This window comes from Prionailurus bengalensis, chromosome B1 (genome assembly GCF_016509475.1).
Source record: "Prionailurus bengalensis isolate Pbe53 chromosome B1, Fcat_Pben_1.1_paternal_pri, whole genome shotgun sequence".
Lineage (NCBI taxonomy): Eukaryota > Metazoa > Chordata > Mammalia > Carnivora > Felidae > Prionailurus > Prionailurus bengalensis.
The window spans coordinates 123,347,580-123,491,758 of record NC_057344.1 but is presented as its reverse complement, the minus strand read 5'-3'; the positions used below and the strand labels follow the sequence as shown (position 1 = coordinate 123,491,758).

Sequence of the window (144,179 nt, the reverse complement as noted above, 5' to 3'; positions counted from 1 at the left end):
GAATGTGGTAATTGCAGGGGACTTTAATACACCACTTACAGAAATGGATAGATCATCTAGACACACGGTCAATAAAGAAACAAGGGCCCTGAATGAGACATTGGATGAGATGGACTTGACAGATATATTTAGAACTCTGCATCCCAAAGCAACAGAATATACTTTCTTCTCGAGTGCACATGGAACATTCTCCAAGATAGATCATATACTGGGTCACAAAACAGCCCTTCATAAGTTTACAAGAATTGAAATTATACCATGCTTACTTTCAGACCACAATGCCATGAAGCTTGAAATCAACCACAGAAAAAAGTCTGGAAAACCTCCAAAAGCATGGAGGTTAAAGAACACCCTACTAACGAATGAGTGGGTCAACCAGGCAATTAGAGAAGAAATTAAAAAATATATGGAAACAAACGAAAATGAAAATACAACAATCCAAACGCTTTGGGACGCAGCAAAGGCAGTCCTGAGAGGAAAATACATTGCAATCCAGGCCTATCTCAAGAAACAAGAAAAATCCCAAATACAAAATCTAACAGCACACCTAAAGGAACTAGAAGCAGAACAGCAAAGGCAGCCTAAGCCCAGCAGAAGAAGAGAAATAATAAAGATCAGAGCAGAAATAAACAATATAGAAACTAAAAAAACTGTAGAGCAGATCAACGAAACCAAGAGTTGGTTTTTTGAAAAAATAAACAAAATTGACAAACCTCTAGCCAGGCTTCTCAAAAAGAAAAGGGAGATGACCCAAATAGATAAAATCATGAATGAAAATGGAATTATTACAACCAATCCCTCAGAGATACAAACAATTATCAGGGAATACTATGAAAATTTATATGCCAACAAATTGGACAACCTGGAAGAAATGGACGAATTCCTGAACACCCACACGCTTCCAAAACTCAATCAGGAGGAAATAGAAAGCTTGAACAGACCCATAACCAGCGAAGAAATTGAATCGGTTATCAAAAATCTCCCAACAAATAAGAGTCCAGGACCAGATGGCTTCCCAGGGGAGTTCTACCAGACGTTTAAAGCAGAGATAATACCTATCCTTCTCAAGCTATTCCAAGAAATAGAAAGGGAAGGAAAACTTCCAGACTCATTCTATGAAGCCAGTATTACTTTGATTCCTAAACCAGACAGAGACCCAGTAAAAAAAGAGAACTACAGGCCAATATCCCTGATGAATATGGATGCAAAAATTCTCAATAAGATACTAGCAAATCGAATTCAACGGCATATAAAAAGAATTATTCACCATGATCAAGTGGGATTCATTCCTGGGATGCAGGGCTGGTTCAACATTCGCAAATCAATCAACGTGATACATCACATTAACAAAAAAAGAGAGAAGAACCATATGATCCTGTCAATCGATGCAGAAAAGGCCTTCGACAAAATCCAGCACCCTTTCTTAATAAAAACCCTTGAGAAAGTCGGGATAGAAGGAACATACTTAAAGATCATAAAAGCCATTTATGAAAAGCCCACAGCTAACATCATCCTCAACGGGGAAAAACTGAAAGCTTTTTCCCTGAGATCAGGAACACGACAAGGATGCCCACTCTCACCGCTGCTGTTTAACATAGTGCTGGAAGTTCTAGCATCAGCAATCAGACAACAAAAGGAAATCAAAGGCATCAAAATTGGCAAAGATGAAGTCAAGCTTTCGCTTTTTGCAGATGACATGATATTATACATGGAAAATCCGATAGACTCCACCAAAAGTCTGCTAGAACTGATACAGGAATTCAGCAAAGTTGCAGGATACAAAATCAATGTACAGAAATCAGTTGCATTCTTATACACTAACAATGAAGCAACAGAAAGACAAATAAAGAAACTGATCCCATTCACAATTGCACCAAGAAGCATAAAATACCTAGGAATAAATCTAACCAAAGATGTAAAGGATCTGTATGCTGAAAACTATAGAAAGCTTATGAAGGAAATTGAAGAAGATTTAAAGAAATGGAAAGACATTCCCTGCTCATGGATTGGAAAAATAAATATTGTCAAAATGTCAATACTACCCAAAGCTATCTACACATTCAATGCAATCCCAATCAAAATTGCACCAGCATTCTTCTCGAAACTAGAACAAGCAATCCTAAAATTCATATGGAACCACAAAAGGCCCCGAATAGCCAAAGGAATTTTGAAGAAGAAGACCAAAGCAGGAGGCATCACAATCCCAGACTTTAGCCTCTACTACAAAGCTGTCATCATCAAGACAGCATGGTATTGGCACCAAAACAGACACATAGACCAATGGAATAGAATAGAAACCCCAGAACTAGACCCACAAACGTATGGCCAACTCATCTTTGACAAAGCAGGAAAGAACATCCAATGGAAAAAAGACAGCCTCTTTAACAAATGGTGCTGGGAGAACTGGACAGCAACATGCAGAAGGTTGAAACTAGACCACTTTCTCACACCATTCACAAAAATAAACTCAAAATGGATAAAGGACCTAAATGTGAGACAGGAAACCATCAAAACCTTAGAGGAGAAAGCAGGAAAAGACCTCTCTGACCTCAGCCGTAGCAATCTCTTACTCGACACATCCCCAAAGGCAAGGGAATTAAAAGCAAAAGTGAATTACTGGGACCTTATGAAGATAAAAAGCTTCTGCACAGCAAAGGAAACAACCAACAAAACTAAAAGGCAACCAACGGAATGGGAAAAGATATTCGCAAATGACATATCGGACAAAGGGCTAGTATCCAAAATCTATAAAGAGCTCACCAAACTCCACACCCGAAAAACAAATAACCCAGTGAAGAAATGGGCAGAAAACATGAATAGACACTTCTCTAAAGAAGACATCCGGATGGCCAACAGGCACATGAAAAGATGTTCAGCGTCGCTCCTTATCAGGGAAATACAAATCAAAACCACACTCAGGTATCACCTCACGCCAGTCAGAGTGGCCAAAATGAACAAATCAGGAGACTATAGATGCTGGAGAGGATGTGGAGAAACGGGAACCCTCTTGCACTGTTGGTGGGAATGCAAATTGGTGCAGCCGCTCTGGAAAGCAGTGTGGAGGTTCCTCAGAAAATTAAAAATAGACCTACCCTATGACCCAGCAATAGCACTGCTAGGAATTTATCCAAGGGATACAGGAGCACTGATGCATAGGGCCACTTGTACACCAATGTTCATAGCAGCACTCTCAACAATAGCCAAATTATGGAAAGAGCCTAAATGTCCATCAACTGATGAATGGATAAAGAAATTGTGGTTTATATACACAATGGAATATTACATGGCAATGAGAAAAAATGAAATATGGCCTTTTGTAGCAACGTGGATGGAACTGGAGAGTGTGATGCTAAGTGAAATAAGCCATACAGAGAAAGACAGATACCATATGGTCTCACTCTTATGTGGATCCTGAGAAACTCAACAGGAACCCATGGGGGAGGGGAAGGAAAAAAAAAAAAAAAGAGGTTAGAATGGGAGAGAGCCAAAGCATAAGAGACTGTTAAAAACTGAGAACAAACTGAGGGTTGATGGGGGGTGGGAGGGAGGAGAGGGTGGGTGATGGGTATTGAGGAGGGCACCTTTTGGGATGAGCACTGGGTGTTGTATGGAAACCAATTTGTCAATAAATTTCAGAAAAAAATAAATAAATAAAAAATAAAATTTAAATTTCTCTCTTCTCCCCTAAGCCCTCTATAGTCACTCCCCTGAGGTAAGTACTATCAACAGACTTTTATGTTAAATAAATACCATATAAGAGTATCAGGGTTTACGTATTCACTATTCATTGAGCAGTGACCCCTTCCTATATGGCAGACCTTGTGCCGGGGTCAGTGTACAAAGAAAGTTAAGGTGCTATCTCGCACCTTATTGCTGACAGTGTGCTGGTGCCTGGCTTCTGTCTTTGGGATTGGCACCCCCACTCCCAACAGAAGGGGAGGCTGATGCTGCGGCCAGATGGGAATGACCACAGTTGTTACCTGGAAGAGACAAAAACGATCACAACCAAAGGGCAAGTGCCAATGGGAACTAAAATGCGTGCTTAGTCCTGGAGCGAAGATGCCCAGCCACGTATCTAGGATGAAAGTACGAGGCCACAGAAGGAGGACAAGGTAGGGAGTCAAGAGCCATGGGGGTCCCCAGCAGGACACTGAGTCAGCATGAGCTACAGAAGAGAAGATTCTTTAGAGCCTGGGCTGTGAACACAGCAGGGCGCAGGGTCTGGCTGAGTGGAACCAGGTAAGAAAACAGGCTTCAAGTCTCAGGGCCTCACCTGACAAATGTATGCGTACACGAGGAACCAGGCAGATGCAGGAATGAATAATTACAGCTGTGGGAGAACCATGCCCAGGGTGCCATGGAACACAGAGAAGATTAGGGAAAGGAAGTCAGGGAGGGTGCTGCAGAACAGGTGAGGTCTGAACTGGGCCCTGGAGAAGAGACATCTGGCAGATGAGAACGCGGAAGGACGTGACAGGAGGTGAAGGCATAACACAAAGCCGTGACATCGCAAGGGAAGAGAGTTTGCCTGGGGAACAGAGGGCAGTCTGATGTGGCAGACACGTATCATTTATGTGTATAGAAGGGACTGGAAAGGTTCCTAGAATCGGGCTGGACAGCAAGGACTAGAAGCAAGTTTGGACCTTATCCTGAAGAATGTCAATCGGGGAAGAGATGTCCTGAATCTGGATTGCAGACGTTGCTCTACCTGCTGCTCCTCAGGGCAGTGAACAGAGGGGCATGCGCCTGGGAAATGCGTTCTACCATCGACCCCTCCCCCCTCACCTTCTCCGCAGCTGGTGGAGTTCTCCTTAGCTCTCTACTCTCCTCCATTTCTGCCCCTCTTTTTCCCCAAGCACGTCACTGCCTGTGACAAAGGCAAACATGCCTGCAGTGTTCCAGGGCCCTGAGGAATGCCCTGGCACAGACTGCCCACCACAAGCCACTCTCCCGCCTCAGATATGGAACAGCTGCAGCCTGGGTTATGACCATGAGCCCTATACAGTGACCATGGACGTACAGGGGATGAAGCACATATTTCTCCCTGTGAGATCCAACAAGCCCCTTCACACACCGTGCATTTAAGAATCTTGCCCAGTGAGTGGGTGTGTGCGTGGCACTCGATGGCATCTTTTAGGCTGGAACCAAGACCTTCCTCTCTCTCAAGGATTCTGTGAATGGCCATTTCACTCTGATTTCCCAGCATGTAAGATAGAACCTTTCCAGGGTTATCTTCGGCCAAGGATCAAACAGCTGCTCCCCACTGTCTCAGCAGAATAAAATGCTTCTGAAGCAAAATGAACACAGTCACACAAAACAGATAAGCACAAGATCTGGGCTGTGGGAGGCATGGTTATCTGGAATACTTTTCCTGACCCAAGAGAGAAACATTTATCTGAGGAGTACCATAACCATGTACTTTCAGATAACAAAATTTCCTAGGGAATCCCTCATATCAGCAGCGACTCTCCATCCGCTGGACTTAAGAAGAAAAAAAATTCAATAGTATTACTTTGCCTTATACGGCTAAGAGGAAGTGTACAATGGTGGGAGGTGGGGGGAGGGGTTGATGGGGGAGAGGAGAATTTGAAAAAAGCTTGTTCGGTGTGGCTCCTAACAAGGGAAAAGAAGCAAAGAAACAGAGTTGTGGATGAGAGTTGTCTCACAGTGGGGAGGCATAGATGAGGTGTGACTTGAGGGACCCAGAAGGCCTCTTCCCTGTCCCCTTGTCCCAAAGGGATTCCTTCCCCAGTGATCCTGCCTTCAGTTCCCTTATTACAGATTCCTTTGGGCTAAAGCAGTAGTTTTCAATCTGGGCTGCACAGAGCTCTAGGGGATCCAGGGCAAGCGAGGCCAGGAAAATGGGGGGGGGGGGTGTTCTTCTCTCACACTTTAAATAGGGGTGCTCCCAATTCCTCTATGTCATATACCAACCTTCTCTTTGAGATACCTTTGTGAAAAGAGTTTTCTTTTTCTTAGTAAACATGATGGTTCCATTTCTGTGTCAACGTAGCTAGGCCATAGTGCCCAGAGATGTGGTCAAACATCAGTCTAGATGTCATTGTGAAGGTGTTTTTTACATGAGGTTAACATTTCTACCCATACATTTTTGAGTAAAGCAAATTAGCCTCCCTACTGTGGGTGGGCCTCACCCAATCAGCTGAAGGACTTAAGAGCAAAAGACTGAAGTCCTCCAAAGAGAAAGGAATTCTGATTCAAGCTGCAACATCAGCATTTCCTTGAGTCTCTAGCCTGTTGGCTTGTCCTGCATATTTTGAATTTTTTTAAATGTTTATTTATTTTTGTGAGAGAGAGAAAGAGAGAGCATGAGTGGGGGAGGGGCAGAGAGAGGGAGACACAGAACCCCAAGCAGGCTCCAGGCTCTGAGCTATCAGCACAGAGCCAGATGTGGGGCTCAAACCCATGAACCATGAGATCATGACCTGAGCCAAAGTTGGATGCTCAACCGGCTGAGCCACCCAGGCACCCCTTTCTCTTTTTCTTTTTTTTTTCTTTCTTTCTTTCCTTCTCTTTCTTTCTTTCTTTCTTTCTTTCTTTCTTTCTTTCTTTCTTTCCTGCATATTTTGAATTTGCAGGTTCCACAATCTTATGTGCCAACTACTTTTTTTATGAAGTTTATTTATTTATTTTGAGAGAGAGAGAGGCATGGAAGGGGCAGAGAGAGGGGGGGAAAGAGAGAATCCCAAGCAGGCTCCATACCACCAGCACAGAGCCCCACGCAGGGCTCAAACCTACAAACCATGAGATCAGTTAAGACCTGAGCCAAAATCAAGAGTCAGATGTTTAACCAACCGAGCCACCCAGGCTCCCCATGTGTCAACTACTATAAATAAGTCTCTCCCTTTCTCCCTTTCTCTCTTGTCTCACCCCACATCCTATTTGTTCTGTTTCTCTGGAGAGCCCTAACAAATATGGTAGATTTGTTAAATTTAGTGGTATGGGTGGAACAATTTGGAAAATATTTTAGATGCAATATAGAGTTGAGCAAAAGAATAAATGTGCTGATCTTGCAGGGTTCTCACTGTGCAAGAAGAATCATGCAAAAATAGAATGGCAGGGCAAGAAAGGACTCTGAGAATGGCTGGAAATCAGAGGGACTGCGCAAACTGAGGATTTCTAAAATGTTATATGTGTACGTATATACATGTTTATATGCCTGTGTATGAAGTTGATGTGTGTGTATGCATATGAGTAAGTGCACATAAATGCCTATGTTTCCTAGTTCCACCTGCTAAAAGCTCCAAGAAGCAGACACCCCAGAAGCAGCAATGAGTTCAGTTAGTGCCCAGGTAAGACTATCCTTCCAGGGATCATTTCTATAGCTTGTTAAGGTCAGTGCCCAGACAGTGCTCTCTGACATTGCCCACAAAAAGGGGCCAGGAAAGGGGCGCCTGGGTGGCTCAGTCAGTTATGCATTCAACTTCAGCTCAGGTCATGATGTCACAGTTCACAAGTTCAAGCCCCACATAGGGCTCTGTACTGACAGCTCAGAGCCTGGAGGCTGTTTCAGATTCTGGGTCTCCCTCTTTCTCTGCCCGTTCCCCGTTCTCTCTCTCTCTCTCTCTCTCTCTCTCTCTCTCTCTCAGAAATAAATAAACACACACAAAAAAAGTTTTTTAAAAAGGAGGGGACCAGGACCACTCAGAAAAATGGCTGGTTCCAAGTCTAGGGCAGGGGAGATGTAAGATGAGCCTGGAACATGGTATTAAGTCAGAAAAAAGTGCACGTAACATATAATGGCCTTGGGAGACAGCTCAAAGGCATCCCATTGGCTAAACTGCAGACAATTGGAGCACCAAATATTAAGTATGATACTAAACTATTGAAAAATGGGTGTACATCCATCCATATCAATGATATTTTAAGAATATATAAGTAAATAGAGGAGAAGATTATTCTGCTTACAGTAGAATACTAAGGAGCAAATGACTGATGCCCAGGGAGTGCTGGGGAGGAAAATCATCATTTTGCAGCCACAGAGTGAAAATTAGGTCAACAAGAAACACCAATGGATGCTGAATCCAGGGGCAGATTTTGGTGAGGAGTAGGACACTCACGTGCCTTAAAGTGTCTCCCCCACAGACTGCATATTAGTTCAGGGGAGAAAATAAAACCTAAGAGTTATTCCACAGGGATCAGAATTACTTTCACCAGAGAACATTGTGTGCCTCTCGATATGGTGCCCCGCCAAGGACACAAGCTTACCAGTTCAGCATTATGGCTGGAAACGTATAACCCCAATCTAATCGTGAAGAAACATCAGACAAACACAAAATGAGGACTGTTCTATTTTTAAAAAGAAAGGTGCATGTGTGGGAGGGTGGGACTCTACTTTTCAAAATGTCAATGTCATACAAAAGGCTGTGGAAGCGTTTCAGATTAAAGGAAATTAAAAGAGCATGCAACTAAACGCAATATCCGACCCTAGACAGAATCCTGTGTGGATGAGGCGCTAAGAAGAACATGATTAGATCAACTGACAAAATTGGAAACTGGATGCCAGATTAGATAAAAATATTGTATCAATGGAAAGTTATGAAGTTGATAACTGTACTGTGGTTATGTAAGAGAATATTCTATTCTTAGGAAATATGCACTGAAGTATTTAAAGGTAAAGTGCCATAATGTAAATTACCTTCAATTCGTTCAGAAAACAGAATTTTATATTCATACACACATATGTAGGTGTCTATACACATACAGATGACAGAGAGAGAGATAGAGAGAGAGAGAGAGAGACAAAGATGGAGATAGAGAGGGAAAGAGGTGGGGAGGGGGTGGAGGCCTGGCAAAGTTCCTGGGGGGTGGGAGGGAAGAAAAGCACCCTGTAGGGAAGAGACATTTGCTCCCTCTGCCTGTAGAAGCACTCATTCCAGTACCAAGCCCGTGTTAGGATGGACAAACCAGGTCGCTGACCTAAAGAAATGACTAAAATTAGGGGCACCTGGGTGGATCAGTCAGTTGAGCATTGGACTTCAGCTCAGGTCATGATCTCAGCATTCATGACTTCCAGACCTGTATGGGGCTCACTGCTGTCAGCCATGGAGCCTGCTTCTGATCATCTGTCCCCCTCTGTCTCTGCTCCTCCCTTACTCAGGCTCTCTCTCTCTCTCTCAAAAATAAATAAACATTTTAAAGAAATGAAAACTTATGGGGCACCTGGGTGACTCAGTTGGTTAAGCATCTGACTCTTGATTTCATCTCAGGTTGTGATCTCATGGTTCAAAGGCTGGAGTCCTGCATTAGGCTCCATGCTGACAGTGTGGACCTGCTTGGGATTCTCTCTCTCCCTTTCTCTCTCTCTGCCCCTCCCCTGCTCACACTCTCTCTCTCTTTCTCAAAATAAAATAAATAAACTTAAGAAAAAGGAAATGACTAAAAATATATAACATGAAGGTGGGACATTGGTTACAATCAGGTCATTTAGGGGGTGCCTGGGTGGCTCAGTCAGTGAAGCATCCAACTTTAGCTCAGGTCATGATCTCACAGTTCATCAGATTGAGCCCTGCGTCTGGTTCTGTACTGACAGCTCAGAGCCTGGAGCCTGCTTTGGATTCTGTGTCTCCCTGTCCTTCTCTGCCCCTCCCTTGCTTGTTCTCTCTCTCTCCCCCTCTCTCTCTCTCTCTCAAAAACAAAATATATAAACATTAAAGAAAAAAAATCAGGTCATTTAGACCAAGTGAATACACCTGATGCCCTAGCCCCTTTGAGTGTCTATGTGCTATGATGCATTTTATACAATTCCAGCTTAATCACCGTACCAGTCAGTTTTCTGGTAGGAAACAGATGGCACACCAAAACTAGATATTGAGGACAGTGTAATACAGGGACTATCTACAAAGGTGGGGAGCAGAGGTAGAGAAACCAACAAGGGAAGGTACAGCTCCCCATGAAGAGTAGTAGTGGGAAGGCTAGGACTGTCAGAAAAAAATGAAGGGAGGGAGCATTTGCCAGAACCTGAAGTCCAGAGAAGAGTTGTATGGACACCTGGTACAGATCTGATGGATCCTCTGGTAGAGGGATGTACCCAACTCTGTGGCCAAGCCCTGGCCACCCAGCAGGGAGGGAGATGTGTAGAACAAACACCCTGACCACACTTTCTCTGCACCCTCTGATCTCCCACCAGGATCTCCCATTGGCCAAATCCACCTGGAAACCAGAGGGCGAAGGAACCTATTGATGCAGTCCACACAGGTCAGACTCCCAGGGCACAGAGCAGGGTAGAGAAGAACAGAAAGTGAATGTGGAAGGGAAGATGGATCTAACAATCAGTTACATAGAGCTGAAGTGAATGTTTAGTTTTATGGAAGCACAGAGAGCTGACGCTCAATATCACCAAGCGAAAGAGTTCTGATTGGTATATACAGCGTCCTTGGAATTGAAGTGGTTAAAGAGTTTGATAAGAAAACTTGGGGGGGGGGGGAAGTACTGCTTTCTTGTTTATTGGAAATGGGATTTCTAAAAGTCCTTATTTTCTCTGAACAAATTATTTTCCAAATTGTCAACCACAGCCCGCAAGAAGGTAAGTATGGGAGAGTTTGTTAACAACACAGCAGTAAAATTCAATATGGACAGAAAAATTCTCCTTTAATTTTTCCTAGAAGTAGAATACCTGCCAGATTTGCCAAAAAGGTGGTAAATTTCTGGAGTGCTCCAGCAAACTGTGATCTAGGATCTGTGGTGTATTCAGTGGAGTTCTCTGGAGAGGAAAGGGGGGACAAGGCAGGATGTTGACAGGACAGGACAGCTGGTTCACAAAGAAAATCCAAGGGATGAGGTGAAACTATCAACTGGAAGATAAATGACAAAATGGGAAGTTGGGGGCTTAGAAGGAAGAGCAGACACATGGCGTATGACAGTGCATGGCCAGCTGTTTTGGAGGCAGGACTCACAATGAAGAAGAGAAGACACCTCACAGCAGGCCTATTAAGATGAAGGCTGACTCTACACAACCCATCATTCCTCTGTTATGAGAAATCACACCTGGCCACAGTTTCCTAGAACACAAAGCTGCGCTGAATCTCGCCTTTCCAACCTTTCCTGCCCCACCTCCCACCACTCCCCAACCCATTTCTTGATGTTCCAGTTACAAGATTTCCCTGCATACATCCTGCCACTTCATATTGCTGTGTCTTCTAGCGTTGTATTAGACTTTGGGGTGACATTGCTATAACAAAGAGATAATGAAATAGAGGGCCTGAAACTAGTTTTTCTTCTGAAGCTGTCCAGAGGTGAGTGGCACAGAGCTGGCAAGTCAACACTGTTTCATACCATCATTCAAGGACCCAAGTTCCCAACACCTTGTTACCTCCCCATCTCCTGGGGTATTGCAGTCATCCTCGGGGTCGAAGTGGGCTTAACCTCATGTCTGACAAAAAGAGATCCCTGGGGTAGTGACTTTGTCTCCTTGCACGCATGACTCTTGTTCACATCCTATTAGCTGGAACCTAGTCACATGGCCATGCTTAGCTGCAAGGGAGGCTGGAGAGCATAGTTTCTACCTGGTGTTCCTCTGCTCTACCCAAAGATATGGTATTCTTTCACAAAATGGAAGACTAAATGGAGCATGTTATAAGAACTTGGGAGTCCCACTGGCCAAATCAGTATAATTGGAGCACCAAAATATTAAGTACAATGATAAACTACTAAAAATAATATGTCAATCCATACTGATGATTTTCTCTTTTTTTTTTGATATGTATTTATTTTTGAGAGAGAGAAATAGAGCACAAGCAAGGGAGGGGCGGAGAGAGAAGGAGACACAGAATCGGAAGCAGGCTCCAGGATCTGAGCTGTCAGCACAGAACCCGATGCAGGGCTCGAACCTGTGAACCGTGAGATCTTGACCTAAGCCCATGACCTAAGCCAAGGTCTGTCACTTAACCAACTGAGCCACCCAGGTGCCCCCATACTGATGATTTTTAAAAATACATAAATAAATAGGAGAAAGGGAGGGTTCTTATTTATGGTACCTGTCTGCTACTTTCTCCACCTGGACCAGCCTTTGCTCACCTTGATCACTTCCCTGAACTTGCCTTCCTGCCCTTTGTGACTTAGTTAAAAAGAAATTTCTTCTGTTCCCCACTCCTAGCATTTTATCAACTGTTCTGTTTTAATTATCTGTGTACGACTTAAAACTATGAGGTGAAGAAGCCAGCAATAAATTACCAAAATCACACCTGACATATAACAATTTTTTAAGCTTATTTATTTATTTTGAGAGAGAGGGAAAATGAGTAGGGGACAGGTAGAGAGAGAGAGAGGGGGAGAGAGAGAACTCTAAGCAGGATCTGCAGTGACAGCGCAGTGCAGATGAAGGGCTCAAACTCACAAACCATGAAATCATGGGGGCGCCTGGGTGGCGCAGTCGGTTAAGCGTCCGACTTCAGCCAGGTCACGATCTCGCGGTCCGGGAGTTCGAGCCCCGCGTCGGGCTCTGGGCTGATGGCTCGGAGCCTGGAGCCAGTTTCCTATTCTGTGTCTCCCTCTCTCTCTGCCCCTCCCCCGTTCATGCTCTGTCTCTCTCTGTCCCAAAAATAAATAAACGTTGAAAAACAAACAAACAAACAAACCATGAAATCATGACCTGCGCCAAAGTTGGACGCTTAACCACCTGAGCCACCCACGCACCACTGACATATAACAATTTTTATAGTGTCTATAAAACCCTGCAGTTATTGCAGTCTTCCTTTGATGATCCTTCAGAACAGTATTGCTGTTGAAGAAAAATTGTTTATATCCCTGATTACACTCTTTTATATACTCCTGAAGTCAAAGTTCTTCTCTGACGAGGAAATGGTCTCTCTTAGGCGTTGACTTTACTTGTGCTAGTTGTCCCTTGCAGCAAGTTGTGTCTCCCTCTGTACTGTCCTAAAGGACCTGCTCAGACATCACCATAATCATAAAACACTCTAATCTGTATCAGAATAAAATTAATGCATTGACCAAAATCTGGCAGCTCCTTTATAAAATGTTTGTGATTCAGAGAGCTGAGGTCCTTTCACTAAAGATCACTGAAGTAGGCACTCACTGAGTGTTTATTGAATGAAGGATTCATTCATTGAACAAAGGAACAAATAAATAAATGAAGAATAAGGTTGGTCAATATTTGATCCAAAGCTAATTACAAAGAGCCTGGTTCTTTCAGTTGCCTTAGTCATCCAATGGCATTTATGGGTAATGTGTCTGCTCACTAGCTCTCCATTGATCAAAGCAGACTGCCATATTGCATAGAATCTGATCGTGATGAAAGGGTAGTACAGAGTTTTATGTTTTCTGGAAATGTTAGAAATCAAAAGGAATAAATCTTGTTTAGTTGTGTGTGTGGAAGGTAATCTAGGTACAATCTGCCTTTTCTAGCTTACAGGACGGTCTGCTTTGGCTCTCCCTTAACCCTTTTGATGTGGTCTTTATTTAAAGTGGAGAGGTGACACCGGTTTCTTGTCACTTCAGACCTCACCCAGGGCTCCTGCATGTGGTAGGAGCCCTAAGAGTCATCACAACTACAGGCTAGCTTCACCCAAAATAGGCTTGGGTGGGCCTGAATGTTTAGGAGAACAAGGTAAGTAAGAAAAATGACCTGATATCAAGGATTTATATTTAAAGACCAAACAACCCACTAGCTATATCCTGAGATCAATAAACATTCAGCCTTGTCTACATTAATATCTAAAAGGCTCTATAAAGATCACTGGTTCCAGAAGTGATGTCAGTTAGGCTCTGTGAGATCCCAAATCAACCCAAATCCTATCATGTTAAGATTCTTACACTTCCCAATTATCGGCATATGGGCTTATATTTTCATAAACAAAGAGTCTAAATGAAAAATTCACTTTTAGTCTATCCCCTGAGTTTCTCAGTTAATTCTATGATGAAATTTGTTTCTTCCTAAACAAAACAGGGTTGGAAGCCTGCCAAGCTTCTAAACCCTTAGTCTAGAGAGAAACTGCAAGTTACTTGGCACAATGTCATTAATAAATCAAGTATTTGGTGCGGTTTCTTTCCCTGAGAGTGACAGGAAACATCCTAAAAAATAAGTTTAAAAATTTTAAGGCCACCCTAAAAACTGATCACGAAAAACTAAAAACTAATCGGGAGCACCTGGGTGGTTCAGTTAACTGTCAACTCTTGGTTTGGGCTTGGGTCATGACCTCATGCCTTTGTGGGTTCGAGCCCCACATCAGGCTCTGCACTGGCAGTGTCGAACCTGCTTGGGATCCTCTCTCTCTCCCTCTCTCTCTGCCCCTCCCCCAAATGCGCTGTCTCTGTCTCTCTCAAAATAAATAAATAAATTTAAAAAAGAAAAAAACACTAAAAAACTAATTACAACCTTTGGATAACTCCAAAAGTATCAAGAAAATCATAATACTTTATGTCACACTTTTAACTGGAGGAGAAAACATCTTTGCTGAATGTGACTTGGGAGATTTTCATATAAATGGAAACACACTAAGATTCAGTCAAAATGAGAGAAAGGTTGTCGAGAGGAAGGCCCAATATTCTTGTAATGGGATTTTCAGACAGGTAAAATATTATGTACTATTACAGAGTGCTCTAGCTCATGTCTGACTTAGGGCCCAAATAAGAGTCAGATGCATCTAAATTTAACTGTGGGATGGTACGCAGGTCTTGGCATTAATAGTTTATGCTAGAAGGGTTGTTTGTGGCTGAAGGAGTAACAGGGGTTGTGGCACATTTAGCCTGGGAGTGCAGACTAGGAATGGAGGGCCAGCATGATATCAGTGTCCTAGAGAGCTGGTGACACATCTGTTTTTTTGGGAAATGGACATACTACAGAAAGAAAGCAAAGTTGACATGACACATCATGGGCTAGGAGCCGCAAGCCTGAACTCTATCCTATCTTTACCTCGACATCCCTTCTCCAGGTTTCTGTTTTCTCATGTGTTATGTAATTGGTTCGGGGAAGATTTCTGTGGACTTTCCAGGTACAACATTCTCTGATTCTAAGGACAATCAAAGATTCCAAGGTGAAAAGGAATTCACATGGTGTGGTGTAATATCAAGATCAGTAAATGAATGGCGGGGAAGAAAGGCATGGAAACTAAGTGGTGAGGTACGTCCCCTTTATCGAATGGAAGCAGGACCTGAAGTCCATTTCCTTGGATACAGACAGAGGGCAGCAGAAACAGAAGAGTCGCGGATTTCTGTCGTGTCTGCATTTCCCAACAAATTTTTGTTTCCATGGGAATGAGGAAATAAGGCTACTTCCTAACATGTTCGTGGTTTTTAAATCTCATCTCTTTCGAAACTTTCCTTCCATCTGTTTCTGTAGCAATGAGCTCAACTTTAGTAACAGAAGATGTAAAGGCAAACAGTAGCTGAAATAAAAAGAAATGTCCCCTCCTATTCTGCTGGTACATTTTACTCAAAAGGAGAGCAATGGGGAAAAATAAAACAATACTGAAAAATTTGAACCCAATTTTTTTTTTCATATTCCATATGAGTTCACAAACATGTTATAATGGGCTACCAAGTCCTTCTTAACATTTTTATCTCTTGCTAATCTCTACTTACTCCCTATATTCTGGTATACATTTCTTGCGATTCCCCTATCATGCTCTTGTTCTTGAAATTTTCTCAATCTCCTACTGCCTGCAAAACAAAACAAAACAAAACAAAACGAAAAATACAACTATGTAGCAGAGTAGTTAAGGGAATGCTCTAGATACACAATGAAGGAAAATATCCAAAATATTCCAGTAATACTAAATTATTCTGCAGTTGTCTCTTGCTAATGAGAGTCAGGTGGAGAATGGAGGTGGTGGAGAGAAAATAAAACGCACTTGCTTCACTCCTTGCTGAGCTACGATGTGTATCCCTTATTATGAGACCCAATTAAAAAAAAATAGAATGAACAGTCTGCCATTCCTAGATTGTTTGGCTCTAAGATGACCGACATATCCTAAAAGTAAGTAGATGTGGAAGAAGGTTATTACTGTAACTTACTGGTGAGTTGTTTGCAGAATTAAATGAAAATAAGAATGATAATCAAGGGTAATGTTGCACTAATGGATCAATCCTTCATGCCTTCCTATATCTATGCTTTTTTGGTAGTACCTTCCAGACCCTGACTTTCTGCTTCGTTATGTGACTTGCTTTGGTTGACAGAGTTGTAGCAATGTGGATGCAAGCAGGGGATTCAGAAAATTCTCACATGTTTCCACCTCATCTCTTGCTCCATCATCGTTATGAAAACTAGTCTGCTGATGGATAAAACTCATGTAGTAGACCCAACAATGACCCATCATGATAGCTGAGGCCATCATCAATTAGATGAAAACCAGGTGACCCCCCCACACATGTGAGGGAGCCCAGATGAGCCCGTCTCTGATCAGAAGAACTGCCAGATTGCCTGTAGCCTTCTGAGAAACAATTGTTTGAAGTATGTGGTATGACTTGTTACAAAGTAATAGCTAACCTGATACAAATAATAATTTATTCAGTATTCACTATATGCCAGGCCCTCTTTTATGCTTCTTTTATAAGTCATTTGATCCTTGTAACAAACCTGATAAGTATTATCACAAACTCAATTTTTAAATTTAGCATAGAGAGTCTGAAATATAAATCTTCAGAATGATTTTTTTCACATACCTTTAAGCATCAGGAATACCCTGTGTCATGGATGGGGAAGATATTATTTTCTCCATTGAACATATTTCTCCAGTCATACAAACTAAGACTCAGAGGACAGCTGAAGGTCACAGTAAGTGGCAAAACAGTGACTTGAACCAGGATCTTCTGATATAAAGTCTACTTGTACCACACATTCTACTTTTCAGAGTAGAATGAGTTTGGAGGAGGTTATTTATGACAGAAGAAATATAAGGATCACAGGATGCATGATTTTTTTTCTTTGTGAAGGGTTTTTTTACAGTACAGCTCACCTTGACAGAGATGACTGGAAAATTACTGCTGCCTTCTTCCTCCACTTTGTTCAAAATATGGCAGAAAGAGGCTTGACACACTTAATGGAATCATCTATTCTTGCCACATAATTTCTTGTTCCTTCCAGAGAACTATATATATTGTTTTTTTTTAAATATGAACTTCAGGTCTACATAACCTATTCATTCAATAAATAATAAAATAGCATTCTTATAGCTTTTATTCTACACTTGGATGACTTCTGCTTTTGGCCATGGTGGAATAACTGATATTAAACTTATCTTCCCACTGTAAATAACCATAAAACTGGACAAAATATATGATGCAACTCTTAATAGGCAGGGAGAAAGAGGCAGCAAAGAACTGAGATCCATGAGGTAAGGGAACACATTAAAAGTTAGCATTATTTTCACCTCTGTTTTTGCCTATAGGTATTTCAAACCCAAGTGCAAGAATGATGGCGACCAAGAGAAAAGAAGTGGGTTTGTGGTGCCGGGGGGGCAGAAGTAAGAGTACAGAGCTGCCAATGTGGCTGGAATTCATCAGGCAAGGTACCAGAGAGGAGGGAGCTGCACAGAAGTTGGGGCATGGAAGTCTACACGGGCAATCTCCTTAGGTTCTTAATTGTGCATGGGCAGCATGAGACTTGAGTGGCTCCCGGGGACTAAGCTGAAGAGGGTTACCATGGGCATACAGTGCTGGAAGACATTGGAATCCTAGTCCAGCCCAAGAGGAGGGAAACATATTAGCACCTTGGGAATTTCAATGAGACCCCAAAAAGGCCACATTTTAGGAATAATTACTGTATGTGCTAGAGAAAAGGCTATGCCTTGGGAATAAGGAAATATCAAAGCAGACACACCTTAATAAAGCCTAAAATCAAGTTCAAAAGGACTTAGAGGATCTTCCAATAATTAACCTACCTGCCACAACGAAACTCAAATCATTTCAAAAGCAAATAATTTAAACTCCCTACAAAGCAACATCCATAATGTTTAGTGTACAATATAAAAATTTTAGACATACCAAAAAGTAAGAAAATATGACCTATGACAAAGAGAAAAGATAGCCAATAAAAACAGATCTCAAGAGGACCCAAATGTTGGACTTATCACAGAACTTTAAAACAATCAATATGTTTAGGAATTAAATGAAGAGTTATACGTAATGAATAAACAGATGGGAGTCTCAGCAGAGCAATGAAAATACAAAAAAGAAAACAAATGGAAATTCTAGAACTTAAAAATAAAACCTCTGAAATGAAAATTTCACTGGACGTGTTTAACAGTGATAGATGTTACAGAAAAAAAAGGGTCAGTGAATTTGAAGACAATTCAATAGAGATGATCCCAACTGAGTAACAAAATGGGGGGGGGGAGGGAATTATAAAGAATAAAGGGCACCTCAATGATTGATAAAACAATGTCAAGTGGTCTAACATACATGTGGTTGAAGTCTCAAATGAAGAGGACAAGGAGCTTACAGTAGAAAAAATATTACAAGAAATAATAGCCAAATAGTTCTCTCATTTTATAAAAAAGTCAACTTACAAAACAAGAAGATCAGCAAATCAAAAGTACAATAAATACAAAGAAATCCACTTGTAAGTACACTATAATTAAACTGCCTGAAAATTAAACATTAAAAAAAAATGAAGTTAGCGAGGAACAACTGTAAGAATGACATGTGACTTCTTGAGGTGCCTGGGTAGCTCAGTCAGTTAAGCGTCTGACTTCCACTCAAGTCACGATCTCATGGTTCATGGGTTCAAGCCTTGACTCGGGCTCTGTGCTGACAGCCCGGACCCTGGAGCCTGCTTCATATTCTGTGTCTTCTTCTCTCTCTGTCCCTCCCCTGCTCACACTCTGTCTCTCCCCCTCTCTCAAAAATAAATAAAACATTTAAAAATTAAAAAAAAAAAAAGAATGCTATCTGACTTCTCATCAGAAACAATGGAGGCCAGAAGATAACAGACATCTTGGGGCGCCTGGGTGGCGCAGTCAGTTAAGCGTCCGACTTCAGCCAGGTCACGATCTTGGGGTCCGTGAGTTCGAGCCCCGCGTCAGGCTCTGGGCTGATGGCTCAGAGCCTGGAGCCTGTTTCCGATTCTGTGTCTCCCTCTCTCTCTGCCCCTCCCCCATTCATGCTCTCTCTCTGTCCCCAAAATAAATAAACGTTGAAAAAAAAAATTTTAAAAAGAAGATAACAGACATCTTTAAAGTGCTGGCCAAGGGAGATGGGGGGGGGGTGTCAATCTTAAATTATATAGAGAGCTAAAATACACCCCCAAAATAAACGTGAAATAGATATTGTCAAGTATATGAAAGTTGAGAAAAACTACCAAGAAAACCACTACATGACATGCCAGGGGGAATTCTTCAGGCTAAATAGAAATGATATCAGATAGAGGCACCTGTGTGGCTCAATCGGTTAGGTGTCTGACTGTTGGTTTCTGCTCAGGTCATGATCTCATGATTCCTGAGTTCCAGCCCCACATGGGGCTCTACTCTGACAGCACGGAACCTGCTTGGGATTGTCTTTTTCTCTCTCTGTCCTTCCTCTCACTCATGCTCGCTCTCTCTCGCTCTCTCTCTCAAAATAAATGAATAAACTTAAAAAAAAAGAAATAATATTAGATAGAAACTCAGATCTATAGGAAGTAATGAGGAGCACCAGAAATGTATAGAAGCTAGTATATATAAAAGGCTATGATTTTTTTTCCATTTTATTACATTAAAACATAAATGACTATGTTTTTATTTATTTGTAAAAAAAATTTTTTTTGAATGTTTATTTTTGAAGGAGAGAGAGACAGAGCACGAGCAGGGGAGGAGCAGAGAGAAAGGGAGTCACAGAATCCAAAGCCGGCTCCAGGCTGTGAGCTGTCATTACAGAGCCCAACACAGGGCTCCAACTCACATACTGTGAGATCATGACCTGAGCTGAAGTCAGACGCTTAACCGACTGAGCCACCCAGGTGCCCCTAAGTGACTCTTTAAAATAAAAAAAATAAAAGCATTTGCATTTGGGGTTTATCTGTGTAATGTAAAATATAAAACAACAATAACATAAAGTACAAGAGTATAAACATTTTAAAGGCTTTCATTCCTGGTGTCTAACATTTGTTTTATTTAAATGCCTATTTATCATGCTTAAAGTTTGCCGTTTGTTATGTTAGTAGCCAACCAGAGGAATAAAAGAAATAGAGAACGTGGTCATTGACCTCAACTTACAAGGGGAAGCAAAATGCACAACAGAGACATTCCTTTGCAATAATTACAAAGTAACAAGTGGAAATTCACAAGAACAGACAAAATGTCTGTTTTCTTAGGGTTCATAATACAAAGGAGTGATACAATTCACTCTAGCCCATCTACAAACATTTTGTGAAATAGGAAGGTGGGGGAAACCAGGTTTCCCCTCAGGGTGGATGCTTGGACATGTATGTGTGAGCTGGAATTTCAACCCCAGGAGCCCTCAGTGGGCAACTTTGTGCAATGGAGCCTGCTTCATATTCTGAGCCCTGGAGCCTGCTTCATATTCTGAACATCCCCAGTGGTTCTGATCTGAGTAGATAGAGAGGTAGTTAGGAACAACTTCCAAGATCCTGAGCTATGTATTAAAGGAGTTTAGGAACATGGACTGTCCTCACATACAAAGGAAAGAAAAGAACTCCTGCCTTAATTTTCAGGAAGAATGTCAAAGGATCTCAAGCCTGGTATATTTTTGGAAGTTTCATATCCAGTTTGATTAAACTTTGCTTTGTCTTTCTATTTCAAACAATCTCATGGGAATGTTTCATATTTCATCTTTAAATTTCATCTTTTTAGGAGAAATTGTGGAGGCAGGTGTTCAAATAAAAGAGAAAATATAAAAGTTTGTATTTGTTAATTAGTATTCAATATTAAATAACCCAAAGAATATTTTTCTAAGCAGTAACTCAAAGGAATGATCTTTAAAGGACTCTTTCCCCCTTCTCCCATTGAACACACTCATGTATGCATGCACACATATTCCATCTGTGCTAGTACAAATATTAATTTAAAATTTGGCAGCATGATTATCTTTTAATGAGATAAGTCATCAGTTGCCAAATTGGGAGTTAACAGTTCCTGCCGTTTAAAACTATCATTAGTTTTTTTGAAGGGTGCAGAATTTTTAATTTTTAAACTAAGGGGAAATATTGTTTGTATCTTAAAGAAAACAAATACAAATCTAAATTAATTTTTATAATTGTGCCCTCAAAAATAATGTTTGTTAATTATAAAATTATTCACTGTACTGTACTGTTGTATTCTAGAAACAAAAAAAATTTTTTAAGAAACCTTTAAAATTCACAGTCCTCTCACCTGGAAATAAGCAATGTTAACATTTTTGTTTTCCATCTGGTCTATCTTTTCTGCATCAATAGACACATGCAGACAATAGCATAAAAAGTTATTTTTAACTTTTGGATTATACTAATTTAAGTAAAAGTTTTGAGTCTTTTCTCTCATCTATTATTAAAGACCTTTCAAACACATTATTTTTGGTACCTGCCATAATTATTTATCTGCCATTGTGGTGGCCAGCCTCCAAGATGGCCCCCAATGATTGTCGCCTTTTGGTATTTATGACCCTGTACAGTACCCACAATGAATAGAGCTGACCTTAATAGTGAATAAGATACTCCAGACATAGAGTGTGACTTCCAAAGATAGGGAATAAAAGACATTATAACTTCCATCTTGCTTGTTTGGGGATTATTCACTGCAGGAAAAGCCATGTAGTCCTGAGGACTCCAGCATTCCTATAGAGAGGTCCGCAAGGTAAGTAATTGAGGTCCTCTGCCAATAACCAGCACTAATTGGCCAGGTGTCTGAGTTTGTCACCACAGAAGTAGACCCTCCCATTCAGTCAAGTTCTCCGATGACTGCAATCCTGACTGACGCTTTCAGTGTAACCTCATGAGAGACTCTGAAACAGAACTACCAAACTAATCTGCTCCCGGTTTCCTGACCCACAGAAATCTGTGTGTTAATAAATATTTACTGTTTTAAATATCTAAATTTTGGAGTAACTTTCACATGGATTCATAATAATGATGATTTTGGTGCCAGAAATGGAGCACAGCCATAGCTAAAAACCTAAAACATGGGAGTGGCTTCCCAACAGCATGAGGGCGAGACTCTGAGGAGTGAAAGCATGAAATGCATTGTTAGTAGAAGCCTGGTGACCTTCAAGGATGCTACTGGTGACAGCTTGGAGGGAAATCTGGAAAATAATATTGGAAACTAGAAGATAAGAGATTCCTGTTTGATATGACAGGAAATGTAGCAACACTGTCACATGCAAACAAATATCAAAAAAAAAAAAAAAGAAAATATATCTAATGAACTAAGTGATCTAGCTAAGGAGATTTCCATGCAGAGTGTTGAAAGTGTGCTTGATTTCTTCTTGATGCTTTATAAACACCATGTGAGAGAGGAGATAAGCTGAAGGAAGGACTATCAAACAAAAAGGAATTAAGACTTTCTGCTTCTGAAATTTTCCAGATGACAGAAAATGCTAAAATTATAAAATGGTTTCCAGGCAAAGATCAGATCCAGAGCTCTTCAAGAAAACATTGTCTAAAGATGAAGCTGAGTCCTCATAACTTATAAAATCCCATTTTAATGATGAAGAAAAAGCTAAGGGAACATTCAGAGAACTTCATGACCTCTAAGAAACTTAAGGGTATTGTCCCTCAGCAACTTCAACAAAAGCCCAAGATAGAAAATGGCTTATCTTGAAGAGATGTAATGGTGTAGTTTTTGTCTAATGGAATGAACGCCCCCTACAACTCTTTTGCAAGTGACCTACAAAGTTGGGGTTTTTTTTTTTTATTAATATCAACAGAAACACTACCAGATTGGACTGAGTGGATGAAAAACATACAAAATGAAAAGAGGCATTTAGACTCCCATACTTTGATACACAGAAAGCGACTGAGACAATCTCTCAGCTGCAAAACATTGGTTACCTTCAATGGAACAGGAAGGACCGATCAGAGTGTAGAGCCAAGAGCCATGGAGAATCACTCCCAGGAGAGAGCCCACCTGAGTCCAATATCTGCCTGACAGGGTCTTAGAATTGCTGTGAAGCAGTGGCCTCTGTTCTCCCGGTTTTGAACATGATTATCTACTGCAGTATCCTGTGCCTGTCCCACCAGAATGCCAGATACATGAGGGGGCAGGAAACTTGTCTCTTTAATTCATAACCTTGAGTTCAAGAGGAACACTTGAACTGTATTTGGAACTCTATACCGAAGGGACTGTATCTGAAGACTTTCATCTGCCCCTAGACCTGATTTTAAAAAAAAAATTTTTTTTACACTTATTTATTTTTGCGACAGAGGGAGACAGAGCATGAGCAACGGAGGGGCAGGGAGTGGGGGGGACACAGAATCGAAAGCAGGCTCCAGGCTCTGAGCTCTCATCACACAGCCCTGCAAGGGACTTGAACTCACGGACCGCAAGATCATGACCTGAGCCCAAGTCAGATGCTTAACCAACTAGGCCACTCGGGCACCCGCCTAGACCTGATTTTAAATGGTGAGATTCTGGCCTCGGAATAGATGCTGTAAGAGGATAAAACTTCGGGGGCCTTGTGAAAGGTTAAGTGCATTTTGCATGTGTGAAGGAGATGAATCACTGGGGTCGAGGCACAGACTGCAGTAACCAGCCTCCCTGATGACCCCCAATAGTTCTTACCTCCTGGTGTTCATGACCCCATTTAGGCCCCTCCCACAACACAACTGAGCTGTATGACTCATAGGATACTATGAAAATAACAGAGTGTGACTTCACAGAAGACATTGCAATTTCCACTTTGCTTTCTCTTGGATCATTCACTATGGGAGAAACCGGCTACCACGTCATGAGAAGACACTCCAGTCCTATGGGGAGGTCCGTGTCGTGAGGGCTCGAGACCTCCTGCCAGAAACCAGCACTATCTTGCCCGGTTTGTGAGCTACCTTGGAAGCAGAACCCGCAGCCCCGATCAAGCAGCAGATGACCACAGCCCTGGCTGACTTCTTGACAGAAACCTCAAGATATATCCTGAGGCACGACTATCCAGTTAAGCTTCTCCTGGGTTCCCACAGAAATTGGGTGAGATGATGTTCATTGTTGGGCACCTGGGTGGCTCAGTTGTTTAAGCATCTGACTCTTGATTTCAATTTGGGTCACGATCTTACAGTTGGTGAGATCAAGCCCTGCATCGGGCCATGCTGACAGCAAGGAGCCTGCTTGGGATTCTCCTCCCTCTCTCTTTCGGCCCCTCCTCTCCTCGGGCACTCATTCATGTGTGTGCTCTCTCTTTCACTCTCTCTCTCTCAAAATAAATTTCAAAATTAATAAATGTTCATTGTTTTAAACCACTAAGTTTTGGGGTTCTTTGTTATGTATTAATAAATAACACAGCCTGATTTTATATGGGTAGATATAACATAATGTATTTAACCATTCTCTGTGTTGAACGTTTAGATTGCTTCTAATTTTTCATCATTACAAATAATACTACTATGAAATAAAATTGATAAATAATACATTGCTATTGGGGTGCCTGAGTGGCTCAGTCGATTAAGCGTCTGACTTTGGCTCAGGTCATGATCTCACAACTCATGGGTTCAAGCCCCGCGTCTGGCTCTGTGCTGACAGCTCAGAGCCTGGAGCCTGCTTCGGATTCTGTGTCTCCTTCTCTCTCTGCCCCTCCCCTGTTCACACTCTCTCTCTCTCTCTCTCTCTCTCTCTCTCTCAAAAATAAATAAACATTAAAAAAAATAAAAAATAATGGTACATTGTTATTTATTAATCTCTTAGAATGCTTCTAACTGCTTAGAAGCAGCATCACTAGGTATGAACCATGTATGTTCCCAGCTGCATTATACAAAAGTATGCATTTTTTTGTAGGCTCAGCTATGCTTTTAAGAATCAAAAGATAAGAAATACCCACTATCACTATTCTTATTTACTGGAGTTAACATACTTAGAAAAGAAAATGAAATTAAAAGTGTAAATGAGGGGCACCTGGGTGGCTCAAAGTCCCACTTTGGTTCAGGCCGTGATCTCACAGTCCATGGGTTTGAGCCCCACGTCGGGCTCTGTGCTGACAGCTTGGATCCTGGAGCCTGCTTCAGCTTCTGTGTCTCCCTCTCTTTCTGCCCCTCCCCTCCTCACACTCTGTCTCTCTCTCAAGAATAAATAAACATTATGGGGCACCTGGGTGGCTCAGCTGATTGAGCATCCGACTTCCACTCAGGTCATGATCTCACACTCCATGAGTTTGAGTCCCGCGTCGGGCTCTGTGCGGACAGCTCAGAGCTTGGATGGATCCTGCTTCAGATTCTGTGTCTCCCTCTCCCCCTCTCTGCCCCTCTCCTGCTCATGCTCTATCTTTCACTGTCTCTCAAAAATAAATAATCATTAAAACAAATTTTTTTAGGTGTAAATGAGAAGAACAACTTAAATCTCCACTATGTTCATTTGATGTAATGAATATTTCGAAAAACACAAGAGAAACTATTGAAAACCATTGTGAATGATAAGAGAATTCAGTAAGGGGACAAGAGTCCAAAGAACTGTCTGTACCCCCGGTTGCGTTCAAGAAGCTTTGAACAGAGGTCTGACCCAGTGTGTTTATAGGCAGTGGCAGGAGAAAAATAGAGCTGCTTCTCGATTATATCCTACTGAGGTCATCTTTCAAGAAACAAATTACACAAACACATACAATAATTTTAGCTGTAGAGCGCCTAAGTATTACATGTATAACTCTCAAATGTGTGCCCATGCACTTATAAACGCTGATGACTGTGAGAGGTAGTTGTTGCTGATTTTCAAACTACAATTAGCAGGAGGAAAATAAGGGAGCACGTGGTGACTGAAGCAGTTTGTCAGCCTGAACTTCCTCATTCTTTACCTCAATTCCTGTAGCTCCTCATACCCTTCAGATGGTCTTCTCTGAGACTAACCAGGCAGGTCTTCACTGTTCCTATCTTGCCCCCTGAGTCCCTGTTGAGTCACTCTCCCATTCTTGGCAAGCCCTTACTTGCGAGAGTTCCTGCTAAGTTATCGGGTTCCTACCCCGGAGCGTATGTTCAAACCTAGAAGCCTAACTGGGTCTCTTCCTGAAGCCTTCACTTACAAGATTGCATGTTGGCAACTTTCAACTATCCATGGTCACAGGTCTCAGGAACGGGGGGATCTTGATGCTGAACCACAAACGAGAGTCTGCCTATGAGACTGACCCTCCCTTACCAGATCAACTGATAGACTTAATCAAGATGTGCTGCATTTGCTCATTCTGTGCACATTCTCTGAAGAAGACGTCAGTGATAAGGAAGACGGATACACATGGTGAAGGGAATAAAGAGAGGGAAAGTGTCCAACAAGTGAAACACAAATCTCCAGAGCAGCTTGAACTCTCTATAATCTCACCTGGCACTTTAGGGTCCACCTCCAGACTCCAAGCCCTTGCAGAAATGTTTTAGAAACACTTGACCTTCATGCCACGTCCAAAAAATAATCCTGAGGCTAAAATGTGTTAAAACGTAGAAAGGTATTGGGGTGTTCGTTCCTGCAGTCTTCCTAGATGTCAGATTGCTGAGTGCACTGGCCACTAAAAGAGCCTCCGGGTCCCCACCCCAGGGTATGGGTGCAGACACTGTGAAGGAGGAGGAGTGTTTAAATGGCTTTTCAAGCACATGCAGAGAAGAATTTATTAATCTAGGTAAAGGCCGCAAGTTGCCAGAAGGAAACATGCAGATGGTTGCAGTAATCTGCACACCTTCTCTGAAGGGAACTACAGGGATCAGACCCTCCAATATCAGCAGATAAAGGTGGGGCTTGTGAGAAACTCTCATTCTTAGCTCGGTGAAATCCACGCTGAAGCAAGGGCCATGTTTATGCATAATAAATTGCAACCTGGGCCTATAGAGAGCAGAGTTTTAAATAGTTAGAAAGAGAAAAAATATGAGAAAGTCATCCCCAGCATTCACCCTTCTAAGAGGCTATTAAAATATCACATCCTGGAATCTCCAGAGCATGAATTTTCCATCATGGCTTTACAGCACTTTACCATCTTTCCATCTCTCCCACGAGATATTAAGTAATTCACAAAACAGATTTACAATTATTTTTATTTCTTATGAATATATAGCATATCACATTTGGTGAGTCAGAGAGGAAATTTGACATAAAATAAAAATAGGATCTTGTGAACTAAAAAAAAAAAGGTTGAAAAGCATGGCTCTGTGGATAAGTCTGGCTTATTAAACGGATGTAGAGCAGAAAAACGCATCAATGTCCTTTTTGAAAGTCAGAGATGTTTTCATTCTTTGGGGTTTTAACAGTGATTCATGTTGAATTTCAAAAGCTCATGTCTCAGACCACGATTCAGTTAGATTCAGCCTCTTCTATGTGCTTGGCACTGGGCTAGGCACCGGTGATACAGAGAGTAATAACACACATCTGCCCAGAGAAAGGACTGGAAGATGATATTTTTGCTATTTTGCTAGCAGAAAGAAACATTGCACCAAGTCAGTTCAGTAAACATTCTGGAGAGCTCATGTTAAGGTCTTGGGCAAAGCCCTGATAACCCCCCATTATTGGTTATTGGCTCAATAATGCTGAGCAGCAAAGGGCTTTTTAAAGCCATATTACATTATTGACTTTGTAATTCATAATGTGCATCCAGACACAGCAGATTTACTTCCCTAATTATGTTTCGTTTATGCTAATATTAAAATTAGCCTGTATTCCCTGACCACCTTCAGAGGAAGAAGGGGCTTTAGAAGCATGCTAGGCAGCAAGATAAAAAAGGAGTCAAGATACCTAAGCCAACAAGGCTTCTCTGTCCCACCCTCTATTTCTTCCTCTCCAGGACCTTTTTTCTTTCATTCTTTTTTTTTTCTTTTTCCTATAAATTATATGTGGCTCCTTAGGAATATGGAAAAGTTTTGTTGCAATCTTTAGAAAATCACGGAGGAGGAAAAAAAAAACACTTTTTAACTTATTGAGCCCCTCCCTACAAAGGGCTAGATATTATACTGTTACATAAGTTATCTCTTTTAATCCTCCTGAAAGAGGACTTTCAACCACCTCCATATAGACCTCAAACTTTCTAATTGATTACGATCTCCTTTCCAGCTTATCTCTGAACTCAGGCAAAAGACCCTTCAGGCAAAGCATCCCCTGATAGGAAAGGAAACTACCCCTCAAACAATAAGGACAGCCTTGAGTCAGCAAGCCCCTACCCGTGATTGACTGCAAGAAAGTGATTGACTTGACCCTCACTGCCCACCTATGCATACCCGCCAAGCTTTGCCCCACTTTTTCCCTAACATAAACCCTGCAGAATTTTTGGGACTTTGGAGACAGTCTTTGAGACACTAGTCAGCTACCTTCCTGGTGTGGGCCTCACTGAACTAAATTCCTTTCTTGTTTCACCTCCACTCATTTCACTGCCTTTGGATTGGTCAGCAGCGAGCGGCTGAACCTGGTCTGTTTGGGACCCCCAAAGCCAGGCGCTCTTATACCCTCACTCCCCAACTATACTCCCTGGAGCCCTGTGAAGTAAGCACTGTCAGTATTGTTTTAAAGATGACAACACTGAAGCACAAACGTATTTGCATAACGAATAAAAGACTGAACCAGAACATGAATACTGATCTATCAATGTTAAGACCTGTTTCTTTCAACCATCCAATAGACTCCAATCTTTAACATCCCAATTTACCAACAGCCCAAGAGAGGAATGTGCAAAGAACCACCAGTTTGCAGAAAAGGCTCTTAAGCATATTTTTCTAGGTGTTCATTTGTACTCACAAGAGAAATGCAAATTAAAACTTCACTTATCAACATATCAGAGCTGCAAAACATTCGACGTCACCCTGTGGCAGTGAGCTGTGGGGAAACAGGCTTGCTCGTGCACTGTGGGTGACAGTGCAGATGATGGGCACCGTTCCAAGGGCCCCTTGGCAGTTCCCACCAAACGACTCTTCTTCCATTTTACCCTTCAGGTATACTTGCATTTGTGAAAAATAACGTATGCACAAGATTATTCACTGCAACTGGAATAGCAAAGGACTGAAACAGCCTGATTTTCATTAATAGGAGACTTACAAATTACGGTCATTCACACAAAGAATTCTATACAACCATTAAAAAAATGAGGATTGTTGTTGATGTAAGTTACTAAGTGAAAAGGAAGGTGCAGAACAAGTACCACGTGCTTCCATTTGTGTGAAGGGGGAAATATATGCAAGTCTTTGTATTTAACTAGACTATTAAGACATTATTAACCATGGATGCCTCCAAGAGGGAGCTGGTGGCAGGGAAGAAGGGCAGATTTGTGCCGTTCGCATTTTGAAACACGTGTGTAACCTATTTTTTAAAGTAAAAATTACAAATTAAAAAGGATACAAATTAGTTGTCATCAAGAACACCATGTTTAACTCTGAATGATAGAAGCAAGGCGCTGGTGCTAAACCAGTTTAAACCCGAAAGTTGTGCAAGTTGATATAAAGTCACCAGCATTGAGCTTGCTCTCTGGCTGGTCACGTCTTGGGAACTACTTCCTTAAACTGCTGTTAAGGCTATGAGTTGGATGCTTTACTTTCTTTCTTGAAATAATAATGTTATAACAAGGATGACAACAATTTATGGAAGGGCTGCTCTCTGTAAAACTCAGAATTGAGAGCTGTGGTTCTATCGTTTCATTTAATCTTCCTGATAACCCTATACGGCAGGACTATCAGCCCCATTTTCTTTTTTAATTTTTGTTTTTGAGAGAGAGAGAGAGAGAGAGAGAGAGCATGTGTGTGTACACACCAGTAGGGAAGGGTCCGGGAGAGAGGGAGAGAAAGAGAGATTCTGAAATATTAATTTTTTTAAGTTTATTTATTTATTTTGAGAGAGACAGAGAGAGACTGCCAGCAGGGGAGGGGCAGAGAGAGAGAGACAAAGGATCGGAAAAGGGCTCTGCACTGATAGCACAGAGCCCATTGTGGGATTTGAACTCAGAAACAAGATGGTGCAAGATGGTGACCTGAGCTGAAGTCAGACACTTAATGGACTGAGCCACCCAGGTGCCCCAGAGACAGAGAGAATCTTAAGCAGGCTCTATGCCACAACCCTGGGATCATGACCTGAGCTGAAATCAAGAGTTGGACACTCAACCAACTGAGCTACCCAGGCACCCCAGCACCATTTTAAAGGGGAGAAAATACAGACTTGGATAAATGAGTACTGTCTCTTTTAATTGATTTCTAGATAGTATGAAGCAACTGTTTCCCAATACGTATGACTTTGAGAGGCAAAAGAATTTTCTTTGAAAGGCCTTTTAGGATCCACCATGCCACACAGAAATAAAGATTATGCCACCGAATTTGTTGCCCAGAAATTATTCGAAAGGACTCTTCTCACATTCAAGTGCTACTCAGTAAAAATAGTCTGTGGATTATACAAGAGATTCTAATGTTTTAAAGCAGGAAAAATCCCATAAAACTCCAGCAGCCAGAGACTCCGTTCACAGTCCCGGTGATTCCCCAGCTGCCGTGTACTCTTTTAACACAAAAAGCAAGTGCTCCTCTTTTAACACAAAAAGCACCAGATTCTGCTCTCACCACACGATGATAAAAATCTCACTGCATATCCCCTTCCCCATCCCTTGCACTAGCCTCGAGCATCTCCTAGCAAGTTATGGAGTTCAGGATAAAAGTCTGACATGTTAAAAGGTACTTCAGAAACTTTCCACCACAATATCCCTGATAGTTTGTTATTGAAGTAAAGACAACAGAATCCATCATTCAGCCTTGGGCTTGTCCCCCGTCACTGCAGAGGAGGCTTGAACTGAAGTTACCACGCTGGCGAGAAGCACTTACAAATCGGTTCTCCAATTCCCTGTTGCCCCGGCTGCTACCTCAGTCAGCCCACGCTCTCCAGCCTCCTCGCTCTTAGCCATGAATTGCATCACACCTCACTACAGGCTCCCAGGAGAAGGGCTGCTGTGTTCACATTCAAAGGCAAAGGAGACTGCAAAGAGACGTCCCATCAAGTTGCCATTTGGGCTCTCGGTGGGTTTCCAGTGTACTATGAGGATTGCGTTCGAATTCAAACTTCCTGAGGATAAAAACTCCTAGCTGCTATTGGTGCCACTCTGAGGGCAGGAGGTGGGGTGTGGAGCACAGGATAGGGACCTCATAGAAAACATTTTATTTTCCCTTTGGGTTTGGTTTATTGTTTCCACGTGATTCAATCCAATGAGACATGGTATAAATCACCTATTTACAGCAAGGCATCATCTTAGCCCTCAAGGATACAGGCAAACACAAAACCAAGTCCCTGCCTCCAAGGAGTTTAATATTCTACTGGATGATACAGAAATATACAAGTAATTACAAACAATTTGTCAGGTAAGTGATACGTGACACAGACAAAAATTAAACCAAATAAGGGAGTAGAAACTAACGAGGGGTACATTCTGGTTAGGGGGGCCACGGGAGGTGTCTCTGAGGAGGGGCCAGTTCCAAAGACACCTGAATGAAGCCTGTAGTTATCCTGAGAAGAGAGTCCAATGCGGAGGGAACAGCAAGTTCAAGGTCCCAAGACAGGAGTGGGTTTGGCAGAAATAGTGGAGGTCTACATAGGAAGGATGAAGGAGGCAAAGGAAGAGTGGAAGGAAAGAAAAGGGGTCAGAAAAATAGCTAAGATTCCTGAAGGAGACTGTAGGTCATGATAAGGACTTTGGACATGGGGAAGCCATTGAAAGGTTTTGAGCAGGTGACATGATTTGATATATATGTTAAACTCACATCTTTGGAAACTCTATCTCAAAATAAAAAGTTTTTAAAAATTATATCTCTGGTTACTGGGTAGAGAGTAGACTATTGGGGATATAATAGGCCAACTCTAAGATGGCCCCCACTGATTCTCACTTTCTGGTGTTCCTGCCCCTCTATATTTCCCTTGAGTACAGGCCGCACTCACTGACTCACTTATAATGAATAGAATGTGACAGAAGTAACAGGGTGTCACTTTTGAGATTAGAATACAACAAGACTATGGCTTCCATCTTGAACACTGTCTCTTACATTTCCTCTCTCGCTCTCTCTTAGGTCACTCACTCTTGGGGAAGCCAGCTGCCATATTGTGAGCCACCTTATGAAGAGGTCCACAGGCTATGACAAGGAATGAGGACCTGCAGTCCAAGGCCCATGAGGAGCCGAAGCCTGTGACAGCCACATGACTGATCTTGAAAGTAGATCCTCGTGCCCTAGCCAAATCTTCAGATGACTGCAGCCCTGATCAACAAGTGGACTATTACTTCGCAAGGATCTTTGAGCCAGAGGCACCCAACTAAACTGCTCTGGGTTTCCTGGGGCACCTGGGTGGCTCAGTCTGTTAAGTGCCTGACTGGACTTTGGCTCAGGTCATGATCTCACAGTTTGTGAGTTTGACTCCCACGTCGGGCTCTGTGCTGACAGCTCAGAGCCTGGATCCTGCTTCAGATTCTGTGTTTCCCTCTCTCTCTGCCCTTCCCCTGCTCGTGCTCTGTCTCTCTCTCTGTCAAAAATAAATAAACGTTAAAAAAATTTTTAAAAAAATAAGTGGGCCTGGGCAGGACAGACAACGGAAATAAGGAAAGCAACATGCTCTTTGTGACCTGGAGAAAGGAAGCAAAAGCCAAGGCCCTGATTTGCACTCAGTGGACAACAACCATCAAGTTTCCCAGTGGAACAGCATGTTTGCAGTGACAGATGGAAAGGACAGTTCTAGACGGATTTTGACACTGACTCCTGTGGGAAGTTATGGGTACAAGAAGTCTAAGGAAATGGCCTGACCTGAGCCTTATCTAGGACTGCGTGGCAGGGGTTACAAGATGATTTAAGCAGCCAGAAAAGTGAAGGTGACAGGATGTTGCATCAGCCTGAATTTGCAGAGCAAACGACAATGGTGACAAGTCAAGAACACCTTTGTTTGCTTAAAGTGATCAGAGAGACTCACATGAATAAATATGTTAGTCCAAGTGGTTAGGATTAAAAATTACTAAAAAACTGGAGCTCCTGGGTGGCTCAGTCAACTCGTGATTTCGGCTCAGGTCATGATCTCATCGTTAGTGAGATCAAGTCCTGCATCAGGCTCTGCACTAAAAGCACAGACCCTGCTTGGGATTCTCTCTCTCCCTCTCTCTCTCTCCCTCTGTGTTTGCTCTCTCACACACACACAATAAATAAATAAACTTTTTAAAAATTACTAAAAAACCACACTCTTAAATGCTCCCCTATCCAGGACAGGTCACCAGGTAACTGCAAAAACAGGAACTCACCTGTGCTGTGGACACCCAGTTCTCAGAATCAAGCTGTTGCCTGGCCTTGCAAGCACTGGCCCTGGAGGCAATTTAACCTGATGGTTCAGACCATGCGTCTTGATGCCGGGAGGGTTGGGGTAGGAAGCCTAGCTCCTCTGTTGCTAACTGTGTAATCTACAAACTTATTTAAATTCCTCGGACTTCAGTTTTCTTGACTGCAAAATTAGGATAATAAGGGTAATTACTCTTAGTACCTTTAGTATAACAGTGGGTGGTTAGAAGAACCTTGATAAGATAGCATGTGTGTTTTCCTTAGCACAGTGCCTGGAATATAGTAAGTTCTCAGTAAACGAGCCTTGAGCTGCCACATGTGAACTGTCACCCCGTCGTTGCTATTCTGACTCCTGGAGAAACTCACACAGTAACTGAAGGAGGAGGCAGTGCCCTCGTTCTGCACTGCTGTGTCAGAAATTTAAAACAGCAGGGTATACACATCCCTATATGGCTATGCTTCTAGGAAAGGCTGTGATCAAAAGCCCACTTTACCCCATCAGTGGACACACCTGCTGATTCCCTCTCCCCTCTTCTCACTCTTGATCTGGGAGCTTTTAAAATGCCTTAAAGAAAAGTCCAACTGCTAGATTAAGGAGGCCCCAATGGGGCCATGGCAGATTCATTGGAAAAACAATACTCTATAGAGTCACTCTTTCCAAGACACTTCATGCACACTGGGTCACCACATCTGCTCCCCTGGCATTCACTTCTACTTTGTGACTCACTGATCTACAATAGACATCCCACAGAATGAGCAGGTCAAAATGTTGGTGGATCACCAGAAGACAAAGTGCCCACCAAGGCACCCCCAAGGTATAGGCTCAGCTCAGAACCTGTCATGCCATTAATACAAGACACTCCTGCCTGGAAGGCACACCCCCATGCCTCCGCCTGTGGAGCTTTGTCAGTAAGAGCTAATGTATGACACTGAAAGGCATATTCAGCAGCTGAGAGGTTCAGATGCAAAAAATATCAAAACATAAAGCCACCAACACTCTGCTGGAAAGAGTGGTCACCTTTATGAATGATAATACCACCAGCCAAGACCACCATGAAAACATAGAACAATGTTACTGACAAGCCAAGCAAATATATTCATGGATATACAAAACTACATTATACATTATAATCAAAAACTCAATACTAATGCATATAACAGGAAAGAACAACTGGAAAGAACAAAATGTTTGTTTTATGTATATATCTAATCTCGAATATATCCACCTGAATCCAACCAGATGTCATCAGCTTGACTTCCTGTGCTAAAATGAAAAGACTTCAAAAATCCAAACATACTTGTAAATCTAATTGCTTCTCTTTTAGGCCTATAATTAAGCTATAACCTCCTAACACCCAGAAATGATTTAGATTTGGAACTAGAAGAATCAAAAGTTACACAATTTGCTAATTTTCTTAATATTCTTCCCCACTGTGGATCTTTGCCAGCATTCTGTCATCTCGAATCTAGTGTCAGTTTGCCAGTTAAACCAAACAAGAGCTAATGTTTGTGGCAGGGGAAAGTAATCAGCACATCCATTCGTTAGCATCCTGCTCACACATTCATTGTCAATTATAAATATTTGCTTGGGATAACCTCTGCCACCATCATTGGAGCCATTACCACCTGTAACTAAGTGATATATTTGAAGAGTCGAGCTTCTGGCATTTTGCAGCTGGGACTCAAGAATAATCAAAATGTTCATAAACTAACACTTGGGTCCCAGGAGAGTGTCTTGCTCAAGATGACAAATGATTATCCTAGGCAATGCAACTACAAGTCAAACTCTGATTCATGAGTTTCACAATTATGTTTCTAGGCTATATCCATTAGCTTTTGTTGAAAGCTTTTTCACTTGCTATTTGCGGACATTTTTAGGGGACATTCAAGTACAGTTGGAACCATACATTGGCAGATGCTGCAGGATTCCTGGGGGAACTCTGGATCCTACTAAATGCGATGGAAGCTGTTAGTGCCCCGCCCAGATTCCTTTTAAAGGCAGGTGCACCTGTCCCTCAGCTGCTGTAAGTGGTGACTACTAACAACTTGCAGCTGCTCCCTTCTCTAGAGAACTGCCCTCCACCCAGCTGGAACCATCTTGACCTGGAAGCTATGCTCTCCCCTCCTTCCCCTCCCCAGACCTCCACCAATGACTTACTGACATGAAGCACAAATGGCAAGTCACTTCTGTCAAGGGAGGGATGGCCATCTCTGTGATGTGGTTCATGCTCCAGAGCTTCCCCGGGGGGCCAGGCTGAAGCTAGTCTCCCGAGGAGACCACCTCCTTGCTTAGTTTTCCTCCTTTAACTTGTCCTGGTTCTCTCACTCATCTTCTCCTGAGAGGACTCCAGAAAAAAAATCACTTGAAAAAACCTCCATCTCAGAGGCTGCTTTTAGGAAGTGCAACCTAAGACACTAAGAACTTCTCTTTGCCCAGAATGGGACTGTGCTCCTGCCAAAGCACATCATGAGCCCTAAGCCCTACCACTTGAACTCACTGCTATTTCCTGAATACTTGAAACAGGTGAGTCTTTTCACTTGCGGTAATCTAGAGAGAGATACTCAGTCCACAGACTGCATCCCATCCATCCCTAGCACCTGGCACAGTTCTCGCTGAATTCCTCATCTCAACTCTGACCAACAAAATCCTCCTCAACCTTTTCTAGAAATCATTAGAAAAACAGCCACAACCCAATAGAAAACTAGGCATAGAGTATTAATAAAAACCGCCCAATAAAATGGAGATGGAGAGGGGCGCCTGGGTGGCGCAGTCGGTTAAGCGTCCGACTTCAGCCAGGTCACGATCTCGCGGTCCGTGAGTTCGAGCCCCGCGTCGGGCTCTGGGCTGATGGCTCGGAGCCTGGAGCCTGTTTCCGATTCTGTGTCTCCCTCTCTCTCTGCCCCTCCCCCGTTCATGCTCTGTCTCTCTCTGTCCCAAAAATAAATAAACTTAAAAAAAAAAAAATGGAGATGGAGACATGAAACTTAACAGATGCTTGTCCTCACTCATAATAAGTGAAATATGAGTTAAAACTACAATGAGATACTATTTTTAATTTTTTTTTCAACGTTTTTATTTATTTTTGGGACAGAGAGAGACAGAGCATGAACGGGGGAGGGGCAGAGAGAGAGGGAGACCCAGAATCGGAAACAGGCTCCAGGCTCCGAGCCATCAGCCCAGAGCCCGACGCGGGGCGCGAACTCACAGACCGTGAGATCGTGACCTGGCTGAAGTCAGACGCTTAACTGACTGCGCCACCCAGGCGCCCCTGAGATACTATTTTTAAACCGTTACACTGGGAAACGTTCAAAATAAAAGTTTTCATTCTGTCCATATATCCAGTCCAGTGATAGTGGGTTCTTTGTATGCTGTTACAAATGAAGTGTTAGTCCAAGAAATAGCTCTGCAGAGCTCCCCTGTTGGGAAATGAAACTGATAAAGCTCTACAAAACCCTGTAGGGCTGTGGGTGAAAGGAGACTGCAAACCTTAATTATTAACCTGAGCATCTACCTCGTCAGAAACATTACATGTTATATCATGTTCCTTCTCTTAAAGAGAGGTCTTAAAGCAGGTCTTAAAGAACCTGCTGTTTTCCTTTTCCTTCAATTTCCCACTTTCGCCTGAAGTCTTTCTCTCTTTAACGCCACAAAATGGACCATGCCCTTCAGATGGTCATATGTTTTTCTACCTGTCTTACTGCAAAGTGGAATTAAACGGACTATGTATTTTCCTCTCTCACACTGTGCCTGCTAGTTAGATATGTACATGTCTGTTTTCTCACAGATCCAAGTGGCTTATTGCATTTCTCCCCCAGATATTCACCTCCTGTCTCTTAGAAGGATTGCACCTTTCATTCTGATCATGTCAAGCTTGGTTTTGACTTGCATTGGTCAGTGAAATACAAGCACAAGTGACATAGGCTACTTCCACTCAGAAACCTCAAGACCCATCATACCCAAGATAGGACAGCACATCCATTCATTCACATACTGCTCACACATCACCATCTAATTCCTTCCTCCCATTTTTTCCTCTGCTGCAAGATCATCCCCAGATCAGTACATCCTAAAAATGGCTTGTTTCTTCAGCCTGGGTCCTGGAATAAAAATGACACAGAACAGAGAGACAAGGAACATAAAACATGAGTGAAAAATAAACTGTTGTGGTCTTAAGCCCCTGAGATTTGGGAGTCATTTGTTACTGCTCTATACAACCTAGCCCAGCTGCCTGCTAAGTCTATAAACTCCAAAGCATCTTATTTCCCTCTATGTCCCAAACAGCACCCAGCATAATCTTTTGATTAGTGCTTTTGTGTAGTACACATTCAAAAAAAATTGGCTGAAAAGAACTGTTCTCTTTCGTCTCTCTTTCCTTTCTGAACAACTTAGTCCAGAAGCCATTATGAGGGGCCATGGAAGGTAGGTGTTTGGTTGAAATGTGAACAGATGCAGTGGCCCAGAGCAGGGTGCCAGAGACTGAACAGGGTGAGAAGATCAAATAAGAAAATATACTATGGATAATGGGAGTCAAATTTCCCCTTACCGGAGAAGGGAGTTACAAATAGGGAAAGGGAGAAAATTATAATGAACCCTATATTGTTGGATTAGAATGGAAAATATTAATATGAACACATGGTTTTTAATATACGTAAATAGATCAACAAATACAATTGCAAGTGCGTGTGTGTGTGTGTGTGTGTGTGTACAAATTTCTTAACTCTGTCCCTGGAAAGGAATAGCAACTCCCTAATAGAAATGACCACACCCAACACCCAGGTCTTCCTTCTCAGTACCATTCCCCACTGAAGAAATCAGAGATCCTTGGGAAAACAGCTGATTCCAGAGCTCAGATGGAAAAAGTAAATGATGAGCCTGGAACATGGTGTTCAGTCATAACTAAGGAAGGGCTCCAAAAAAAAAAAAAAAAAAGTCACATGTCAAAAGGAAGCCAGTTTGAAGAGGTTCCCACTGGCTAAATCTGAGACAATTAGAGTACTAAAATAGAAGAATGAATTAAAACCTATGAAACAACAGAGAAATCCATTATATAAATACATAAATATTTAGATAGATAAATGGAGAAATTGAAGGTTTGATGAGGAACAGAACATTTACATAATCTTAAAGTACATCCCCTCAAAATATTCACTAATTACTAAGGAAAACACACTAAATTTACACTGGAGAAGTCCAGCAAACACCTTCAGGATCAAGTGATCTAAGCTAACATCACCAGTAATGAAACAAAGCAAAATGTGTCTGCTGACAGACCACCATGAGCCACAGGACCACTTCCATGATATCCCTGCCAAAGAAACGTAATCCAGATCTACTCATGGGGAGGCATCAGACAAACCCAAACTGAAGGATATTCTATGAAATGACCCATCTGTCATGCTTGAAGGTCCAAACAAAATCACTATTAAAGTGGCTTCATCTTCAAAAAGAAGGTTAACAATAAAATACTTCATATTCATGAAGAGGTAGATTTCCTTGTTAATTAAGGATTATACTCTCTTTTCATCCGCAGTTCTAAGTGGTTTTATACAGCTTTATTACATTTATTTCCCAAGGGTAGCATGCCATAGGGTTTTCACTTGATCTAATAATTCAACTATAGCAGGAGGTAATAGGGTTCTCCAGAAAAACAAAAGCAACAGGATGTGGAGATGGAGATGAGAGAGAGAGAGAGAGGGAGTTAGAGAGAAAGAGATTTATTTTAAGGAATTGACTCACATGATTTGGAGGCTTGGCAAGTCCAAAATCTTCAGGGTAAACCTGTAGTCTTGAAACTCTGGAAGAAATTGCAATTTGAGTCCAAAGGCAGTCGCTGGCAGAATTCTTTCTTGCTTGGGGAGGTTGGTCTTTTTCTATTAAAACCTTCATCTGATCAGATGAGGCCCACCCACACTATAGAGTTAATCTGCTTAATTTAAACTCTACTGACTTAAATGTCAATCTCACTAAAAGATACCTTCACAGAAACATCTAGAAAAATGTTTTATCAAATATCTGAGTCCCAATGCCTAGCCAAGTTGACACATTAACTATCACCCAGGGAAAAAAGAACCACTGTTATTGTTCTGGACATATGTGTAGAATAAGACCGCATCACTTTGGATTCAAGGTCATTCACTTTGGTCTCATGTCATTCAGTGATACATATACTTTTTTTTTTCATGCTGTATTATCTATAATTAAGTATAAAGACTTCCAATTATGTCACCTAGAGACTGTTTAACCCACTGCTCTGTGTAGCCACCAGTCTCTTGTCTCTCTTTTCAGCAATGGTGAGGCAGATACCCTTTCCATGGGGAAGAGAAATCCATGTTTTTTTCCCCTTTACCAATAACAAAAATGTTGGAGAGCCAGGTGGCAAAGCTGTTGCCATTGGCATCTTTCACATGAACTACATCAACAGATGTAGTCTCTCTCTGTTGGTGATCACACCAATTCTTCCCAGGTCAGCACCTCTGGTCACCATATACAGATTACCCGTGTCAAACTTGATGAAATCTGTAATTTCTTCAGTCTCCAAATCAATCTGAATGGTGTCATTCTCCTTGATGAGTGGATCAGTTTAAAGGATGGTGAGAGCATCATGGGTTACTGGATGAGGGATTCCTTTTGTCCCCACAAAGATCTTTCTCACTTTGCAAAACTTACACTTGGCCTCCTGAGGTGTAATCCAACAAACAGCAAAGTGACCCTTGGTGTAACAGATCTTATGGAAACTCTCCCCAGTCTTGTCAATGCTGATGACATCCATAAAACCAGCAGGATAGGTTATATCAGTTTGGACTTGCCATCAATCTCAATAAAACACTGTATGCAGATCTTTACTTCATCTCCTGTTAGCACATACTTAAGTTTGTTCCTTAGGAAAATGATAAGAGGGAGATATTCTCTCATCTTAATGGAGACCAGTAGATGGATGAGGCACATATACACCAGTCAGTTTATCCAACGCCTAATGCTTTGGAGGTGCTATGCGCTTCAGATGCTGCTTGGGACCATGAGTCACAACTGTACTAGGAATGAAAAGTATATGCAGTGATGTATATATTTTTATCTCATGGTGGTTGTTTTCTTTTTTAACCTCGTTTTCATTTTTAGGAGAAAAAACAGCCTTGAGCATCATCAAAGTTTGGGCTCTTTTTGCCACAGTGACTAATGCATTTTGTAATTACCTCATTAGCATAAAGGTGTGTAGGAAAGGTTTTTTCCTAGGCATTCATGGAGGAAGAAAATGTAGGCCCATCTTCTTTTACAGACCTGAATCAAGAAAGGCTACTCTCAGGACCAGGTCTTAAGGGAGCTAACGAAGAGAACTAAGATGTGAAGACATCTTTGCCTAAAGGTTTTCAGCTGATTTTACTTCAAACAGTCTAGTCCATTCACAATAGAAAAGAAAGATCAGAGTTCAGCTGTGGCAGAAATAACCACAAGCTACTCATTCTGTGTCAGAACATGATGCTGTTTCTTCTTCCAGGGACAGAAATGACACTCATATCTTGGATCCAACTTCTAATCATGAAGCCATGAGCAGAAAAATGAAAGCCAGTCTTTCATGGGGCTGATAGATGTCTTTGCCCTCATGGCTTTCTAGTTCTCTGGTTTCTCAGGAATATCAGCTGGGAAAGGATATGAATCTCCAGCAAAACAATCAGGAAAATAGTGAACTGAGCCATTTGATAATCATAATGATGATTAATTAAATATCTGTTTTGTACTAGATGTTTTGTACTAGATGCCATTCTGAGTACCAGGAAGACAAGATGACAAAACATGGCCCTTGCTCCTCAGTCTAGTGAGAGCAATGAGTGAGAGAACTACATGGAAAGAGTTAACAAACACAAAGGGATATATGACTGTCTGAAGGTCTAGAAGGGTTTCACAGAGGAGGTGGCCTTTGACCTTCACCTTGGAAGATGCTTTAAAGCCCAGCAAGAGGAGTAACAGGAAACAGCATTTTAAGTGTGTCTGGGTGGCTCAGTTGGTTAAGCACCTGACTTTGGCTTAGGTCGTGATCTCACAGTTTATGAGTTCAAGTCCCACATCGGGCTCTCTGTTATCAGTGCAGAGCCTGCTTTGGATCCTCTGTCCCTCTTTCTCTTTCTTTCTCAAAAATAAATAAACATTAAAAAAAAAAAAGAAGAGGAAAGAGAGGATTCCAGAAACTTGGAGTTTATTTTTTATTTACTCATTTTATTATTGATTATTGAAGTACTGAATATTCACTTAGAAAATATGCAATGTGCCAAAAAATTTTAAAGAAGCCAAAAACAATGACTTGAAAAAATGACCTATAACTCTGATATCTAGAGGCAATACTATAGCAGTAATTACTTTGCCATAATTCCTTATTTTCTTTTTCTATGCATTTTAATATAAAATTGTGTTTACACTATATTTATAACTTTGTATATTGTTCATTCTTTTTTAAAAAATGTTTATTTACTTTTGAGAGAGAAAGAGAGAGAGAGACAGACCATGAGTGGAAGAGGGGCAGAGAGAGAGGGAGACACAGAATCCGAAGTGGGCTCCAGGTTCCATGCTGTCAGCACAGAGCTCAATTTGAGGCTCTAACTCACAAACCATGAGATCATGACCTGAGCTGAAGTCAGACGCTTAACTGCTTAACTGACTGAGCCACCCAGGCACCCCTGTTCATTCTTAAAAACATGTACTATCACTAAAAAACTTGTTATACCAATATTTGATAGCTTCTTAAAATCTCACTGGATTTACCATAATTGTGTAAGCATTAATCTATTATGGATGTTTGTGCTCCAAATTTTCATTTATATAAAGCATGTTATTGTGTGTCAATTTTTTCCCATTTTGGAAGTGGAAATCCTGGATTAAAGTATATGAACATTAAAGGATACAAAAATACTGATTTGAAGGGGCACATGTACCACAATGCTTATATCAGCACTATCAACAATAGCCAAATTATGGAAAGAGCCCACATGTCCTTGACTGATGAAGGATAAAGAAGATGTGGTATATATATACTATGGAATATCACTTGGCAATCAGAAAGAATGAAATCTTGCCATTTGCCACAATGTGCATAGAACTAGAGTGTATTATGCTAAGTGAAATAAGTCAGAGAAAGACAAATATCATATGATGTCACTCACATGTGGAATTTAAGAAACAAAAAATAAGTATAGCAAATATAAATAAAACACACAGATATTTAAAAATCACTCAGACCTCAATAGGTAAATGGCATGAACCACCAGTTCACGAAAGAGCATAATAAAACATTTAACTTTACTAGAAATAAAAGAAATACAATTTTTCCTATTAAATTATCAAATATTTTTAAAATGATACTATTCTAGTAAGCTATACATTTGAGATTAGGCACTTTACTGAATGTATGCTGAAATCCATTTAAAGAAACAAAACAGATGGGGGCGCCTGGGTGGCTCTGTCAGTTGAGTGACCGACTCTTGGTTTTGGCTTAGGTCATGATCTCACATTTCATGGGTTTGAGCCCCAAATTGGGTTGGGGCTGACAGTGGGGAGCTGACAGTGGGGATCCTGCTTGGGATTCTCTCTCCCTCTCTCTCTGCCCCTCCCCTTCTCATTCATGCACGCATTCTCTCTCTCCCTAAAAATAAGTAAATATTTTTTAAAGTATATGAACATTATTAATGCTCTTGACAACTAGCCATATCTTCTAGAAAGGTTGCAATCATTTAAATTATCACTAGCATGGTATAAAAGTGTCTTTATAATAAAATGCCTATCAACATTGCATAGAATTTTGATGGATACATTCAGCATACATTCAGTATAGTGCTCTAATCTCAAAGGTATAGCTTACTAGAATAGTATCATCTTTTAAATATTTGATAATTTAATAAGAAAAATTGTATTGCTTTTATTTCTAGTAAAGTTAAATGTTTTGTTATGCTTATTAGACTCTTTTGTGAACTGGTGGCTCATGCCATTTATCTATTGAGGTCTGAGTGATTTTTAAAAAACTGTATATTCTATTTATATTTGCTGTAGATACTTTTCTCAGCTGGCTGTTTTTGTTTTTTTTTTTCCATTTTCTCTGTTACAATTTTTGACAACCAAAGCTTTTATTGTTTCTATTGTTTGTGTGGTCAACTTTTTCAATCTTTTCCTTTGTGGTTTCTTTCAAGCAGAATTCAAAATATTTTTGAATTTCTTTGAGACTTCTTCTTTAACTCATGGATTAATTATATGAGTGTTTTTTGATATCCAAATATTTGGGGGATTATCCAGCTATCTTTATGTTATTGATTTCTAGTTTAATTTAATTGTTATCTGGGCATATTCTTTGTATGATTTCTATGATTCTAAATTTATGAAGGTGTGTTTTATGACCAAAAATATGGTTCATATTGGTGAACGATCCCTGTAAGTTTGAGAAGAATGCGCATTCTGTTGGTGTGGATGGAGTATTCTGTACATGTCAATTAGATCTGGTTGATTGGTAGCCCTGCTTAGGTTATCTGTATCCTTACTGATTCACTGCCTGCTTGATATATGAGTTACTAGCAGAGGGGCATTGAAGTGTCCAGCTCTAATCGTGGATTTGTCTATTGCTCTTTTCAGTTCTATCAGTTTTTGACTCCTGTGTTTTGATGCTCATTGTTAGGTGTATCTATGTTTAGGGTTGTACTGTCTTCTTGGAGAATTAAACCCTTTATCATGTGTATAATATCATGTATATAAGGCCCCATTTTATTCCTGATAACCTTCCTTGCTCATAAGTTGGCTTTGCCTGAAATTAATAGAGATACTCCAGCTTTCTTTGATTAATGTTAGCATGTTATGTCTTTCTTTGTCCTTTACTTATAATCTATCTGAGTGTTTACACATAAAATAGGTTTCTTATAGTTAGGTCTTATTTTTTTTAAGCCACATTGACCATCTCTGTCTTTAATTGGTGAATTAAATTGGTGAATTAATATTCAGACTTTCAAAGTAAAAGCATAGTAGGGTTCCTGGAGATAAAGACCACCAAAATGTGGGGGCTTCCCCCCCAAACTGTGGTCCCCAGGATTTTCTCACTCATATTAGTCCACAATTCAGCCTCTGGAAACTCATTCAAAATTACCATTTAACTGTATAATTCTTTTTTTTTTTTTTTTAAGTTTATTTTTGACAGAGAGAGACAGAGCACAAGTAGGGGGAGGGGCTGAGAGAGAGGGAGGTACAGAATTCAAAGAGGCTCCAGGGCTCTGAGCTGTCAGCACAGAGCCCAACGTGGGGTTCAAACTCACGAACCGATCATGACCTGAGTTGAAGTTAGACGCTTAACCGACTGAGCCACCCAGATACCCTAAATATACAACTCATAATTGACCAATGTCAATGGAAATTTAGAGAAGGAGATAATGACTCAACACCAAAAAGATCATTTGTTTTCAGATACAGAACTGTGGTATAAGCATTGCGTCTAACAAGTCTCTATGAAGCATCCCTATAAAATAGATTTGTTTCTATGGACACTAAGAAACACTTTGCCTCCACTTTACACTTACAGAAGACCTCACAGAGCCAAGTCCTGGGAGCAGAGAGCCAAGCAGAAGTGATTTGCAAAGCAGAGTGGCCTTTCCTGCAGCCGCTTGAGCTATGCATCTGGGGAGCGCGGCTAGCTCTAAGCGCTTCTCAAAAAACAGCAAACTAAGCATGAATTTTATTTCTTATACCAAAGCACCCTCCCTTTATCCTGCTTGTGGCTTTGTCTGTATCTATTTCAAGCTACTCAGTTTACAGATCTAGCCAATGTCACACCATGTCATTATGCCATAAAAGAATTTCACGGTTCCTGTGTATACCTCCTACCTTCTGACTGCAGCAAGTGAAGAAAGATTCCAGTCCAGTTTAGAGAGCACAGTAAGAATCAGGACAGCTCTGAGTGAAGTCGACTGAACAGCCTCTCACCACTCACCAATAGGACAACTAAGTGCATTGTGCTAATTATATTACTGCAAGACTCAAGCCACAACAAAACAACAGTAATCCAGACAGTGAGGTACTGGCTTAAGGAAAGACATATAGATCAATGGAATAGAACTAAGAATCCACAAATAAACCCTTATGTTTCCATAAGGATGTCAAGACAATTCAGTGGGGAAAGAATAGTCTTTTCAACAAATAATGCTGGGACAACTGGATGTTCAGATGCAAAAGAATAAAGTTGGGCCATTATTTCACAAAATACAAAATAAAAAATTAACACAAAATTAACACAACATTAAAGACTTAAATGTAAAAGCTAAAGCTGTAAAACTCTTAGAAGAAAACCTAGGCATAAATCTTCATCACCTTGGATTAGGCAGCCATTTCTTAGATACAACACCAAAAAGCACAAGTGACAAAAGAATAATAGACTTTATCAAAAATTGAAACTTGTAGGGGCGCCTAAGGGCTCAGTCGGTTAAGTGTCTGACTTAGGCTCAGGTCATGATCTCACAGTTTGTGAGTTTGAGCCCCACCCCCACCTTGGGCCCTGGGCTAACAGCTCAGAGCCTGGAGCCTGCTTCAGATTCTGTGTCTCCCTCTCTCTCTGCCCCTCCCCCACTTGTGCTCTGTCTCTCCCTCTCTCTCAAAAATAAATAAACATTAGAAAAAAATCAAAACTTGTATGTTTCAAAGGATACAATCAAGAAAATAAAAAGAGGGGAGCCAGGGTGACCCAGTTGTTAAGCTTTCGACTTTGGTTGATGTCATGATCTCATGGTCCGTGACTTCAAGACCCACATCTGGCTCTGTGTTAACAGCTCAGAGCCTGGAACCTGCTTCGGATTCTGTGTTTCCCTCTCTGCCCCTCCCCCACGTGCACTCTGTCTCTCTCTCTCTTAAACAAATAAACATTAAAAATAAATAAAGAAAAATAAAGAACAATAAAACACAAGGAGTGGAAAAAGATATATATTTATAAATCATATATATATAATTAAGGAATTGCATAATGAATGCATAAAGAAGTCTTATAATTCAGCAACAAAATAAAAATAATCCTTGAGGGCCACCTGGGTGGCTCAGTCAGTTAAGTGTCTGATTCTTGATTTTGGCTCAGGTCATGATCTCACGGTTCGTGAATTCAAGCTCCATGTCTGGCTCTGTGCTGACAATGCAGCCTGTTTGAGATTTTCTCCCTCTCTCTCTGCCCCTCCAGCACCCCCTTCTCAAAAATAAATAAATAAACTTAAAGAAAAACATTCTTGAACCCAAATCTTGGTTTTTAATACCATTCTTCGGTGGCATCAATAAAACGAACAGGACTCCTTGGAGAAATGGTTGCTTCTAAAACTGCAAGAAATACCGTACACAAAATGGCCCTGGAGCATATTATAGTGCCAGAAAGTAAGGAAGTGCTCACACACACACACACACACACAATGATGGGGATATGTCAAAGGGACCCAGGAACCAACTGAAAAGGCTCTCAATGGCTTAAGTTGGAACAGTTGAGCAATACGAGAGATAAAGTAGTATTGCATTATAAACCAAAATATAAAGTAAATATCTATGAGTTCATATAACTATAAATAGATGATAGCTAGATAGCTAGATAGATGATAAGAAGAGACAAATCTCATGCACAGAGGAATACCAAATAATTTATGTAGATATTCTTCCCTCAAGAGGTGATGCATATCTCCCTACTCCTTAGATGTGGGTTGTGCATAGTGATTTCCTTGCAAAGAGTACAGTATGGAAACGGAGAGGAAAGAAGCTGTACAAACACTATCTCAGGCAGGTCTCAACATTAATTAGCATCAACAATGATAAGCCATGTCATAGAATATGATGAAAATAGCACTTCACCTCTGTGAACTTACTCTGCAAAACACATTATCCCAGTCCAATCATGAGAAAAAACATCAGAAAATCCCAATAAAAGAACATCCCCTGAAACACTTGACCAGTATTTCTCCAAAGTGTTGAGGTCATCAAAACCAAGGAACATCTCAGAAACTGCCACAGACAAGAGGAGTCTGAGACATGACAACTAAATGCAGTGTGGCGTCCTGGATGGGATCCTGGAATAGAAAAAGGACATTAGGTAAAAGCTAAGGAAATCTGAATAAAATACAGATTTAGTCAATAATAATGCATCAGTATTGGTTGCCTGATTGTAACAAATGTATCATAAGATGTTAATAAAAGGAAAACTAGGTAGAGGGTATACAGGACTCCCTGTACAATCTTCACAATTTTTCTGTAAATCTAAAACTGTCCTTTAAAAGTTTATTTTAAAAAGACACAATATACAAAGTTTAGAAACAACGCAGTTTAAAAACGGGCAAAGATCTGAAAAGACATTTGGCAGAAAGAGTACACAAATGACCAATAAGCACATGAAAAGATGTTCAACACCATTTATGTATAGGGAAATGCTAATTAAAACCACAATGAGATATCACATCACTCCCACTAGGATGACTATATAATTAAAAAGGTAGACAATATCAAGTGTTGAAAAGGATGCAGAGGAAACGGAACTCTCATACATTTCTGGTAAAAATTAAAATCCTGCAACATAGGGGCACCTGCGTGGTTCAGTCGGTTAAGTGTCTGACTTTGGCTCAGGTCATGATCTTACAGTTTGTGGGTTCAAGCCCTGTGTCAGGCTCTGTGCTGACAGCCTGGAACCTGCTTCAGATTCTGTGTCTCCCTCTCTCTTACCACCTCTTTCATCCATCCCTACCATCCCTTATGGTAATTATCAGTTTGCTCTCTAGAGGTAAGAGTCTGTTTTTTGGTTTGCCTCTTTTTTTCTTTGTTTGTTTTGTTTCTTAAATTCCACACACGGGTGAAATCACATGATATTTGTCTTTATCTGACTTATTTCACTTAGCATTATACCTTCTAGGTCCATCCATGTTGTTGCAAATGGCCAGATTTCATTCTTTTTTTTATGGCTGAGTAATATTCAATTGTATCCATATACCGCTTTTTCTCTTTCCATTCATCTATTAATGGACACTTGGGATGCTTCCATAATTTTGGTTATTGTAAATAATGCTGTAATAAACATAGGAGTAAATATATCCTTTTGAATTAGGATTTTCATATTCTTTGGGCAAATATTCAGTAGTGTAATTACTGGATTATATGGTAATTCTATTTTTAAATTTTTTGAGGAACCTCCATACTGTTTCCCCCAGTGGCTGCACCAGTTTGCATTCCCAACAACAGTGCACAAAGGTTTCATTTTCTCTGCATCCTCGCCAACACTTGTTATTTCTTGTGGTTTTGATTTTAGCCATTTAAACAGGTATGAGGTGATATCTCATTGTGGATTTGATTTGCCTTTAAAAGGAATAAATATTAATATATGCTAATACATTAATGAATCTTGAAAACATTATGCTAAGTGAAAGAAGCCAGAGATAAAAAAGCTATATACTTTGTATGATTCTACTGTTATGAAATGTCCAGAGCAAACAAATCCATAGAGACAGAAAGCAGATTAATAGTTTCCAGAGGCTGGAGGAGTGGGAAATGAGCAATAACTATTAGTGGATACAGAGCTTTTGGAGGGGGGTGGGTGGTGATGAAAATTTTCTGGAATTCAGTAGTGGCAAAATTTTGTGAACATACTAAAATACACTGAAATCTAAAGAGTTATACACTTAAAATTGATCAACTAAGAAAGATAAGTTTTAAACTGTACTATGAATTGTCCTGACCATTTTCCTCCAAAGAAAGGAGGAAGACACGTGATACATATGTTATTTACAGAGAAATGAAGGCACCAAGTGGACAGCTGTGCTGTCATCATCTCGATCAGAAATTACTGGGCTCCTGCTTTAGGTAGGACATGGATGAACCATGTTCTTACGGAAAGTAACGCAGGAAAAGACATTCTTTCCCTTCAACGATTGGGGGTTCTAGGATTAACACAGAGGTCATTTCTATTAAAATAAACAACTAATGGAAGCTCGGTTGACTTTGACCACTTATTTAGAAAACTGCAAGCTCATTGTGATTTCTCATATCAGAATTGTCTGTTAATGCAGCTGAAAACATTAGATCTACTCTGTACTCACCATTTATATAGCTGCATAGAGTAGCCCCCACTTCTATGGACAAATGGAATAAAATCCCAGAAGTCAGGCTTGAGCAACAAACACCTACAACAAATGATGCTTTTTTGTTTGTTTGTTTGTTTGTTTGTTTGTCAAGGTCAAAGAATCAATGCTTCAAGCATGAGTCTTTTTTAACTGGGGAGAGAAGGGAGGCTACCTGGTCTCCCATTTCTGAGGAAAACAATATAAGAAAAGAAGTAGGAGCACCTGGGTGGCTCAGTCGGTTGAGCATCCAACCTCGGCTCGGGTCATGATCTCATGGTTTGTGAGTTCGAGCCCCGCGTCAGGCTCTGTGATGACAGCTCAGAGCCTGGAGCCTGTTTCGGATTCTGTGTCTCCCTCTCTCTCTGCCCCTCCCTCACTTGTGCTCTGTCTCTCTCTGCCTCTCAAAACTAAAATAAATGTAAAAAAATTTTAAAAAAAAGTATGGCTTAAATCTCAATTTTCTTCTTTATTGATTTTTAAGTGTACGACTCAGTAGATTTTATTTATTCACAAAGTTGTGCCACTATCTAATTCCAGGAAATTTTCATTGCCTCCAAAAGAAACCCTATCCCCATGAGCAGTCATTAAAGCAATGAAGAAAATGCACATGACAGCATGAAGCTTCCCTCACAGTGCAGGGAGAGACCATCACGTGTCTGACCTGCATTCTCAAGGGAGGGGAGAGAGCCACAGGAAACAGCCATTGTGTCAATGACTCCAAATCAAATCAAGGGCTTGTCTAATTTGTTTTCCCTGTATGTTTTTTTCTTCTCTCCTGCTCTTTTCCTATCTCTGCAATCTCTCCTCTTTTGCCGTGACCATCTCTCCCACTCTACCCTCTCTCCTTTACTCTCTTTTTCATGCTCAGACATACTGAGACTTCATGGATTCTTCTCCTCTTCTCCATTTCCACCTCCTTCTCTAAGCCCTTTTTTCTCTGCTCATCTCAAAATGTTGATGTTTTATGTCCGTGTGTGTGTGTGTGTGTGTGTGTAAAAATAAAAGCAGAAGTAAGTTAGTCTATGTGACTCTCCGCTTGGCTAAGAACAACAGGAGCTACAAATGTCCCTTAAGTATTAGTCCCCTCTTCTTAAAATCAGGCAGAAGTGTTTGGGTAAACAAGAAAAGACATGCAGAGTTACAGAGGTATTCAGTACTAGAAAAGGAAAATCTCCTTTCTCTAGATTATGGCTCAAGGCCGAGTTATTCCCTGTGACTAGAGGTTAGTTACTCTGTATTTGCCATAAGTAAACTGATTTTTTGGGGGGGGAGGGTGATTTTTTAAAAGATCCATAGATGACTGAATCTCTGATTAAATAAAATCTCTGATAAACCATAAAGAAAGAACAACAAATGAATGTACTATATATGCTTATTTTCACAAAGAAAAGTTACCTATGCTTTTCAAAAGGTGACAGTGTGAACTTGGGAGCACAGCATTGCACGTGACTGGGAAGCTCTCCAGCTATGTGTCCTCTCAGCGCCTCCAGGGAGCAAGGCTCTCAAAGGTATGAGCGCCCCGGCCTGCTGAGGACACTGCAACACTCCTGCCCTCTCAGTGTGGTCAGCATACAAGGTAAGTTCTTTTAAGTTTTTTCTTAACTCAAAGGTATAGTGTTGAGAGAAAAGAGACTAGATTCAGAGGGAAAATTAGAAACGACCAAAGCTGCAAGAGCAGGACAGGAATGCCTTTGAGCCAAGCAGAAACATGGACCAGTAGCCCTTTGTGAGCTCTCTGTAAGGGAAGGGCTCAGCTTCTAAAACAGTGTAACTATTCATCTTTAAAACACCACAAAAATTTAAAACACCCTGTATTTCCAAGTATATTCATGTATCTTCTAAGGTGAACAACAACAACAAAAAATGTAACTGCAATCCCCCATGTCTATCCTGTTTCCTCACCAAAGCTTCTCCTGGTAGAAAACCTGGAAGCACTCATCACAAATATGTCTCTTTTCTTTCTTTCTTTCTTTCTTTCTTTCTTTCTTTCTTTCTTTCTGTCTTTTTATTTATTTTTAAGTAGGCTCCTGTAGAGCCCAGTGAGAGGCTTGACCTCACCACCCTGAGATCAAGACCTTGAGATCAAGACCTGAGCTGAAGTCAAGAGTTGGACGCTTAACCGACTGAGGCACCCAGGCATCCCCACAAATGCCTTTATAATGCCATGCTGTTGCAATTTTAAAAAGAAAGGTGAGTAGGCACAATGGACCCCACACACACGAAGGGCAGTAGCCTACAGCAAATCCCAGTGGCTCAGAGCCTTGGGTCCCCCAACAATGATTTAGAAGCACTGGACTGGAGCATTTCTAAGGTACCACCAGGTGCTATAATTTTATCATCTTATTAAGCCATATAATTGGTAGCAGAGCTTATAAGCTTTAAAAAATGATAGATTATAGATGATAGATAGATAGATAGATAGATAGATAGATAGATATAGATAGATGATTCTCTTGTATACTCAGTCTCTTTTATGCAGATGTACAAGTAGGCAACAGTATAACAATATTAATGAATGCTAAAACCCACAGTGTTTCCATAAGAAGTAACTCAAATGTTGAAATAAACTAACCCACCTCTACTTACCCCCCCCCTCAAAATTACCATCTGACAGTTTTAAACATTCTCTTTACTGGAAAGGTTTTTTAAAGGTTTTTATTTAGAAAGATTCATTCCATATAGGTTTAGAGAATGATCATAATGTATGGAGCCAGAGACCATGAAGTCCAAGTTCAGGCACAGTTCTCAGAATTTTTAGGAGGAAGGGGTAGGTAGCCACCAGTAATTCCTCTTAAATTATAGGACAATGTGCCTGCCATATTGTAGATGCTCAAAACTGTTTTGTTGAATTAGGACAGAACGTAATACAGTGAACACAAACATAAAGACCCTTGAACATACAGAATTCTCATGTACAATCATGTATAACACAATGAATGGAATTTTACCTAATTTGGTATAGTTAGAAAATTTTTCCTCATAACAGTTAAGCTATTCAGAAAGGATTACCTCTCCAGCCATTTTTGGACCTTGCGCATGAAACACGCTGTTTTTCCATGAAGGGATCATACACGATGTTCCAGAGGGCCGCTGCAGACTTGACGTGTGAAGAATCATGGATCTAGAGAGTAATGCAGGGAACAACTTTCCAGCACCTGGGACTCACACAGGATGAACAAATAGACTTGTGGATGTTCTGGGTGAAGAGGTCATGTGGATCAATAGTATAATGTTTAAGGAATGTTTTTTCCATGCTCTCAGGGGCACTTATCCTCACCTTACGGACTGGGATTGGTCCCAGATAGCTGTGTCAGCCAATCCAAACACGAATGGACTTGTGCTGTTCCCCATTTTGTGCCCCTTCAGACTGACCTCTTCTTGGCCTTTTGGACACTAACCATATGGTGAAATGGAGATACAGTTCAATTGTTCTCACCTTGACTGCTATTTAGAGGTCTAGATTTCAAGATTATTCCTGTATGCTAACAAATATACCTTGGGCTTATTTATTTTTTTGTTAGTGCCCATACTCTTTTCTACTCATGCTCCCACATTTCTGATAGACTCTGAAGTGTCAAACTAGGCATATTTTTAAAGCAGTTATTATAAATAGGTCATGAGAGGCAACCAAGGAAAATGTCACCAACTCTCAGTGGCACTAAAAGTAATGTTTCAAAGAATAATTGACTCAAAGTGCTTCCTTGCTGGGAATGCAAAGGCTGAGGCAACAGTGAAAGTAGTTTAAGGTACCCAATTCAAAATGGGCATTTAGGACAACCATCAATCCTGCCCAACCACCAGTCCTTTGACTTCCTCCCATGGAGAAATCAGCGTCTGAATTGCCTTGCTGTAGTTGAAGGAGTGTTATGTAATTCTGATTCTGAGTTTTCCAGTTAGGATAAAGGAACCAGGGGAACAAACTGTGTGTCAATGAAGGGGGCAAAAGGAGAAGAAAAGTGGTGATAAAAGAAAAAGAAAGTGTAAAAGAAATAAAGAGGGATGTTAAAACAAGCAAACAAACAAAAGCTACCTCCTCTCTCAAACACCGTAGCATAGAAGTGGCTTCTGAACTAGTGGAGGCAGAGTACTGACTTGGGCCTGTCGTGTACAGACCAGGATCTCAGCCAGCTCCAGGGAGGAAGCTCCTCACGCTCCATTGGAAACAATAGCTGTTCCCTGGACCAAAGAAATTTTGTAGTAGGATTTTCCCTTCTCCATGTGAGACTGAGGAAAAGGGGAGCAACACAGTTAATATTTTATGAAAATAAAATGGAAATAACCCATTTATTCTGATGTTATATCCTTTCCAAAATCATGGTGTTAGAATGTTCTCTCTCTCTCTCTCTCTCTCTCTCTCTTTTTTTTTTTTTTTATCTTTTGGAGATAGCAGATGCTGGTTGCTTTTTGTTTGTTTGTTTGTCTTTTGAGGTTTTTGCTAGGTCCTTTTAAATTTCCAAATGGGAACTACAATATTCAAGATTTTCAAAACTTGCCTGACTATACAACTCTTTTATTGAAAAGCACTTAATAAAAACTATTTTTCTATTAACATTTTTCTATTTTTCTGTTAACAGTTTTTGCTATTTGCTTTTATTTTGCTCACTTGACAAAATTTATAAGTTGGGAAACTCCCTTGCCCAATTTTAGAAATATATATCTTACTGACCTGTGAAATACAATGATAACCCGGGGGACATTTGTCTAAAATGTCTGCCAAAGGGGTACCACAAGAAGTCAAATCCAATGTCAGTAAAATGTGTTCAAAACAGGTATCACTGTCGAAAAATTTTTTAATGACTACAAGTTTCCATGATACAAAAAGAAAAAAAAACATATATCTCAAAAATAACAGTGGAGCCACTTAGCAGGTGTAAAAATAATCATTTTCAATTGCAAATAATGTGCAAACATGTCACTCCGTGAAAAATTAGATAGGAATAGTTAATGAAAAATCTATTTGTTACTTAAAGTCTATTTGTTATTTTTATATGCTGAATTTTTTTCTTTTTTCAAGTTTTTATTTAAATTCCAGTTAGTTGGGGCGCCTGGGTGGCTCAAGCGGTTAAGTGTCCAACCTCAGCACAGGTCAGATCTCATGGTTCGTGCATTCAAGCCCCGCATCAAGATCGGTGCTGACAGTTCAGAGCCTGAAGCCTGCTTCACATTCTGTGTCCACTTCTCTCCCTGCCCCTCCCCTGCTAGTGCTCTCTCTCTCTCAAAAGTAAATAAACATTTAAAATAAATAAATAAATAAATAAATAAATTCCAGTTAGTTAACATACAGTTTAATATTAGTTTCGGGTGTAGCATTTAGTGATTCATCACTTATATATAACACCCAGTGCTTACCACAAGTGCCTTCTCAATCTCCATCACCCATTTAACCCATCCCCCCACCTACCTCCCCTCCAGTAACCATCAGTTTGTTCTCCATAGTTAAAAGAGTCTGTTTTCTGGTTTCCCTCTCTCTCTCTCTTTTTTTTAACCTTTGTTCATCTCTTTGTTTCTTAAATTCCATATACGAATGAAATCATATGGTACTTATCTTTTCTCTGACTTATTTCACTTAGCATAATACTCTCTAGTTCCGTCCACATTGTTGCAAATGGCAAGATTTCATTCTTTTTTATGGCTGAGAAAAGTCTATTTGCTATTAAGGATTGCTGGCTTCATAAATCTTTTTCTTCCTTTAATAGTTGTAATAATCACCCTTTAAAAAGCTAAAATAGCAATTTTCTTTTATTTCAACAACTTCAATAAAAAGTCAGAGCAAAATATTAATACCAAGTTTAAAACTCTTCATTCTTGTAGTCAAAAAGCTACTTTACCCACAAGTGTTAGTAATGTCAGTAATGGCATACATCTCTATACTTTCCTTCTAATATATTTTAGGATTCAATTCTATGTTACTAATTGCAAACCCAATTACCTGCAACTCTTGCTTCCTGGACAAATTTCTAAGAAAACAGAGCTAAAGTCTAATACTGAGATGTGAGTGTCCCTAAAGGCTTACAACAATGGTCTGGATATCATTATAGAACCAGGGTATTGGAAAGTAATCCAGAAATAACTCGGTTCACCATTTCTCAACAGTGTTTCTATTACATGCTTTTCAATAAAAGAGTTATATAGTTAGGCAAGTTTAAAGATCCTAAATAATCTATTTCCCCCTGGAAATTCACAATACACATTGGCATATTAAAAGTTCTGCAAAGTCTTGAACTACAGAAATCTCTTTAACTCAGTTTAATCCAATTTTCCCAAACTTTCTTTAGCACAACCATTCATGAATGAAACACACTTTGGGAAACAATGATCTAAGACAACCTATTTTATGTATTGAAAAACTAGGGCCAGAAAAAGTTTAAGAGACTTGTTCAAGATTACCCAAATAGGTAGTAGCAGTCAGTCCCAGAATGCAGACCGCCTGGGTCCAATATAGGGCGCTGTCTATGATCACACTCTGCCTTTCTTCCACCTCATAGAAACCTTGGAAATTATTACGGAAAGTCTGTTATGAAAATGAAACCAAGAAAACCCAAGTAGATACGAGTATGTTCTTATTAATTTCCATGCCTTTCCAGCTGATATTATCAAAACATTTTTTTAAATCTTGGAGGTGTATAAATAAGGAAGGGAGGCTTGTAATTGATAGATGGAGTGGGAAAATTGCCTTTTCCTCAGGCTATTGTTATTCAGATTATGTTTATATGTATGAAAAGTTGAAAAAAAAGATGATAGCTTCTAAGTAACAAACTGACACCCTCAGTGTCTAAGGATCAAATTATAATGGGTTGGAATACTGTGAACTGGGTACTATGTGTCAGAGATTATTTTGGGCGTGTGTCTGACAACTGATCCTTAAAATGCAAAATAATACACTATGCAATGTAGGCTCTCCACAAAACATGTCCGTGCTTACTTAGTAAATCCTAATACTATAAAATGGAATTTTTTCACATAGAAACTTATCTAAGCCTTAATTTATTAAACCTTACTTTTAAAAAAATACGCTTTAACATTTTAAAATAAGTGTTGTGTAGCATTATTGTCCTGTATTGGAATAAAATTAGTCAAGTACTTCCTATTAGTTTAATATTGTGAAATGGTTAATTATAGAGTAGCAGAATGACTTCCATTGGTCCCTTGAAAAAAGCCTTAGTGACCCATTTTGTACCAATGGGTTATGAAAAAGAAAAACAAACATACTGCCAATTTGATGGGTTTTCTTATTGTGTAGAAACCACTTTTGAGAGATACTTAAGAAAGCTTTATAGGTTTTTAAGATATACATCTCCAAATTATCCCACATAAAAATCTTGGTGAGAGACTAGAATTTTGGAATAGTCTTCATATAATTCATATAATTATTGATTTGTTCAAAAAATGTGCAATTTAGTATTTGTAACTTACAGCCATCCCCCATTTTTTTTCATCTTTTAACTCTTTTTCTTTGTGAGAACAATTTTTTTCCACTCAGATTGATTACAGAGAAAGAATCATGTGTTGTTAACATTTCTTCACAGCTTCATGGTACCTCTCTGCTGACTTGTACATATGCCATCTTCCAGTCTTGTCCTTGATCCTCTGAACTTCAGTTCCAGGCAGAATCCTAATAGCCTCATTGCTCTCTTTCCCATAATGTTATTCCTGTGATCATATTGGCTACATGGCAAAAGGATTTTTCAGATGTAATTAAGGATACAAATCAGTGACCTTAAGAGAGACTATCTAGATGGATCCAACCTAACCACATGAGCCATATAAAAGCATGCAGTTTTTTCCAGTTGATAGCAGAAATGCAAGTCAGTGAGATTCCAAGTATTATGGGGGATCTGGCATGCCATTTTTGCCTTTGAAGATGGAGTGGGCCATATGTTGAGGAATATGAACAGCCTCTGGGAGCTGAGAGCTGCTCCCAGCTGATAGCCAGCAAGGAAATGGGAACCACAGCCCTACAATCACAAGGAACTGAATGCTAACAGCCTGAAGAAGCTTGGAAATGGATTCTTCTCCCAGACAAGGTATTTTTTTCTTTAAATAAAGAATAGATGTTAAAATTTGTAAAATACCCATATGCACCTAGAAATACTCCTATCATTTCTCTCCCTTCATCTATTAATCTGTACTTGTGTTCCTGGTATGAATCCAAGAGGGTATGAACTATTACTGCATTAATGTGCTACTGGATTCTAACTGTCATCATTCTCTTTAAGGTCTGTGCAATGATGTGTGAAATTACCCTGTAGCCTTCCTTTGTGATGCTAGTTTTGTCAGGTATATTAACTGATATTAATATACCCATTCCAACCTGCTTATAATTATTGTTTGTATGGTATGTCTCCTATCCATTTCTTTTCAACCTATCTGTCTTTATATTTAAAGTTAATCTCTTACAGATGGTATATAATTGAGTAAATCTTGCTTTATTAATCCAGTCTGATAATCTCTATCCTTTACCTGCAGTGTTTAGTCCATTGATATTTAATGTAATTATTAATGTGGTAGGATTTAGCTCTATCAATGTAGTATTTTTTTTTGTTTTACTCTTCCATTTTTTCTTGAACTTTTTAATTTTTCAGGATTCTCTTTGTCAATCTAGTGACAAAGATTATCTCATTTTTGGTTAATGAGTGTTATCTCATTTGGTGTTATCTCATTGTTTTACTCAGCATTTTCCTAATTATTAATGAGATTCTCCACTTTTGTATAGGTTTAACTATGCAGATATCCCTTCTGTGGATTTGGTCAGGTCTTTTGCCCACTTTTCTCTTGGGTAATCCTTCCTTTTCCTTATTAATTTTGTAGGGTTCTTTACATATTCTGGTTATGAGTTCTTAGTTAAATATGTTGCTGCTTTCTTCTTCCACTCAATACTGCCTTTTTACTATCTTAAAGGTTTTTTCTTATCAACACAGACTCTTAATTTTAATGTGGTCAAATTAATCCTTTTCTTAACCTCAGTGCTTTTGTGTTTTAAGAAAACTTTCTCCATTGCCAGAGACCATGAAGATATTATTTTCAAAACTTCATTATTTGGCTTTTCATTTAGGTCTTTATTCCATCTGGAGTTATATTTGTGTGTGGATGTGAGTTTGGGCCTAACTTTCTTTTTTTCCATAACAATAATCAATTTTTCGTACACATTTATTGAAAGACCATCTTTCCTCCACTGATATACAGTGTCACTTTTGTCATGAATAAAGTGCTCACATATGCATGAGTCTATTCTGGGTTTTTTATTCTATTCCATTGGTTTATTCTCTGATCCTTGTGCCACAATACCATATTTTAAAATTTTCTAATACTTAAAGATGTCTTGATTGTTCTCTCAACAAATTCTTCTTTATGAGTGTCTCATCTATTCTTAGCTTTTTATTTCTGTATCAATTTAAATTACCTTGTCAATTTACACACACAATTTTTGTTATTATTTTGACTAAGACTGCATTAAATTTATAGATCTATAAGCCAATTTGGGTAAATTAGTAGCTTTACAGTATTGGATCTTCCATTCCATAAATATAATACATCTCTTTACTTATTTAGGTCTGTTAAAATTTCTCTCAGTAGTGTTTTTAGGTTTCTGCATAAAGGTCTTACACATTTTTTTATAAGATCTGTTTTAGTAGATATTTTTCATGCTAATGCTAATATTGCCCATTTTAGATTCCATTTTCTAACTGCTTGTTAATGACATATGGAAATATAATCTGATCTTCATAAACTGTTTATGAGCCCAGGAGCTTTGCCAAACTCTAAGTTCATAATATTAATATTAGTGAATAATGACATTTTCCCCCCACTCCTACACATTTCTATTTCTAGACTTACTGCTCTTTCTAGGATGTCCAATATAATGTTGAATAGAAGTGGACACCCTTTTCTTTCTCCCACTTGAAAAGGAAAATCTTTTCACTTTTTCCAGTTAAACTTAAACCTGTTGTAAATTTTGATAGATTTTGATAGATTGGGGCAGCTGCCTGCTTCCTAATTTACTAACAGGACTTTTTAAATCATGGATATTGAATTTAATCAAATTATTTTTCTGCATTTTTTGTGACAATCTTATGATTTTTCTCCTTCTATCTACTAATTGGTAAGTTATGTTAACACATTTTCTGATGTTAAACCAACCTTGAAATCCTCACATACATCCAATTTGACAATGATATATTATCTTTTTATATTTTCCTGAATTGTTTTAAAATTATTTTGTTTAGGATATTTGCATCCATGTTCATAATTGAAGCTGACCTTAATTTTCTTTTCCCATCTTGTCCTTGTTGGAATTTTCTAGATTTTCAACTTTTTCAAGATTTTGCTAGACTTATAAAACAAGTTTGAAAGTTTCTCCCCATTTTCTTTTTTTTTTTTTTAATTTTTTTTAACGTTTATTTATTTTTGAGACAGAGAGAGACAGAGCATGAACGGGGGAGGGTCAGAGAGAGGGAGACACAGAATCTGAAACAGGCTCCAGGCTCTGAGCTGTCAGCACAGAGCCCGACGCAGGGCTTGAACTCACTGACCGTGAGATCATGACCTGAGCCGAAGTCAGCCGCTTAACTGACTGAGCCACCCAGGTGCCCCCCCATTTTCTATTCTCTGGAAGAGTTTACAAGATTTGGATTTTTTCTACCTAAATATTGGGCAAAATTCATATTTTATTACATTTGGGCCTGGATATTTCTCTGTGTGTGTGTGTGTGTGTGTGATAGGTTTTTAATGATAAAGTCAGTCCTTTATAGTAATATGACTCTTCAGATTTCCTTTCCTACTACAAGTTTATCAAGCTGCATTTTTTACTGGAATTTGTCTGTGTCAAATTTTCAATTTTATTGGTACAAAGTTGTCAAAAATATCTACTTATCTTTTTAGTGTTTGTAAGATCTAAAATGATATCCTCCTTTGAATTCCTGATCTTGAATATTAGTATTTTCTTTCTTAATCAGACTGAGATTAATCAATTTTACTAATCTTTATAAAGAACCAACTTTTAGCTTTGTCAATCTTATCTTTCGTATGTTTGCTTTCTGTTTCATTAATTTCTGCTCTCATGTATAACACTTCTTTTTACTTCTTTTCTAACATATTAAGATGGCTATTTAGCTTATTAATTTTCAGCCTGTTTCTCTTCTAATATAGGGTTCCCTCTAAGTAGTATTTTAGCTACATCCCACAAATTTAAAAATATAGTATTTCCACAATCAAATTTAAGTACTTTCTAACTTGGATTTTGATTTCTTCTTTAGCCCCAAAACTATTTTTAAATATGTATCTTGGACCCAACCTGGGAAGATGAGGAACAGTTGGATCACAAACTCATCCCATCTCATGGACACACCTAGATAATAGCCACATCAGTGCAGCCAACCCAGAAAGCAATCCAGGGAATGACAGAACCGACTTTCCACAATTAATAGTAGAGTGGAGGTCATATAGAAAGAGTGGAGGTCTGGAGATGCAGTCAAGAACCAGATTAACCACAAACGAGAGGAACATTATAGGCATGGAGGAGAGGAGCAGACTCCACACCAAGCACACCAGGCGTGGAAGCCTTGCAGGGGAAAATTAGTCCCCATAACATTTGGCTTTGAAAACCAGTGGCACTTAACTTTATATTTACAGTCAGCAAAGCTTAACTCCAGGTACATTGAAAATCATGGACTTTGGGGCGCCTGGGTGGCGCAGTCGGTTAAGCGTCCGACTTCAGCCAGGTCACGATCTCACGGTCCGTGAGTTCAAGCCCTGCGTCGGGCTCTGGGCTGATGGCTCGGAGCCTGGAGCCTGTTTCCGATTCTGTGTCTCCCTCTCTCTCTGCCCCTCCCCCGTTCATGCTCTGTCTCTCTCTGTCCCAAAAATAAATAAACGTTGAAAAAAAAAATTTAAAAAAAAAAAAAAAAAAGAAAATCATGGACTTAGCTCTAAGAGAACTGGAGAGCGATAGGGAAACCGAGTCCCAGCCTCTAAAAAGCCAGTATAACAAATAACCCCACTGAGCTACAGCTAAGAAGCAGCAACTTAAAAAGTGCCTGGGGTATGCATGAAGAAGATTTATTTATTAATCTCAGAACATGCACTGGAGGGGCAAGGATCTTCAGAATACTTCTCTAAGAACAAAAGAGCTGGCAGGTGACATTTCTCTCCCTTGCCCAAACTAGATAGCCAGACAATTGCAGGAACTGGCCCAAACATCCTACAACCTACTTTGCTAACACTATGTACCCTATGCCCATGTTCTCCTGCAGATCCACCCCATCCAAACCATCCCATCAGCAGGAGTCCCTTCAAAGTGACTCAAGCCCCAAGGAGAGGGGAAGATAACCACACACACCTGTTCGACTGTGGCCTCAGCAGTGGACAGGGGCAGACATCTGGTCTGACTGCCCACCCTACCCACCAACAAAAGTGTCTCATGATAAAGCAGAGAGAGAACCCTGAAGGTCCAACAGATGGACTGGGGGCAGGCATCTGGTAGACTATAGGCTATATCCAACTACAAGCCCCAGACTGACCTCTTACCAGCTCAGAGAACAAACCCTCCCCAGTATGCTCACAACATGCAAAGTGGGCCATTGCAACCAACTGGACAGAAGGCAAATGCTGCTCAGTCACAATAGGAGAGCACATGCAACCCACATAGGAGACAGCCCTGAAGTGCCTGGTTCTGGTGAACAGGGGACAGTGAGCTAGAAGGCATCACAGGGCCTCGTCTTCATAAGGCCACTACTTTCAAGATCAGGAGATGTAATTGACTTCCCTAATACATAGGCACACAGAGAGTTACACAAAATGAGAGACAGAAGAATATGTCCAAAACAAAAGAACAAGACAAAATCATAGCAAGAGAGCTCCGTGAAATGGAGATAAGCAGAATTCCTGATAAGGAATTCAGAGTAATGGTCAAATGGAAAGCAACCAATCTGAACAGGAAAAAGAAAATAAAATAATAAAAAATGGGAATAAGTTAAGGAAACTTAGCAACATCATCAAATATAATAACACTCACATTATAAGGAGCCCAAAAGGAGAAGAGAGAGAAAAGAGGGTAGAAAATTTATTTGAAGAAATAATAGCCGAAAACTTTCCTAATCTGAGGAAGGAAACAAATCCCAGAAGCACAGAAAGCCCCCAACAAAATCAACCCAAGGATTTCCACACCAAGACACATAATAACTAAAATGGCAAGACGTAGTGATAGAGAATTTTAAATGCAGCAGAGAAAAGATAATCTATATACAAAAGAAATTCCATAAGTATATTAGCTGATTTTTCAGCAGAAGTCCAGAAGGCAGTAGCATGATATATTCAAAGTGCTAAGAGGAAAACAATCTACAAATAAGAATAGTCTACTGGACAAATAAAAAGAAAGGAGTTCATCACTACTGAACCAGCCTTACAAGAAATGTTAAAGGGAACTCTTTGAGTGGAAAGAATGGCCATAATTAGGGGTAAGAAACTTATGAAAGGAAAAAATTTGCAGGTAAATGCAAACATAATAAAAGCAGTAGATTAATCACTTATAAAATCAGTGTGGTAGTTAAAGCACAAAAGCAGCAAGATCAATTATATTTATAAAAATCAGTCAAGGGGTTAAAAAATAAAAGAATGAAAAGTATGACATCATATACATAAAACATGGGGGGAGTAAAAATTTAGTGCTTTTAGAATGGATTCAAACTTGAGCAACTGTCAACTTAATATAGACGGCTATGTGCATAAGAAGTTATATGTAAACCTGATGGTAATAACAAATCAAAAACCTGTATTAGATATGCAAAAAATAAAGAGAAAGGAATCCAAGCATATCACTAAAGAAAGCCAGCAAACCACAAGGGAATAGAACAAGAGAAGAAACAGAAGAACTACAAAAACTATAAAACAAGTTACAAAATGGCAATAAGTACATACCTATCAATAATTACTTTGAATGTAAATGGACTAAACGCTCAAATCAAAAGATATAGGGTGACTAAATGAATACAAAAGCAAAACCCAGGGCGCCCGGGTGGCTCAGTTGGTTAAGCATCCAACTCTTGATCTTACCTCAGGTCTTGATCTCAGGGTCGTGAGTTCAAGCCCCACATTGGGCTCCATGCTGGGTGTGAAGCTTATTTTAATTAATTAATTAATTAATTACTTTTAATTAATTAATTACTTTAATGAATGAATGAATTAAAAATAAATAAAAAGCGAGACTTACTTATAAACTGCCTATGAGAGACTCACTTCAGACCTAAAGACACGTACAAATTGAAAGTGAAGGGAAGGAAAAACATGTATCATGCAAATGGCAGTGAAAAGAAAGATGGGATAACAATACCTGTCTCAGACAAAATAGACTTTAAAACAAAGACTGTAACATGAGACAAAGACGCACACAACATAATGATAAAGGAAACAATCCAACAAGGGGGATAAAACAATTATAAATATTTACACACCCAATATAGGAGTACATAAATATATAAAGCAACTATTAACTGACATAAAGGAAGAAATTGACAGTAATGCAATAATAGTAGGGGACTTTAACACTCCACTTACATAAATGGGTAGATCATCCACACAGAAAATCAACAAGGGAACAGGTGCTTTAAATGAAACATTGGACCAGGTGGACTTAACAGATATATTCAGAATATTCCATCTAGGGGCACCTGGGTGGCTTGGTCAGTTGAGTGTCCAACTTCGGCTGGGGTCATGATCTCGCGGTTTGTGGGTTCGAGCCCCACATCGGGCTCAATGCTGTCAGTTCAGAGCCTGGAGCCTGCTTCAGATTGTGTGTCTCCGTGTCTCTCTGCCCCTCCCCCGCTTGTGTTCTGTCTCTCTCTGTCTATCAAAAATAAATAAACATTAAAAAAAATAAAAAATTAAAAAAAAAAGAATATTCCATCCAAAAACAGCAAAACACACATTCTTTTCAAGCGCACATGTAACATTCTCCAGAATAGATCACATGCTGGGCCACAAAACAAGTCTCAATAAGTTCAAAAAGATTGAAATTATATCATACATCTTTCCAACCACAATGGTATGAAACTAGAAATCAATTACAGGAAAAAAAATCTGGAAAGAACACAAACACATGGCAGCTAAATAGCATACTACTAAACAATGAATGGGTCAACCAAGACACTGAAAAGGAATCCCCCCTCCCAAAAAAATGTATGGAGATAAAATGAAAACAAAAACACAATGGTCCAAAATCTTTGGAATGCAGCAAAAGCTATTCTCAGAGGGAAGATTATAGTAATATAGGTCTACCTCAAGAAGCAAGAAAAAGCTCAAATAAGCAATCTAACTCTACACCTAATGGAGCTGGAAAAAAGAACAAACCTGAATTCCAGTAGAAGTAAGGAAATAATAGAGCAGAGAAAAAATGAAATGTAAAAAATGAAATATTATTACTAAAAACTAATAGAACAGATCAATAAAACCAGGAGCTGGTTCTTTGAAAAGATCAAGAAAATTGATAAACCTTTAGCCAGATTTATTAAAAAAAAAAAAAAGTGAGAGAGAGAAAGAGGACTCAAATCTCAAATAAACAAAATCAGAAATGGAGGAGAAATAACAACCACCACCACAAAAATACAAAGAATTATTAGAATATTATTAAAAACTACATGCCAGCAAATTGGACAATCTAGAAGAAATAGTTAAAACCCTAGAAACACATAACCTTTCAAAACTAAGTCAAAAAGAAATAGAAAATTTGAACAGACCAATTACTAGCAATGAAATTGAATTGGTAATCAAAAAAATTCCCAACAAACAAAAGTCCAGGACCAGATGACTTCCCAGGCAAATTCTACCAAACACTTAAAGAAGATTTACTACCTATTCTTCTCAAACTCTTCCAAAAAATAGAAATAAGAGGAAAACTTCCAAACTCATTCTATGAGGCCAACATTACCTTGATTCCAAAACCAGACAAAAACCCCACTAAAAAGGAGAATTACAGGCCAACATCCTTGATGAACATGGATGCAAAAATTCTCAACAAGATACTAGGAAATCAATCCAACAGTACATTAAAAGAGTCATTCACCATGAAGAAGATACAAAGAAATGGAAAAACATCTCATGCTCATGGATTGGAAGAACAAATATTGTTGAAATGTCTACACTACTCAAAGCAATCTACACTTTCAATTCAATCCCTATCAAAATAACACCAGCATTCCTCACAGAGATAGAACAAACAATTTAAAATTTGTATGGAACGAAAAGTGCCCAAATAGCCAAAGTAATGTTGAAAAAGAAAACCAAAGCTGGAGGCATCTCAATTCCAGACTTCAAGATGTATTACAAAGCCGTAATCATCAAGACAGTGTTGTACTGGCACAAAAACAGACATATAGATAAATGGAACAGAACAGAGAATCCAGAAATGGACTCACCAATGTGTGACCAACTGATTTTCAACAAAGCAGAAAAGAATATCCAATGGAAAAAAGACAGTCTCTTCAGCAAATAGTGCTGGAAAAACTGGACAGTGACATGCAGAAGAATGTACCTGGACCCCTTTCTTACACCATACACAAAAATAAATTCAGAATAGATGAAAGACCTAAACATAAGACAGGAAGCCATCAAAATCCTAGAAGAGAAAACAGGGAACAACCTCTTTGACTTCAGCCACAGCAACTTCTTACTTGACATGTCTCCAGAGGGAAGGGAAACAAAAGCAAAAATGAACTATTGGGACCTCATTAAGATAAAAAGCTTCTGCACAGTGAAGGAAACAATCAACAAAACTAAAGGGAAACCTACAGAATGGGAGAAGATATTTGCAAAGGACATATTGGATAAAGGGTGAGTATCCAAAATCTATAAAGAATTTATCAAACTCAATGCGCAAAAATAAATAATCCAGTTAAGAAATGGGCAGAAGATATGAAGAAATACAGATGGGCCTATAGACACATGAAAAAAAAATGCTCAACATCCCTCATTACCAAGGAAATACATATCAAAACCACAATGAGATAGCACTTCACACACACACCTGTCAGAATGGCTAAAGGTAATTCAGGAAACAACAAATGCGAGTGAGGATGCAGAGAAAGGGGAACTGTCTTATATTGTTGGTGGGAATGCAAATTGGTGCAGCCCCTCTGGAAAACAGTATGGAGGTTCCTCAAAAAGTTAAAAATAGACCTACCCTATGACCCAGCAATTTCACTGCTAGGTATTTATCCAAAAGATACAAAAATACTGATTTAAACAGACACATGCACCCCAATGTTTATAGCAGCACTACCAACAATAGCCAAATTATGGAAAGAGCCCTAATGTCCATCGAGTGATGAATGAATAAAGAAGAAGTGGTATATATATACAATGGAATATTACCCAGCCACCAAAAAGAATGAAATCTTGACATTTGCAATGACATGGATGGAACTAGAGTGTATTTTGGTAAGCAAAATAAGTTCATCAAAGAAAGATAAATATCATATTATTTCACATATGCAGAATTTAAGAAACAAAACAGATGAACATAGAGGAAGGGAAAGAAAAATAAAATAAAAACAGGGAGGTAAATCGTAAGAGACTCTTAACTATAGAAAACAAACTGAGGTTGCTGGAGGGGAGGTGGGTGGGGGGATGGGCTAAATGGGTGATGGGCATTAAGGAGGATACTTGTTGTGATGAGCACTGGGTGTTATATGTAAGTAATGAATCACTAAATTCTATTTCTGAAACCAATACTACACTATATGTTAACTATCTTAAATTTAAATAAGATGTTAGAAGGAGAAAAAAAAAAACACACCAACGGGCACTTGGGAAGTTCAGTCATTTGAGCATCTTACTCTTGATTTCAGCTCAGGTCATGATCCAAGGGTCATGGGATCGAGCCCCATGTTGGGGCTTAGGATTCTCTCTCACTCTCCCTCTGTCCCTCTCCCCTGCTTGCTCTCTCTCTCTAAGAACAAAAACAAAACACCCCACCTACCTATTTTCTGTTTATAGACTTCCATTCTTGTAAAGGTCATAATAGAATACTCTCAGTGTGTATTTCACTCTATTTTTTTTATTTCAAGCATCAAGAAAACAGTATCTAGAATATGAATTTGGCTTAGTTTTATAGAATTGGTTATACTCCCGTTTGACTAATCTCTTAATTTTTCTAGACCCCATACAGGACAACTTGCATAAAACTCTAAAGAGAAAAGAAGGCTGACTTCACTTCAGTCTCCTGTAGAAAAGCTCTTAGGGCACAGGCAGGTTGCTAAGGTTATTTTAACATCCTTCTGTGTTTTCTGCTGCAGAATAAGTTATAGTACTGACCTGATTACAGACATGGAAGAGTAACCTATTCAACCAGCAAGGACAGGCCATAATGACAATATCCATCTTGGCAGTGGATTCTCCAATCTCTGAAATTTTCAGATGACTACAGCCCCAGCCAATATTTTGCCTGCAGCCTCATGAGACATCCCAAGCTAAGCCATCCAACCAAGCTACTCCTTTATTCCTGATCTACAGAAACTATACAATGTTTGTTTTTTTTAAGTCACTAAGTTTGGGGGTTGTTTTTAACTCAATAGATAATACACCAAGTTTCGTATACTTTTCTTCCAACAGAATTGCTGAGAGGTACCTCTCCAAAACCACTCTCCATAATGGATCTTATCTCATTACTTTAACCATAACATTGTTGCCTCTCACCCAGATTCTCAGAGTCTGAATGAGGGTCTGCCCTCCCTATTTGCCTGATGACTATTCTCCCAATCGATGCCCACACAGCAGGAAAAGTCTGGCCCAGAAAAAAAATCATCTAGAAACCCAAATCTTAGAACATTTAACACCCTACTAGCATTAGCATCAAAAATGTCTAATAAAATAGATCTACTTTTTAAAATGTAAGAGTATTATGCAGAAACCTAAAAACACTATTGAGAGAAATTATAACAGATCTAAATAAGTGTGGAGATATATTATGTTCATAGAATGGAAGATCAAATACTGTAATGCTATCAATTCACCCAAATTGGTCTGTATATCCATATATTCAGTGTGGTCATAATTCAGATGGTTAACAGAATTGGGTGTGAAACTGACAAACTGATTTAAATTGATATGGATATAAAAAGCTAAGAAGAAATTAGACACTCATTAAGAATATCCCAAGTATGATAGCCAGTCTCCAAGATGGCCCCTAATGGTCCTGGTATTCATGACCTCCTGGTATTCATGACCTTGGGTAGTCCCTCCCATAATGAATAGCCATAAGATATTGCAAAATTAACAAGGGTGTGATTTTTGAGCCTACTTCATAAAAGACATTGCAACTTCTATCCTTTTTGCTCTTGGACCACTTGTTCTTTTTTTTTTTTTTTTTTTAATGTTTATTTATTTTTGAGAGAGAGAGACAGACCGACAGAGCACACAGGGGAGGGGCAGAGAGAGAGGGAGACAGGGAATCTGAAGCAAGCTCCAGGCTCCAAGCTGTCAGCACAGAACCCGACGCAGGGCTCAAACCCACAAACTGTGAGATCATGACCTGAGCCGAAGTCAGACATCGAACCGACTGAGCCACCTAGGCTCACCTTGGACCACTTGTTCTCTGAGAAGCCAGCTGACATGTTGTAAGGTCATGCAAGCAGCCCTAAAGAGAGGCTTACACAGTGAAGAACTAAGGCCTCCTGCCAACAGCCACGTGGAAGAGCCTGAATGAGGGTCTGCCCTCAAAAAGAAATGAAGAGCTATTGCAATGTTTTGAAGAGAGGCATTGCATTTTTCAAGGGATCGTTTGTGGAGCAAGGGTGGAAGGAGGGAAACAAATTAGAAGGTAAGCTAAGCCTTATTGAAGTAACTTTAAGCAAACATTGAAACAAGTTGGATATAATGAGTAAACAAAACTTTCTGAGCTTTGCTGAAAAGGGAAACAAATTATTCAAGCAAAGGTTTTATTTTTTAAGATGGCACACGTAACGGTGTATCTGTATGCTAAAAGAAATGACACAATACAAAGAAAAGCATGGATGGTTCCCAAAACTTGGAGCCTAAACGCTAGAAGAGACAAGAAACCAGTGAAAGAGAGGGAGGGGAAGATCAGAAACAAAATGAGGTATTGAAGAAAGAGTCACTGAGAAGACTTTTATGTAGACACTAGCATCAAACTGGAGCCACCAAAAAACCATTTCCCTGTGGAAAGCTGGAGAGTGGGGTGGCATGTTTTCATCCTCTTCCACATAGTAAATGCTACAATTACGTGTCTGGAGAGAACGGTGTCCCACAGAAGAGAGTGGCTGTTTGTGAACCTTTTCTCTACTCTCCACGGGAGAGGTGCTGTTGACCCCTAGCCTACATTACCACCATTCCTTTCAGTTCTTGATTTTAATCTCCGGTAAACTGGATGCAGTTTATCCAACATTTAAATCCTACCTCTCCCACCTCCCACTTCATATTCACTCAGCCAGGCACACGCTGGCTGTTCTCTTTTATTTTGCAAGTACCATAGCAGAATTAAATGGGTGGGTTATTTGCCTGATGATCTGATCTTTCTGTGAGAGAAAATGTAATCTTCTAGATCAGGGTTTCTTAACCTCTGCAGTATGACATTTGGGGTTGGATAATTCTTTGTTGTGGTTCAGTGTTATCTGGTGCATGGTAAAGTGTTGAGCAACATTCTTGGCCTTTGCCCACTAGAAGTCAGTAGCACTGTCCTCTTCCTACAGCCTCCTGCCCCAGTTGTGACCACAGGGGGGAAAAACGCAAAATTCTTCAATATATTATTAATATTTTTTATTTTTTTTTTAAATTTTAATGTTTATTTTTGAGAGACAGAGACAGAGACAGAGACAGAGCACAAGCAGGGGAGAGGTAGAGAGAGAGGGAGACACAGAATCTGAAGCAGACTCCAGGCTCTGAGCTGTCAGCACGGAGCCAGACGCGGGGCTCGAACTCATGAACCCCAAGATCATGACCTAAGCTGAGGTCAGAGACTTAACTGACTGAGCCACCAAGGTGCCCCCAATACATTATTAATAGATCCTGGTATGGCCAATGATTATACAGGGGATAAAACTGAGGATTTATTACCTATATCTTTATTGCATGCTTTTTAAATAGATATTGTTAACCCTCCACTTCTTACCACTATTCTCATAATGAAATTTTGGATCTAGTATAAAGCAGTAACCCTCATTTTAAAAACTGGCTCCTGGGGCTCCTGGGTGGCTCAGTCGGTTAAGCGTCCGACTTCGGCTCAGGTCATGATCTCCCCATCTGTGGGTTCAAGCCCCGCGTCGGGCTCTGTGCTGACAGCTCAGAGCCTGGAGCCTGTTTTGGATTCTGTGTCTCCCTCTTTCTCTGACCCTCCCCTGTTCATGCTCTCTCTCTGTCTCAAAAATAAATAAATGTGGGGGCGCCTGGGTGGCGCAGTCGGTTGAGCGTCCGACTTCAGCCAGGTCACGATCTCGTGGTCCGTGAGTTCGAGCCCCGCGTCAGGCTCTGGGCTAATGGCTCGGAGCCTGGAGCCTGTTTCCGATTCTGTGTCTCTTCTCTCTCTGCCCCTCCCCCGTTCATGCTCTGTCTCTCTCTGTCCCAAAAATAAATAAACGTTGAAAAAAAATTTTTAAAAATAAATAAATAAATAAATGTTAAAAAAAAATTTTTTAATAAAAAATAAATAAAAACTGGTTCCTTGGGACACCTGAGTGGCTCAGTCGGTTGAGGATCCAACTGTTGATTTGGGCTCAGGTCATGACATCGAGCCCTGTGTCAGGCTCTGTGCTGAATGTGGAACCTGCTTAAGATTCTCTCTCCTTCTGCCCCTCCCCCACTCAGGCGCTTGTGCTCTATCTATATTTATATTTATATATATATTTATCCGTTTTTGACAAATTGTGAGCAGGGGAGGGACTGAGAAAGACTGGGACAGAGGATCTGAAGCAGGCTCTGTGCTGACAGCAGTAAGCCTGATGTGGGGCTTGAACTCACGAACCGTGAGATAGTCACCGGAGCTGAAGTCGGACACTCAACCAACTGAGCCACCCAAGCGTCTCCCTCTCTTTCTCTTTATAAAAAATAAAATAGGGGAACCTGGGTGACTTAGTCGGTTAAGCATCCAACTCTTGGTTTCAGCTCAGGTCACAATCTCACAGTTTGTGAGTTCGAGCCCTACATCGGGCTCTGTGCTGACCGCGCTCCGCCTGCTTAGGATTCTCTCTCTCTTTCTCTCGCTTCCCCTCCCTTGTTCACATGATCGCCCTCTCTCTCTCTCTCTCTCTCTCTCTCTCTCTCTCTCAAAATAAATAAACTTTAAAAAAATAATTAAAAAAATTAAAACTGGTACCTTTCTGCACATGATTGGACTGGAGAGAACGAAGGAATGAGAGTAGGTGGACTATGGACATTTAAAATACTGTTGGTGAGATTTTGCCGCCTGAAACTTTTCAGGTATCATATATTTTTCTCTATCAATTGATTACTAGTAACCTAAAATTGGTGTTATTGGCATTGGGTCCATAAATATGTACTACTTTGGCTTTGAGGTATCAAGAAATAAGACCAGAGGAGTCCCATCGAGCTTGAAAAAGAGGGGCACCTGGGTAGCTCAGTTGGTACCTCAGTGCCCCTGCTCACTGGCACGTGCACTTTCTCCTCCCTCTCTCTCAAAATAAATAAACAAACACAAACAGCTTAAAAACAATTGAATTCAAGATTTAGTGCAAAGTTATAGCAGTATGACGGTGTGGGATTGGCACAAGGATGTACAAATGGACCAATGGAACAGAATAATCAGAAGAAAAGACCCACTTTGTGACAGATACCAATGCAAGTCTATAAGGGAATGAGGGGTTTTTCAATAATTTGTATTGGAACATTTGGATATTTTATGGAGCATAATGAAACTTGACCTCTATCAAACTGGTATACAAAATTTAACTTGAGAAAAACCATAGTTCTAAATGTGTAAAACAATAAAGCTTTTTAAACAAAACAGAAAAATGTCAAGACAGTCTTACACAGAACACAAAAGACACTAATCATAAAAGACCAACTTCATTAAAATTAAGAACTATATTCATCAAAAAACACAATTAAACAGGTAAGAAAGGCAAATCACAGAATGGGAGATTTTCATGATACACATATCCAACAAAAGACTCATATCTAAATCTGTAAGAAAATGACAAATAACTCAGTTTTTTTAATGGGCAAAAGACCTGAACAGGTCTGTCAGAAAAGAGACTATTCAAATGGGCAATAAGCATATGAAAAGGTATTTAAATAACTATTTGTCACAGAAACAATAATTAAAATATAATAAAACTCCTACCAGAATGACTAAAAATTAAAGGATTGTCAATATCAAATATTACTGAGGATATGAAGCAACCATTGGAACTCTCATATGTTACTTACTGGAAGGTAAGTTAGTTCAACCACTTTGGAAAACTGTTTGACAACACAAAAACTGATGACAGTATGCACTAAAATGAAACATACCTACCCTCTGATCGAGCAATTCTACTGCTACATACATATCCAAGAGAAATATGTGCATACATTTTCCAAAACATGTTTTTAAAACAGTCACAGCAGCATTACCCATAAAAGTAAAAAACTGGGATCCACCCAAATGTTCAATAGAAGGATGATTCAGTTAAGGTATAGTTTCACAATGGAATGCTATACGGTAATTGTTTTAAAACTATTGATACTTGCAACAAAATAGATGCATATTACAGACATCATATCAAGTGAAAGCAGTCACAACAGTACACGATGATGATGTGTTTATATGCAGTTTAATATCAGACAAAACTAATGAGTAGTAAAAGAAGTTAGAATCGTGATTACCTTTTGAGGATGGGTATTTCCAGGAAGGGACATGAGGAAAACTTCTAGACAGAATGTTTTACAAATTTATATGGATGGTGGTTTCATGGATCCTATAGACAAGTAACTCTTGAGGAGAGAATTGGGGCAGTAGCTGGCAGAGAAGTGGGAAAAGTTTTTTAGAGACTAGATAACATATTTATATACTGATAAGAAGAATTAAGTAGTGAGACATATGAGGAGGAGGAGACAGAATGATGGAGTAATGTCCCTGAGCATGAAATATTCTGCCTATGTGGAGAGGGGGTTCTATAGCAGCAAGTGAGCCAAAATACATGAAATTGTATACGTGGTTAGATACAGTGATGGGAACCTAAAAAGTCATTTTCAGATTGTTTCCATTTTCTCAGGGAATTACGAAGCAAAAACCATCACAGGACAGAGCAAGTGACTTGGAAGTGGAAGAAAAGATTAGAGTGAAATAACCAAGAGAGTAGCACAGTAAAATGGACCATGTCGCTATACCACAACCATGAGGTAGCACTGAGAATTACTTAGGGCTAGGGTGATGAATTAAGTTAGTGTGGTTGTGTTTTTCTCCAGTTACCTGAGAGGTGGAGGGTTGGATTTAACCAGCTTTGCAGTTTTAGAGTAAGTGTTAGTGCAGATTTTGTGAGAGAGATCATAGAATCTTATTTTTACCAGTTGGGGCATCATTCGCTCTAGGCTCTTTCCATGGGCAAAATTAGGATGTATTCTTAAATATTTTTAAATAACTTCATATTATTATTTATAATTCATACTTACTGTTATAAAGATATTTCTGAACTTCTGATTTTACATTTGTTTCTCTTTTCTCTGGCAGTGAAAATCTTGGGGCCTGATAATTCTACTACCATATTACTATCGGCAATAAAACTATGTAGTTTAAAGATTTCTTTGCAGTTCTTTTTGTTCTTACAATATATCCCATTTTGAATGTGCACATGGAGTATGATATTCAACGTTCACTTGGAATCATTATTTTCTCTGTATGGATTCTACCAACATGAAGTAAAATTATGCTTTCTAGGGGTGCCTGGGTGGCTCAGTTGGTTAAGCATCTGACTTCAGTTCAGGTCATGATCTCATGGTCTGTGGGTTCGAGCCCCATGTCAGGCTCCATGCTGTCAGCTCAGAGCCTGGAGCCTGCTTCATATTCTGTGTCTCCCTCTCTCTCTCTGCCCCTACCCCGCCCATGCTGTTTATTGCTCTCTCAAAAATAAATAAACATTAAAAAAAATTTTTTTTAATAGGCTTTCTAATTATTGGAGTTAAATTGGAGTTTACATTTTACACTCCATCTAAATTTGTCTTTCAATTGGTAAAACTCATTGGCAAAAGAAAATCAAAGTCATATAAAAGTCATGGTTCCATCCTTCTCTCCCCATGCCTTCTTCATCCCTTATAGGCAACCATTCTTTAGTTTGGAACGGAAAGAATTAAACATTTATCCTGCCTTTGGGGAAGAACTGGAACTTAACTCCTGTTGATGAGAGAAATTTCTTCTTTATAGAAAAATGTCAGATAATAAATGTAGAAGGAATTATTTAATTGGAAAACTTTTCTGCAAATCTTAATGAAATAATTAATTCAGACAAGGATGTTAAAGCCATTGGGTAAAAGCTTGTTGAAGATGATGATATTGGCACAGAACCAAAGTATCACCCACAGATAACTTTTTTACTGCAAAGGAGAAACATATTGTACAACCAAGAGCCTGGGCATTACTATCCTAGCCAAGTGATCAAACCTGACATTATGTGCTCACTGATGGGATCCAGTATGAAATACAGAGCATTAACCATGAAGCACTCTCGCCAAAAAGGTTTAACATCATTCTAGCCAAACTGTTAGGCTAAACTTCCAATTAATGGGAATATCGAAGACAGAAGAACACATTAAACGATCAGACAAACCTAGATTGTGGGCCATCCTACAAGATCCGATTTCTTCTAATAGTCAATGAACATCCAGGGGGAGAAGCTGCTTCTAGGTGAAAAGAGACTAAATGAAACTAGATTGTAAAAAGTCACAATGACACAAATAGAAATGTATTCACATCAGGTACACAAAGTACAACACTTCAGGATATTAAGCAATTCATTATTACTCTTACATTTGTGTATAAATAGTTACAGAGATAACGTGTGAAGCGTGTTACTGACTCTCTTTACATTGGCAACAAGATGGACATTGACCATTAGAATTGCAAAGAGTTTTATTTATATAAACCATTTAATAACATTTCATTAAATTTCCAAAAAATTGTTTTTAATTTAATTTTTATTTAAAATTGAGATATTTGTATTTTACCTTTTAGTTTTAATAAATTAAGGAATAAATGAATATTTTAAGATAACTTTTTGAAAACATAAAAATAATTTCTAGCATTTACTTTAATTTTCATTAAAAAAAATTCTTTTTGAGAGACAGAGACAGCACGAGTCAGGGAGGGGCAGAGAGAGAGGGAGACACAGAATCCGAAGCAGGCTCCAGGCTCTGAGCTTTCAGCACAGAGCCCAACGTGGGGCTCGAACTCACGAACAGCAAGATCATGACCTGAGCCAAAGGCGGACACTTAGACTGAGTCACCCAGGAGCTCCTTTAATTTTCATTTTTGATGAAATATATTTAAATATTACACACTTGGAATATATTTTTAAACTTTATATTACTGCCAACAGAAATTATAAGAAAATTCTTCTTATAAGAATGTAATGATTTTGCTAAAACGAAGCCAAGACTAATGAGCTCTTCAGAATAAAGATTCGAAAAAGACAAGAAGAGATAAAAACAACAGAAGAATAGCCAAAAATATAAAAAATAGAATCAAAATAAACAGTGCTCCTGAAGAAGACTGAACAAAAGAAACAGAAGCATTAATCAAAAACATAGGTCTATGTCATTCACCCAAACACTGCTGCTGAAATCCCAGAAACATTCAATAATTAAATTCATATTTTGTCTTTCATCAGAGAAAAACCATAATGTTACATATCTTTTTCAACTTCATTGTAATGAAAGTTAATTTGCCAAGGTGAGAGAATGGTATATATTTATATAGCTTTCTCTGGTAGCTTGATTCAAACATTTTAAATATTTAGATACATTGTATGTGGATCTCCATTTGAACTCTTGCCTCAGGCCCTGTGAACATTCCAGGTGGGCCTGACTGCAATTTTAAATGTCAAGAATAATTATGCAATATCTATAAAGTTTTCAAAGAGAAAATCCTGCCTCCCTAAAATGATAAACCATATATACCCCTTCAAGCTTCCTTTAAATGTAAAAAGAAACAAGAAGATCATTTTCAGATAGACAAAGTCTGAGAAAATACACCATCCACAAATCCTTCTTGTACAAGTTACATAAAGATGCCTACCAAACGACCCCAAATTAAAAGCTCAACATTGGAAGATTTCTGGGAAGATGGCAATGTGAATGCATTCCTACTGCTCGGCTTTCTCAACTCCAGCCCAAATACCACTTTCATCCCCAACTGGGCAGACAGCATGTATGAGCTAAACTTCAAGTGTGCTTAGATCTCTTCAGAGAGTGAGCTCAGGACTTTCCCTTCCAGGCCAGATGAAATGATTGGATCCTATAGAAAGAGCAGGAGTCCTGGGATGAGGGTTGAAAATCACTGATATCTGATCATACTAGATCTCATGACTTATTCCTTCTCACATCTCTGGCCCTTGGGGATAAGTGGGGAACTGATAAACTGACTGAATCTTTCCTGCTTCCAAATCTGAGGAGTCAAGGGAGCAGATCATTCTCAGCAGGGAATAAACAACCTTCTGACAGGAGTACTAGCAGGCTGCAAGACAGAAAATGCCAGTGCCTCTCAGAACTAGAGGCATACACTGGAGGTGTATCAGTAGTAACACTTGAGCCCTGAGCAAGGGTGGAGGGAGCCCTGTGGAGGCAAAGACAAATAACACAGCCCCCAACTTAGTAGCCAGAATGAGGAAGAACACCCAATACCCCCAGAACTGAGATCACCTCCTGAAACAGAGCTACTGAAAGACAAAGCCACCTTAAAATGCACAAAATCAAAATGTTTAAGGAAATCTAATTATAAATCACAAAGCATGGACTGAAAATTCTTAAATTAAGTAGATAAATCAAAACAGGAAATTTGCTGTTTAGACCTTGATAAATTAAAAGTAGGAGGCCTATCTCAAAACAGTCAGCAGGCATGCAAAAGAGTGTGACTTGCGAGAAAAGATAACTGACCTGGACAGATCCAAGGGCATCTCTCATAAAAAAATCACAGGAGTGCCAAGTTAACAAAATACAGATGAAGGAAAAGTAATAATTAAACTAATTAATAAAACTGAAGTCTGCAGATTAAAGAGGTTAGGAGCCCAGTTAGGATTGAGAAAATATACACACCTCATTAGTTTTATAAAACTCTCTTTTTCAAAGATAAAATCATATAGCCTTCTAGGCTGAAAGGGAAAAAAAGGGAAAAGCAATCATTTCCCTTCCCCATCCCATTCCCCCAAAGGTAGATGCTCTTATAATCCCTAGTTTACGGATGAGTAATAAAAGTACAGAGAGATTAAAAACCTTGCCCAAAGCCACAGGATGGTAAGTGGCAAAACTTTTCTCTTTGCTAATATCAGCCATATAATATCAGCAATATAATATTAAAAGCCTAGAGCAGAATAAAGAGAAGCATTATATAGAAAGTAGCAATTCATGCAGATAAAATGGTCATAAATTTATAAGTACTAACAACATACATAGATAGGTTTGACGTCAAAAAATTTTAATTTGTGGATAAGAAAACAACTCAAGTCATTAAATAATATCCTTATGAAAGTATTTATAATGTGAAACCAGTAACTCTTAGAAAACAACAGCAAAAGTAACTGGACAGAAACATGGACTAAGGATATACATATGCAGAAGAGTGAATATTAATAAGCAGGAGAGTAAATCCAAATACACATATAAAATATTTTCACATTACTACACAGAGAAAAATGAAGTACCAAGGACATATCACTTTGCACCCATCAGATTATCAAGAATTAAGAGCCTCAGCACCTTACCAAAATTCTTACTATGGCTGACAAGGTCTGTTGTAATCTAGCCCTAGACCACCACTTCTGACTTCATTTCTTTCTACTCTTCCCCTATCACTCCACCCGGCTACGCTGTCCAACTAGTGATCCTCAAATAAAAAACAGTGTCCCTTCTGCCTGAAATATTTCCTCCTTGCTCCTTCACTTAAGTCTTTGCCCAAAAACCAACTGCTCAGAAATTTGTTCTGATCTCCCTAATAGAGAATCCCCTTCCCATAATACCTATCCTACTTTATTTCCCTTTACAGCACTTTTCAGTTGCCTAGAGTAACTGATTGTTTTATTGTATATTATATGTGTACAATATTTATTTTATTAGATTGCATTCATTACTTGTTTATTACCTGTCTTCCTCAATAGGCTGTAAACTCCATGAGGGCAGGAACTTTTTCACCCTCATGCCTGGAATAATGCCAGACACATGGCCAAGATAATAAATGTTTGCTTACTGAACAAACGTACAATGAGCAAACACCTACCACTAGTAAGAGTACTAATAAAATGAAAGTCTTCTACACTTGTGGGGGATATGTGAATTTGTAACAGCATTTTTGAATTTATGTAAAATTATGCCTGTGTATGACAACATTCCCTTTAACCCAGCAATGGGTTACCATCCTCATAATCCAAATAAGCTAGCTCCAAAATCTGCAGAAACAAGCATAGGAAAGATATCCATAATGGCAATACTTGCAGAGGGAAAAAACTAGCAACATGAATGAATGTTCACCAAGCAGGATATGGGTGAATAAAATGTGGTAGATACACAGCACAGGTCATGCAGCCTCTAAAATAACTGAAATTAGATCTCTGCCTATTGACTTAGGAGAATTTGTACCATATAGTAGGCAAGAAAAAGAAGAGTCAGATAAATGTATAGAACATGAGCCCATTTTATAAACCAGTGACTAAACCTCCACTCTGTACTTACGTGCATGTAAAAGCATAGTGAAATGTGAGCAAACAGATTTTTAATAACGGCTATATGGGGCTTGGGTGTGGTAAGAAAGAATTCTCTTTTGAAAAAATCCACACCAAAATAAACACAATATATGGCCCCATTGTGTACAATTTCACGTGCAACAAACGTAGCCATTCCCTACCATTCTTTCTTGCTATCAAAGTCTAACCTGTCAATATAGAAGCAGAAAATGCCTGAGGCACTCTTTCCCAGCCTCCCTTGCAGCTGAGGTGCAACCATGTAACCTGACCAAAGGATAGTAAATATTTGCTAGCATCTCCTAGGAAAGATTTATTTTTTCTTTAAAAAGACACAAGGAGAAGCAGTTTATTTCCTTGCTTCCTGATTTTGAACAGTTATCTGAGTATGTTATGGCTGGAATTGTGAGAGCCGTCTTGTGATTAAGAGAGGAAGGCCAAGAAAATCAAGAGAAGCCAATCCAAAGCCCCTAACTTTGCTAAGCTGCTATCAACCTGTATTCTTATTTTATGTTATACATTTAATTAACAAATCTCTATTGTTGGTATTGCTTTCAGTCAAATATTTGGGTCAATTGTAACTCAACATCTTAACTAGCCCTGCATGTATCTGGGTATTATGAATGCATGAAAATTTGACCACCAAAATATTAACAGTAGTCCTCAGACTTTCATAAAAAATTATTTGAATTTTTTATGAGCAAATATCATTTAGATATCAAAATAATTAAGCAGATTTCATTATTCTAAAAAATCATGACTTCAGGGTCAGGTAGTAAATAAGATAAAACAGAGATAACTTTTAATGCTGTAAATGTTGTCATAAAACACAATACAAAAAGACTCAGAATTGTAAGAATTGGAGCATTTTCTTAAACAAAAGGGGCTAAAAATATTACATGTCATAGAATCATTAATACTAACAAAGAACACAAGTTAAAGAATCCTTTGAAAACTTAAAATACCAACCACAAGAATCAAAAATAAAATACATTTTAGGAAGATAAAAGCAAAGAAAATAGTTTAAACCAAAGCACTGAAAAAAGAAACAGCAATCAAGCATTTTTAAAAAATGAAAAAGATGACTATCATCAAACACATTAATTATAAGAATAAATTAATCATCTGTATTAAAGACAGATGAGGGGAGCCTGGCTGGCTCAGTCAGCACAGCATATGACTCTTGATCTTGGATTGCAAGTTTTAGCCCCACATTGGGTGTAGAAATTACTTTAAAAATAAAAATAATGACAGATAATCTCAGAAAGGGTTAAAAATGACCAAAATCTGGTTTCTAATTGAAAAATAATAGACTCCGGATACATTTACCTCCCTTCCTTCCCATAATCACAATGAAGTAACAATGGAAAGAAATAAGGACTTCTAATGCAAAAGAGCTAGAAATCAGCATCTTTTCCTTTTCCTCTTGGAAACTGTACAAAAACCAGAATACAGGGAGGAGGGAAACCCTGTGACCTTTCCCAATGAAACATAGGAAAAGTATAATCCTCAGACACCAAAACATAGATAACTACTGCCAAAAGCACCTGACATTACATAGAAGTAAACAGAGACAGCCCAGTGGTGGCAGGTTTCAGAGAGCACCAGCAAAAATATACTTTCATCCTAAAATGCATGGCCTTCTTTATAACCAGCACAAGAACTAAAGTGCAGGTTGTCACAGACAAAGGGGAGTGGAAAGCTTAGATGGTATCAAAAAGGCCAAGCAACAGAAAATGTGAGAAATGCCAGTAAAGTCTGTGCTGACAGCTCAAAGCCTGGAGTCTACTTAGGATTCTGTCTCTCTCTCTCTCTCTCTCTCTCTGCCTCACCTGCTCACACGCTCTCTCTCTTTCAAAAATAAATACAAACATTTAAAGAATATTTTTTTTAAACTTAAAAAAATAAAAAAGTACACTTCAATTGCAATTCACTAAATAACTTTTTAAACTTTTTTAAGTTTATTTATTTTGAGAGAGACAGAGCAAGCAGACAGAGAAGGGGACAGAGGATCCAAAGCAGGCTCCGAGCTGACAACAGAGAGCCTGATGTGGGGCTTGAACTCACTGACCATGAGACCGTGACTTGAGCTGAAGTGAGACACTTAACCAACTGAGCCACCCAGGTGCCCTGAAATAACTTTCCTAAATGGACACATCAAAGATATGATCAGTAATAAAATGAAATAACAACAAAACTGACGAAAAATGAGTACTCCTCCGGAGAATATGAAAAATTATTGTGGAAGGACAACAAAATGGTTTTCTCCAGGCAATTCTGATAATAACTGAAATATAATTAACTTAAGTAAAAGGCAGGGGGTATTTATTTGCACACTGAATGCAGAAATTACTGAACAGAAATAGAATAGGGAAATATATGCGCTTCAGGAACAGCTGGAACTAGTAACCCAAAACCACCAGTTCTCACACTACCCTTATTTATTCTAGGGTATGCACAAACATGCGCGCGCGCGCACGCACACACACACACACACACACACACACACACACACACACACACACCATCTTGAGAAAGGAGTATAAACTTGGCCAGTGTGGAGAAGTTTTTTAAGAACAGAGCAGCAATTTTCAATCTTGGCTATACATCTGATTACCTGGTGACTACCTGAGGAGCTGTTAAAAACACCAGAATAATTATGAGTAAAAGGCAAAGACAATTTTTAAACACATACACACTCAGCCTTCAAAATATATTCAACATCACCCAAAACAAGAGAATATTAAAACTCTACCAAAATACAATTTCTCCACGTTCCACTGGCAAACATAAAATTATGAACAACATACTGTTGGTTGAAGTCATGGGAAAACAGGCAGTCTCATACTGCAGGTGGCAATGCACACTGATGCAACTTCAAGAGACTAACAGAAACTACATAAATATTTATCTTTTAACTAAACAATCCTGTTTCAAGGAGTTTAACCTGGAGATACATGAAAATTTAACTGCACAAGATTATCCACTGCAGCATGGTTTGTAACTGCATATTTTGGAACACATAGTCATACATAGGAGCGTGGTTAAATAAACTATGAGACAGACAATGTAGCTTAAATAAGATCTCTATGAATAGATGTGAAATAATTTCCAGGATATACTGTCAGGTGAAATAAGCAAAGTACAAAAGATATCTGTAGTATCTTACCCTTTGCGTAAGAAATAAGAGGAAGTAAAATATACATGGATCTACTCCTTTGTGCAAAGAGAAGTAAAGGACAGATAACCCAGAGATTCATGAATTCGGTTACCTACAGGAGGCAAGGTGGACTGGGGTAGAAAGAACAAAATAAATTAGGGGGGAGAGGAAGAGGTCATTTTTCTGAGTATAGCTTCATAAATCATCCTGCCTTTTGGAATCACATTTATGGTTTACACGTTCAGGAAAGACAAAAGGGAAGAAGGTAAAGGGGAGAGAGGAGGAAGAAAATAAGGAGGGAAAGAAAAAGAAAGGGAAGGGAAGAAAAGGAGGGAAGGGAAAGAGAAAAAAAAGGAAAGGAAAAAGAAAGGGTAAGAAAGGAGAGAAACCAGAAATGATGGGGCAGGGGAACCTAAAATGGAATACAACAGAAACCAAAGAACAAAGTGACCTTTCAAATAATAACATGGCCACAACGAAGGAAAGGTGGGTAGGAGGGAGAACTGAAGTTTGAACACAGTATTTGAACTAAATGTCCTACATCTAAAGATCAAATGAACTCTAAACATATCTTGAATTATTAGAGTTCTTTCTTGTAAAGACAAAGGCTAGCAATTATGCAACTATTTTCTATTCTAGGATTGAACAAGTAAGTAAATATATTGGGGATGATAAACTGCTTTCTCACTGTACACAGACAAAGCTACATGTATGAAAAGAGAGGACACAAAAACTCCTGTGTTATATTGGGTTGGAATTAGAGGTATTGGATAAACTCAGGGATTTTACAAAAGATTATAGAAAGATATGTGTATACATCCCCAAAGGCAAGGGAATTAAAAGCAAAAATGAACTATTGGGACCTTATGAAGATAAAAAGCTTCTGCACAGCAAAGGAAACAACCAACAAAACTAAAAGGCAACCAACGGAATGGGAAAAGATATTTGCAAATGACACATCGGACAAAGGGCTAGTATCCAAAATCTATAAAGAGCTCACCAAACTCCACACCCGAAAAACAAACAATCCAGTGAAGAAATGGGCAGAAAACATGAATAGACACTTCTCTAAAGAAGACATCCGATGGCCAACAGGCACATGAAAAGATGTTCAACGTCGCTCCTCATCAGGGAAATACAAATCAAAACCATACTCAGGTATCACCTCACGCCAGTCAGAGTGGCCAAAATGAACAAATCAGGAGACTATAGATGCTGGAGAGGATGTGGAGAAACGGGAACCCTCTTGCACTGTTGTTGGGAATGCAAACTGGTGCAGCCGTTCTGGAAAACAGTGTGGAAGTTCCTCAAAAATTTAAAAATAGACCTACCCTGTGACCCAGCAACAGCACTGCTAGGAATTTACCCAAGGGATACAGGAGTACTGATGCATAGGGGCACTTGTACCCCAATGTTTATAGCAGCACTCTCAACAATAGCCAAATTGTGGAACAAGCCTAAATGTCCATCAACTGATGAATGGATAAAGAAATTGTGGTTTATATACACAATGGAGTACTACGTGGCAATGAGAAAGAATGAAATATGGCCCTTTGTAGCAACGTGGATGGAACTGGAGAGTGTGATGCTAAGTGAAATAAGCCATACAGAGAAAGGCAGATACCATATGTTTTCACTCTTATGTGGATCCTGAGAAACTCGACAGAAACCCATGGGGGAGGGGAAGGGGAAAAAAATGAGGTTAGAGTGGGAGAGAGCCAAAGCATAAGAGACTCTTGAAAACTGAGAACTGAGGGTTGATGGGGGGGTGGGAGGGAGGGAAGGGTAGGTGATGGGCATTGAGGAGGGCATCTTTTGGTATGAGCACTGGGGGTTGTATGGAAACCAATTTGACAATAAATTTCACATACTAAAAAAAAAATAAATAAAATAAAAAAATAAAATAAAATGCAAAAAAAAAGAGAAAGATATGTGTATAAACACATACATACTTCTATTTCTTAGCTCTGTCAACCGTGAGAACTTTTAAGCAATGACACCTTGGTAGCAATGAGTATACCAACTGCTAGATCTTGGCTATAAATGACATTCTCCATTAAAGGGATCAGGGCTCCATGGAGAAATCACCAATTTCAGAACTGAAGCAGAGAAGGTACGAGATGAATCAAGATAAACCTGGGACATTCTTTGTACCCAAAAGTAAATTCCACTCAAAGAATAATATGAATGTGTCAAAATGACAAGGAGCCGGCTTGGAGGAGCACCCACTGGCCAAATCTGGGACAATATGAACACCAAACTAATGATGGTAAAAGATTATTATCAATTGGATAGAAACCATGAGTCTGCACTTAAATAATAAGGGAAAGCTCTAACAATGGGAAGCCAAGTAATAAATACAGAAGACTGATGGAAGTAGAAAAATCACCATTTGTCAGTCCTAACTGAAGGCAACAACATCACTGAGTACTAAAATTTTGCGGGCAAAATTGTGGAGAAACAGGAAGTTCCCCTACAAGATACTATTATTAACTACAAAGAGAAAATCAGTAAGTTTACAGTGGACAAAACCATAGATATCATCTTAATCAAGTGATCAAAATTAACATCAGTAATGGAACAAATTGTCATCATGTGTTCCTCGCAGGATGCCCTGAGAAAACCACATAACTTAGGTTATATATTTGCCAAAAGTTCATAGCCTGATTCTAATCATGAGGAAACATATTCAAACAAAAACTGAGAAATATACTACAAAGTAGCTGCCATGTTCTCTTCAAAAATGTTAATGTCATTAAACCAAAGGGCTGAGGACCTGTTGCAGATTAAAGGAGACTAAAGGGATAGCACAACTGAATGCAACACAGAAATGAAACTTTTGATTTGTTATCAAGGAAATTATTGGGACAGATGATAATCGAATAAAATCTATAAATTTTACCACTGTATTAATGCTAATTTCCTGATTTTGATCACCGTATTATGCTTATGTAAGAGAATGTCTTGGCTTCTAGAAAATATGCAGCATATATTTTAAGAAACATACTGAAGTATCTAGGGCAAAAGAGGTTATCAGCTTATTCTCAAATGGTCCAGAAAAAAATTTAGAATAAAGTAAATGTTATAAAATGCTAACATTTGATAAATCTGGGTGAAGGGTATATAGAAATTCTTTGTATTGTTCCAATTTTTCTGTAACTGTGAAACTATACCAAAATTAAAAGTTAAAAAAATATTTTCTGGAGTTCACACACAGATAACTAATTATTGCCCAGGAATAAAACTACCTATTTAAGATTCTAACCTATAGTAAAACCACATGGACTTCAGGGAGTTAGAGGAGGCGTTCAGGGTTCAGTGCTATCTACTGCAATGGAGAAATATTAGCCATTTGTTTGTATGATAAAGCATACAATTAACAACAAAATGTCATCTGTTAACATCAAATAACTGCACTGAACTGTGGAAGGCAAAAACTGTTACAAACACAAAGGGAAAATGAACACATCTACAAATCTAAAACAAGATTTATTAGCTGAGAGATTTTTGTTCTGCTTTGTTGTTAGTATAAACTACCTTGGCATACAGTAACCATTGAATAAATTTATTTTCATTTACATTATATAAACTTACAGACTATATTCATCATCAAGGGTTACTATGTCTCACTTATTCTCCACTGTCTATTCAACACTTAGCAATGGCTAGTATATAATAGGTACTCAATATTTGTTGAATGGCTAAATACTAAGCCTGCTCATTAATACTTGTGGGAAACTGAGTAGTAAGAAACATCTTTAACAGATCAGAATTCCAATGGGAGAAACAATTAATGTGTATATTTCCTATACTTTAACTTCGTATATTAATACCATACTTGGATAAGATGAATATAGGCTCTTTTGCTATACAAAGATAAGTATTCATGTTAATGCAGATCACATGGGTTTACTGTCACTGTGACCTTAAATAGGCAAGTAGTTTGCAATGTAATTATTGCTTTCCCCACCTCCTCCCCTCCCCCCCAAAAATCTACAGAATACCTATCTAAAACCAGCACTATCACTTCTTACAATGTGGTAACTATTTAACTGATTAAGACTTTTGAGTGCCCACTCATTTAGTTACCTAGGAATATATTTTGTATTTATGTTAAAGTCTAATTAAAAGAACTCAAACTGGGGCGCCTGGGTGCCTTCAGTTGGTTAAGTGTCCAACTTCGGCTCAGGTCATGATCTCACGGTTCATGAGTTCAGGCCCCAAGTTGGGATCTGTGCTGACAGCTGAGAGCCTGGAGCCTGCTTCAGATTCTGTGTCTCCCTCTCTCTCTCTCTGCCCCTATCCCGCTCATGCTCTTTCTCTCTCAAAAATAAATAAACATTAAAATAAAATTTCAAAAAATCAAACAACTCAATAGGAAAAAAAAATCCCAGTAAAAAATGGGCAGAGAACCTAAGCAGACATTTTTCCAAGGAAGACATATAGATAGCCAACAGACACACGAAAAGATGTTCAACATCATTAATTATCAGGGAAATGTAAATCAAAACCAGAATGAGATGTCACCTCACTTCAGCCAGAATGGCTAGTATCAAAAGGACAAGAAATAACAAGTATTGGTGAGGATGTAGAGAAAAGATCCCTCATGTGCTGTTGGTGGGAATATAAATTGGCACAGCCACTATGGGAAACAGTATGCAGGTTCCTCAATAAATTAAAAACAGAAGTACCATATGATCCATCTATTCCATTTCTTGGTATATTTATCCAAAGAAATAAAAAACATTAATTCAAAAAGACACATGTACCCCATTATGTTCATTGCAGCATTCTTTACAATAGTCAAGATATTTCAAGATATGAAAACAACCTAAATGTCCATCAATGCATGAATGAATCAAGATGTGGTGTATATATACACAATGGAATACTACTCAGGCATAAAAAAAAAGTCATCTTGCCATTTGTGGCATGGATGAGCCTTAAACATATTATGCTAAGTGAAATAAGCCAGACAGAGAAAAACAAGTAATGTATGATTTTGTTTATATGTAGAATGTGAAACAAATGAACAAACAAAACTCATAGGTACAGAGAACAGATTGACAGTTATCAGAAATGAAGAGGATTGGGGGGTGGGCAAAATAAGTGAAGGGAGCCAACTGTATGGTGACGGATGGTAACTAGACTGAATTCTGCTGACTGATCACTTTGTAGTGTATACAAATATCAAATTATGTCATACACTTCAAATTGTTATATACCAACTTTACTTCAATTAAAAAAAAAAATGTTAAACTGGTGGCGCCTGGCTGGCTCAGTCGAAAACACTCTTGATCTCAGGGTTGTGAAGTCAAGCCCCACACAGGGTGTAGAGATTACTTACACGAAATTAAAAAAAAAAAAAAAAGTTAAACTAACCAAGTGTAAACAAACAATGAAGGCTTTACAGATACTTTTTCATGGCTGATATGGCCAAATGGTATAAACTGCTTTATGATTTTAATAGGCTCACATTACCAGGGATATTTCCTATGGTATTTTTTCAAACTGCAGATTTTGCCTAACTAGACGAAGATCGAGACCAGCATAAAAAAACAAACAGACTAGCACAGAAAAATCTCAGAATGGATCCCTATGGTAAAGTTGAGTACAGCTTAGTGAAACTTTTGTTTTGGGATATAAAAATACACACAAACTGAGTCACAATATAAAATGTATTTCTGATTGTAGGTTGTAGTAAGAAACATTTTGAAAAATGCTATTTCATGCTTTCCGTAGAATCTAGATCCATCTCTGCAGATTTGGGGACATTCCATTGTGGTACATGTCTTTACCAAGTTCAACTTTCACAAAAAGAATGACAATCTTATTCCAAACACGGCTCCTAAAGCATATGATCACACACATTAACTAGTTCTTCAGATAAATGTCCAGAAGTAAAACTCATTGGTATTTAAAACCTATTAAAAGATGACTTGAGAAACAGTATTCACCACAACTCCCTAACAGAACTTTCTGCAATAATAGAAATGTCCAAGCTACCCTTTTGGACAATACAGATATAGAGCATTATGCCTTAAAGCATGGCCCATGGATCTCAATAATCGTCTGAATCACGTGGGGATTTCTTAGAAATGCAGAATCATAGGTCTGACTCCAGGTATAATGAATCAGAATGACCTGCCAATTCAGGTGTACAATGCAAACAATCTAAAGGACTAGCTATCAATGGGCACATTACCACTGAGCACTAGCATCCTAGTGGAAGTTTATGGGATACTTTGGTTATAGCAATTACAGGTAGAGTAATGCTGGCTTTACAGATAAGCAATACACAGAGCAGATCTACAAACCTAAGAGCTAGTATCCCAAACAACATTCAAATATCCTGCCAGACATTGACATTTAACCAATTTTTGCACAATTTTAATATACTGAGTTTTCCAAAACTACATGTAAATTGAAAAAAGATAGTTTTAGTCCAAAACTGTCCTAAGCATTGTTCATTTCAGAGTAACTTAATAGCTTACATTTAGAATTGTTACATTCCCACTGATACTAGGTAGAAGTTCAATTATCAGACTTCATTATGTAGTTCCATTTGGGCTAAAATAATTTTTCTAAAAATTACTTCCCTCTAATTTCCCTAATTATTCTATTATTACTTCTTTTATTCTCTGTTTAGGGTATTTATTAATTTTTCTTTAAAAGGGGATAAGCAAGTTATATTACCCAGCAATTTCACTTCAGGATAAGAACGTACAAGGATACATTTTCTTTTACACATGGGGTGCTATGTCTGACAGATTTATGAACCACTGACTTGGGGTGCCTGGGTGGCTCAGTCAGTTAAGTGTCAGACTCTTAATTTCAACTCAGATTATGATCTCACAGTTTCATGGGTTGGAGCCCCACATCGGGTCTACACTGGCAGTGAGGAGCCTGCTTGAGATGCTCTCCCCATCTGCCCCTTTCCTGCTTGCGCTCTCAAATAAATAAAACTTAAAAAAAAAAAAAATTAAGAACCACTGACTTAATGATTTATGCACCCAATACCATCTTCCTAAATCAAGAGCCCTTAATTTGGAGATATAAAGACACTCAGGCTAATTAATCCATGGAGTGGCTTCAGGTCAACAGGACTCCCAAATACTACATACGATTTGATATGTACGTATAGCTACTCTGGGATGGTAACACATAACTTTGCTCCATCAAAAACCGTTACATTAAGAACCATTACTTTACACCCTGAGACTCTTATGTCTTGGGCTGGGTTATATAAACTTGGCTCTCAAATGTGGTTGAGGCCCCTACCCAATTACATTTATGCAACTACAATTTGCATCACTTCATCAGCTTACATTGACAAACAAATCCCATAAAAGAATTACTATGGTAGGTCAGTCGCTACATGATGTACACTACAGGTATTCTTTTATGAAGACCCACGGAAGAAGGTTACTGTTCATCCCTTCCACATTCACAATGAACCAGGCACTGCACTATACACTGATCACACAACTGTCTTACAACCGCCTTCTGATACAGGGATTACTTGTATCGCAGATGAGAAAATGGACTTCGAGAGCTCAACAAACTTGACTAGTTTTAGGTATCTAATAGATGGCAGAACTAGAATCTGAACTCAGGCTGTCAGACTCCAAAGCATGTGTGTGCTTTTCTGGAGCAGGTAGCTGTTTTTTTCCTTTAATCATTTTATGGAGTATGTACTGGCTCCTGTCTTCCTTTGGCATAGCCTGTTAAATTACTTACAGCACAAATTGTGGCCACAAATGGGAGTTGCCCAAGCATATTAGCATCTCCGAGTTACTTGCTTCTCCCTTTTATTTGGTCACTAGATTGACTTTATGGGATGAATGCATTTTACATTGCTAACTTTACTTTTGGCTTAATTTTTTCTTCCATTTCCCTCCTTTCTTCATTCTTCTACTTCCTGTAATAAAACAAGGAACAAACAAATGCACACACGTGCTGCTTTAGATAATACAGTAAGTATATTAGTAAGATAGTCCCACAGAGTACAAGTTTTCTTAGATAATTCAAAACCACTTTGCAATCATTTTTACAATTAAAAACACCAACTATCACTTTGATAGTGAGTACATAAGCTCCAGCATTTTCCAGTTGGAGAAAACTCCGGTTACTTTGCTTTCAAAAGAGCAGTAAGTCTTAATATGCAGATAAAACAGTAAGTGAAGCCATGGACAAAAAGTAGGGAGGTCAGTTGGGATGTCTTTTAGTATAAAAACCCAAAGGGACAATTAGGAGAGAAAACAGCAGTAGACTCAGAAATTGTGTGAGTGGAAGGTGAAAGAAAGTAACAACGCAAATCACATTTAATTGTGTTGATAATAAAGCTTTGATCAAGTGGGGATGGAGCTAGAGGTTTGCTAGAGGTGAAAAGGAAGTTGAAAGAGGATAAGATATTTGGTTTCTGCCAGTAACATCATCACCACAAAACATTTAGGGTAAGGGTAAGGATCAAACTTAAAAAAAAAAATCTTTTTCAATTAAGATTAGAAATCTCTAATTCAATTCAGTAAATATCTTAGGCTTCGCAGGCTACACAGTCTGTCACAACTAGCCAACTCCGCCATTGTAGCACAAAAACAGCCACAGACATACATCAACAAATGGATGAGGCTATGTTTTAATAAAACTTTATTTACAAAACAGAATGCAGACCAAATATAGCCTATGAGTTGTAGTTTGCTGACCCCAACATAAGAGGTCCAGTAGGCAGGGAGACACAGATCTGAAGCACAAGAGGAAGGTTATACCTAAGGACAAATACTTGAAGTCACTGTCACAAATAAAGTGACAGAATGGATAACCTAAGAAGAAATGGAACGCATTAATATTTATAGACAGAAACTTTATAAAGAGCAGCACTTTAAAAAAAGCATGAGGAGGAGGTCAATAATTAGTGGTTTCCTGAAAGAAGAAAAAGCATGTGAAATGAAAACTCGTGATTCCCTTAAAGGTCATTCTGGCTCAATTACAAATTCCTCATGCTTGAAAAAGCACAGGACACTGCAGTATTTAACCATAGTCATTATCTGAAAGGCAGTGCCAGAACACAGAAAAAGCCCCAAATGTGTATGTAATACACTTAATGCCTTGACATGAGACAATGCAGAGCAGGGTCAAGTTGGAACAATATCTTATGCCTCATGTATTTTATAGTGTATCCTGTACCAAAACAAAACACACAGGCATTTCACGGAAACCATTTACTTAAAACAGAGTCAAAGATTGAAAACAAATATAAAGGGAAAAAAAAAAGCCCTTAAAAACAAAACCAAATGCCAAGGGGAAAAGGTTATAAAAATATATAGATGTGTTTGGGAAATGCTCTCATTTTAAAAATTATGGAGCTAAATTCATTACACTGCTTAAAAATAAAACAGGGTCCAATATCAATGTATTTGATTCAAGCTCTTTCAACGTTTACAGGTCTAAAATAGAATTACTAGCTTATTGCTTGTCTTTGGGAAAAACTACTTGTAATTATAACAATGTTGGCTCATTAGAAGAAAGTAATGCAATTAAAAACGAATCAGAAAGATATCATGAGGACCAAAACTGAAAACTTGCAAAGAAGCACTACAGGACAATTACAAAACTGATGATAATTCATGTATGTAGTTTCAAACAGTCTGGTGTGGAAGAGGGAAAGAGTAAGTGCCACTTAGCTAAAGAACAGAAAACTGTTTTCTTTACACACAGCAAAAAAACACAGTATACAAGATAAGACAATTTACAGTGGGGACTATAAAGGCAAAAATTACAAGGAAGGAAAGCAGGCAAGCAGTCCTCCAATAAGGCATACATTCACACAATGGATCACTAGACAAAGAATAAAAACAATGTTCTATATGTGCAATTCAAGGTAAAAATGTCCAAAATTATTAAATGAGAAAATGCTACCAAAATGATGTGTGTCCAAAGAAAAGTTACACACATGTGCACACACATGTGTCTGGTGTGTGCACAGAAATTTAGACATTTACTAGAAATTTGAGAAGGTACCTTGAAAAAAGAGTGGGTTTGAACAAGAAAGGAAATTTTCACCTTCTACCTTTCTGTAGTCAAAATACAATAAGCATGCATTGTTTGGTCAAATGTGAAAGGAAAAAACACTTTAGGTATTTTGGGGAGGTGGCTAGAGGATCTATACAACCATGCCAATGTAGACACAATCACATTTAAAATGTTTCACAATACTCAGTATGTTAAATGAAAGTTGTAATTATTAAAAAGTAAAATCACATAACCAAAAAAGAACCAAATTTTTCTTGGACAATCATAGATTTCAGTAATATAAAAATTAAGTCTTGCAAAAGCTGTTCTTTGCCTGCGAGGGTTTAGTCCTACCTAGTGTGATGTTCACTCATGGTTAAACCACCTCACCTTCTATGTACCTCCAGACTACTAATCCCTAGTAACAGAGACCCTAGGAATTCTATTTCAATAACAAAAACTGTAGAACCTTATGGAGAGATGTTTATTTTTAAGACATGTCTGCTTTTAAAAGTTTGAAGCAGAGTCTAGTTCATTCTGTTTTCTGCTGTTAGGCCCCTCACCTAGAACACAACAAATGTAACGACTCAATACATATCTTGGGGGGGGAGGGGGAGGTGGAACCTCTGTGCAAAACTATGAGGAATCACAAGTTCTGAATTAAAAGAAACAGGACAAGATTAAAATGTGAAAATTGGTTCCTCTCAATTAAAAAGAAAAACCTAGTACCACATGTGATCGCATGCCTGCAATTTCATTTCTTTCTTCTAGCAATGGAATAGCAACAGGAACACTGAAGTATAAACTACCCAAGGTAACTAGGAAGGCTGCCTAACGTCTACTTTGGAATTCATAGTAAGCAGGATACCACACAGTATTATTTAAAGATGCTACAGTTTAGAAATGAAATTTTGACACCAAGTCCAATAGTTGTGAGGAGATGAATAACAAACCTAGTTGTTTTAGGGAAGGATGGGCAAATGAGCTGGCCTTGGCTCCTGAGGAAAACCACCTAAGAGTAGTGTTTCTCAAATTATATGTGAAGGACCAGTTTCAACGCCTAAATTGCTGTCAAAAACATTTTTGTAAAACACGTTTTCAAAAATTACTAGAAAAATGATAAACTTTAATGCAACAGCAATATCAAATTGCTGTAGAAATTTCTATACATTCTCAATTTCTAACTGGTGCACAGAGACACTGGATTGCAATGACCCAGTGTTTTGTTTTTTAATGTCTATCTGATCTAAAATCTTGCATTTGTCTAGAATCTGACTCTTGAGTGAGAAAACTCAGTTGTTTTTTTCCCCCCGCCTAAATAATGAAGACACTCCGTAACAATTAGAGATAAAAAGTAGCACAGAGACTTGTTATTAACTTGTTTTAATTTTAAAATGTAAAACATCGCATTATCACACTGCCTTAGAAAATTATCCTTTTAAATGCAAACTATGGTATTTAAGAACCTTTACTCCTATCAACTTGAAAATTTTGCTTTATTTTACCATTTATTTTAGAAGATAACAGGATATAGACACTTAAAAGTTGTATATGAAAATATCCACTTAACTGATACAACTGAACAGTATCTGTGAACTCCTGTATCTTTTTCTCCACATTCTCAAAACTCCTCCAGATGATTAATTTAGTTGATTGCTAACAGAGTGAGCCTAGGGGGACTATCTTACGTTTTCATTACCAAAGGAAATAAAATGTAAGTAAAATGCCTTGCCTATAAAATGACTACAATCTGATGTGATTTACCACAGACTTTAAGATAGGCTCTACACTATTAAGATTAAGAGTATGATGTGATTTACAGGGTCTCTGGAATGAAATCCACACTTTGCAATTTATAAGCTGTACAGTGACTTACATCCTCACTGCTTCTGTTTCATCTATAAAATAGGGATAACAGCACCTACATCAAATAATTACTGTGCAGGTTAAAGTGCATGTAAAGTGCTTAGAACACTGTCTGGCACAAAGTAAGCATTACATAAGTATTGTAATTACTTAATTCTTATACAGTATGTCTCAAATCCTTCTGTAGAACTGGATTAACAATTAAATTGGTTAAATATGTCACACCCTACAATTAATTACAATTCTTCTGTTAAAAGATTTTAATTCTCTATTATGAAAATATATTTATTTATAATATCCTGTTGGACAGGGAGAAAAAAGTTAGAAAAATCATATAGTCTAATCTTATATTTAGAAAAGACGCTAATGAAATTATGAAAAGTTGCAAGTCACTGTAATACTTAGGTGGCATCTGCCAAAAGTGACTCAGTAATTTATCATCCTCCCCACCCACTGGGAAAAGACTTAAAATAAAACTGATTATGATTCTAAAATGGTAATGATAAGGATAATCAAATGCTTGTTATAAACCAGGTTTTTTAAAATTCAGAAATGTGTACATTTAATGCATTATTCCTCCTCCACTCCTGAAAGCTGATGCTTCTTCAAATGGACTGCATCTTAGAATTAAGGAACTAGAGCATTAATTTCTAATAGATATACTACTCCAATCCCACCCATTGCCAACACACCACCATCACTTATAAGCAAGCTCTTGAAGTGCTCACAACTACACATATCAACACAGACAATAAATCACTTAACCAAGCACCCAAGCTTAAGCAGCAGATATTAGCTATAGTCTAGTAAGATTATAAACACAAGAGATTCAGTGTTTCTAGAATACTGAACAAGAGGTGTCTGTGGTATTGAGAGTACTCAGATGGTAGCCTGTGGCACCCTTTAAACTGAAGTTTTAAAATTCTTCAATGAAGTCAATACTATTAATTTCATGTTTACTTTATATGAGTTTTGTCAAACTTTTCAGTTCTTAAATGATTAATTCATAATGACTATTTAAACACAAATTTTCCTCTCATCTAATCATTTTCATTCTATCTAGAAGTTTAGCTTATTCTTTTGTCTACAATAGCCATTTCATTTTACTGCATCTGAAATACACAACTATATACAAAATTTTTCAAATGTGCTTTCAAATGCCTACAAAGAGTAGATCACGTTTCAAATTTACATAAAACCATACTACACCAATTTACCAATATAAATATAAGTCTTCGTACCTGTTTATTCCATTCTATTTAGACAGCAACACTAACAAAATTCTTAATGTATATGCCCCCACCACCTGTACTCTTTCCCTATGCTATCATTTTGACACTTACAAAAGAACATCTCAATTCAGCAACCAAGTTTTACAACTACCATTCCTACCAATCAAATGGTAATGCACCAAGATAACAATTCTCTTGTGTTTTAATACATTAAGAGTACATTATTTACCTATGACTGAAGGACTATGCCTTCCTTTATAAAAAAAAACAAAGATAGTCACATCAATTTAATTCCATATATATGATGCTACCTATTCAATTTATTAAAAATTATAATAAACATAATAAACTAGTGCTCCAAACTTATGCTGTTCACGTGGAAGACACTATAAGACACAATAGAGACTGCCTGGCAATAAGAAATACAAATTCCTTCTATAGAGATGGAGAAATAAAAGGACAAATCTAGTTGTCTAAAAGACAATTCACTGTACACATTTTATTTACAGTTTTGTACACTGTCTTAATATGAATGGGACCGCTTTTCTACTTGAGCCATTTTTTAACCAAAGCAAAACAACCTAAGTAATACAAAGTGTTAAAATACAGCATAAAGATACAAAAACATACTAATTCTAATTAGGAATGTAATTATGATGTTACATTTTTTTTTTTATAATCCACAATTATGTTTAGGAAATCACACAAACATAGATCACTGATTTGAATGAAATGCATAAATTTGTAGCAAAGCTTTGTAGTTACAAAAAAACAAAAAAATTACCAAAGAATGCACAAAATTAATGTTTATTCCACCTTTGTGTCATATTCCTGGATCCTTCACCAATGTTACATGAGGAAAAAAACAAAAGCAAAACAAATGAAAAACTGAAATCAGAATCACTAATGTTATCAAGTAGGGAAACAAATAAATTAAAATCTAGCAGCCATCAGCAAGAGTACAGCAAAGACAATGCTGTAAAAAGAAACAAAGAAAATTGCTAGAAAACTGTATGCATCATACTCTTTCAAACCAGCAAAATATGCTCCTGCATACAATGGAACATAAACAGAATTTTTTCCTTTAAGGTATAGAAATGCAAGTTCTTTTTTGAATATTGTGGATGGGTAAAATGTGTTTATAATGGTAATTCTACTAAGCTATTACAGAGTGGGCCAGGAACACATTCATGGATTCTGGGGATGATGTGTAATGTAATTCTTTGATTGGGATAATGGACACTCTAGCCAAAAAAAAAAAAAGTGAACACAGAAGTACAAGACAAAGGCGAATGAGACTTCTCTTATATCTTAGCAACATTTAGATGGAAATCAAATTTAAATGCAGTCCACTCTGCTTTGGAAGAGGCTTTGGTTCAGCTCCCAAATCTCGATTGCTTGACGCAGTCTCCTATGAGAATACTCAGAAGGTGTCTTCTTAAACAACAAACCTATTTTTAGTGGTGGAGCCGCTCTTAGTAGCTGTGTCTGCATGGGACTGATAACCAATCACTATCTTTGGAGGAAGTCCTAACCTTTCTTTGTATACCCTCCTAGAAGAAGCAAAAGAAAAAAGGAGCTGTTAATTTTTATTCACACACACCAAATTCAGATTATTCTTTATATATAAAAAATATCTAGAGAGTGAAACAGGACATTGCATGCACTTTTCCTTTCAAAAAAATATACTCTTCATTTCCACAACAATCTTGGCTAATCACTTAAACAATATTTGAGATTCTACTGTGTTATCAGGATGTTATCAGGCATTGTAATTATTAATAAATCAATAATAAGCAAAGTATGGACAGTTCCTGGGTGTTTATAGTATTTGATTATTTATAAACAAATAATCCCACATACATAGGGTAGAGCTATATCACATGCATAATTTATATAAAATTAATGCCTACATAGGTCTACTTTAATTCTCTCTAAAATGCTACAATTATATTTTTCATATAACACATAATAAATATTGTATGATACTGCAAATTACATTTATCATACTTATTACTTTATGGCATTTTGAGGGTAATTTATATACATGATTTCTGCCTTATATACTAACTCTGCAACCTACTTTCCAAATAACATGTGACTCTATTTTAAGAATAAACTATGATGAGTGCCAAAAGTGAGTAAGTATAGGGGTTGTGATACTAACAAAGATGATCTAATCTCATCTTTGAAATTAGAGAAAGTTCCCCTTTAAAAGTCACGAGGTTAAAAGTAAAATGCTGAGAAAATGAAACACATCTGAAGGCTGGGGAACAAAACTAAGGCTGTGTGGCAACAGTCCTTAAGGAAGAAAATATGAGCAAAAAGGCTGACAAGGTAAAATTGGGGACAGATCATAGAGAGCATGACAGGTAAATTTAGGAATATAGATATTTATTCTAAAGAAAAAATAGCAAAACTTCAAAAATAAACACCAAAATAAAATAAAAGGGATATATATTTTCATGGAGCTAAATTCTCCAATAGGATACTAGGGCAGTTTTATTCATACTCCACCTTCCAGAAGATTCTACCTTCCTTCAAATAAAGGTTCTAAAAATAATTTCATGATAACTAAAATTATAACCATTATCAGATGTATATTATGAAACAATGTATTCTTTTCCATTATACATAATCATTAAAAATGCCAGAAAGCCAGAGCACTGCACTGAGCCATATAACTTGGAAGAATAAAACAATAAAAAAATTTTTAAAAAATCTTCCCAGGGCACCTGAGTGGCTCATGAGGTTAAGTGAAGGACTGACTTGATTTTGGCTCAGGTCGTCATGATCTTGCAGCTCCTGAGTTTGAGCCCCCAGTCTCACTCTGTACACTGACCACGTGGAGCCTGCTTGGGATTCTCCCTCTCTCCCTGACCCTTCCCTGCTCGTGTTCTTGGTCTCACTCAAAATAAATAAATTAATTAATAATCTTCCCTTGAAAAACTGAAGTCAAATGTTTTACAAAGATTTCAATAATTTTTAATATTGACACAAATACAAGATTTTCACAGGAAAGAAAATTCATGCTCATTTTTTTAATTGATTTCCAACATGAAATCCCCACAACTATTAAGTTTTGATGCTGACAGAAAGATTAAGAATATGATGACAAATTGGGGCACTGGGGGGCTCAGTCAGTTAAGCATCTGACTCTTGATTTCGGCTCAGGTCATGATCTCACAGTTCGTGGGATCGAGCCATGCATGGGGCTCTGCGCTGACAGGACAGGGCAAAGCCTGCTTGAGATTCTCTTTCTCCCTCTCTCTCCCCTCCCCTGCTCACGCTTTCTCTCAAAATAAGTATTTAAAAAAAAAAAAAAAGAACGTGATGACAAATTAACAGTCAACTTCTTTTACTGAAAACCTCTGTAGAACAAAACCTGGAAAATCCCCATACTTTTTTTTAATAAAGAAAGGAATTATGTTCATAGGAGAATTCATAATGTTTGAAAAAAAAAAAGAAATCACAAAGGGTAAACCGAACATTCTGTGACCTATGACCAATACATAATTTTAATACAAAATTTAAAGTCAAATTTTACTAATTTTTTTTTAAATTTTTTTTTTCAAAGTTTATTTTTTTGGGGGGGACAGAGAGAGACAGAGCATGAACGGGGGAGGGGCAGAGAGAGAGGGAGACACAGAATCGGAAACAGGCTCCAGGCTCTAAGCCATCAGCCCAGAGCCTGACGCGGGGCTCGAACTCACTGTCCGCGAGATCGTGACCTGGCTGAAGTCGGACGCTCAACCAACTGCGCCACCCAGGCGCCCCAAATTTTTCTAATTTAAATGTAGTGAAAAGAAATTCCCAGTTAACACTGACAACATTTTGAGGGGAAAACAACAGGCAATTTTTGCAAGGAACAGTATTTACCAAAAAAAGTGTCAAAACATATACATGTGGGTTTTAAATATGGACAAAATTAAGATACTATCACTTAAATTTCACTGAAAATGTTATGTACAGTGATTACAAAACATGCACAGGATACACATATACCACTTGTCAATGCTCACTGAACTATTATGGGTGTTACATATTCATGTTATGTTATGGTTTTAAAATAGAAAAAAGACTTAATATTCTCATTTGATAAATGAACAAAATGCCACACACCAGAATTCAGGGTTCTGGTGATTATATACTCCATTGCTAGGAAAAAGAATTTTACAAAAATTAAAAAAAAATATGAACAAGACACTAAAAACCACTAGAGTAGTTCAAGATTATTAAAGTGTTTATGAAAACACAAGGAAAATAATGATCTATGAATCCAAGTATTTTTAAAGCTATAAATAACAGTACTTCTGCTTTTAGTTATCTTAATATTTTAAAGGAAGTGTACAAACAGCAAAACTTACCCTATATGTGTAACAGCCTCTCTGTTTTCACATTCAGTAGTCCATATTGCTATCTTATCACCTTTAGCTCTAACATTAACAACAGCTCCACATACATCATCACTGTAGTCATCAAAAGATTCTCCAATAAGGCACAGCAGCTTAAAAAAAAATTAATCCCAAATTAAATAGATTATATACTGCTTATTAAACTGCAAATGTCCCTTATGTATGTGTATACATACAAAACTAAGAAAGTTTCTAAATCAAGTTGACTTCTTGAATGTCTAAATTATATTTATGTTTATAGCTCTTTGTCCTGACTTTTTAAGAATTCACATGTTTCTTTATTTAATAACAAGAACACTAACAGTTGTTTTAACTTTTTCAGCAAATGGGGCAATTGATATCAGGGGACATATAAAAGGCAAATTATCTTAATATTCATTTGCTCTGCTGCTGCTTACACTTGCCAGCAAACAAATATTAATATAATAGAATGACTGAAGAGTTGTCATTATATTAAAAATAACCAAATAGTTACTCATGGTTAGATTAACTGCCTCTTGTTCTTGCGGTTTTTCAGAGCCATTTTCTAATTTTTTTTATTGTGGCAAATATATATAAAATTTACCATTTAATAAAGAATTTTTAAAAATTTACCATTTTAACCATTAAAAAAATTTTTTTGAGTATAGATGACACGTGACATTAAACCACTTTAACCATTTTTAAGGGAACGGTTCAGTGGTGTAAGTATATTCACAACTATCACAACCATCCATCTCCAGAACTTTTGTCATCTTACAAAACTTTAACGTGGAATTCTAAAATGGTATTTACTGATAATCTCCCACAAAAGCAAAATTAAGTCTCTCCATTTACCAAAAAAATCCTCCTATTCATTCAAATATTCACTAACTGCTTAATTTAGTAAGTGCTAACTATAAGCAAGACACTGTGCCAAATGCTGAAAATACACAAGAGACTATCATCCTTATTCCTGACAGCTTGGGGTTTAGGACTTCTCACTATACAAAATGTCAATTATTTCTTATTTAATTTACATCTTATAAAGCCAAATTTCCAGATTATATCATAACATAGAAGATGCATAATACCAAGCTACAATTTCACTGTTTGCTTCACTGATATAAAAAATTTAGTATACAAAGTAATACTCTAACAGGGTTGTAAAAACTTACATCATACAAAATGTGAGGCTCTATAATTTTGAAGTTAATGAAATGACCAGGATGAGCTTACTGTGGAAGGTGAGAGTCAACTGCCAATCACTTTCTATCTGATCTGTAATGTGGTACACGGTTTCACTGTACCAGTATGTAAAATATACAGTATTCACATGATAGAACAAAACTAATTGCCGGCTTAGATTTTATAGGGTGGGCATTCTTATCTTTTCAATTAGGTAATCAATGTAAAATGCAATGCAAAGTAAGTTTTAATATGCCAAAACTACTTCATAATTTTAAAACCTTACTGTCTCTAGCCAAAAGCGATCCAGATCACTTCGCCTCTGCTGTTTGTTCAATGTAATTAACCATCGTCCTCCTCGTTTGTTTTTCTCATCTTCCCACATAGGCTCAATACCATCCTAAAAGGTTAGTACATAACAATATCAGACAAAATTGTTACTTTAACTGAAGAGATCACTAGAAAGAGCAAGCAACAACTCTGTCAACTTTTTACTTTATTCTCCATAAAACTTATTGATGTAGTGGGGGGAAAAGCATACAAGAATTAAAGCCAGAAGCATGGGATTGGAGAATTAGAGACTTGACTTAGACACTTCTAGCTATCAAACCTTGGATTTCATTTAATTTGGAGGTTCGTTAAACACTGAGTAACAGATAACTTTGAAAAATTACATACATTTCTATGCCTAAAAAATCTATGTAAAAATTATGCAATTTCAGAGTTAATGAGTGCCCCTCCAACCCCCCTACCACTTGACAGAACCCACTTATAAATATCCCAAGGACCAATGCACCCCAAGTTAAGAATTCTTGACAAACTCTGGACTTACTTTGGTCTACTCAAATATATAAAGAGACTAGACTGGATATCAAAGCTCTCTGCAAAAATCAACGACAGTGTGTACCCAGAGTCAGACTCTCAATTTCAATTATTTATAGCAATAAGCCAAAATTGGTTAATGCTAAAGTCTAGTAAAACTAATTTAATTATTCTCCAAACCTCAGAAAACCTCAGAGCATTAACTATTCCTAAGTTTCTGACAAGAGTTCTTAATGAATAACTGAATGGTCCAGTCTTAAAATATATGAAATCACCGATTAAACATACCTTAAAAAGTGAGTAGTCACAGCCAGGCATTAAATTACTAGACAACTGGATGTGGTTGTACAGACTAGGTAAAACAAAAGGACAATTATAAACATAAAATATGTAATGCAGAGTTTAGGTGCTCACATATACATTTAGAGAATATGATAAAAATCAAAAGATAAAAGTTTATGTTTACTCGTTTTTTCTACTGAGTCAATTTCTGAACTGGACCAAAGAGATACCTTAATAATGGTCAGTTCAAGAATCAGCATTTGATGATTTTCAAGGCAATATTTTTAATGATTTTATTTTGACAAAAGTATATTTTGATGTATTAGTTAACTCAATGTATACATATGTATGTATGAGAATCTGAGACTAGGTGGGATGAGGTGGCTTTAAATACGTGAAAGAATTTATGGCGCTATTAACAAGTAGTTTTAAACACTTAAGAGGATGCCTGGGTGGCTCAGTTGGTGAAGCGTCCAACCTCGGCTCAGGTCATGATCTCACAGTTTATGAGTTCGAGCCCTGTGTCCGGCTCTGTGCTGACAGCTCAGATTCTCTGTCTCCTTCTCTCTCTGCCCCTCCCCCAGTTGTGTTCTGTCTCTCTCTCTCAAAAATAAATGTAAAAAAAATTTTTTTTCAGCACATAAGACAAACCAAGAGAAAGCAAGATACACTTCCCAACTATCAGGACTGCATGACTGAAATAAAATAACACTAACATCCATGAAGGTATCCAAGAGTAGAACAGACCAATGGGTCTCAAATATCACAATCATTACTAGTCAGTCAGCATAGCAATCGTTTGGGAAGCTTTCAAAACAAAACAACAGTTCCAGGACCTACTCCTTGTGATTTTAATCCCTTAAACATAGGGTAGAGGGGCACCTGAGTGGCTCAGTCGCTTAAGCCTGACTTCTTGATTTCAACTCAGGTTATGATTTCACGGATCATGAGCTCAAGCCCCGCATCTGACTCTGCACTGACAGCACAGAGCCTGCTTGGGATTCTCTCTCTCCTTCTCTCTCTGCCCCTTCCCTACTGGCACTCTCTCTCAAAATAAATAAATAAATGTACTCTCTCTCTCTCTCTCTCTCTCAAAATATCAATGTAACAGAGTAACACTTGAGATGACTTAGATACTCACTAGCCTGAAGGTAGAAGGCTAAATCATTTGGTCTTCTAAAGTTTCTTATAGCAAAATTATTATAAAATTGGCAGCAGAGTAAGAATGCTTTGCCTGTCTCCAATATCAGATGCAGAAATATGATCTTTACTACATCTGCAGACCATGGACAATGCTGTTATCTTTAGTCAGATTCTCTTGATGCTATTTTAAAGAAGTCTAGAAATACTTCAAGTAGTCTTAAGAAAGATTCTGGCATCCTTTGAATCATATTCCACAGGGTAATATATAAATTCAATTTGGTGGAAGGTAGCATAAGGCTGAATAAGGTTTGTTGAGTTACTCTATTTAACGGTCACTCTTCCCAAACTACATTATCACTGGCAGCTCCCTCTAGGCAACAACAGAGGCCTGGATACTAACAGTAACTATAAAATTAGGACCACTACTTTATAAAATTAATGGACAGGGTGGAGTAGCTGTCTTCAATGGCATTCAAGGTAGATATGACCAATGCTTCTTTATGTGCCTCCTTTCTCATTCATGATGCTCTAAGGTCTCTTAGCAAGTTTACAGTAATGAAAATTTGTAATGACACAATCTAAACAAATCAGAACACTATAGACAAAACTGCATAAATCCCAAAGGGCTCAACAGTTGTTTACCACTACATCTGCCAGAAAAAAAATGAGAAATTAAGAAGTGCTTAGATACTCACAGAAAGCTAAAGGATTCCTTCATATGTCTAAATTACACTATAAAAGTCCACTATGCAATGACATTGCTTACACATAACTAAAGTGTACAGCCATATTCTAAATTAGAGGCCCACTTAGAAACCTAATTATGTACAATGGTGAAAGCTAACCAAACTAAATAAACGCAGCTCTGATTCCGTGGGGGAAATGGTTCAAGACTCTTGCTCTTCCTCCTCCATAGGGGACTTGGTTTAGAAGACTCAAATACAATTAAGGGGGAAAAAAATCATCTGATGTTTTGATGAAGGGCAAAATAACCCTAGTTTAACTAGACAACCAGATCTATGAATAACTGGGGATTTAAATATAGTTTCATTACTTTAAAAAAAAAAAGTCAATGATTGCAATATGAAGTGACCACTCTTAAAGTGCCTACTTGCCTACTTCACAATTTTACAGTTTTCTCTAATTATTCTATGCTTTTTTTCCTCAGTGATTCAAACGTATACTAAATATCTATTATGGGCAAAGCACTGGAAAGATACAAAAGAATATTGTTTCTGTCCTGGAGGAAGTATACATATATGAATCTTCTGACAATCTGTTCTTAGTGTGGGCAAAATATACTCAGGCATACGGTTATGTTAATACAGAAGAGCTGCTCATTGATTCAATACAGATACATGATCTAAAAATATACCAGATGTACAAATTAGAATTTTTAGGTAACTGCTAGTTAATTTACAGCTCTTAAAAATCTTTTTAAACAAGTTTTATCTTTGAAATGGAAATTACTTTCCAAATAAAATTACATACTAAATTAACTTTGTTTTAAAGAATCAATATTATAAAACGTCTTGAAAAGACTTTACAATTTTATACTGAGTCAAGCAAAGGTTTGACCCCCAAATCTGAACTTTTTGCTAAATCTGAAACAAAATCTCAAAGGTATTTCAACTATTCTTCTTGAAGTTGATCAACTAACATCAAAGACACTTGGACAAACCTGAATTTTGAGGACTTCAGTTTTTTAAATCTCAGAATCCTTACTACAGGAAATCCCAGATGTTATACCAAAAAGAATTTGCACAAATGGGAACCTAACAAAGCTCTGAAGTATAGGACAGATGTATCTAGGCAACCAAGAAAAGGACATGTTCCAACAAATTGTCAAAGTTCTAGAAGCAATAAAGGACTTTCAAAAGAAGAATCTTTTGGGACAAAGAATAAAGAATATACACAGGGTGAAAGGATGATGAGACTGAAGCTTTCTAAATGATGAGAAATAAACAGTTGTGAGGAGATGGAAAAACAAAAAGGTAGGTCTACAGATGAATATTTATTAACTATTCACCGTCCCTTCATTTTATGAGTGATTTAAAATGAAAAATTACACAATTCATAAAATAAACATTCGAAAATGGTTACTTACGCCCAAAAGTCTTCAACAGTATCAAACTTAGAGATCAGCCGAAGGTTTGCTTGCCAAGTTTTGCTTTTATCATTTTTAAAAAACCAGAGTGCCCATCTACAAGTAAAAAGTCAGCATTAAAAAAAAATGGTAGTTTTATTACACTCACATTCCTAGCAGCATTCTTCACAATAGCCAAAGGGCGGAAGCAACCCAAGTGTTCACTAACAGATGAACAGATAAACAAAATGTGGTATAAACAAACATACAGTAGAATACTTATCAGACTTAAAAAGGAAATTCTGAGAATGAACCTTGAGGACATTAAGTGAAATAAGTCAATCAAAAAAGACCAAACATGATTCTACTTGAATTAGGCACCTAAAGTAATGAAACTCACAGAGGCAGAAAGTAGAATGGCAGGGGCTAGAAGGAAAGGGAATGCACAATTGTTTAACGAGTACAGAGTTTTAGTTATGTAAGATGAAAACGGTTAAGATGGTAAATTTTATGGTATGTGTATTCTAACACAATTAAAAATTTGTTTTAAGAATAATTTTAAATGGTAGATTACACTGGCAAAAAATGAGTTTTCTTTCATTTTTAAAGTATGTATTTTATACCTACTTCATAACAGATTCTCTGCTATACTTTACAGACCCATTGAGGCTCATCCCACAGAGTAATTCACAGAAATGTAGTAGAGAGACAATTACAGTGTGCTAAGTGCTATAACCAAGATATCAAGCAGTTACTCAAGAAAAAAGAGTGGAAGTACTTAACCAGAAAGGAAAGTAGGGACAAGAAAGCTGGATCTTTAGAGAAATGAAAAGGTATTAGCCAAGAGGGGATAATGGGACTTCTAAAAAAGAGGGGAAACTATTAATAAATTCTGTTTACTCAAACACACCAATAGGAAAATAACAAAATAAAGGGATTCATTGAGTAATGCTACCATAGATATATTCTGAAATAATGTATACTAGTTTCTCCATATCTGTATATACCTGTTAAAAGTTTATTCTAATACCTGGAAGATAAACTCCTGTCACATCAAAGTTATAATTAAATATCCCAAGATAACATCTTTAGTACAATTATATTGTCTGAATTACTATACCTAAGGTAACTCAAAAGGAGAATTTTATTTTCTCATTGACAAAAATGTTACCAAAAGATAGGTTTCCAAACAGATACATATATATATATTTCATAACTCCATGATTAATGTTTGGATAATCTGACATAAAAATGAGATGCATTTCAACATCCACTTGATAATTTGAATTTGCCAACCCACTATCAAGGAGGATAAAAAAGAAAAAAGGCATAAAAATTATTAAACATAAATGTAAGGTCAAGTACTATACTTTGGTCTTCCAAAATTAATTCAATCTTTCCTCAAAAAATTAAAAATTGAACTACCATATCATCTAGCAATTCTACTTCTGGGTTATTTATCGGAATAAAATGAAAACACTAACTCAAAAAAAAATATATGCACTCTCATGTTCATGCAGCATTACTTACAAAGTCAAGATGTGCAAACAACGTCAGCGTCGATCAAAGAATGAATGGATAAAATAAGTGTTGTATGTACGCCATGGATATTTATTCGCCCACCCCCCCCCCCCAGAAAAAGGGAAGAAATCTTGTCATTTCCAACACTGAATGGACCTTGAGGGCATTATGCTAACTAAGTGAAACAAAGAAATAAGACAAGTACCGTATGATCTCATTTATATGTGGAATCTTAAAAAACAAAAAAACCAACCTCATAGACACAGAGAACAGACTGGTTGCTAGAGGTAGGGGTAGGGTGAAAAAGGGTGAAAGCAGTCAAAAGGTAACAAACTTCCAGTTATAAAATAAATAACTCCTAACTATGTAACATACAACATGGTGACTACAGTTAATAACAATGTATTATGTGTATGAAAGTTGCTAAGAAACAATAAAAGTTCTCATCACAAGGAAAAAAACTTTGTAACTCTATCATGGCAGATATTAAGTACACTTTCTATAGTGATCATTTCACAATATGCATAAATACTGAGTTATGTGCTACACCTGAAACTAATATAATAGGTCAATTATATCTCAATTAAACATGATACCAAAATTGTCTTTTTGTCTTTTTTACTGCACTCAGCCATTAAACATGCAAAAATTTATCCTAATAATTAGATGACTAGGCAAAAACGTTGTACAAGAATGTTCTTAATACTGGAAAATTTGGAAACATCTTACGTGCCTTCAACAAGGGATCATTTAAATCAGTTATCAAAATGTGGTTTGCAAGACACTTAGGGGACCCCCAGACCCTTATCAGAAGATGTGATAAGTAAAAACTATTTTCATAATAATGCTAAGGCATTCTTTTACTTTTCACTATTAACATCTATACTAATGGTACAAAAGCAATGGTGCAGTGAATCTGCTGGTGTCTTACAAAGTTTCATACAGTGGGACCGAACTGTATTAGTAGTCACTATACCCTTTATTATCACCACCTCTCACAGTAACAACGTTTTAGCTAAGAATACAACTGATGAAGCAGTAATTATTGGTTTCATTAAATTTCAATCTGTATACAGTCTTTTTCATACTCCGCAAAAAAATCAAAAACGACAAAAAAACACTTCTGCACACCAAAGAACAATGCTTAAAAAACTGAACTGTGAAATGAATTAGCCACTTTTTTCATGGCACACCACTTTAACCATGACTGACAGACAAACCATGGTTATTTCTTGAAAATGAAGTAGTGAGCCTGATGCTTTACTGTGGGCTTTCAGGAGAAAAATCAGAATTTTGGAAATCCTGCATGTGCCCCTGTTGAGCTTGACAAACTTACTAAAGTTTAGTGAGTTTACTAGTGATATAAATATTACTGTTTTGATACTATATAATGAAAAGTATCAATATCCAGAAGATCTTTATAACTCACTGTTTTCCAAATGACCAGTGATGTTGCAAAATCATGCATGAGTAAAAGATCCATTCCACATGCAAGACAAACCAATAGATTTTTTTAACATAACAGAGTAGGAAAAGTTCTTAGAGGGGCACCTGGGTGGCTCAGTCAGTTAAGCGTCCAACTTTGGCTCAGGTCATGATCTTAACTGCTCAAGAGTTCAAGCTCGTGTTGGGCTCTGTGTGGACAGCTCAGACCCTAGAGCCTGCTTCAGATTGTCTCCCTCTCTCTGCACCTCCCTGACTCATGCTCTGTCTCTCTCTCTCAAAAACAAATAAAATACTGGAAAAAGAAAGAAAGAAAGAAAGAAAGAAAGAAAGAAAGAAAGAAAGAAAGAAAGAAAGAAAGAAAGAAAGAAAGAAAGAAAGAAAGAAAGAAAGAAAGAAAGAAAGAAAGAAAGAAAGAAAGAAAGAAAGAAAGAAAGAAAGAAAGAAAGAAAGAAAGAAAGAAAGAAAGAAAGAAAGAAAGAAAGAAAGAAAGAAAGAAAGAAAGAAAGAAAGAAAGAAAGAAAGAAAGAAAGAAAGAAAGAAAGAAAGAAAGAAAGAAAGAAAGAAAGAAAGAAAGAAAGAAAGAAAGAAAGAAAGAAAGAAAGAAAGAAAGAAAGAAAGAAAGAAAGAAAGAAAGAAAGAAAGAAAGAAAGAAAGAAAGAAAGAAAGAAAGAAAGAAAGAAAGAAAGAAAGAAAGAAAGAAGAAAGAAAGAAAGAAAGAAAAGAAAAAGAAAAGAAAAGAAAAGAAAAGAAAAGAAAGAAAAAAGAAAAGAAAAGAAAAGAAAAGAAAAGAAAGAAAAGAAAAGAAAAGAAAAGAAAAGAAAAGAAAAGAAAAGAAAAGAAAAGAAAAGAAAAGAAAAGAAAAGAAAAGAAAAGAAAGAAAGGTTCTTGGATATGGTTTCAGATTTTACATTGCAGGTGACCTATAAGAAACCTAGTATCAAAGAAGAATGGCTATCATTAGCTTAAAAGGCTATTAAACACCCTCTTCCATTTTCCAACCATGAATTTGTGTGACTTCACATTTTCTCATACTTAATATAAAACAAGTTATCTCCTCCATAGACTGAATGCAGAAGCAGCTATAAAAATACAACTAACTTCTATTAAGTCAGGCACTTGAAGAGATTTATAAAAATGCAAAGATGCTATACTTCCCATTATATTTTTTAAATATTTTTTCATATAAAATATTTATGTTGGGGTGCCTGAGTAGCTCAGTCGGTTAAGCATCCGACTTCAGCTCAGATCACGATCTCACAGTTCAAGAGTTTGAGCCCAGCACAGGGCTCTGCAATGACAGTGTGGAGACTGCTTGAGATTTTCTCTCTTCCTCTGTCTCTGCCTCTTTCTCCCTCCCTCCCTCCCTCCCTCCCTCCCTCCCTCCCTCCCTCCCTCTCTCTCTCTCTCAAAATAAATAAATAAAATATAAATACTTATATTAACATACAATGGATTTTCTAAATGAGTATTTAATTTTACATATTCTCGGCTTTTTCTAACATAATAAATGGAAATAGACAAAAATCTATATAACCAAAGCTTTGTGAAGTCTTCAATAACTTAAAAAAATTTTTTTTAATGTTTATTTTTGAAAGAGAGACAGAGAGACAGAGAGCAAGCAGGGGAGGGGCAGAGAGAGAGAGCGAGAGAGGGAGAGACAAAACCAAAGCAGGCTCCAAGCTCTGAGCTGTTAGCACAGAGCCCGACAAGGGGCTCAAACCCGCGAACCGTGAGATCATCACCTGAGCCGAAGTCTGGCGCTTAACCTACTGAGCCCACCCAGGAGCCCTTTCAATAACTTTTAAGAGTATAAAAAGGTCATGAGACCAAAAAGTTTGAGAACTGCTGACTTAAATAACATATACATACATAAAAGAGACTACCATGCAGTTATTTAATAGAATAATTATGTGGGTAGGGGTGCCTGGGTGGCTCAGTTGGTTGACTGACTCTTGGTTTCAGTGCAGGTCATGATCTTTCTCGGCTGTGAGAAGAGCCCTGCGTGTTCAGCATGGAGCCTGCTTGGGATTCTCTCTCTCTCTCTCTCTCTCTCTCTCTCTCTCTCTCTCTCTCTCTCTTTCTCTCTCTCTCAATCTCTCTCTCTCCCCCCTCCCCCTCTCTCCCTCTCTCTCTACCCCTCCCCCACTTGCATGCACATTCTCTCTCAAAACAAATAAACTTTCAAAAAAAGGGGGGGATAATTATGTGGGTAAAGTTATCCCTAAGACGTTGGACATGAAACCCAGAGCCATGGAGGAAAGGTGATACCGGACTACATAAATATCAAAAACCTGTGGGGCGCCTGAGTTAAGAATCATCCAACTCTTGATTTTGGCTCACAGTCATGAAATCATGAGATCAAGTCTCCCACCTGCCAACGCTCCCCCCAGCACTGGGCATGGAGGCCTGTTTGAGATTTTCTCTCCCTCTGCCCCTCCCTCCCCCACCAAAAAAAAAAGACCTGTAAAAAACATAATTCCACAGACAATGCTCTAAGACAAATGATTTGGTAATTCATTTTCAACCTAATGCCCCACCTGGATGAGTTAGCATCCCTAATTATAGTGCTTGGAATTAAACTTTAAAAGATACCACCCCTCCACCTCAACAGACAAAAGAAATGAGCAGACTGTCCACAGATAAAAACAAAAATGATCAATAAATATGAAACTGCTTTGGAACTTCAATAAAAGAAATGCAAACAAAATGACAAGACATTGGTTTTATAAATCAGAATAGGACCAGTTCATCTGGTCCTGAAAAGACTGATGGCACCAATTGGCAAAGATGTAGAAACCAGGAACTCTCAAACTGCTAAGAGCCTAAACTGATAAAAGGAGGATAATTTGGCAATTACCTACAAAAGTTAGTCTTTAACCTAAGAAATCTGAAACTTCTATAAATATATTCACACAAGTGCACAAAAACATATAGGAATGTGTACACTACGACACTGTAAATAGAAAACAAAATCTATATACTCATTAATATAAGCTTAATATGACTATATATTCATTTACTGTAAGGCAGTAGTTTAAAATAATGAGCCCAAATCTGCACAAACAAAAAAGGTCACCTGTATAAAAAAAAAAGATATGTACATTGAAAAGCTCTGGAGGGGCACCTGGGTGGCTCAGTTGGTTGAGCGTCTGACTTTGGGCTCAGGTCATGATCTCGCGCTCCATGAGGTCAAGCCCCGCATCAGGCTCTGTGCTGACAGCTCAGAGCCTGGAGCCTGTTTCCGATTCTGTGTCTCCCTCTCTCTCTATCCCTGTCCCTCCCCTGCTTGTGCTGTCTCCCTGTCTCTCAAAAGTAAATAAACATTAAAAATTTTAAAAGAAGAAAAAAGAAAAGCTCTGGAAAACTACAAACCAAATTTAGCACTGACTACTCCACAGAGTGAAGAAAAGTAAAATGGAGAAGAGAGTATCTGAGGAAAATCAGAGAACATTTACTTTATATACTTGTACTCTGACGATTTGCTTTCTCATAATTATTATAGATTAAGTAAATAATGAGGAAACTACCAAAATGTGAACATAAACCATCCTGGAATATTTTTCTAAATGATGCTATTTTACACAAGAAGTGCAATCATAGAGAAACTGAAATCCTCACAGCCATTTCAGGATTAATTAGTTTGTCTACTGATGACACTTTAAAAAAAAATTTTTTTTAATGTTTATTTTTGTGAGAGAGAGAGAGAGAGAGAGAGAGAGAGAGCGCGCGCAAGCATGAGCGGGGGAGGGGCAGAAAGAAAGGGAGACACAGAATCCAAAGCAGGCTCCAGGCTCTGAGCTGTCAGCACACAGCCCGACGTAGGGCTCAAACTCGCAAACCATGATTATCAGGACCTGAGCCGAAGCTGGACGCTCAACTGACTGAGCCACCCAGGCACCCCTACTGATGACACTTCAAAAAAAAAAAATTTTTTTATGTTTACTTACTTTTTGAGAGAGTGGGGGGGGGGGGGTACAGAGAGAGAGGGAGGCACAGAATCTGAAGCAGGTTCCAGGCTCTGAGCCCAATGTGGGGCTGGAACCCCAAAACCAAAACCATGAGAGCATGACCTGAGCTGAAGTCAGTTGCTTAACCAACTGAGCCACCCAGGGGCCCCCGTATGACACTTTTCAGGACTCCTCAGATTTTATTCAAACTGTGAGGGATTATGTCTTGATTACTCTCCCAACGACAACACTAAAAACTGGGCTTAGCACAGACAGAAGGCATACAGAGTGGCTTTTTATAAGATAATACTAAAAGATGAAAAAATACCTTAAGGGGTTTGGTACTGTTGGGTGGAATTATATGAAATTGCTGCTAATCAATAGTTCAACTTTGGTATAATGCTTTCTTGAGGATAGATTATACCTCTATGGACTATCTGATCTTCGATAACTCACTCACTAGCTGACAATCTTCACTGTCCAGAGCATTAATTTCTTCCTCACTACAGGATATGCTGAACTACAGGTCTCCTATGAAAAAACTACATAAAACACATTTGGACTTTTATTTCAGTGAGTCTACCAAGATAATGAGAAACGATAAGAGGTACTGCAGATTCAGTTACAGACCACCATAATAAAGCAAATATTGCAATAATGTCAATTGAAGTTTCTGGTTTCCCACTGCACATAAAAGTTATGTTTATACTATACTGTAGTATAGTAAGGATACAATAGGATTATGTATTTAAAAATGTGTATGTTTCAATTTAAAAATATTTTATTGCTGGGGGTGCCTGGATGGCTCAGTCAGTTAAGCATCCGACTCTTGATTTTGGCTCAGGTCACGATCTCACAGTTCATGAGTCTGAGCCCTGCTTGAGGACTTCTCTCTCAAAATAAATAAACTTAAAATGCTAACCATTATCCAAGCTTTTAGTGAGTCACCTTTTTGCTCATGGAAGGTCTTGCCTTGGTGTTGCTGGCTGCTGCCTGACCAGTGGGTGGTTACTGAAGGATGGGGTGGCTGTGGTAATTTCTTAAAGTAAGACAACAATGAAAATTTGCTGTCAACACTGATTGATTCTTCCTTGGACAAACGATTTCTCCATAGCATGCAATGCTATTTGGTATTTTACCCACAGAGCTTCTTTCAAAATTGGAGTCAATCCTCTCAAACTCTGCTGCTGCTTTATCCAACTAAGTTTATGTAATATTCTAAATCTTCTGTTGTCATTTCAACAATCTGCACAGCATCTTCACCAGGAGTAGGTACCATCTCAAGAAACTATTTTCTGTGCTTATCCATAATAAGCAACTCCTTACCCATTCAGTTTTATGATGAGATTATAGCAATTCAGTCACACCTTCAGGCTCCAATTCTAATTCTAGTTCTCTTGCTATTTCTACCATATTTGTAGTTACTTCTTCCATCAAAGTCTTGAACCCTTCAAAGTCATCCAGGAGCACTGGAATCAACTTCTTCCAAATGCTTGTTCATGTTGACATTTTGAGCTCTACCCATGAATCACCATGTTCTTAATGGCATCTCAGAATGGTGAATCCTTTCCAGGGGCACCTGAGTGGCCCAGTTGATTAAGTGTCTGACTTTGATTTGGGTTCAGGTCATGATCTCACAGTCTGAGTTGGAGCCCCTCATCTGGCTCTCTGCAGAGCCTGCTTTAGATCCTCTGTCCCCCTCTCTCCCTGCCTTTCCTCCACCCACGCACTCTCTCCCTCTCTCAAAAATAAACATTAAAAAAAACAAAACAAAAAACAACAGTGAATCCTTTCCAGAAGGTTTTCAATGTACTTTGCCCAGATCATCCAGAGGAATGACTATCTATGGCAGCTATAGTCCTATAAAATGTAGTTCTTAAATAGTAAGACTTGGAAGTCAAAATTACTCCTAAGCTGCAAAATGGATGTTGTATTAGCAGGCATGAAAATAACATGAACCTTGTACATCCCAACCAGAACTCTTGGGTGACCAGAATCATTTTCAATGAGTAGTATTTTGAAAGGAATCTTTTTGCTCTGAGCAAGTTTCAACACTGGGCTTAAAATATTCAGTAAACCATGTTGTAAACAGAAGTGCTGTTATCCACTTTATTGCTCCATTTATAAAGCACAGGAGAGTAGATATAGCATTATTCTTTAGGGCCCTAGGATTTTCAGGATGGTAAATGAGCACTGGCTTCAACCTAAAGCCACCAGTTGTATTAGACTCTAACAGGAAAGTCAGCCTGTCTTTTGAAGCTTTAAAGCCAGGCACTGACCTCTCCTCTCTAGCTACGGAAGTCCATCTAGATGGACTAAATCTTCTTCCACCAAAAGGCTGTTTCATCTTCACTGAAAATCTATTGTTTAGCGAAGCCAGCTTCATAATGATCTTAGCTACATCTTCTGGATACTTGCAGCAGCATCTACATCAGCACTTGTTGCTTCATCTTGCTCTTTTATGTTATGGAGATGGCTTCTTTCCTTAAGCCTCACAAACCAAACCTGTGTTAGCTTTAACCTTTTCTTCTGCAGCTGCCTCACCTTTTTCAGCCATCACAGAATTGAAGAGAATTAGGCCCTTGCTCTGGATCAGGTTTTGGCTTAGGGGAGTGTTAAGGTTGGTTTGATCTTCTATCCAGATCACTCAAACTTTCTCCATTTCAACAGTAAGTCTGTTTCACTTTCTTATCATTCATGTGCTTGCTGGAGTAGCACTAATTTCCTTCAAGAACTTTTCCTTTGCATTCACAACTTGGCTGTTGAACAACAGGTTTAGTTTTTGGCCTCTCTTGGCTTTCAACATGCCTTCCTCACTCAGCTTAATCATTTCTAGCTCTTGAATTAAAGTGAGATGTGTGGGACTCTTCCTTTCACCTGAGCACTTAGAGGCCACTGTAGGGTTACTTACTGACCTAATTTCAATATTGTGCCTCAGGGAATAGGGAGAACAGAGGAGAGGGAGAGAGATGGGGGAACAACTGGTCAGGAAAGCAGTCAGAACACAGACAACATTTATTAAGTTTGCCATTTTATATGGGCACAGTTCATGGTGCCCCAACACAACTATAATAGTAATAAATCAAAGATCACTGATTACAGATCACCATAACAAACACAGTGAAAAAGTTTGAGATATTGTCAGAATTGCCAAAATGTGAGAGACACAAAATGAGCAAATGCTGTTGGAAAAATAGCACCAACAGACTTGTTCAATGCAGGGTTGCCACAAACCTTCAATTTGAAAAAAAAAATGCAGTATCTGCAAAATCCGATAAAACAAAGTATGCTGTGAAACATACATAGGCTTATAGGATCTTTAAAAGTCTTGGGGTAGGAGAATGAAAGGAACTTGAACACTTATATATCCCCAGAAATTAATTCCAATTTACTTTCCTCCAGATTCTTACAATGTTTCTGCATTGCCTTTTTCTTCTCACCATTAGCTCTCAGTACATTTATTTTAATTTTCATCATATAAACCATAAAAATACAAACATACTGGGAAGTGGTGGGGTGGTGTTAATGAGCTATAGTCAACTGTAACTATGAAACTCAATTCATCTTTTTTTTTTTTTTTTAAGTAGGCTCTGCACCCAACATGGGGCTTAAACTCACAACCCCTGAGATCAAGAATCACATGCTCTACCAACTGAGCCACCCAGGTGCCCCAAAGCTTAACTCATCTTAACCTCTCCTCTTTTCTTCTAACTTGGCTTAAATACAAACTAACCAGAGTGCTCAGCTAAGTGTCCGACTCTTGATCTCAGCTCAGGTCTTGATCTCAGGGTTGTGAGTTCAAACTCCACATTGGGCTCCACAATGGTTGTGGAGCCTACTTTAAAAAAAAAAAACAAAAAAAAACCACCCACCAGACTCCACATCCCTTGGAGCTTTTTCTCCTTCACACCCCAACTTTAAGTTGCTTATCTTCTCTACAACACATTTGTATACTTTCTATTCACTATGCAAACTACTCCAATCTTTTTCCATCATCTACATTCTACTAAATTTTCTCCTACAGGGGCGCCTGGGTGGCGCAGTCGGTTAAGCGTCCGACTTCAGCCAGGTCACGATCTCGCGGTCCGGGAGTTCGAGCCCCGCGTCAGGCTCCGGGCTGATGGCTCGGAGCCTGGAGCCTGTTTCTGATTCTGTGTCTCCCTCTCTCTCTGCCCCTCCCCCGTTCATGCTCTGTCTCTCTCTGTCCCAAAAATAAATAAATGTTGAAAGAAAAAATTTAAATTTTCTCCTACATTAGCAAAGAATTTGCCATTCAATCCAATGGCCATTCTGAAATGTTTATTACTCAATCCAATGGGTATGTGACCTTTTTGTGGCACATACGCTATTGACCACATACCTGTCCTTAAAACAAACCATTTTCTTTGCTTCTCTGACCACCACTCTATTCTAGTTTATACAGTTTATAGGTCTAAACCCTTCAGAGGCATTCTCCCTCCAAAAAATCCCTTACATGCTGGTATCCCAAGCCTCTGTCTTGAGTCAAGTTCACTTTAAAGAGAATTCATGTACTAATAGTTTCACTCACCACCAATTACTGGTGAACTTCAAACCCAATGTCTCAACCAGTTCTTTCTGAGCTCAAGACTCACACATAAAACTGCTTACTAGAAACAGGTTACCCAAATGAAAATGGAATCCTCAACCTAATATATTTAAAACTAGTCTCACCCAGTCATTCTCCATTTACCTTACTGCCTAAGTCAGAAAAACCTGGATGTCAGAAGGCTTACCTGTTCTGTAAAGGATGTTTAATATAGTGTTCTGGGTTAGCAACCTCCTGATTAGATTCTGTTTTCTCTTCTTCTGAAGGCGGGGGATTAGGAGTAGGGGTGGTTTCCTAATGGAAAATAATAAAACATTATTTTAAATGTCTTAACTATGATAACAATACTCTAAATCAACTTGAACTAATATTGCCAATATTCCCTTTCTAAGGAGAAAGAATTACAGCAGAAGCATTTCATAAAATAGACCACAGACCAAGCTCTAAGAAAAGCACCAGACTCTCCCATTCTAGCCATCTCTGCACTAAGAGCAAAGGGTTTCTCAAGTTTAAAAATACAGTAACAATATTATATACAGTTATCTTTCACTTACACATTTTAGTATCAGAAAGATTGTTAGACACCATGCAACAAAATTAAGGAAATCAGCTGTCTTTCTTAACATACCATTAAAGTACTATGTACGATTTGGAGAATGGGGGAATACAACTAATGTTGGAGAGTATAACAGCTTTATAAAGTGACCAAGTCAATACTATATAGGTCTTTCCTTCATGTCATACTGTTATATAGTAACCTAAAAGTTCTGCAACTTCTGTCATTTTCAACTAGCCCTAGGCAAAAAAGCTCGACACTGGCTTAAACTAAATCTTCTTCTTGGTTAGACATAATTAATATTGTCATCTAAAAATGTCAGGGAAAAAAGGAGCTTGTGGATGATCTCTGTTCACAGCTCATGTAGCTCTTCACCCTGTTATAAATTATGGTCAACAAAACAGAATGCCAAGGAAAGGCACCAGAAGCTAAAAGAAAAGCTGATTTTGTTCAAAAAGGGCACCACAACAAGAGTCTAGGGGTCAAATTTAAACCAGCAAAACCCTCGAGATATTATGTTCACATTAACAAGATTACGTAAATCAGTTATGTAGGATCTAAAAGATCTAGCAGGTAGGTGGTAAATATTGAACTGACAAAACACATTTTTCTTAATAACATGACATGTCCAGGAATTAATTTCTACTGGCCTAAGAAATTGCTCACAGCAGGAGCTAGGTCTTGATTTTGCTCATAATTATAATGCCAATGAGCCAAGTGCTATACTCAATAGGAATTTATTGGCGTGATCACTTAAGTAATAAATTTAAATGTTTACAAAGCAATTAAGACCCTAAAATTTACATAGTCAATCTTTAAAAATCACCATTTTTTACTGCATTTTTCCATCACAGTCAATTTACATCTTCGTATAATTACCAAAAACTATTCCTTACCCCACTAGCTTAAAATTAATGACAGTCTCCAGACAGGCAGTCTCCATGAATAAACAGGAACAGTTAGGGACTAACAAGGCAGGTGGGCTTTGGGAGACAAAGTACTAGAGAAAAATGGGCTGCAGAGGTGTGAGCCTCAAAAAATCTATGTAAAAAGCCCTGACAGGTCCTTGGCTAGTTTAAACTGTGACATTCAGAGTACAGCAACAGCTGAGCCAAGACTTCAGAGGCCAATAACATAAGACTGGGTTCAGACCAAGCCAGAGTGGGTGGGTGAAATCCTCAGCTTTCTGATGAAATCCTAGAAAGGCCATGCCCTAGGAATCAGGTGAAACACATCTAACAAAACCTAAAACCAACCTTTGACAATATCAAGGTAATCTACCTATAAATTAAGTGCCTCCAAGAACCAAACTCTACACTCTTCAGGAGAGACATAATCCTGTGTCTCTATGAATGTTATTTACAATACCCTACCAATCAAACATTACTAGACATGTAAAGAATTTAAGTCACTAATCATCAAGAGATTAACCTGTCCACAGAAAGACATCCAAGCATGATCCAAATAATGAAATTAATAACTATGATTACTATGGGAAAATAGCAGTCTTAATAATCAAGATTGTTACAGTAAAATAGAAGAAAAGATAAGGAGAGAGATGAAAAAAACAGAGTATTTGAAAATGAAACTGAGAGTGCCTAGGTGGCTTAGTCAGTTAAGCATCTGACTCTGTTTAGGCTCAGGTCATGATCTCATGGTTCCTGATTTTGAGTTCTACACTGGGCTCTGTGCTGTCAGTGTGGAACCTGCTTAGAATTCTCTTTCCCTCTCTCTCTGTTCCTCCCAGCCTTGTGCGTGCTCTCTCTCTCTCAAAATAAATAAACTTAAAAAAAAGGGAACAAATCTATTTTTTTTTTAATTTTTTTTTTCAACATTTATTTATCTTTGGGACAGAGAGAGACAGAGCATGAACGGGGGAGGGGCAGAGAGAGAGGGAGACACAGAATCGGAAACAGGCTCCAGGCTCTGAGCCATCAGCCCAGAGCCTGAAGCGGGGCTCGAACTCCCGGACCGCGAGATCGTGACCTGGCTGAAGTCGGACGCTTAACCGACTGCACCACCCAGGCGCCCCGGGAACAAATCTATTTTAAAGGAACCAAATGGAAATTAGAACTGCCAAGTACAATGTCTGAAATTAAGAGCTCTCTTAATTTGATTAACAAGAAATTCAACTCAGCAGAATGTAAGACTGGTGAAATCAAAGACAAGTCAACAGAAGATATTCAAATAGGGAGAGGGGGAAAATAGATGCTAAGAAACACTGGTATCAATGACAGCCTAACTATGAAGAGAGCCCAAATGCCCATCAACCGATGGATAAAAATGATGTGGTAAATACACACACACACACACACACACACACACACACACACACACACGGAATATTACTCAGCTGTTAAAAAAAATGAAATCTTGCCATTTGCAACAACGTGGATGGAGCTAGTGTATTATACCAAGAGAAATAAGTGAAAGAAAGACAAACACCATATGATTTCATTCATATGTGAAATTTAAGAAACAAAACAGGTGAACATATGGGAGGAGGGAGAAAAAAGAGAGGGAAACAAACCATAAGAGACTCTTGACGATAGAGAACTGAGGAGTTGGAAGGAGGTAGATGGAGGATGGGCTAGATGGGGGATGGGTGCTAAGGAGGGCATTTGTTATGATGAGCACTGGGAGTTGTATGTAAGTGATGAATCCCTGAATACTACTGCTGAAACCAATATTACACTGTACGTTAACTAAAATTTAAATAAAAATTTGAAGAAAAAAAAACACTGTCGAAGAGGTTTAAAAAGTTCAAAGACAAGATGAGAAAATGGGACAGAAGCAATACATAAATAATGACCAAAATATATAGTATCTCATCCGAAACTCAAGTCACAGACTCAAAAACCTGAAGGAATTTCAAGCAATAAAACACAAACAAAATTGTATCTGGGCACATCAGATTCAAACTACTGAAAACTAAATATAAAGAAGCCGTATTAAAAGCAGCTAGGAAATCGGTGCTGGGGGCGGGGGCGGATGGGTGGTTCAGTTGGTTAAGCATCTGACTCCGGCTCAGGTCATGATCTCACAGTTTGTGAGTTCCGAAGTCCTACATTAGGCTCTGTGTTGACAGCTCAGAGCCTGGAGCCTGCTTCGAATTTTGTGTGTGTGTGTGTGTGTGTGTGTGTGTGTGTGTGTGTGTGTGTGTGTGTGTGTCTGCCCCTCCCCTACTCATGCTCCTTCTCTCTCTCTCAAAAATAAATACTAAAAAAAATTTTTTTAATAAAAATAAAAGCAGTTAGGAGGGAAACACACACACACACACACACACACACACACACACACACACCCCTAACTTTCCAACAGCAACTATGGAAGCCATAAGACAACAGAATATCTCCATGCTGAAAGAAAAACTGTCAACCTAGAATTCAATGCCTAGGAAAAATATCCTTCACAACCCACCCCACGCCACCACCACCCCACATACACACAGGTCCAACGTAAGGGGAACACCAAAGGAAAAGTCTTCAGGCTAGAGGAAGAATAAGATCCCACTAGGAACATGAAAATGCAAAAAAGGAATGAAAAGCCCTGCAAAAGGTAAATCAGTGGGTAAATATGTAAGAAATTACAAATAGTTTAAAGGAACAATAATAACGATGTCTTAGGGAGTTTAAAATATTAGTGATTGGTCCTAGCAAATGACAGAGTATATATATGGATTTGTGAGGTTGGGTATGCAGTATATTCTTCCTCCAAAAGTTCAGTAAATTCTCTTATCTACAAGACAAGTAAAATTTACTCATAAGTTCCAAATCCTCAATACAAACCGTACTTTCAGAACATTTATTTAAACAGTTTATGTCAGCAGCACACTAAAAAATAATTACAGTATGAGTAATTACAAGTTTCATGAGGTCCAAAATGTCACCTAACTCAGTATTTTCCTTTCTTTTTGGTTACTCAACTCTTCTCACAATTAGGGGAATGATGAAAGACTCAGATGGTATAAAAAGTCTCTGGACACATAGGAATTGAAAGCAGTTAATAACAGGAAAAAGTATATTCAGTTCCTAGAATTTAAAAAAAGTTTCTTTTAAAATTTAAAAGTCCTACCTTACTTGATGTTTTAGTCTTTATACTAAGAATATATAATTTTAGATTTTTCTTATAACCAAAATACTCAACTTTAAAAAAATGTGTCTGTGGATATATGAATAAGTATAATTTAAAATCTTTCAGTATTCACTTTTAATATAGAAATATGCTAGGTGTTAAGACAAATACTCTAAAAAATATCTTAACCACAGACATTCATCTTTTCAGTAGTTAAAACCTCTTTTTTCATAACGTAAGCAATATTGATGTTTCTTTTATTTAGCCTTTTAAGTTACTATGTGCAGTTTAATAGTCTTCTGTTTAAAATTTTAACTTAAGGATTTCTCAAACTCTTCTAATAAAGCAAAAATGGTTTTAATAGCCAATTATTTTCAAGATGGAATACAAAATACTCTATGAAAATATCCATATGGCACAAACCAAATCTAATAAGATTTAGAAACCACTTCATGATAGAAATTACCTATGAAAACATTAACATTATACAGGGCACATTTTCAAAAAAAAGAAAAAAAGGCATATTTTCTTGGCATACATTTTTTCATTTAGGTCATATTTTGTTATGACCATCTACTTTTCTTAGCAGTCCATTCTTTTTTTTTTTTTAATGTTTATTTTGAGAGAAAGAGAGGAACAGGCACACACAAGCAGGAGAGGGGCTGAGAGAGCAGGAAAGAGAGAATCCCAGAGGGTTCCATGATGCCAGCACACAGCCAGACACGGGGCTCAGTCTCAGGAACTGTGAGATCATGACCTGAACCAAATTCAAGAGTTAGAGGCTTAACTGACTGAGCCACCCAGGAGCCCCTCACCAATCCATTCTTAATCAGCAGAAATTTAAACCAAAAAGCTTACTATCAAACAGTCACCTTCTAAGTTTCTTGCAGTTATGTTGTAAATTATTGCAAAGGAAAAAAAAAAAAACAAAACAAAACTTGGGACTATTGAGGCATGCCTCATTAAAATCATTTCCTGCTAATTTCTTTCAACCTATTATTTTGTTTTTATAAAACCTCTTAAGTTTGATTCACATAATCGGAATTTTTTTTTAACTGAGATAAAACATTAGAAAAATAATATCAATGTAGGCTATTTAAAACTTTCAGGCTAATTCAGTGGGGGTAGTCCATTCTACGGGGAAATTCCAATTTCTAAACAACCTCTTGAATCTATGGCAACATATACAATGAGAAACGATGTCCAGAATGATGGCCATACTATATTAAACTCTTTGATCAAAAAATGATTTATAATTACCACCATATGCCAAACCAGAACAAAGAAATACAATTTCTTTTTCTTTTTTTTTTTTTAATTTTTTTTTTCAACATTTATTTATTTTTGGGACAGAGAGAGACAGAGCATGAACGGGGGAGGGGCAGAGAGAGAGAGGGAGACACAGAATCGGAAACAGGCTCCAGGCTCTGAGCCATCAGCCCAGAGCCGGACGCGGGGCTTGAACTCACGGGCTGTGAGATCGTGACCTGGCTGAAGTCGGACGCTTAACCGACTGCGCCACCCAGGCGCCCCTACAATTTATTTTTCTAAGGGACTGAAACAAAAAAAACCACACTTTCAGTTCCACTCTTAAGCATAAGCCTGTAACAAATCTCCAAATTATCCATTATTTGTCCTAATTTGCTAAGTACTTCTAATATAAACTGAATTTGAAAATAAAATTATCTTAAAATTTTATCTCCTCTTAAAACTATTTGTAAAGTTATTAACTACGAAGGTTTCTGAGACTTAAGATTACCATGAAATAGGTATTGGAGGGCTATGTGGTATTTGTCAACAGCAATTTCACAAAATTCTCTCTGAAAACTCCATAGCAGGGGTTTTCATGGTATGTTTAACAACTGATTCAATCAGTTATTTTTAAATGTGGAAGATCATCAAATCAGCAAGGAACCAAAATTATTGTATGATTGTAGAAGAACTAAAAAACATTTTATAACCTGTCATTTTTATTGTTGCTTCACATATAGAGCAAATAATAAAATAGTTTCAAATTTACATTCAATTTAAAAACAAAATTCTTCACCGCAAAGTTCCACAACATTCCTGTATCTACTCTCTCAGCTTTATAGTCTCCTCTTTAAGCAAATTTCATTAGAAATTACATCTAAAATACCCATGCTTCACCAGTATTTCTAAATTTTAAAATTATGCAAAAACACAAAAGGCTAATTTAACAGATTATAGCTACTCTCAAAGTAATCAAATACATTCTTTCCAAGTTGTTATTTAAGTTCCAATTAACATACAGTGTAGCAGTAGTTTCAGGTATAGAATTTAGTGATTCAACACTTAACATACAACACTGGGTGCTCATCACAGCCCAATGCCCTCCTTAAACCCTTCCCTCCACAGACCTCCCCTCCAGTAATGATCAGTTTGTTCTCTATAGTTTAGAGCCTGTTTCTTGGTCTGCCTCTTTTTTTAAACCCCTATTTGATTTCTTAAATTCCACATATGAGTAAATCATGTTTTTCTCTGACTTGACTTACTCAGCTTAGCATAATACTCTCTAGCTCCATCCATGCCATTGCAAACGGCAAGATTTCTTTCATTTTTTATGGCTAATTTTCCAGTGTGTATACACACACACACACACACACACACACACACCACATCTTCATCCATTCACCAATGGACGCTTGGTTGTTTCCATAATTTGGCTATTGTTGATATTGCTGCTATTAACATTGGGGTGCATGTATCCCTTCAAATTAGTATTTCTGTATCCTTTGGGTAAATACCTAGTACTACAATTGCTGGATTGTAGGGTAGTTCTATTTTTTTTTTAAAGAAATTTTTTTAATGTTTTATTTATTATTGAGAGAGAGAGTATGAGCTGGGGAGGAGCAGAGAGAGAGGGAGGCACAGAATCCAAAGCAGGCTCCAGGCTCTGAGCTGTCAGCACAGCCCATTGCAGGGCTCGAACTCATCAACTGTGAGATCATGACCTGAGCTGACTGAGACACCCAGGAGCCCCAAGGTAGTTAGTTCTATTTTTAACTCTCTGAGGAACTTCCATAGTTTTCCAGAGCGGCTGCACCAGTTTGTATTCCCATCAACAGTGTAAGAGGGTTCCCCTTACTCCACATCCTCGCCAACACCTGTTGCTTCCTGTGTTGTTAATTTTGTTCCAAGTAATCAAATACATTTTTAACTTAAAAGACAAACTATACTTGAAAAACTATTGTATAAGACATTTCAGGTGGTGAGAATGGAGAGCCATTCTCAAAGCCATGAGAGCCACAAAGCCATGAGATAGTGCAGTGCTTAACTAGAAGATGGTAAAGAACCAATGAGACTTAAAGAGTTCATGAAACCAAAGACACACTAGAACAGTGGGCTGAAGGGAGATTGTGAAAGGCCTCAAAGGTCAGGCTAAAAGTGTTACCTTTCATCTTGTGAGCAATGGAAGCCATTCACTGACAGATCAAAATGATTAAATACTGATGACAAGTAAGGGAATAGAAAAGACAACGAGTTGAAGTGCAAAATATTAAAACTGGTTTTGGATTTGCTGAGTTAATGAGATTCAAATAAACAAGCTGTCTTATAATTCAGTGGTCCCAGGCTCAATAGGTGTCATAGCAAGAGAAGAAAGTCGGGGCGGGGGGGGGGGGGGGGGCGGGGGAGGAGTAGAGCAAGGGTGGGACAAGTCTAACAATTAGCCGCAAAGAAATCTCCAGCAACTTTTGAATGTTGCTACAGCATGGTAGAATGTAGTAACATTCTGCAAAAACCAGCACATGTATCAAACACAATATTAACTTTGTGGGTCAATCCTAATATTATAAAGCTAGATACTCCATAGATATAGTATTATCTCTCTAATCTGACTAAAGTTTAGATTCTTCCTTCTAGCCATGTTCAATTCTACACTGCTTTAATTCCAAAACCATGGTGTGCTTTTTCATGGTTATGAACATTCAAGATTTTTCATTAACTCAACCCAAACACACAAACTATCTCTCCTTAGAAATAACAATGAGGGGCACCTGGGTGGCGCAGTCGGTTAAGCGTCCGACTTCAGCCAGGTCACGATCTCGCGGTCCGTGAGTTCGAGCCCCGTGTCAGGCTCTGTGCTGATGGCTCAGAGCCTGGAGCCTGTTTCCGATCCTGTGTCTCCCTCTCTCTCTGCCCCTCCCCCGTTTGTGCTCTGTCTCTCTCTGTCCCAAAAATAAATAAACGTTGAAAAAAAATTTAAAAAAAAATGACTTTTAAGAAATAACAATGAGCCTTACCCTCAGGACACCCAATTAGTGTCTTCCATGAACAAATGAACAAATATTACTTCAATGAACAAATATTACTACTAAGAACTTCCAGAGTTTCCCAACCCCCCACACCTTTGGGGCATCCCCTAAACCTTAATTTGAAGTAAGCAAAAATCAATAGTTCCCTTGGCACTAATAAGTTAGGTTTTACAACAAAGTGTGGTCCACAGACTTCTGCTGGTTATAGTCTACAATGAGGTTAGGTATAGAAATAGAAAGTAGGGGCGCCTGGGTGGCTCAGTCGGTTAAGTATCAGACTCTTGATTTTGGCTCAGGTATAATCTCACAGTTTGTGAGATCCAGGCCCACATGGGGCTCTGTGCTGACAGTGTGGAGCCTGCTTGGAATTTTCTTTCTGCCCCTCCTACCGCCTCCAGCACGTGCATGTGTGCGCTCTCTCAAAATAAATAAATAATATGGAACATAAACACTTAGAATACTTCATAGAAATCTGACAGTATTTTTGTACCTGGTCACACTAAAAATAGCAAATTCAGGCTTACATTTTTGTGCATTTTTTTTCACTTTTATCCTATTTCCATGATTTACAAAAACATTACATTAAAACTGTTTAAAAACAAAATAGAAAACAAATTCATGTTCTGCTAGAGTATGAGAAGCACTGGTTTAGGTCACATACTCTTGAGCCATGTTACCCAGATTAGAATCCCAGCTCTGCCATTCACAGTTGTATAATTGCAGGCAAATTCAACAGAACAACAAATAATGGATAATGATATTATTGGTAACCCATTTTCAGTAGCACTTTCTCATATTCTCCCTTCCTTGCTTCACTACTTTTCTTAGCAGAATTAGAAAAGACCAGTTGCAGAATTAACAGAAATATAAATGCTATTATGGCAAAGATAACTGCAATTATCTCTACAAATTACTCCACATTTCAGTAAACTGAAGGCACTACATACATTAAAGATATGAAATAATGAGAAGAGTAAGCAAATAAGAACAGAAAAGGATGGTGTTTTATGACTTTTAAAGTGGTAACACCCATCCTCACACTTCATCATAGGTAACACTTACAAAGCAGTTACTATTAAATAATGTGCTACATATTTTTATATACGTTATTTCAACATTTATATAAACTCAGTCAATATATTTAATCTGCACAATACTGTGAAACTACTGTTCTCTCTGCTTTTCAAATTTAAGTGCTGAGAAGTTACTATGGCCTAGTTGTACTCTACATTGAATTCAAGACTGTCAGGGTTCATGGATAGGAATACTGTATGTCCTGGTTTTACCTGTTTGTTGTTTCAGCTATTAGAACCTTTGTTCACTCTCAAAAGTGCCCCAGAGTTGGAGAATAAATTACATATGGTACTAAGGTACTCCTTCCAGGCAGCATACCCCTGTGCTGTATATACTATACTATATATAATATATACTATATATATACTATACACTATATACTACACACACACACACACACACACACACACACACACACACACTATACTTAGTGCCACAGCCTCAGGCTCAACACCTTCACTATCTTGCAAACACATGCCACTGCCAATAAGCTAGAAAAAAAAAAAGGCATAAATGGTGCACCTCACACTCCCAACACACACAAAATCCCACTAGGATAAAAAGCAAGAAAATGCCAATGATTAATCACAGTGGTTTATATTGTTATACAAGACAGCATACAAATTGCCTATGTGGTCAAATACCTCAGAAATACAGGCAAGTAGAAATAAAATCCTCTCTTTATGGATATAAATAACTGGAAGGAGAAAATCATTTCCTACAAGTATGATATGTAAACAGACTTCAAGATACTCTACTCTTCCTTCTCGTCTCCAAACATTCAGTTCCTAGGTCTCTTGCAAACAATACAACTCCCCGAGCACTCTCCCATAAGTAAATTACTATAATTAATTAACAAATACACAAGAACAAGTGGTTTTACCACTTGCCTTGTAAGGTATATAACTTGGTGTAAACACTGAAATGCATCACAAATAGTTTAAATCAATTGTTTTGGTTGTTAAAGTGATACCAGCTAATCCAGCATCCCACATCACAAAAATGGAGGCTGTGGATTTTGCAGATCTTCTTCCTTGTCATAATAAAGGATCAAAATAGTGATCTTTGTGCTCTAAAATAAAAAGCTGAAGCAGAAAAAACAACATATGCAGATTTAGCAAAATACAAACCTTTTAAGTTTAAAGCACTGCTCAAATGGGAGAAAATTTTTCCATGTAAAGGACTGTGAAAGCCCATATATCAATTCCAATTCAAAAGACATTACTTATTTTAATATTCTTCTCAATTGATGTAAAATGACATCTACACAACAAAAAATACTTGAAGCAGAGGTACAGACGGGAAGAGCTGTAATGATTTGTACAAATTGTGTCGTATCTAAAAGTGCTGCAAAATTTAATAGGTGTTCAATCTATTTGAGTAACAATAACCTAGTTACCTCATTAAAATTAATGACATGACTAGCACTAAACTTTTCAGTGAACAGAGTTGATTAAGTTTGCTGCTCTACAGCTTAAAAAAAAAAAAAAAAGGCCTATCTCTGAATAGACACTAAGGTATACTTAACCACATTTTACGCATATTAAAAAAAAAAATCCCTACAGGCCACACTTGAATTTCTGATCTTCTGGAATACAATTTCAAAACTTGGATGCATATGTCTTTTTTTTTTTAAACTTTTATTTTTGAGACAGAGAGAGACAGAGCATGAACGGGGGAGGGTCAGAGAGAGAGGGAGACACAGAATCTGAAGCAGGCCCAGGCTCTGAGCTGTCAGCACAGAGCCCGACGCGGGGCTCGAACTCACAAACCGCGAGATCATGACCTGAGCCCAAGTCAGACGCTTAACCGACTGAGCCACCCAGGCGCCCGGGATGCATATGTCTTTAACTCTTCACTAGAAAGAGTTGTAGGCACCTTGTTTCATTTAAGATAACCTGACACCCAAATTACTCTGCACATCTTATGTTGCTTAGGACAAGATCTCAAATTCAGAAACGAAAGCGTGATGATAGAGACATAAATAAACATGTGTGATCTAGAATGACAACAGGCTAATGATAAAATTTAAATGTCAGTGCTATTTAAACCAAAGGCTACCAGAGACTCCTACTTTACAATAACTAAGGAAATTTATAGAAGTTAAACATTACACAAAATTAAAAAGTACTTCAAATAACATTAAAATGATGTTAGGACAAGCATTTTCACTGCACAAAATTACACTGGTTCCAGTAGCATGACAGTTTCTATTTCAATTATTCTTTAAAGCTTAAAATTACAATCTGAAAGGCAAACGTTTTAAAGAATTTAACTGCTGCTTCTTTTTAAGTTTATTGCTTTTAAAACTATAACAAAACGTAATGACACTAAATGTTAGTTTACAAATCAATCTTGGGGCACCTGTGTCTCATCAGTTAAGTGCACAACTCTTGGTTTTAGTTCAAGTCATGATCTCATGGTTCTTGGGTTCAAGCCCCATGTCAGGCTCCACACTGACAGCACGAAGCCTGCTTGGGATTTCCTCTCTCTCTCAAAATAAATAAATAAATTTTGGGGTGCCTGGGTGGCTCAGTCAGTTGAGCACTGATTTTGGCTCAGGTCATGATCTCATGGTTCATAAGTCTGAGCCTCACCTATGTTAAAAGTTAAAGATTAATATTATATTACAGACACATATATACGTATATACATATATATGTATATATGTAATATAATTATAGGTTTTTTTTTTTAAGGTAAGCTCTACTGCCAATAGGGAGCTTGAACTCATAACCCTGAGATCAACACGCACATGCTCTACCAACTGAGCCATCCAGGCACACCAACTATAATTTTAGTAAGAAAACTAGACTTAATATTTAAATTATCTTCCAAAAGAAATCAACTTATATTTCTTTCAAAAAATTAGAAAACCATAGGGACAGTTTTCAAATGTCCCCAGGTTTATAGAGTATATCCTTCCACTTACTGAGCTTGTGAACTATCAAGCTTTCAAATATAAAAAGAGCTATATTCTTTATACGTCTAAAAGATTTCTTCAAAGTATCAGAACACTAACAGTTTTATATATTCTTATGTTAGCAAATAAAAAGTAGAGACAACATAAAACAAAAGATACAACCAAAAGGTAACAGATACATCATGGTGTTTACGACGTAGGCACTAAAAGTGATGCTGAGAAAATGATTTTAAAATGCTAACGTAAATGTGGGAAAAGGTAGATTACAGAAGTGTATAAACAAGGAGCACTTTATTGGTGGAGGGGACACACTTTTTAATTTAAGAAGTCCTAAATAAACTGTGGTACATCCAGACAATGCAGTATTGGTTCTGCACACACAAAAAATGGGCTATCAAAAACTGTGAAAAGACATGGAGGAACCATAAATGTACATTACTAAGTGAAAGAAGCCAATCTGAAAAGATATGATTCCAACTATAGGACATTCTGGAAAAGGCAAAAAAACTATGGAGGCAGTAAAAAGATTAGTGGTTGCCAGGTATTAGGAGGGAGGGTTGAAAAAGCAAAGAACACAGTATTTTAGTCAGTGAAACTACTTCTGTGTGACACTATAATGATAAATACATGTCATTACGTATTTTTCTAAACCCAACAATTGTATAACACCAAGAATGAACCCTAATGTAAACTAAAGACTTGAGGGGACAATGATGTGTCCACACAGGTCATCTGGTGTAACAAATGTGCTGCTCTGGTGTGGGATGTTGATAGTGGGGGAGGCTGTGCATATGGAAGCAGGAGATACACCAGAACTCTCTGTACCTTCTCAATTTTGTGGTGAACCTAAAAACTGCTCTAAAAATACTCTATTTAAAAGGAAAAGGGGCTCCTGGGTGGCTCGGTTGAGTGTCCAACGTCAGCTCAGGTCATGATCTCGCAGTTTGTGGGTTCAAGCCCAGCATTGGGGTTGCTGCTGTCTGTGCAAAGCCCCCTTGGAATCCTCAGGCTACTCCTCTCTCTGCCCCTCTCATGTATGCATTCTCTCAAAAGTAAATCAACAAAAAAGGAAGAAAGAGGTACAAAGAGATGTAGTGAGAAGAAAAGAATCCACAAACAAGTAAACCAAAATAATACCAAAGAAACCCTAGTTGCCATTACAGATGACTTTTATTCCCCCCCCCCCCCCAGATCTAAATGTTCCAAATTTACTACAACAAAATATATACTTGAGTCTACTTCTGGACTGTTCAGTCTATTCCAGTGATCTGTCAATATTCAGTAATCCATCTATAGGATTTGAATTTTGTTCCTTCTCAAAATCTCACTAAAATGATGACATTTTTTTCTCTAAGTCCACAACTATAGAAAGTGCAAGGAAAAAAAGAAAAGAACTGGAACACAGAATGGACAAGTGATTACTTAGCAACGTACACAGCTAGATCCTTAAGTCTCAAAAGCTGGCAGCACCTTTAGAACTAGGAGTTAAGTAGGAGATGAAGTAAATTAAGGAGAATTTGGTGAAAGCTATTTGAAAAATAACTAGATCCCTCAATTCCCTCTCTCTACCTTACTAGGACTGCTGCCATGAGTTCAAAAACAAAAAAGAAAATTAAGCAACTTGGAGGAAGCAGGCAGAGAAAAGAAAATGTCTTTAAAAATACATACCTATTATATCCTCAAAAGGTTAAAATGTTGCATCACAATTACAGGAAGCTATAAAAGTGAACATTCAGAAAACCAGAAAGAACATCTAGAAATTAAAATTATGACACAGAAAATGTTGGAAAATAAACTTCCCAGAAAATACAAAGAGAAAATGAAAGCAGGATTTAAACTGGAAAAAAAAAAAAAAAGTCAGAGAACCAGGCTAGGAGATCCAATATCTGAATGTATAACTGTTTCAAAGAGAAACTGGGAAGAGGAGAATCACAAATAAATTTGAAGTGATGGACAGGAGTTGCCACATTAAAAAAGTACAATGCGTACCTAGTACAATGGATGAAAACACTCATACTAATAAAGCATGTCATTGTGAAATGGGGACAAAAAAAAAGTAGGGGAAATGGTCACACACATGCACACACACGTACAAAACAAAAGAAAAAAGAAAAAAAAGTAGTCATCAGAATAATTTCTGACTTAACGGTCACAACAGATGACCTGGAATGACTAAAATTCTGAAGAAAAGAATTCTACATACACCCAAACTACAGACACGATATTGCTTAGTATGCAAGGTCTCAAAAATCTTTCTCATGTATCTTTTCTCAAAAAATTAGTGGAGATTTGATCTACCAAAATGAAATAAGAATCCAAATAAGACAACAAGGAACATGGCAAATGGAGAGGCACACCAAGGAAGTCAGATGAGAGGAGTCACGAGCACAGTCAAAGACAGGTGTGCACCAGATATAGAGAGCAACATCCAGATTGGAGCAATGCAATTCAGGCTACATTCTTCATTTGATGGCTATAATGATAAAAATGCTTATTATTCTACCCTTAAAAAACAGCAACAAACAAAGCACTGATTGCCATGGTTTGTCTGGCCCAGACTTTTATCTACACTTAACTCACCTTAACCATGTGTTAACAAAGCTCCTTTTCCCTCCTTTGTGCACTGCTCCTTAGAACAGCTACAAATTTCACACCAGGAGTTCACCTTTAATCTACTTTTAAAACAACATACAACCACTCTCCTAACTGAGAGTTCTCTGCCTGGCCCACTGGTTTCCCCAAGAGAGGCTTTTGTAGAGATTCCAGGAAGCTGAAGCCATCATAAAGACATGATGATGCCTTAGGTGATGAGTATATAGGTCTTCAGTTTATTACTCTAAAACTTATACGAATGTGTATCTTTTGTTTTCTACAAATAAACCGTTCACAAATAGAAAGGGAGGGTGGCTCTAAAAATATATATATATAGCCCAACTATAGTCACAAACTGTTTTATCTAACCAGTTTTGTTTTCTTTTATGTTCATTTATTTTTGAGACAGAAAGGCAAAGCAAGAGCGGCGGGGAGGGGCAGAGAGGGAGGGAGACACAGAATCCAAAGCAGGCTCCAACCTCTGAGCTGTCAGCACAGACACAGGGCTTGAACCCACAAACCGTTGAGATCATGACCTGAGCAGAAGTCAAACACTCTACTGATTGAGCCATCCAGGCACCCCTAACCAGTAGAGTTTTTAAAATTTCAATTTATTGCCAAAACATTTACCTTGCAACTATACTACCTCATGCATGGAAATGATACAGATAAAAGGCTATTCACCACGGACTGTTGGAAATTTCACAAATTGCTGGAAACAACCCAAATATTGATCAATAAAGAAATAACTATGTTTAAGACCAAATTATGCAATACACACCATCAGAAAAAAAAAGTGAAAGCTTTATGTGCTGATATACAACACTCTAAAACACCAGTTATTAAGTGAAAAACATAATGTGCCAGAATAGCGTAGTTGACTACTGTTATTTAAAAAATATATATATACATCCTGTTTACTTACATACACACACACACACACACACACACACACACAAATCTCTATGGAAAGTCAGGAAATGACAATGCTGGCTGCCTCTAGAGGTGATTCACTTGGATGGGATCAACTAGAGAAAACAGACTTCATCATATACTCTTTTGTACAAAATGTGAATTTTGAACATAAAGTACTGTCCACTCACACACATTTTTTTAAACAGCAAAAAAAGGCTACGGGACAATTTTAATTATCTATACAAGAGCAAATAATTGCCTTTGAAAGTTTAAGTACAGACAGAAGTTTCCCTAGGATAAAACTAAATAATTTCTTTTACCAAACTAGTCATATCCAGTTGAACCTTACAAAGTTAAGCCAATTACAATATGCATATGTGTATGTATACATCAGGTGTATCTAGACTAGAGCTATACTGTCCAATTTGGTAGCCACTAACTATATATGAAATTAAATTTCAAGTAATTAAAATTACATTTAAAGTTGAATGAAGTTTAAAATTCACTTCCTTGGTTTAGGGGTGTCTGGGTGGCTCAGTTGGTCAAGCGTCTAACTCTTGCTTTTGGCTCAGGTCATGATCTCACAGTTCATGGAATCTAGCCCACATCGGGCTCTATGCTGACAGTGCATAGCCTGCTTGGGATGCTCTTCCCCACCCTCTCTCTGCACCTCCCCTGGCTCATGCTATCTCTCTCTCTCTCTCTCTCTCTCAATAAACATTTAAAAAATAACATAAAATTCACTTCCTTGGTTGAATTAGTCACATTTCAAGTGCTCAACAGGCATGTGGGGCTAGTGGCTACCGTACTGAACAGCTCAGAGAGAGAGAACATTTCCACCATCATGGAAAGTTCTCTTGGACAGCCCATATCTAGAAGAATCCTCAAAAAATAAAAACTGATTGGGGCCCGTGGGGGGCTCAGTCAGTTAAGTGTCCGACTTCAGCTCAGGTCTTGATCTCATGGTTTGTGAGTTTGAGCCCTACGTCGGGCTCTGTGCTGATAGCTCAGAGCCTGAAGCCTGCTTCGGATTCCGTGTATGTGCATGTCTCTCTTTCTCTGCCCCTCCCCCACTTGTGCTCAGTCTCTCTCTCTCTCTCTCTCTCAAAAATAAATAAAATGTAAAAAAAAAAAAAAATTAAGTTAAAAAAATAAATAAAATAAAAACCGACCAACAGTGTGAATGCTTTGGGAAGGGAAACTAGGTGGCTGGAGAATATAGGTAGAACATAGGTTTTCTGCAATAAAAAAGACAGGACTTAGCCTGTGCCAGGCATCATCCTTAATGTTTCATTTTAACTCACTTAATCCTTACTGTAATTCAATATAATCAGTTTCCCCTATAATTCTACATATTTTCTTTAAGGCATTTAAAAACATTATTCTGACAATGAGGTCATAGGCTTCACTGCTAAAGGGACCCATCTGAATTTTGGACCATGAGCATGTATTACTAATTCAAGAAAAAAGTTATAAAAAAATAAAACTAAATGCAATTATCTATAAACCAACATCCAAAAGAGATTTTACAATCCTAAATGTTATTTAAAAATACAATGTACCAATTCAAATGAAAAACAAAACAAAACCACATTACTCCATGCCATAACCCATGAATCATCTGGTACATCATTTCAAAAACAGGATTTTATATTTATTTGTGCATAAGGGTGATCTGTGCAGCTATTTTATGCTTAAGGTAGGAGTTTTACTGAAGGTAAAGAGTTGGGACTTTCTAGTCTTGGTTGAATTTGTTTCTTTTTTTGAACAGGAAAGTAATACAGCTTGGGGCCAGGACCTGGGTTTGAGTTCAAGTTCCCTCACTTAGGAACTATGTGACCTTGGCAGAAAAACAAACAAATATTACTTGAAATATGAATTTCCCACCTATTATTTATCCCAAAATATTGAGAGCATTAGGAAAAAAACTACAAGAAAAAGATGTACATTTCATCTTTCCATTAAAATATCAAATTTTCTTCCCTTAGTTAATAGTTGGAAGTTATCGGACTTTGTGGCTGCATAAGGTGCTGCCCTAAGATGACCATGTAAAACCTCACAAAAATTCTTCATAGCAATACTAACATTAATTCACATAAATATAAAAATCTTATTGACTGTCACTATAATAAGAGCACAGAAAGATTATACTTAATTTCTGTATAGCACTTTACAGTAACCAGTTTAAAATAGCTAAAAACAGGGGCGCCTGGGTGGCGCAGTCGGTTAAGCGTCCGACTTCAGCCAGGTCACGATCTTGCGGTCCGTGAGTTCGAGCCCCGCGTCAGGCTCTGGGCTGATGGCTCGGAGCCTGGACCCTGTTTCCGATTCTGTGTCTCCCTCTCTCTCTGCCCCTCCCCCGTTCATGCTCTGTCTCTCTCTGTCCCAAAAATAAATAAACGTTGAAAAAAAAAATTTAAAAAAAATAAATAAATAAATAAAATAAAATAAAATAGCTAAAAACATGCAAATACATGTTTTAACTCTTAACAATTACTGCAGGGGCACCTGGGTGGCTCAATTGATGGAGTGTCCGTCTGTCCGACTCTGGATTTTGGCTCAGGTCCTGATCTCAAGGTTGTGAGATAAAGTCCCCAATCCACATTCAGTGTGGAGCCTGTTTGAGATTCTCTCGCCCCCCCCCCATACCTCCCCTGCTCTCTTTTAAAAAAAAATTAAAATAGGGGCACCTGGGTGGCTCAGTAGATTAAGCATCGGACTTGGGCTTGGGTCATGATCTCTCAGTCCGTGAGTTTGAGCCCCACATCGGGCTCTGCACTGATAGCTCAGAGCCTGGAGCCTGCTTCGGATTCTGTCTCTCTCTCTTTGTCCCTCCCCCCATTCAAAAATGAATAAACATTTAAAAAAAAAAACTTTTTTGGGGCGCCTGGGTGGCTCAGTCGGCAAGCGGCCGACTTCGGCTCAGGTCATGATCTTGCGGTCTGTGAGTTAGAGCCCTGCGCTGGGCTCTGTGCTGACAGCTCAGAGCCTGGAGCCTGTTTCAGATTCTGTGTCTCCCTCTCTCTGACCCTCCCCCGTTCATGCTCTGTCTCTCTCTGTCTCAAAAATAAATAAATGTTAAAAAAAATAAAAATAAAAAATAAACTTTTTAATAAAATGAAGTCTTTAACAATTACTGCAAAGCCATGAGTTTCAGAGAAATCTTATGGTCTTCCTACTACCTTCCTCAAACAATTTAGCTTTTAAGACTAGCAACATACACTCAAAGTTTTTCAAAACAACCGCTTAACTCTTGGCCAGACCATTCACCAAAATTACTAACAGTACAAAAGTAGTTAAGAGTAAATTCCATATTCACAAATTTTTAAAAACTTACTAATACTGTTTTCACTAGCAAAATATTTTAACTGGCAAATCATTTGAATTGACAAGGTCCAGAAATCAAATGAAAAGGGGGAGGAGGGAAATGTCCATTTGCTTTCTTCAGAAATCTATCCAAAATGTTCTGGACCAGTTACTAAAATATAACCTTATGTATAACTACTTGTTTAGTCCTTGCATTCAGAAACCACAGTGCTATTTCCTTATGATTCTGTACTTCGGTCATCAGTTACCAAACACTGCATAAAAGGGCCTAAAATATCCGCACATCTTCTTTTACAGCTGCAGCAAAATATCTAGTAAGTTTCTCAAATTAATTTTCCCAGGTCAAATAAGGAAAGCACATAACACGGAGAGACAGTGTCATGGTTAAGAATGCATACTCTGGAATCCGGCTGCTTTAGTTTGAACTCCACCCCACCATTTATTAGCTGTGTGATCTTCACCAAGTTAGTCACACAAAGTTACCTAATCTCTTTGTGCCTTGGTTTCCTCATCTGAATTAAGAATAATATCTACCTCATAGGGTTGCTGTAGGATTAAATGAATTAATATATGCAAAGCACATAGTGTGGTGCCTGATATATATTAGTGCTGTATGTTAGCTATTATTAAGAAATAAAAATCTGCCTACATTAAAAATCACACAAATAGGTTGTGTTTATAGGTCATTTTTATGGTCAGTTGCTTAGAACTCTAAATCCGTATCCCTGGAAATTCAACGTTAGTCACATTTGTCCTAATTCCACAGAAATTTACTGAACAATGTGACTAAATTACAGCTTCCCACTGTTTCTATGGAATAATGTATCAAACATTCCAACTGGGAAAAAAAAACTTATTTTCCAACCACATTCCCACGTACCTGAAAGTCAAAAGTGATCCTTTCTTTTTTCTCCAAATAGAACTTTTGAAGGAACACTAGTGATTTTTACGATAGAGATAGGAGTAGGAAGAGTATCTGAGGGTTGTAGATCATAAGCTTTGCATTTCTTGCTATTGGCCAAGGATTGCTAATCAAAAGGGAGCTATGTGAATTTCTTAGCACAGAAAGAGAAAGGTGAGTATATACATTATGCATGGATACACTTGCATACAACACATTCATGGAATATTAACTTTATCCAGTTCTTCATAACTGACATTATGAACTTGACATAACTTCATAACCTCTGAATACTGCATTTGAAAATCAAAATCATTGGAAGATTATCTTCGTATTCCCATTCTTTCAACTAGACTTAGAAATCCCAGTCAAGGTCACACAGATATTAAAATTAGACTACAACCCATGCTCATTTCCATTTCTCCAGAAAGCCTCTATTACAAAGATGGAAAAACTCACAGGTACCAGAAGGGTTAGGAAATTTCCAGTAGTAGTAGCAGAGACCGAAAAGTAGAAGTTACCATTGCTAGAATAACCACTTCACAAGGTCCTTGTTACATCCAGGTACTTGTACATTCTTTACCTTAGTTAAACTACATATTTTTAAATTTTGCCTAGAATTTGCTGTCTAAATTGGATTAGGCTTACCTAATTCATTTAACATTGTATTCTCTGCAACTTCAGTGTATGGACTATGTCTGCCTTCTAAATTGGATTTCTCTAAGTCAAATAATTATGCACAGTATTAATTCAAAGTATAAAATAAAGTGAAATTTGAAATATAAACAGAACCAAATTTATTTGGTTCATGAATGAACTTTGATACATGTAGTGGGTTTTTTGATTAAGGCAAAAATATGTATGGGGGGGTACCTGGGCAGCTCAGTTGGTTAAGTGACCAACTTTGGCTCAGGTCATAATTCATGAGCTCAAGCCCCACATGGGGCTCTGTCTGCACTGAGGGCCTGGAACCTGCTTCTGTCTCTTCTCTCGGCCCCTCCCTCAAAATCAAGCACTCTCTCAAAATGAACATTTTTAAAAAGCATATTAATTTGCAAGGTCTGCTTGTCAATCAGTCTCTGATTAACCAAAACCACTGAATTATATACAACATATTTGTCAATACATGTGTAAGCCTTATTTACTTTTAATAAACTCTTCGCAGTACAATACATGTTTCTGAAGGATAAAAATGGAAACACTGGATTAGCTGTTCAAGTTAATTCCACTGATGAAATTAATGTAGTTTTAAAAATCTAAAAAATGTAAAAACCATGTAAAACTATATACCCTTTCAACTAAAACAAAACCAAAACAAAACAACCTCTTACCTTAAAAAGAACTACAAGTCAAAAAACAGCCCAATAATTAAGAATGCGGAATGAAGATAAAGCTACAAAGAAACATGACCCACTGGAAGCAAAATGGCCCGGGGAAATTGCTTGCCATGTTCATGACTAATATTGAGTCTAATTTTGACCTAGTCACAATTCAAGTGCCAACAGAATAACAGGAATGCACTATTGATCCCAACGTTCAAAATTTTGCCATATTACCTGTAAAGAGGTAAAATGCTTCCATTAATTTGCCCTATCAAGATTCTCAACAAATTTAATATTTGTAAGCTACATCTTAATGTAAAAGATCTCTTACACACACTTGAGTAAAATCAAGTAATAGCAAACTGAAAAATGACTGATATTTTGTGTTAATTTCCACAGATAAAAATTCCCCAAATGCCTATAAAAGGTGGGACAACCAAGAAAAGCCCATAGCTCTTTAAGTGCTTATGATTATGTCCAAATGAAAACCAATAAGGAAACTCACAAGCTAGTTAAAGTAGCAGTGAACAAATACGGTTTCTGGAGGCTTCAGCAGGAATACCTCAATCGTAATCGATACTAATAGGCTGCTTTAAAAAAAAAAAAACACCCACTATTCAAAATTGTCAAAGAATTCTAAGAGACTAACCTGTGAAAAGGGTGCATTAGAAGTACTAAAAATTTGGGGTGCCTGGGTAGCTCAGTCGGTTAAGCAACTGACTTCAACTCAGGTCATGATCTCGCAGTTTGTGGGTTCAAGCTCTGCGTTGGTCTCTGTTCTGACAGCTCAGAGCCTGGAGCCTACTTCAGATTCTGTGTCTCCCTCTCTCTGCCCCCCCCCCCCCATGGTCTCTTTCTCAAAAATAAACATTAAAAAAATTTTTAACAAAAAATAAAGTACTAAAAATTTGCCATTCTCACTAAAAATGAATATATCAGTCTACTTTACAAACATCCTCAAACTACTACTGGCTTTCTCCACTTTTCACACACTTTAGGTTTTTAGGTTCCCTACTCCCCAAATTTAAATGCAGTATCTAAATTTCCCTGGGTCAGCACCAGAATGAATACTATACTGTTATCATTGACCACATCACTGGGAATTAAGAGTTTACACTGAACAAGGTATAGAATCACATTTTGTATAACTCTGTATCCTAAAGAACATTTGGTATAACCTCCTAAACATAACAGAGGCTATAAATATTTACTGACTCAAAATAGTCCTTCAACACTCTGTAGTTCTGTGCTGTTGAAACAAAACTGCATAGCTCTGCAAAATCCAAAAGACTGAAATGTTACTGATAAACTTCATAGAATACATTATTTAACAGCTCAGATATGTTAGCCTTGTTCCTACTATCAGCTGTAATGTTTTTTAATGATGCTACTACCGTGGGTAGGAAAGCAGATCCAGTAAAAAGCAAATATGGAAACTTGTTAAAAGGGAGTATTTTCATATTCATCCTATACCTTTATTTGGAACATGAGTGTTCCAAAGTCAGTTAACTGTATCAGAAAATTAAGAGACAGTTTTGCAGCCAACCTAATTTTCAGAAACATAAATGAAAACTGGTACCAATAAAAAACAAGTAACCAAACAGAAGAACTGCCTTAAATTCTGGCAACAAGCTAAGGATAGTTTACATCAATGTAATGAAAAATAAGTCTTTTTGTATTCTATAAGCCTTTCCATGGCTAATTTTTGACCTAACTATGAAAGTCTAAAAAGTCAAAGCAAACTGGTAAGTCATTATCAAAAATCACAAACTACCATTAAAGATACACACAAATATCTGGCAACCAAGGTCTAGAACTGGTTCGAGTGTCACAGGTCTTCTAGTTGTTAAAATACTCCATATTATGCCTCTAAAACAATTTCACTTAGATGTGACATTCCTAAAACAGCAACCCAGGCCTGTAAATGAGCCAGTGCCGGCAAACCAAACTACGACAAAGATATCCTCTCTCCTTTGGGCGGTAACTACCAAAGTACTGGGATCGGCTTGCTTCAACTAAGTTTAAGATGGTGCCTAAACTGAAAGGAAAGCCGGTAGAACGGGTAAAAAAAAAAAAAAAAATGTATGGAAAACCAATTTTTAAAGTTAAGTTCCTATTTCCAATAAACTGTGCCTTAGAAATCTTTCAGACGACAAAGGCTCGTAAGGACAGACAGATCAAGACCCATCCGCATTCTTGGAGACGTGCGCAGAGCGAAAAGGATGAATGAATGGAAGACAGGCGCGTGTGAAACGCAGCAGGTCCGGCCGGCAACTAGACCAGCAGCAGCGATCAGTAGGCCTCGCTCCTCCCCCTTCCCTCCTCCATGACAGCCCAGTATCAAGCATGGAGGGGAGAGGACAATGTGATCCCCGTTTCTCACTACCACCACCCTTCATCCTACTCTGAGAGCTTTACCGCGCTACACGAGGTTCTCCTTCCCGCCCCAAACCTTTCTCGCCTCCCCAGCCGCCAACCCCGGCAACTCTTGAGCGCGCTGGAGTAACATGCGCTTGCCCCTCTTGGCTCCCCTCGGCGAGGTCGAAGCTTCTCCGCGCGTGCGGCGGCACCACTCCCGCCCAACCCACCCTTTGGCAACGCGCGCCCACCGGCTCCCTGGCCCACCGGTCTAAGGAAGACCCGCGCGCGTCCGGCACCCGAACCCCCAGGCTGGAGCTCGGGAGGGAAAGAGGGAGGGATATTCTACTCCCGGGCTCCCTCCTCCATCTCATTCCAGGCCGTCTTGCCGCCCACCCTCCCTGCGGATCCCGGCGCCCGCTCGGAGCCAGTCCTGCACCCTTCTATCCCGAAGACACAAGCCCCACACACCTAGCCCAGGGCACCGATCACCCTCCACCCTTGTAGACCACCTCGCGGCTTCACAGGAGGCGCCGTGCCGCCCCTCCCCCACCTCTCTCCCCCAGCTCTTGGGCCCCCACCAGAACGTGTGCGCTACACGCCGCCGCGGCCAGCCGCCGGGGCGCCCCCAGTTGCCCGCGGAGAGGTCAGACCCAAGAAGAGGGGGAGGGGGCAGCAAGAGGCAGCGTGCGCGCCGGGAACGCCGTCCCGCGGGGTCCCCTAGTCCGAAGGGAGACGGAGCGCGGGGACCGGTGGGGGTGGGGGCCAAAGGCAATACTCACCGGTTCCACAGTCGCCATCTTAGATCGATCTGATCGCACAACCGCTCCTGAAGGGGGGGTGAGAAGAAAAAAATGAGATTCAAACCGGATTGGCCGGCTACTGTTCACGTGACCGACGTGTCCGTTTGGCCCTGGCGGCGCCTGCGCAAGACTGCGGCTGCGTGGGTAACAAGAGGCTTCTGGGAAGTGGAGTCTCTCTCGCTCACTCACTCTCCCTCTCTTTTTTTTTTAAGGGAAAAGAAGTTTAAAAAAAAAAAAAAAAAGGACTTGTCACGTGGTTGGTGAGCTGGGTGCGCGGTTCTCGGCTGCGGACCCTAGCGAGTCGGTGCGTGGTTTTTAGTCCTGTGCTCTTCCGCCTGGATAGGTGCTGTAGCGTTTACTGCCAGACATTGCTGCCGTGCCCTTTGTTGCCCCGTCCTCCCATTTTCCCCGGAAAGTTGGGAACTGCAGGCTCAGCGCGCACAATGAGGTTTCATCTGCTTAGTTGAGGTCCTAGGACAAGTTGTCTGTTTATTTAAATTTTGTTTGACTTCCCACCATTTTCTCTTGCTTTCCGAAAGAGGCGGCGATGGAGAGTCGTAGTTTAAAGCAATCCACCCTCCCCCGTCCCCCGGCTCTGCTACCGCTGGTGGTCACTCATTGCCATCACTGCGAAAGGGGGTGGCAGAACCGTCCACAGTTCCCAGTTGCCACAGGTTGGGGGAGGGGGAGTGCACCCGACAGCTTTTCCTGTCCTAAATCCTGAGATTAAGAGCACAGGGCTAAATCTTGAGTAGAAGTAAAAATTATTTGAAAGTTCTGTCTTCTCAGTTCCACTATTCTGCTTTAACGTGAACGGAAATAGCCTAAGTCCAGGTGCCAGCCAGGGAAGCCACTCCGGGCCCCGCTGACTAAGCCCTGGACTGACCGTCAGAAGTTAGGTCGGTCAACTATGACTCTTGACGTTGACTCATTCTCCTTAGGCAAGTGATTCAGTGCCTGGCATTTTCATTTATGAACCACAGATGATAATACACTTACCTCACAAGGGTGTGCTGTGGTAATGATTGTAACCAGCTTTGAAAATGCATCCGACTCTGTAAGCACTTAATAATAAGCAACCTCGTGCCTCTCCCCTAATGTTTTTTAAAACAATATTTAAACTTTTTCTTTTGTTTACTTTGTCGTATTATCGTGTACAACAATGACATTTTAAAGTTTCAAGACAACTTTTTTCTTTATTACTGTAGCTACCTACAACAGAAGCTTTAATGTTCAGGAAAATATCACTATATTCACAACAATCATTGGCAATTAGAAATTTATCCCCACATTGGCATCCTACATTTCCTTTCCCTCTGTGACACTACGCTGTTATTTCTTAAGACAGTGTTATTCTGCAGTCTTGATGTTAATAAAATAGAAATCTAGTAGAGCACTACTATAAAGTTCTAGTTAGGAAGACATATTATTACTATCTTCCATACTTCTTAAGAATGTTAATACTAAAATATCAGTATAAGTAGGCTGCCTGTGCCTGCCCACTTATTGTGTTGCTGATGTCCAGACCTGTGTCATACCTATTATTGAGTACATAATGGTTGCTTGAGTTGACTAACACATAATTGAGACTGTATAAGAACTCAAAACCATTGCCTGTTCATATGTTTTGGTTTCCCTGGATGTCAGAGGTGATTAATGAAAGCTTTTTTCCAGTCAGCTTAGTTCTAGTAGGCTTAAAAGTAGATGGAATTCTAAAACAAACAAAACAAAACAAAAACAGGGTAAATGAATTTCTACTTACAAAGACGATCTACTGTTAAACTATCCAAAGTAATTACAGTTGATCTCAGTGTATCTTCTTGTAGTGTCTGGTTATCTTCTTTGAGGAGATAACATAGATGTATTTTCACAGTGTTGCTAGAAAACAGCAAAGAATTAAGGAAATTTCAGTCCCCATATGGGACTGAAATCCAGTGATGTTCTTAAAACTTTTTTTAATGATAGCTTCTGTTTTATTAACTTTTCTCTTGATTAAAAAACTACCCACTTTTGTCAGTCAACCTAATACTTCTATAATACTTGTATATGCTTCTATTCTTTGTAGCTTAATTTCTCTCCTTTTTGTATACACTTTGTTGCATGTGTTTTTATGGCACATTGATGGGTCTCCACCTAATACATCTCCA

The 144,179-nt window shown here is 38.3% G+C and overlaps 1 protein-coding gene and 1 pseudogene across 4 annotated transcripts; both read right to left on the bottom strand.

Annotated features, from left to right (window-relative positions):
* Positions 1-39,584: 39,584 nt before the first annotated feature.
* LOC122469139 lies at positions 39,585-52,741 on the bottom strand (annotated as a pseudogene).
* Positions 52,742-93,807: 41,066 nt separating this feature from the next.
* On the bottom strand, positions 93,808-143,811 carry EIF4E (eukaryotic translation initiation factor 4E). 4 transcript variants are annotated; one of them, XM_043571946.1, is made up of 8 exons: positions 143,795-143,811; positions 142,012-142,058; positions 117,101-117,207; positions 105,454-105,549; positions 102,210-102,273; positions 101,386-101,499; positions 99,906-100,045; positions 93,808-97,091 (listed from the first exon to the last, which is right to left on the bottom strand). In XM_043571946.1, the coding sequence occupies exons 2-8, from the start codon at positions 142,027-142,029 to the stop codon at positions 96,977-96,979; spliced, it is 654 nt and encodes a 217-aa protein (XP_043427881.1). In that variant the 5' UTR covers positions 142,030-142,058; positions 143,795-143,811; the 3' UTR covers positions 93,808-96,976. The 4 variants fall into 4 exon arrangements, with proteins under 4 accessions (XP_043427881.1, XP_043427876.1, XP_043427872.1 ...); XM_043571941.1 differs by lacking the exon at positions 143,795-143,811 and adding an exon at positions 143,032-143,050; XM_043571937.1 differs by lacking the exon at positions 143,795-143,811 and having other exon boundaries at positions 142,012-142,652.
* Between the last annotated feature and the right edge of the window lie 368 nt (positions 143,812-144,179).

Bases quoted from the DNA above. Each gene is read 5' to 3' on its own strand.
- EIF4E (XM_043571946.1), bottom strand. The intron at 100,046-101,385 runs GTAAGGTTTTAA...TTTTTTTTTAAG, and splicing joins ATCGCTTTTGGCTAGAGACA to CTGCTGTGCCTTATTGGAGA. The intron at 97,092-99,905 runs GTAAGTTTTGCT...TGCTTCTTCTAG, and splicing joins GAGGCTGTTACACATATAGG to GAGGGTATACAAAGAAAGGT.